Genomic DNA, 142,878 nt, shown 5'->3' on the forward strand with positions numbered 1-142,878 from the left:
ACCCTGAATACTTGAGGCCACCCAAGAGAAGAAGAGAAAGTGCTTTGAGCAAATAAGAGAAGATCTAGCATTTTGTTTGTGCTCCAACCTTGAAGAATCCATCCTTTGCAAGTGTAGCAACTGTGCTTGAGCTAGGGCCAACTGAGTGTAGGTCAAGTGAAGGCTTAGGAGCTTGTTACTCTTGGTGTTTGACGGCACCTAGCCGGTCTTGGTGATCGGGAGGTTCTTGGTGAGCTCTTGGTGTTTGTGGGAGCCCCAAGACAAGAAGATTGTACACGGTGTGAAGCTCGCTGTTCCGGAGATGGAGAAAGAGCATTCTTAGTGATCACTTGCTCCTTGGTGAAGCAAGGGAGCTATACCCTTGTGTGGGTGCTCCAACGTGGATTAGGGGGGAGCGTCAACTCCTCGATACCACAGGAAAAATCCGGTTGTCTCGTGTCTCTTACTTTTATTTCAAGCAATTAAATCCTTTTGTTGTTACTCTTGTCTTTGATTGCTTGTAGTTTGACTAGGACAACTTGCATGGTAGTGTGATCGTTTGCTTAGGTTTTGTTCTTGCTAGTGTGATATCCTTTAAGCAATATGATCATGATAGTGTGGTTACCTACCTAAGGACCTTGTGCTAGTATGCTCTAGTGACTAGGTTTCAAATTTATAGATTGGGCAATACTAGTTTAGGTTAAGGACTAGTTAGAAATTTGAAAAAGTCCCAATTCAACCCCCCCCCTTCTTGGGCCACGATCCTTACAATTGGTATCAGAGCCAGGGCTCTCTTTTTAGGCTTAAAATCCTAGAGTATGGCCGGGGGAAGTGGTGGTCCACCCAAGCTCGATGGGAGAAACTATGCTTATTGGAAAGCTCGCATGGCGGGTTACCTTGAGGCTATTAATCCCATCGCTTGGGCGGTCACGGAGAAACCTATAGTCGGTCCTTGGAATGAAGACCAAGTTAAATATGGTGCTAGAGCAAAGAATGTTTTATTTGATGCTCTTAGTGAGGAGATCTTTGCTCGTGTTCATAGCAAAAAGACCTCTCATGAAATTTGGGAAGCACTTGAAGCTATTTATGTTGGTTCTAAAAAGCTTCGTGAAGAAAAATATCAAGTACTTAAAGAAAAACTTAATGAATTCAAAATGCTTCCAAACGAGTTGGTTGAACAAATGTTTGCTCGTTTGAATGTGCTTATTGAGGACATTAACGCTCTTGAAATTTCTCCTTTGTCTAATAGTGACATCATCCGGAAGATCCTACATTGTCTACACAAGCCCAAGTACAACATCGTCACCTCATTGCTCTATGAGAAGGATCTTGAAATGCTTGAAGTGAGTGATGTTGTTGGGAAAATTCGGTCTCATGAGATGTTCCTCTTGGGAGAAGTTGATCCACCGCAAAACAAGAGAGATCTTGCACTCAAAGCTAAGAGTGATCATAAGTCCAAGAAAAAGAACAAGTGCAAAGTTATATCACCAAGCTCAAGCGAAGATGAAGCTAATAAAGATTCAAGTGATGAAGATGGTGATGTTGAGCTAGCACTTCTCATGAGGAAGACCTCCAAGATGATGTCAAGGTTGAACAAGAAAGGGTACAACTATGACCCCAAGAAAAACAAGTTTCGTACCCGGAAGAGCAAGGACAATGACAAGAAAGTTTGTTACAATTGTGGCAAATATGGTCACCTCTCATATGATTGTCCGGAGCCTTCAAAGCTCAACAAGAAACAAGAAGATGGTGACAATCAATACAAGACTTCAAAGAAAAATTATGAGAAGAAGGACCACAAGAAGAAAGGGTCTTTCACAAGAAGAGAGAAGGTCAAGGCTTTCCTTGGAGAATGGATCACGGATGGTGAATCCTCAAATGATGACTCAAGTGATGAAGAGTCAAAGAAAAAGATTGTGGGGATTGCCATGCATGATGATGAAGATGATGGTGATGAGGCACCTCTACCTCCACCACCCATGTGCTTCATGGGAAGAGGTAACTCCAAGGTGAGTGATGATGAAGACTCCTCTAGTGATGAAAGTGAACATTGCTTATCTCCTAATGAAGTGCAAAACATCCTAAAAGAGTACCAACAAGTGATCAAGAAGTACAAATCAAAATGTAAAGTTCTTAAAATTGAATATGCCAAGCTTAAGGTCTCAAATAATGAGTTGATTGTTAGGCATAATGAGGTAGTAGAAACTCATGATACAAGCATTGTTCCTAGCAAGCAACTTAGAGAGGAGCATGACAAGCTACTTGTTAAGCATGATGAATTGAATGTTAAATATGAGGAAATAGTTGTGCTTAACAAGTCTCTTACTTCATGCAACAAGAAGCTGAAGCTTGACTATGCAAACTTAAATATGAAATATCAAGAACTTGACCTTGCCTTTGATGCTTTGGATGAAGAACTAAAAGAATCTCAAAAGAAAGTCATCAAAGTCAATATAGCTACTTCTTGTGATGATCTTGTGGAGTTGCCTCACCCTATTACTTGTCATCATGCTTCTCCTTCTTGTTCAAAGACTAACCATGATAGGGAGAAACAACTTGAGAAGGAACTTGAAAGCATGACCAAATGCATGTTCAATGTGACAAGAGGAGAATACTTGCACAAGGAGATTCTCTTCCACAATGCAAGGCACTTTGGGATAAATGGACTTGGATCATTTCCCAACCCTCCGAAAAATTGTCCCAAGTCGCCGGAGCTCATGGCATGCTTCAACAAGGAAGTTGGCTCATATTGTCAACATTGTCAAGTCACCGGACATCACACAAGGGAGTGTCCAATTCCTACTCGTCCACCTCCTACCTTGCCTCCTAATTATAAGTCTCAATTCAATGAAAATCATTTCTTGTTAAGCAAGCTTAAAAGTGGCAAGGTTAAGGCAAAGTTTATTAGCACTCAAATTAAGGGAAAGCTACCACGCCAACTTTGGGTTCCTAAAGCTTTAGTAACTCATGTCAAAGGACCCAAACTTGCATGGGTTCCCAAACCTCAAAAGTGATTCATTTGTGTGTAGGTGAACTACAAAGCCGGTGGCAAGCATTTGGTGCTTGATAGCGGATGTACACAACACATGACCGGCTATGTAAAGATGTTCATCTCACTAGATGAAGATGTGGGCGATTATGAACATGTCACCTTTGGTGACAACTCAAAAGGAAAAGTGGTAGGTTTGGGTAAGGTAGCCATAACCAAGGATCTTTCTATCTCTAATGTGTTGCTTGTTGAGTCGGTTAGTTTCAATTTGTTATCTATTTCTCAACTTTGTGATTTAGGACTAATATGCACCTTTAGTGATAGTGAGGTTATAGTGATAAGCAAGGAGGACAAGAGCTTAATATTCAAAGGATTTCGACATGGTAACATTTACCTTGTTGATTTCTCATCTAATGATGCAAGCTTGGCGACATGTCTCTTCTCCAAGAACTCCATGGGTTGGCTTTGGCATCGCCGAATTGCTCATATTGGCATGAGCCAACTCAAGAAGGCCTTCAAACGAGGTATGGTGGTTGGTGTTAAAGATGTTACATTTGACAAAAAACAAATTGTGTAGTGCTTGTCAAGCCGGGAAGCAATTTGCATCATCACATCCCATGAAAACTTATTTATCAACATCAAGAAGCTTGGAGCTACTACACATGGATCTCTTTGGGCCAACCACCTACAAAAGTCTTGGCGGTAATCTCTATTGTCTTGTAATTGTTGATGATTATTCTAGATATACTTGGACTTTCTTTTTAGAGGACAAGAGCAAGACTATGGGGATCTTCAAGATTTTTGTCAAGCAAGCTCAAAATGAATTTGAGTCAAGTGTTGTGAAGGTCCGGAGTGACAATGGCACGGAGTTTAGGAACACTCAAGTGGAAGAGCTTTGCAACGACTTGGGGATCAAGCATGAATTTTCATCAACATACACACCCCAACAAAATGGAGTGGTGGAGAGGAAGAACAAGACATTGATCACTCTTGCAAGAGCAATGTTGGATGACTATGGCATCTCACAAAGATTTTGGGCGGAAGCCATCAACACCGCATGCCATGCATCCAACCGAGTTTATCTTCACCGCTTCTTGGGAAAGACACCCTATGAGCTTCTCATTGGGAGGAAGCCCAACATCTCCTACTTCCGGGTGTTTGGTTGCAAATGCTACATCTTCAAGAAAAGGAAGCACCTAGACAAGTTTGAAAGTAGATGTGATGTTGGTTTTCTTATTGGTTATTCATCAAACTCCAAAGCATATCGAGTATTCAATAGTGCTACAAGCAAGATTGAAGAAACTTGTGATGTGGAGTTTGATGAGACTAATAGCTCCCAAGGGGAAGTTTTCTCTTGTGATGATGTAGGTGATGAACCACTTCGAGAAGTCATGAAGAACATCACCATTGGGCAAGTCAAGCCAAAGGAGGTAGAAGAGCTACAAGCCTCATCCACTCAAGTTGAAGTCACTTCCAAGGATGACTCAAAGGATGAAGACAAGTCTACATCATCACATCACCATGATGAGTCATCCGATGAAGAAGATGATGCCTCACCTCCTTTCCATGATGCCCAAGATGAACAAGTGGTTGAAGAACAACTTCCATTTGATGACACGCACATCACAAGTGAACAAGCCCAAGCTCAAGATCAAGATGACGAATCACTAGAAGAATCAACGTCTCAAGCACAAGAGAGGCTTACAAGAACTTCAAGAAATCATCCCATTGACTTGGTCATGGGTAACCCCTCTAGTGGAGTAAGAACTCGAAGACGTCAATATGCCTCTTTTTGTGAACATTACTCATTTGTTTCTTGCTTGGAACCCACAAATATAGATGAAGCTCTTGAGGACCCGGATTGGGTGATAGCCATGCAAGAAGAGCTCAACAACTTCACCCGCAATGAAGTTTGGGTTCTTGAAGAACGTCCTCAAGACAAGAATATCATTGGTACCAAGTGGGTCTTCCGCAACAAATAAGATGAGCATGGTGTAGTGATTCGCAACAAGGCAAGACTTGTGGCAAAGGGCTTCGCACAAGTTGAAGGGTTGGATTTTGGTGAAACATTTGCCCCCGTTGCAAGACTTGAAGCCATTCGTATCCTTTTAGTGTACGCTTCACATCATAACATGAAACTCTTTCAAATGGATGTGAAGAGTGCGTTCTTAAATGGCTTGATTAATGAGTTGGTGTTTGTTGAACAACCTCCCGGGTTTGAAGACCCTAGATATCCTAATCATGTTTATAGGTTGCACAAGGCACTCTACGGGCTCAAGCAAGCGCCAAGGGCTTGGTATGAACGCCTTCGTGACTTCCTTCTCAACAAGGGCTTCAAGATCGGGAGGGTGGATACAACTCTATTCACAAGAATCATCAATGAAGAGCTATTTGTATGTCAAATATATGTTGATGAAATCATTTTTGGTTCAACTAACTCCACTCTTTGCAAAGAATTTGGAGAAATGATGGCTAGGGAATTTGAGATGTCCATGATCGGTGAGCTCAATTTCTTCCTTGGGTTTCAAATCAAGCAATTGAAGGAAGAGACTTTCATCCATCAAGAAAAGTATACAAAGGATATTCTCAAGAAATTCAAGATGGATGATTGCAAGCCGATCAAGACTCCAATGCCAACTAATGGACATCTTGACTTGGATAAGGGAGGTAAATCGGTTGACCAAACTCTCTATCGTTCTATGATTGGGTCACTCCTTTACCTAACCGCATCTAGGCCCGATATCATGTTTAGCGTATGCATGTGTGCCTGTTTTCAAGCTAATCCTAAGGAATCACACATTAGTGCCGTTAAGAGGATCCTTAGATATCTCAAGCATACGCCTAGCATAGGCTTGTGGTACCCCAAAGGCGCTAGTTTTACTCTCTTGGGATACTCGGATTCGGACTTTGCCGGATGTCGTGTTGATCGCAAGAGTACATCGGGTGGGTGCCACTTGCTAGGGCGTTCCTTAGTCTCTTGGTCGTCAAAGAAACAAAATTCCGTGGCCTTGTCAACCGCGGAGGCGGAATACATTGCCGCCGGGGCTTGTTGTGCTCAAATCCTCTACATGAAGCAAAGCCTCTTAGACTATGGTGTAGTATTAGATAGGATACCACTCCTTTGTGATAACGAGAGTGCCGTTAAAATTGCAAATAACCCGGTTCAACACTCTCGTACCAAGCACATAGATATTCGCCATCACTTTCTAAGAGATCATGTGGCAAGGAATGATATACTACTTTGTGGTGTTCGTTCCGAAGATCAATTGGCGGATATCTTCACCAAACCTCTAGATGAGAGCACCTTTTGTAGGTTGCGAAGTGAGCTTAACGCTTTAGATGCTTCTAACGTCATATAATTGCCTTGTCATATAGATGCATTTCATTTGTACATATGCTAGGGGCTTGTCTAACCTTGTTAAGATAGTGATGAACATGGGTCTTGCATGAGCCGGTGGTCTTGGTTTTGCTCATGGCATGAAGAATGGTTCATCATGAAGAAGCTTGCCGAGGGTTCAAACTTGACAAGATAGATTTAAATTTTTGCAATGCATGTGCTTGTCATATAGAATGCATCCATGTTTGATTTCTCGCTTTGCATTGGCATTGCATCACGTTAGTAGCATCACAAGGGAGCAAATCACACTTCGAGAAATATATTCATGCTAAATATGATATATCATCTCCACAAGAGTGATAAGATCTTTTTGCGCTTTCATGCCTATTGAGCCATGTCCTATCGAACTTAAAGTTTCAATCTCTAAGTTCATAGGCAAAGTGGCTCATACATTTGGTTTTTTGTGTTTAAACCTCGCTTGGTTCTTAATTTGTATATGTTTATTTAAAAGCTTGCGAGCACTTAGTATGAGTGTTTGAGGGGTGAGGTTGTCTCTCGAAAATGGTCCAAATTGAGTGTTTATGGCTTTGGTTTTGCAAATTTGGATCAGAAGTAGAGTTTATAGTTCAGCAGAAAATTTCCTTAACCACCGGTTAAACCGACGCCTGGTTTTTCACTGCATCGGTTCAACCGGTGCTTAAAGTCTTCGTGGCTCGGTTTCTGCATCGTCTCTGGAACAAACTCCGACCGTTACACCGATGACCACCGGTGCTTCCGATGCATGGCGGATGAACCGACGCTTCAGCATCGGTTCAACCGGTGCTACTGCGTGGAGTAAATGGCCCCTTGCAAAGCCTCTGGACCTTACTCCTGCCAATGCACCGACGCCCGTCGGATGTTCCGGTGCCTCAATGGCGGATCTTCCGGTGCCCCTGTTGACCACGTTTTCATCTAAATCAGATCTGGTCAAAGTTACACCGGTGATTACACCGATACTTTTTCTCTGAACCATCGGATCTTCCGGTGCTTAGGGTTGGCGGGCCCGTCTGTTTTGTTTTCACTTAACCCTTCCGCGGGCCCCACGCGTCAGCTTCACACTGTTTTTCTTCCTCCTCGCGAAACCGCCGCCCCTGTACCCGCGCTCGTACGCCGCGCCGCCGCCGCCACTCCTGCACCGCCCCTCCGACTCCGCGCCCGAGCTCTTCACTACGCCGCCGCCCGCGCACGCCCACACTCCTTGCGCACGCTGCTCCGCAGCCGCTCGCACGCCCCAGCTGCGCCTGTGCCACCCACGCGCCGCCGCTCACCGCCGCCGTCGGCCTCTCTCCAAGCGCCAGCAAGCCTCCTCCACACAGTGCTGCTCCACTCCTTCTCCCACGCACGAGTTTTCAAGCCCGATTTGAAGTTCTCTCCACCCTTGATTCGGTGCACACAAGGTGTTCGAGGAATTGCCTCTTAGGTGTTTCTTCGATTTCTTCCCTGATCTGCTAGGGTATGGCCCTTACACTCCTTGGCAAAGTGAAATTCCTTTAATACATCATCCTTTGCACACATGCACATATACGCACACACTCTTTCTTGATCCTGCAAATCCCTTAGTGTGGTTTTTCGACGAATATCCACTAGAATTCATGTTTTAGGCTCATATCCTACCATGCTACTTTTGTGACAGATGGCAGGAGATAAGAAGGGCAAGGGAAAGATGGTTGTGCAGAAGAAGAAGAAGCGCACCCGTGAGGACCGCGAGCGAGAGCAAGCTGAGGCAGTTGTAGACGCAGCAGACAGACAGGGATCCCTTCGGATCAGGGATCCTCAGGTTCAGGGGGAGCCACAGTTGCAGTTACGTCGCTCAGGACGTACTCAGACAGCTCAGACCACACCTGAGTCCCGCTCACGTCCACGGACTCGAGGTGGTGGCACTCAGAGGGGAGCAGGTCATGCTCAGCAGCAGCACACCGACAGTCAGACTCAGACAGGAGGTCAGGACAGTGGTGAGGAGCTGCCCGAGGTTGAGTTGTTTGATCTCAGGGGTATTCCAAGACCTAGGGTCAAGAGACTGAGATATGTCACCCCGGAGCAGTGGTTTCCCGAGCAGAGAGACGTTGGAGTTGATCGTCGCTTTTACACTCTGCTCCAGGAGTCTTTTGACCACACCTACTGCCAGTTGGATATCAAGATCAGTGAGCACAAGATGCTCCACTGGGTGGCTATGCGTGTAGCAGCAGGTGGGACTCCAGTACTTCCTCTTTTTGAGAGATATGTTGGATTGCCTGCTCTACTCAGTGAGAGGTCCAGATACATTCGAGAGTGGGTTCGAGTCTTCTACGCCACTCTGTTTATTGAGGAAGACCGGCAGTTTATAGACTTCATGTTCCAGGAGAGGCACTATCGTTTGACCCGAGCACGACTGGCTACCTTACTTGGAGTTCAGATTGCCGAGGAGACACACTTCGTGCACTATCAGGCTTATGGCAGCACGGTGCCTCCTCGTCGTCCTCATGAGTCTCATGTACCATCTGATGAGGAGATCAGTGTTCTCTTCCAGCAGCCCTTCCTGCCTGGCACACCGAGGACTCCGGACAGGCTGACTCACGTGGTACACTCTATCCACCTAGCTCTGAGGAAGAGTCTGCTGTTCCGGATTGGATACAACGAGGGAATTACAGCTCTGCAGCAGTGGCTCCTACTATATATCATGACAGGTCGTGACTTTGACCTAGTCGACTTCTTTATCTGCGAGCTAGAGGACGTGATTCTGGATGGGATGATAGTTCACCGTCGCCATCCGTTTGCTCATTGGATCTGCTGGATTCTGGCTCCGCTAAGTCAGAATGAGCATATGGATGAGCTGGAGCACTCGAGGACACACTTCAGTTTTTACTCACCTGCTACACCTCGAGACGGTCGTCGTGGCTCGAGAGGCCAGCGCAGGGCACAGCAGATTCTTGATGAGCGTGTCTTGGCTGAGGGCAGAGTTGCAGACGATCCGACAGCAGCCGAGGACGCTTCACTAGCTGCAGCAGAGGCCCAGCTCCCACACTACCTGATCACAGACTCGGAGGACTCGGAGGATGACGAAGATTTCATTCCTACTGTTACCGTCCCTCGAGGAGCTCATGATGATGAGGCAGGATCCTCTGGTGCAGCCCGCACCCCTGCTCCTCCGGTTACCACTGCTCAGGTCATTCAGCCCGATGCACTTGCTGCCATTCTTACTCGGCTTTCAGACCAGCAGGACAGATTTGCTGCAGCTCAGCTAAGCATGCAGGCCGAGTAGGCTCACCAGCAGGAGGCCCAGACACTTGTTCTTGAGGGCATTCGGCAGCAGCAGGAGGCCATGAGGCTATAGCTACAGCAGCAGTCCCAGATACAACAGCAAATGTTCACATTCTTCTCGGGATGCTTCGGTCAGCTGTACCGTCACACTGGACTGCCTGAGCCTCAGCTCCCTACACCCCAGCAGCTCCAGTTCGACCCTACTGCTCCCGCTCCTCCTGTTGGCGGTTTTGTGTAGACACCCTTGTCATCCTTCCCGATGTCACCATTTCTTCAGACCGGGTTGTTTGCCAGTCCTGTACCAACTGCTGCTCCGGCTCCTGCTCCACAGCCTAGTGTTTGGACTACCGAGCAGCGTGCAGAGTTTCTTAGACAGCAGCAGATCCTACACCAGCTCCAGCACCCCTCGGCTCAGTCACTCACGTTCGAGTCACCTTCACAGCCTGAGGTGCTCCGTCCGTCCGTCGTACGCCCCACTCAGCCAGACCTGACTCCCGTCACGTTTGCTCCTCCGACGGACTCCACGATCGTCGCCGCGCCAGCTTCTACCGCTACTCCAGCTACTTCTGCTGCTCCGACGACTCCGGTCGAGCAGAAGTCTTCTTCGGTCGATGACGACTGGACGGACGACGACGCCGACGACTCCGCCGCTCAGTTTTCCACCGGACCCAGCAGGAAGACCCCGCCTTCTCCAGCTCAGGATTAGATCGCCTTTCTTTTTGGTGCTTTGTTGCCAAAGGGGGAGATAGATTGGGGGAGTAGAGATAGGGGGAGCTTGGTGGTTTGTGGCGTGATTGGATCTTCATGGATTTTGTGTATGGACATGTTATTTGGATATTGTGTATGCTCTGTGTTGACATGTCCCTACATGTGCTTTATTTCGAGTAATGCATGCTTGTTTAATCGTTTTCAATTTCATATCTTGTGTATCTCTACTTTGTGTTGTCATCAATCACCAAAAAGGGGGAGATTGAAGTGCATCTAGACCGATAGATGTAAATGGTAAGTTTCGGTGATTAATGACAACCATATGTGACTAACGTATGTTTTGAAGGAAAAATTATTGTTTAATTTAGTCTCATATGAAATGTGAAAAGAGACCCCTCAATTCGGAACAATCATGCGTGCCAAGGACTCAATTTCAAAGATTAAGGACCTTTCTAGTCTCAAGTGTCACAAGGAGATGAAGGACACTTGATTTAGATAGGATTTATAGTTTTTAGTTCTTGACTGTACTATTAAGAGGGGTTCATGAGTTAGTAGCTTGATCAAAATTGAGTTGGCCTTAGAAATCTTGCACACTCGCTCAAAAACAGCTCAAGATGGTCAATAGAAGTTAACACAACACTTGGAAGAAGAAACAATCGAAGTTACATTGAAATCCAAGTCAATTCAGCTGAAAACCAGAAAAAACAGCAGCACCGGTTGAACCGGTGCCCTAGTGTCAGAGCATCTGATGCTTGGCGGAAGGACCGATGCCCTGTCGGTCTATCTTCTCTGGATGAAGGCAGAAGTCAAGTCTATCACCGGTTGAACCGATGGTCAAAAAAGTAAGCACCGGTGCAATGGAAGTTCTTTGTTCCAGAGAGCATGTTTTGGTGGACTTCAACTTCTCTTCAGCACCGGTTGAACCGACGCTTCGGAATCAAAGCACCGGTGCATTGAACGTCCTATGTTCCAGAGAGCTTGTTTAATTGATCAGTAAACCTCTTCAGCACCGGTTGAACCGATGCCCCTACGGAGCATGCACCGGTGCATTGAAGCAAGCCTGGACACTGTGTCAGAACCCCAACGGCTACAATTTTGACACAGAGAGACCGGTTGAACCGACGCCTCAAAACTGACACCCATCGGTTCTTCCGGTGCTCACAGATTTTCTGCAGTGGACTTCCAACGGCTATGTAACTCCTTCCACTCTATATAAGGGCACCCCATGGCTCATTTCACTTGCCTTTGACACCCTGAATACTTGAGGCCACCCAAGAGAAGAAGAGAAAGTGCTTTGAGCAAATAAGAGAAGATCTAGCATTTTGTTTGTGCTCCAACCTTGAAGAATCCATCCTTTGCAAGTGTAGCAAGCGTGCTTGAGCTAGGGCCAACTGAATGTAGGTCAAGTGAAGGCTTAGGAGCTTGTTACTCTTGGTGTTTGACGGCACCTAGCCGGTCTTGGTGATCGGGAGGTTCTTGGTGAGCTCTTGGTGTTTGTGGGAGCCCCAAGACAAGAAGATTGTACACGGTGTGAAGCTCGCCGTTCCGGAGATGGAGAAAGAGCATTCTTAGTGATCACTTGCTCCTTGGTGAAGCAAGGGAGCTATACCCTTGTGTGGGTGCTCCAACGTGGATTAGGGGGGAGCGTCAACTCCTCGATACCACGGGAAAAAATCCGGTTGTCTCGTGTCTCTTACTTTTATTTCAAGCAATTAAATCCTTTTGTTGTTACTCTTGTCTTTGATTGCTTGTAGTTTGACTAGGACAACTTGCATGGTAGTGTGATCGTTTGCTTAGGTTTTGTTCTTGCTTGTGTGATATCCTTTAAGCAATATGATCATGATAGTGTGGTTACCTACCTAAGGACCTTGTGCTAGTATGCTCTAGTGACTAGGTTTCAAATTTATAGATTGGGCAATACTAGTTTAGGTTAAGGACTAGTTAGAAATTTGAAAAAGTCCCAATTCAATCCCCCCTTCTTGGGCCACGATCCTTACAAACCCCCAGACCTCCATACTCAAGTGGTCTTTGCACCTTCTCCCAAGCCACCAAACAATTGCCACCATTTGCCTGATCATGACCTTTCCAAAGGAATCCACGCCTTTTCTAGTTAATGGCCTTGAAGAACCATTTTGGTAAGTCCATGGCTATTAGATGATAAATTGGGGCAGTGGTCAGCACCACTTTTACCAAAATCAAGCGTCCCGCCCTGTTGATTAAAGATGCCTTCCATCCAGGGAGATAATCTGCCACCCTATCAACTAGGGGCAGCAGAACCTCTTTAGTTGGTTTGCCAATGGTTAGTGGGAGGCCAAGATAAGTGCAGGGGAAAGCCTTGATGGTGCAGGACAGAATATTTGCCGTGAGGGACAACTCCTCATTAGAACAATGAATTGGGGACACAGAGCTCTTGGACAGATTGGTTCTAAGGCCGGAAACATGTCTAAACATATCCAGGAGGTGCTTGATAACATTTAGGTCTGAATTGCAAGGCCTCAAGAATATGACAGCATCATCCGCATAAAAAGAAACACGATGTCGAGCTTGCTGAACAGCCAGCGGTTGTAGTAAACCCTCCATGGTGGCAAACTGGACCAAAGAATTCAAGACGTCCATCACTAATATAAATAACATAGGAGAAAGTGGATCTCCTTGTCTGAGGACTCGATGATGAAAAATAGTGTCTCCTGGCACACCGTTGACCAAGACTTGAGTTGAGGCAGTGGACAGAATCAGACAAATGAGATCTAGCCACCGCTGGCCAAATCCAACCCTTCTTATGATTTCCACAAGAAATGACCAAGAGACATAATCAAATGCCTTAGAAATATCTTGCTTAAGGAGAATGTGAGCCTCTTTCTTTTAATGCAAAGATTTCACTATCTGCTGAACCAAAAGGAAATTATCATGAATTTTCCTTCCTCTCACAAAGGCGCTTTGGTTTGTGGAGATCAATGAAGGTAATAAGGGGGCCAGCCGATTAGCCATGAGCTTGGTTACTAATTTAGCAAAGCTGTGAATTAGACTTATGGGCCGAAAGTCCATTACCTCCACAGCATCCATCTTTTTAGGCAGCAATGTAATGAAGGCTGCATTGAGGAGACGAAACTTGAAGACATGACCTTGCTGAATTGCATCCAGAGCCATCAAGATGTCACCTTTAATAATGCTCCAGCAAGACTTATAGAACCTTCCAGTAAAACCATCTGGCCCTGGGGCCTTGTCTAGATGTAATTCCTTTATGGTGGCCCACACTTCCTCTTCAGCGAAAGGAACATCTAGGGAGGACAAATCATGTTGCTGCATACCCAACACATCCAAGTCAAAAGTATAATCTCTTTCTTCAGCCTTGCCAAGAATATTATCATAAAAGTCGAACACCGTTGCTTGTTTTCCTTCTTGTGAGACGACCACCTGATCTCCAACTTGCAGTTTGGGGATGAAGTTCTTCTTTTTTTTCTATATCTAGCTTGCTGGTGGAAAAAAGCGGTGTTAGCATCTCCTTTTTGGAGATATAGGATCCTGGAGCGCAGGCGGGCAATGGTTCGATCAAGTGAAGCCAACCCAAGGCAATGGAGCTTAAGCTTCCTGCGTAGCCATTCTTCAGTTTCAGAAAGCGCCCTAGAGTCTCTCTCTATTTCCAGGCGGTGAAGAATTTCCTTTGCCATTTCAAGCTGAGACTTGGTATTCCCCACCTTTCGCTGACCCCATTTTTGCAACCCTTTGCTGAGACGCTGCAGTTTTATGAATAGACGCTCAACCGCACAATTGGATTGTACAGGAGCTTCCCAATTTTGTTTGACTGCATCCAGGAACCCGGGGATCTTGGTCCAGAAACTTTCAAAGTGAAATCGGCGTTTACGCTTCGTGCACACTGCCAGGCCAAGAATGAGGGGGCAATGATCAGAAACTCCTGCTACCGTACTCTGCAGAACTGCATCAGGAAAGAGGCCATCCCAATCACCACAGCAAAAAACGCGGTCCAACCGAACAAGAGTAGGTGATCTCCTCTCATTAGACCAGGTGTACTTACGGCCTAAGAGTGGAATCTCCTCAAGATCATTATCATCCAGAAATCTCCTAAATCTCCCCATCATAGCCCTACCTAAATTTGCATTGTTTTTATCTGCAGCTTGGTAGATCAAATTGAAATCCCCCGCCACAAGCCAAGGTCCATTGCACAAGGCCCAGATGTTTCTCAATTCTTGAAGGAACATTATCTTTTAATCATCACCTTGTGGCCCGTAGACTCCAGTAAACCACCAGTTGCGACCCTCTTGCTCAGAAAATAGAACCGAAGCTGAATAGGTATCCACCCTCGAGGCAATTGCTTGACAAGAATTGCCCTTCCAAGCAATCAGAACTCCTCCCCGGGTGCCGATGGCAGGCAGCGATATGAAATTATCATAAGCAGTTCCAAAGACTGAGAGAAACAAGTGTTGAGATATATTTGCGACCTTGGTTTCTTGTAAGCACACAATATCAGCATTGCTTGAAAAAATGACGTCTCTGACAGAATTTCGGCGAGCTTTCTGATTTAGGCCTCGCGCATTCCACACTAGTATTGCAGCAGGATTCATGTTAAAAGAAGTAATACCGAGCAAGACACAAGGACTACAAGCTTACAAGATTGTAAGGACATCTGTAGCACGGGCCTCCTCCCCCTCTCCAACCTCCCAGCCAAAAATGGCAGACAAAGCTCTCGCATGGGAATTTGACAGTAGAGGATTGAAAATCTTACAATACTTGTCTTGTGCGTTTGGATCAATTATCTCCCTCTCCTCAAAGCCAAGATGTCGCATTACCTTTCTTTGGGCCGCCATGACTACAGGTCTTGGGGAACATGGACCGGCGCCTGCGACCCGCCGGCTACGACGAGGTAGTGACCCCGGCGGCAGGGCCTTCTTCTGACGCTTCTGTATCACGGGAAAAGGGAGTAGCATATCCACCGGCTTGCGCACCTTGTCGAGCTTCTGAAGTGTGGAGTCCAACTTTGGCCCACAAGGGGAGCCATCCGCAGCAGCAGGTGGGGTCCTGACCCGGCGCCGCCTTCAGGAGTAGACCTGGGGCGAGGGCGCCAACGGTTCCACAACCGGCCGACAACCGGCGGCAACATCCAGAGATGTTGGAGGGGGAACAGGCGCCTCCAAATTTGCCACCGCGCTCGGCAGAATCTCATCGGCGGCCATCCGAGAACACTCAACAGGGGCACCAACAGGCGTTGACAATGGAGCAGGCGGCTCGACATTTGGTCTCAGCGAGTCGGCTGCGTTCTCCTCTAGAAAACACTCCAAGATGGGCTCATCCATGGCTTGATTAGGCCTAGTTGAAACCGACCCACCAAGTTGAGAACTATTGGGCCCGGAGATAGGAAACGGCCCATCTGAACCACTGGGGCCGGCCATAGCAAATACATCGCCAGCTGCGAATTGCCCCTCAGTGACGTTTCCAGCCACCGCCGCCCCAGAGCAATTGGTGCTCAGGGATCCCGCGTGCTTGCATGGCGGGGAAGCCAAAGAACAGGGCTTTTCAGGAACCATCGACCCTGCTGGCTGATTAATGCATGTAGCCGGAGCCGAGGCATTGCATGGCGGCAGGATCTCCTCCAGTATCCCCTCCGTAGGACGTGGGCCCAGCCTAGCATGCACTGGGACACGTCGAATAGAAGACAAGCCGCCATGTTTAGTTGGGCCCGTTGAGTCTGCTAGCGCCAGAGAAGATCGTCGTCGTCGCTGCCGGAGGCGGAGGAGGGGAGTCATCTCCAGCCGTCAACGGCGGGATGAAGGGAGCGACAAATATACGAATATGATAACACAGCAAACGCTTTATCTGCTCTGAGCTGCCGTCCGCCATGGGGGGCTCGAGAATATCAAGATCCATCTCTGGCGGAATCAGAGAAGGATTAGAATGGCGACCGTTCCGCCTCCCCCGCCTCCTCCCCTCCTCGATGCCTCCAACCCAACCACCAGCCTCCCGCTGCCGCTCACCCCCAGCCCGGTGGCCACCTCTCCGTTCCGCTCCCCCCTCCCGGCGTCGGGAACCTCCCTCCTTTCTCCTATCCCGACTGGGCGCGGCAGATCGCTGCGCTGGTCCTGTGACACCCCGCCGACGGGCAAGTCCGGCGACGGCGTTATCCAACCTTCATTCAAAGAAGTCCTGCTGGCTGCCGTCAACACCGCAGCGGCGCCGGCAAACATTTCTCCGACCGCGGCGGCGCCGGCGAACGTTTCTCCGAATCCTTCGGCCGGCCTGCGCGGCGCTTCATGCCGCGGTCTGGCCTCACCGGCGTCCCCTCGGGTGGCCCAGGCGGTCCCTAGAATTGTTCTATGGCCTGCTGACCGGAGGGTTGCGGTGCCTGGCGGATCCCCCGACGCGGATGGTTGGATGACTGCGGAGAGCCGGCGGCAACGACGCGTCCGCGCCAGGGCGGCGAGGCCTGTGCGGCGGCCGGTGCCGGCGGACCTGCTGGGGAAGTGTTTCAATTGCTTCTCTCGGCAGCATCACGCGGCGGCTTGCCGCTCTGCTCAGCGTTGTTTTTTCTGCCGGAGGTCTGCATGGGCACCTAGCGTATGCCTGCCCTGATCGTCAGTGGGACCAGTCGGCGGCCCGAGCACGTCCACAACGCCGAGTCTGGTGCCCCGTCATCGCTTCGCCGTCGCTTGAGCCCGCCACTCCGCCTCGAGCTTCCGCTCCTGTTCCTTCGCCCGTGGCCTGCACCATGCAGCCTAGCGTGGATGGAGGTGGCTCTGGGCATCGTAGGAGGCGTAGAGCTCGCAGGCGGCGAGCGAACATTGGTGGCCAGGCGCTTCCTCCTGTGCCTTCGGGTGGAGGTGCGCCGGATGGAGATGAGCAAGGAGGGCCTTCCGAACCTCTCCAGATGCTCTACAGCAGTGAAGATTCCCTAGATGCCATTCCGGCTAGGCCACGGTGCATCATTGACAGATCATCCACCATTATTCAAAGAGAAGATGCTCTCCGGCGTTCCTTGGTCGTCAACGTGATTGGCAACTGTCCTGAAGACGTGCAAGCCTCCATTCGTGACCTGGTTTCTAGCCGGTTCGTGATCCCGGCGGAGGCGATCACCATTCTCCGTTCTGGGCCGAGCAGCTTCATTCTTGGCCTGCAAGATGATGAGACGGCAACAAGAGTTTACAATGGTGGAAGACCCATTTTTGGCCAAGCAGTGCGACTCCATGTCATGCGCTGGTCGCGTCTCTTCCAGTCTACAGTGTCCAGCTTGCCTTCTGCAATTGTTGTTGAATTACAAGGGATTCCTGCTCATGCTTGGGAGTTGGCTACGATGGAACATTTGCTCAATGATTACTGCTGGATCAGTGGGAGTCACCCTGACAATGCCAACCAGCGTGAGGTTTTTCGGGCGGAGGATGAAGAATTCTCAGCTGCTACTTCGTCTCTTTTGTGCTTTTAAGTCGCTGTTGGACTTCTAGCTCTTTTTTTTAGATAATGGGAAAAGTACCCAGCTTTGACCTCAGAAGAGGCTACAGCCGGAAAAAAACAGAGTTTGCAAGTAGTCTCATTCAAACACGCACACATGACTAAACAGAAAGAAGACAACACCAACAAAAGTTCGATGAAAACGATTATTGAGGGGTAATCCTATAGCTAGACCTCACCATCCATGACTAGCAAAGAATTGTATGACCAGAACCTTCAAATGTTGACATGCGTTCTGTATTGCCTCCTTGTCCGCTTCATCCCGCTGTAGTTGTGCCTAGAATCTGAGCCAGTGGGTGCTCCGATAAAGTACCTGCATATAAGACTTTTTTGGAGATTTGTCAAACACCACATCATTCCTACCGAGCCATATAGCCCAACATAAAGCAGATGCTTCTACTAATAGTTGTCTTTTTAACTTAATGCCAACTCCCTAAGCCAGTTACCACACATATATGAGTAATGTTGTGGGGCGGAGATAAATCAAAGACATTGTACGGCTCTCCAAAGAAATTTAGCTATATGACAGTCAAAAAAGAGATGTTGAATAGTTTCTTCATTAGAACAGAAGCAACACTGTTTATTACCCTTCCAATTATATCTTGCTAGATTGACTTTAGTAAGAACAACACCTCGTTTTAAGTACCACAGAAATATTTTTAGTTTTAGGGGCATTTTCAATTTCCACAAATATTTGTCGAACTGTACATTGCCATTACTAATAAGTACCTTATACATTGAGCTAATAGTGAACATACCAGATTAGTTCAAATTCCAATGGAATACATCATCATTATTATTATTATTATTATTTAAGAGCACATGTCCAATGCGAGCAACCAAATTATGCCATAAAGTAAGTGTATGTCCTGACAAGGATCTTCTAAAAGACATATTGAGAGGTATTCTATCAAAAACTGAAGCTACTGCCGCATGCTTTTTACGGTATTATACAGGGCTGGATATTGCTGGCTTAGGGTGTGATTTCCAATCCACTTGTCCTCCCAAAATCTTATTTGTTTACCATCATTTAATCGAAAGGTTCCAAAGTTTATAAAAGTATCTTTTACTTTCACGAGCCGAACCCAAAAGTGAAAGTCCCCTGCTTTCTTTTGCACCTGAACAATGGTCTGGTTCTTTAGGTACTTGTTTCTTAATAAATTTTGCCAAATGCCCTCTTGGTTGATAAGCTTATAAAGCCACTTATTTAACAGGCACCCACTTTGCAAGTCAAGGTTCTTAATGCCTAAACCATCAAGTTCTTTTGGTTGGCATAGGATACTCCATTTGAATAATCTATATTTCTTCCTATGATCGTCAGATTGCCAAAAGAACCCTGAACGATAGTAATCCAATTTTTCAAGTACCCCTTTCGGGACTTCAAAAAAAGATAACATAAACATTGTTAGGCTAGTTAAGACTGAATTAATTAGAACCAGCCGTCATCCTACTGACATATGCTTCCCTTTCTAACTACTTAGTTTTTTTTTCTCAAACTTCTCCTCTACAACTCACCGGTCGGTATTACTAAGCTTCCTGAAGTGCATTGGAATGCCAAGGTATCTAAAAGGATATTTCCCAGATTGACAACCAAATAGAACCGAGTAATGTTGTTCCATCTCTTTAGCTTGACCAAAATAGAAAATATCACTTTTGTAAAAAATAATTTTTAGGCCTGACAGTTGTTCAAAAGCAAAAAGAATCATTTTCATGTTAGTTGCTTTAGCTATATCATAGTCTATGAAAAGGATGGTGTCCTCGTCATACTGCAAGATGGACAAGCTACCATCTACGAGATGGGGAACAATCCCCGTAACCTGACCCCCTCATCCTTAGTTCTGTTTATTAGAATTGCTAACATATCAACAACAATGTTGAACAAAATGGGTGACAGCGGATCGCCTTGTCTCTGTTTATTAGGTTATTAAATAAAGGCAGTTGATAAAACTAACTCCACAAACCCTGCACTAATTCGCGAGACAAATCTAATGAGGCTTCTGACAGCATGATTGGAGGATAGTTATTGTAGCATCACTGTAGCCAATCATGGTGAAACTTGGATCATTAGATTCGTCTCGAAAAGTTGCAGTTATCTATAAAAAGATTTTATTTAGTACTCCATGCATGGAAGATTTTTCCGCGCTTAAGTTTAGTACTCCATATATGGGAGGCTGCATGAACAGAAGGAAAGCTCAAGAGTGCGACGTAAAATTGTGGATATGCGCGTTTTGACACCCTATGTTTTCTATATTTGCATTAGCAGTTGATGCATTTACGCTGCTTGCCGTGCATTGTCAGAGAACAGTGATAATTGTACAAGTCGTGACAGACCCTTTTGTCCTTCAGCTGCATTGCTTGCCCTGCTTGCCCTTCTTCGTCAGACAAGTGGTGGCATACTCCCTCCTTACCATAAAAAATTATTTTGAGTTTGTCTTAAAATAAATATTTTACACTTTGACTATAATTAATTTTTTAGATTGAGTTTGAAAATATAAAAGCAATATAAGTAGATTTATTTTGAAATGTAGTTTTGTAAAAATATATTAACTAATTTTATCAATTTTTATAGTAAAAAGATTGTGATCAAAGTTCTTTTTAAGATTGTCGATGTTCCAAACAACTTTCTTTTTACAATACAGAGAGGTACCTATTTGTCAACTGACTGTGCAAAATAAAGGCCGCTCTGTTTTCAGTTAATCTCTGCTTGGTTTGCTTTCTTTAGTTTCCTTGCCACCAAGCATCCGGCGCAGGTGCCACACGGGCCGCATGGCCGCTACGTGCCTACGTCCGCCCGCCTGGGCACGATCACCCTCCCCTAGCCGGCAGCGGACGGCCGCCCGCCCAACCCCCGCCAGCGCCGAGCGACCACCCCGAGTCCCAGCCCTCCCCTTCCTCACCTGCATTGCCCCGAAGCTCCGATCCGCGCCTACAGCATCGAGCCCCTGCTCCCCCAGTCCCACGGCCATGTCTGCTACCATGTTTATGAGCTGGCTCACGAGCTAACACAGGCTAGTTCGAGCTGGCAAACGAGCTGAGCCGAGTCCAATTCATAGATCGTGAAGATAATGAGCCGATTCCTAATTTATAACTCGTGAAGATAATAAGCCGAGTGAAGCCAGTTTGTTATCTTAACGAGCCAGCTCGAGACGAACCAAGCTGGCTCCATATCCAGCTTTACTTGGAATCGAAATGTCTTACCAGATTTTTTGCAGCATGTGACCAGGGCACTGATAAAAATAAACTCAGAAGTCTGCCATCTCAGTTTGTGGATGATACCTACATACCGAAAAGAAGGCCCGGAAAACTAAGCAGAGGGTATGCATCAATCTGCCTTCCAAATGCATGCGTCAGGCCGCCAAAAGAACAGAACTAGCTAGCAACGAGAGGATACATAAAAGATAAGGTTAGTGGGTGATTGTTGAATAAATCTGTAAGAAAAGCCTTGCTCCTCCGTGCTGGAACAAAACATCCACATCGCGAACAAATTTTTCTTACAGGAGCAAAAAAAATTCGCACACATGTCAATGAAGTATTCTCACTTTCGCCTGTTGCTTTTATTTTCCCTTGCCTCCTCCCACTGCCATCCCAACCACCATCTTCTTCACTGAGTCATCCTTCGTTCATCAACTCCAAGCAGCAAAAGGAAGCCCACCGTAGCGACCAGACTCATGGCCAGCATCAGTAGCCCGGATACTCTGGGTTTGGGATACTCCGGGGGGAAACTCCAGGTATAGGCCCGGAAACTACGGACTTAGGAGTCCGGATACTCCAAGTAGGTGTCCGGATACTCCGGGTTTTTGGGTATTCTTGGGTGGACAAGAGCAATTGGGGTAGATCCTTAGTAGTTGTACTCGGTCGAGGGTTAATTGTAATTATAAAATCGTATTTGCATCAACTCATATCATATGCATGTGTGTAGCTTTTTAATTGTTAAGTTCATTATGAGTAGGCTTAAATAAATATTCTTAGTAATAAGAACTAGCTTCTTATATGAAAAGTTAATACTTAATTATGAATTGTTCCTAAACTAGCATATTTCCCAATCAAATAAGGTTATCCTTTTAAATAATCTCTTAGAGTTGTCTAACTATTTTAACTTCCTATGTATTACTTCTCGGAATTCACCCCGAGGTTGATTGAGTAAAGAAAGAGTCTAGTAGCTGTAGCTTGCAATATATATACTTAGGACATTGCTCGGTTAGGACCGGTCTGACTGGTAGTGTGCTTGGGGTATTTTGGAACGGTCTGATGGACCGGTTTGACCGGTGTGGCGGCAGCTGAGCGGGTAGGGTTAGGGTAGTTTGTCCGAATCATTAGCAATTCTCTTCCGTTATGGGTTATTTTTGTAAATATGAAATTCATATATGTATTCTCTCATATCATATGCATATGCACACATGTAGATTCTGGTGCATGCGATCTCGTGACTGTGGAACAGGCATCGCCGTGAAGCCCAAGAGCTAGCGAAGCAGGAATTGAGAAGGAATTCGTGAAGACCCAGCCCAATGGTCGGAAGGGCCCAAGCCCTTACTAAAATTAACACTAACTTAGTATTACCCTCAGGCAAGCCCCGGTGCATGTCCTATTATTTTAAATTATGATTCACTATGTATATGTTTTATCTATTACTTGTGCATTACGTATTAGGACTTGATTGGAACCCTAGCTGCATGATCTCTAGGTTTCCTTGAGTTTTTACTAGTATGTCTAGGTTGATAGCGGTGCCAGGCTAAATAAATTCGGTAGAAGTCGGGTGACTTCGTGTCACTCGCGAGACATAGGAAACTTTAGAAGCCGAGTAATTGCCGGTTACTCGCGAGTTACATTATTATCTTTATACTTCAGTATTGAGAAATGGATTGAAATGGATATGGAGATGTGAGACTGGGCGGGGATGATTGTATTAGGTTTGGCAGCAGGACAGGGTTTCTGGGTGTCTTAGCCCCGTCCATGTCGATTAAGGACCGGTCGTTGTGGCAGTGCTGATCGGGGATTGAATTGTACTAACTGCATGCCGGGAGTAGGAGGTAGTCAAAATCAGTAAGCCTAGTACTGCTTTGCTTCGAAAGTACAGGACTTCAACTCACCTCCTGGGGTAGTCGAGTAGTCGCGGAGAAATGGGGATGCATGTTTACTTTTGGTGGTCTCACGTTGAGCTCGGCTGACTATATGATGGTGGGGCGGTCCTGTAGTTCGAGGTGGGGAGGGGAATGGTTAGTGCATGTGGTCCGACGGGGCCTATACGTGCCGTGTTGGTTAGGTCCACCTTGCAAGGTTAAATCGGATCGATTCGCCGTGTCTCGTGGATATGAGGGCCTTGATCTCTTTGTCACCTCGTACCAAATGAGTTAGGATATTAGAGACATAAAAGTGGATACTATTCTGAATCTTAATTGGATGCTCCAACATGCGTATGTAGATAGGCAAACATTAGTGAGAGTATATCTATATAAAATATGAGGCTAAAACATTGAAAGTAATGATACACCTCTAGTTGTTGTTTCTGCAAAATAAACCACCAGCCAAATGTCCTGCATGTCTAGATATGTGGGCTAAGTTATACCCACTAGTCGGGTAAGTCTTGCTGAGTATTAGTTGCTCAGGGTTTGTTGTTTACCCTATTTCAGATTTAGGAGCTAATTAGGTTTCACATCGGTGGGCTCGATGTGGCGCCTTGTCTTCACGTCTCGGTAGTTCTCGACATATTTCGTTTATTTTATTTATTCTCTAGTAAAGATGCTCTGTAAGTTGATTCTCTTCCACTGATATCTTTTCTTTTGGTAAATTTTTATATGTAAAGCTGTTTTGTAGAGGTGATAATATTATTTACTATTTCTGTAAAATTGTATCATGCTAGTATCTTCTGCGCTTACCTTCGTGCGGGACTTCTGGTGTGTTTCGATCGGCCTGTGGGTTGAAAACAGTCTGTCAAATTACACTTAATTAAGCTAATGCGCCTGATGATGACGGTTATACTTAATTAAGTGTTTTAACTCGGCGGGTCTGTCACATATACGGTATATGGTTCTTTGGAGCCAACAAACAATACATCCACATCGCGAACAAATTTTTCTTACAGGAGCAAAAAAAAATTCGCACACATGTCAATGAAGTATTCTCACTTTCGCCTGTTGCTTTTATTTTCCCTTGCCTCCTCCCACTGCCATCCCAACCACCATCTTCTTCACTGAGTCATCCTTCGTTCATCAACTCCAGCAGCAAAAGGAAGCCCACCGTAGCGACCAGACTCATGGCCAGCATCGGTAGGTCTTGGCCATGACGACCTAACGTTGGAGCAAAAATCCCTCCCGGTGATCTTCTTTTCTCCACCTTATTTGCAGATTTCATCTGGTCCCCTAACACCCGGTAGGCATACCTGCTTTCTTCTTAATAAAAAACGTGCTCAGACACGGTCGCGAAAAAAAAATAGTCCTCGCCGTCGGCCATCGCCACCATCACCTCCGTCGAGCAGATGCTGTGACTGCAGACGACGACCGTGTTGAGGCCAACGAATTCAGATCCACAAACAACACCGGCCCGCATCTGTTCCGGTCGTCTCTCCACTCGCGGGCCTCAGGTCAGTTTGTGCAATTTGTCACGCTAATTTCTATCTCTTGGTTCGTGTCGTTTGAATCGGGCCAGGATGAATCAGAGACCTCCGATTTTGATCCAATTTATCAGTTGCATCATGCAGTATCGTCAGTACCATCGGTATAAACAAACAAAGAAAAACCAAAACTTCAGCGTTGGACTTTAGCACCATCTGCCTTTTTCCCCTGACGGGAGATAACTTTGTAACTGCAAAAAAGGATTCAAATTCTGCTGACGGGAGATCACTACCAAAGAGCTCAAGATCCTGGACGACTGCGCCCCTCCTCCCCTGCTAATCGAGGTACGGTAAAGCTCTCGGGCATTCCATGCAGCTTTACCGATATTTAAAAACAACCATACAAATTCTTTCTAGGTTCAAATTCAGCTGTAAGGTTAATTTTAGGAAATGGTGAAGCTCGAGAAATGGTGAAGCTCGGTAGTGACTAGATTAATTAGACATATTTTAATTTCTTGCATCAAACAAGTATACGATGATTTGACTTGTGTTACCACAAAGCAGCGCTGAGTGTGCAAAGCCTAGGTTCTTCATGTTCGACCATCCATCTTCACATCTGGTCAATTTTGGCTCTGTTTCGAGTTAGCTACTTAGCTCTGCCGTCCTGTGTGAGTACATTAAAGTTCCTTATTGGCATGTTCCAATGCAGCTAACTAGGAATCGTTGATATCTAGCATTTTCTCTTCAAAAAAGTCTAAACTGCTCCCCTCAACTAGAGTCGAAGTCCGAATAACCCCCTAAACTACTGTTTAGTTCATTTTACCCCCTAAATTATGCTTTGGTTTAAATTTGCTCCCTAATACAATTTTTCTTTTTATTTCTCCATGCATAGATGGAGTTTTAAGTTAAAATTTTACAAGATGATAGTAGACATCATAACACATGTTAAAAAAATACAACATATTTTTTTATCATTATTCTGATAGGTTAGAATGTTTAATAATAATGAATCAATAAAATTCAAAATTATATGAAATATAATGATGAAAAAATTTAATATGAGTTGTGATGCCCACTACCACGTTGAAAAATTTGAAATTAAAATTCAACTTGTCTATGGAGAAACAAATAAGATAAATTGTATTATGGGGTGAAATGAACTAAATAATATAGTTTAGGGGGTAAATTGAACCAAATTATAGTTTAGAGGGTTATTCAAACTTTAATTATACTCGAAGGGAGTAAATTGGACTTTTTCCTTTTCTATATGTCAAACTGCTATCTTGTTGTAGGTGATCAATTATACTCCTTCCTTTAATATTCCATTTTTAGTACGTAAAGGACAAGAATTAAACCTTTAAGTAGTTCCGACCATGTTTTTGAAATCAATGGCAAATCAGATATCATATTTGTTCTAATTTTTGTACTACAGACAGAAACCAAACCTTGCTATTCATGGCGGGGGTCTTGGATGCTTTGGCATCCTACGTCCAAAACATGCTTACGGAGATGGCCAGGGATGAGGTGCATATGCTTCTCGGGGTCACCGGAAGAGATCGAAAAAATGGATATCAAGCTCAAGGACCTCAGGAACTTTCTCGTGGATGCTGACAAGAGGAGCATCACCGACTAGAGTGTGCAGACATGGGTACTAGAGCTTAGACAGGCCATGTATGATGCCACCAACATCCTCGACATATGTCAGCTCAAGGCCATGGAGCGGGGTGCAAGCCATGATGCAGGGTGCTTCAACCCCTTGCTGTTCTGCATGCGGAATCCTCTTCATGCCCACAAGATTGGCAGCTGCATCAAGAAGCTTAATCAGAGGTTAGAAGATATCAAGAAACGTAGCTTGCACTTCAACTTCATCAACCTCAATTCATATGAGGACCGTAGCAGGAGGGTGGCATCCTCTTGTCCTGGCAGCCGTGAGACATCTGATGCGCTTGATGAGTCAAGTTTGGTTGGTGAGAATATAGAGGAGGACACAAGAAATTTGGTGGAGATGCTAACAACAATGGAGCTATTAAATTGTGAGAACAACAAAATTTTGGTTTTTGCTATCGTCGGAGTTGGTGGGATTGGTAAAACAACCCTAGCCAAGAAGATCTTCAATCATGACCTCATCCAACAAGAATTTACAAAGAAAATATGGTTGAGTGTGAACAAGGACTTCAATGAGACTGAGCTGTTGAGATGAGCTGTTATTGAAGTTGGGGGTGATCACCAATCTGCTGGAAATACTAGAATTCCCTCTCCACCTACCCTTGGTGGACTTGCCGGATAAGCAATCCGACAACCCCTAATCTTCATGTACATTACCCACTTATGCTATTATAAAATAATATCACATAACCCCCTAAATTTTCATATATATCATCCAATGATAAAATAATAAAAAATTAAATAAACCCCTAAATCTAAATCAAAATTATATTATTATAATAAAATCTTAAAGAGCATCAATATAAAAGTCTAAATTACTATTTCTATTATTATTAATATATTATTTATGTTATTATTTATATAAAAATACTAACCATAATGTGTGTGTCACCGTATATTCATGTATAATAGAAGAGATAAGAATACCAATTATCATGTTATTCACACAACTCAAACAAAATATTCAATTAAATACATATAAAATATATATGGAGGTGTGATGCAAAGTGAGAAAAAATTGTTAGGAACTAAACCTATCATATTTATTACAGTTACATAATAATGAATATTTATCTTTACAGTATTGAATTAGAATTTGTAATTTGTTAAAAGAGAGCGTGAGATAGATACTTATTAGATATCTCTAACTAGCCTGTGCTAGCACAGGTTGATAGACTAGTAATGGTATATAGCAGACACGACTCACTGTGTGGCAGTTCGTCATAATTTCCAAAAGCATATTACAAATTTTAAGGGAAAACACAACATAGCATAGTTAAAACAAGTCTAATCCGAGGTTATTCACTACTACATAAATGGCCTTTGGTCCTACATATTAGTCCCGGCCACCATTGGACCTGGGACCAATGAAGGCTTTAGTCTCGGGTCCAACGGCTAGGGGGCAACGGGGAGCTTTAGTCCCAGTTGGAGCCACCAACCGGGACTAAAAGTCACCCTTTAGTCCCAATTGGTGGCTCCAACCCGGACTATTGAGCCCAACCCTTTAGTCTCGGTTGGTGGCACCAACCCGAACTAAAGGGTGACCTTTAGTCCCGGTTGGTGTTGCCGACCCGGACTAAAGGCCCCTCTGCGTGATAGTTCAAAAGGAATGCATTCATTGAGTCACACGTGCTACGTAGGTGGGTTGGCAAGAAAACTGTGAGCGAGGCAAGAGGTCTTGGGATCAAATTCCGCGGGGCACAAAAAAATTTTTAGCGTCAGGGACATTTGGTCCCGGTTCTACCACCCGAGACTAAAGCCTCCAGGCTTTTGTCTCAGAACCCTAGTCCTAGTTTCAAAATATGGACAAAAGCCAATTTGGAACCAGGACAAAAAGGCCACATCTATAGTAGTGCTTTTTCCATTTTTACCCCCCTCCCCCCAAACCTTCTCCACAATCACCGGCCACATCTCATCAGTGAGGAGGGGGAGAGTGGGCACATATCTGCTCGTGTCCTGGTGGTGGTAGCGTTGTGTAGCCCATTCTTCCTAATGATGAACACTCATGAGAATGCGGCCACCGCTGGAACTTTCTCTTGACCGGTTATATCCATTTTATGATGGACACAATCAGGGTGTTAGTAAAAGAAGGTTTGAAGATATCTACAGTCAATCCCAAATTTATAGCATGCTACATGTCACAGGATACCAGCAATGATGACAGTGATAAATACCAGCACAAGAACCAAGGAAATTATGTAGTCAAGCCTCACACAAGTAAAAGGTTGTATACTCTACCTTACATATGTATTCACATTGTTCAAATATAATCTAAGATCCTAGAAATTTATTGTAACTGACACAAAAATATTTCTTATAGGACTATCAAGATATACTTGTGCTACCAAACTTTTGCCTACATTAGGACTTCGCAGTTGGCCAAACTATACTAACAAGCAGTTAGAACAGCAGTGGATCATGCTCACTAAATATGGACTTAGCATATAGTAGATCGAGCAAGTGCATAGGATCAACTTATTGCATAATAACTATTTGGCGGTATGTGTATCTTCTACCCATCACAAACTGAATATGCTGTAACTCCTGAACAAACTATGAATCCGCAAGATATGCATCAGAATTATCAAATGCTCTTTCGTTTCTTCTAATGCAGTCACTAATAACTTGCTATGTGTTATGAACTTTCTTGATTGTGCAGCAGTAAGGTAAATATCATAATCTAGCATTGTTCATTCAATATAGCCATCCACCCCTTGTTTTCATTTTTTACCATAGGATTTTTAGAGTACATTCAGTCGTGAACAACCAACAGGCATGCCTCCTAGGAGCTAGACCACGTTTCCTTCAAGTGGCTGCTGCTTGGACCACGACATGGGAGAGACTGCACAGAGGGGTAAATTGTACGAAATTGTGGAACATTTCTTTCTCAATATTTCCTATCAAGTCAAATTCTAATTTTATCCATATTATTGACAGATATGTATGTATTCGGGTTCATGGTATTCACGCTGACCTAGCAAGGCACAAGCGTGGATAACTTTGCCAGGTACAGACAACTCTGTCAAATACCCATGGGTAAATCAAATTAACAAGTAAATCAGATCAAGAAATGCAGTCCATGGATTTGAACAAATAGAAATGAAATGATGGAGACCCATTGTATTTCAGATCTGCCAACATTAGTGCTAAGTTATCACATTCCAAGACAACCACAACTTCTCAAGCAGACCAGCAATAACTCAGTAGCAGCACGACTCAACAAAGAAGGCGTACCTGACTCAGGCCTAAACTATGGGGGCGGCCGGCCGGATAGAGCTGCAATTTGAAACGGAGGTGCAGATCGGGTGGAGCTCGCTGACCACCGCAGCGCCCCCACTGTCTAGCATGCTGCAGCTGCCTTCCTTCGCCTCGGCGCGCCACCGTCGTCTTACTACATGGATTCATCGCCGTCCCTTGCTGTCTCGCTCACTTCAAGGCTCGGATCTGAGCCAAAAAGATAGAATAGCCGACAAGAAAAGATGAGAATGGGATGGGAGAGAAAGGGTAAGGAAACGTATGAAATCTAACACACCTAGATTGACAAGCGTGAGTCCGCACACTCTATTGGCTTGCCGTCATTGAGTACATCCAGCGTGCTGCACCAGGCTACGCGCATTCGTGCACCACTGCAGGACGCGCGGGCAGCTTAGCCTCCGCGTGCTCCCGATCCAGCGGGCCTGTGCGGCCGGCGCCGGTGCCGACACCTCCTTCTACGACTCGATGGCCATGGTCGACGAGGTCATGCAGCATGCTCCTCACCGTCTTCGCCGCCCTCGGCTTCCTTGTGATCCCATACCGGCAAGGTGGGCACTCGACTGCTGCTCATCGAGGGTGGGCTCCATGGCCGGCTGGCTGGAAGGTGGCGAGGGAAGGGAAGGAGAGGAGGATAGGAGGGAGAGGAGATGGAGGCAGACGGAGAGGGAGCAGGGGTGGGAGGAGGGAGGCGGCGGCGCGGAGCAGGGTAGGGAGGGAGAGGGCGGCGGGGAGGAGGAAGTGCGGGACCTAGGGTTGGGGCTGCGGGAGGGGTTTTTTGAAAATTGCTGGGCGGCAGGTTTTTGTAAAGAAGCAACAGTATCGAATTTTTTCTTCTTCGTGTTCAAATAAAATTTAGCAAAGGACCATTATGAAAAATATAGGAACGTGGTTTCTGATCATTTTGAATGTGTTGCACTGAGTTGCGATTTACAAAAAACTGGAGGGTATTTTTGCAAAATAACCAGAACGCAGCGCTGATTGACACGCATCCATCCTTTCGCGTGGAGCACGGAGAGCAGCAAACAGTGGTAGGTTTTAATCAACCGGATGCAATTGCAAACTAATATATTTTTCCTTGTAAAACATTCAGATCAGGTTTGTTATTCTTTTTTTCTAACGAACTGAACAGTTAGTACTTATGACCAAAATTCTTTGATTTTGAGATTTAAAAATGCCTTGTAATTAAAAGACAAAGTATTTGTGATTGAACTCAAAACTTTGTCGGTAGGAAGTGGATGTTCTTTATCATTCTGCACATGGAAGTGGATGTTCTTTATCATTCTGCACATGGCTGAATGATTTACATTCCAAAACAGAAGTGGGCGCGAGGTCAAGGCCATGCAGGCAAATGCGGCTGGGTTCACGCACGCGGTGGCGGAGCGGGTGCTCGTGGCGCTGCGCAACACCACGGGGCTCTTCGACGCGGTGGGCGAGGGCACAGGCATGTCGCTGGAGGCCAACGCCGAGGTGAGGAGAAGGCGACTGGTCAAAGCGCCCTCTATTATATCTTGGTGCCGACCACAACACAGCTATCATTGGCTGTGTTCTCTTTGTTTGGGCTTTTGCCCTGGCTCACGTTCGCAGGCCGCGCGTGCGCGCTCGAGAAAATGATGTGGGGGCGCGCAAGATTTGAATAACCATCAGGCGTCTTCCCTTTTAAGCTGGAGGTGTCCATAGGAAACCAAGGTGGGACTAAACTTACCGGAGGGCCAAACAACGCAGCGTGGGCCGCCTGGCGCGTGCCGCGCGCTCATGGGCCGCCGCCCGCGCAAGCTAAGCTACCGCGCGTCTTTTTTATTTTTCATTTTTCAAAAAAAAAAATACAGAAATATATTTTTGGTTTTAGGTTTTATAGTTTTATACCCCTGCCGCCCGGCAGGGGGGCGGCAGGCTCCCACCACTAATATAAAACTCCGCCCCTTCCCCCTGCGCCCTCATTTTCTGCCCACGAGATCCAGAGAGGGGTGAGGGAGGGTGAGGGAGGTAATTCCACCGGCGAAGCCCTGCCGGATCTTGGATCCAAACCGCAGGTAACCAATATTTCTCAACTTTGTCATTCCAGATTTTTTTATGTTTAATTTTATGATTAGTATTTTTTATTATTGTAAGCACTTAGGGTTCGAATTAATGGTTATAATTGAAGGCATAGTATATTTGTAGATATTAGATTAATTAAAATGAAGTCTTTGCATGGCCAGATATGTCGAGCAAAGTTGCATTTCAAGTTCATTACGGTGACTTCTATAGAATTACTCATGATTCCTATGGAGTAAATCTATCAGCATTGGAAAGAAGACAGTGCAGTCTAGACAAACCCCTAGAGAGGAGTTTTGAGTCCATACGGAAATGTCTTCACAAGATGTTCAATGTGAATTCAAAGACCCATTTGCTTACGGTTCATACCTTGACTTCCTGGGAAGCTAATGGGGATTTCTGGGAGTTGACGCATATAAGTAGTACGGACGAATGACAACATTACATGCACGCAGCTCCTGAAAGTGGGTGGCCTCTCGCAATGGTAATTCAGATTCACCAGAAGACCGGTGATTTAGGTGAAGGGTCAACACACACAACATCTGACTGCAATGAAGAGATGGAAGAGGATAAAGAAGAAGAGAACATGCAAGCTCCAGAACCAGAACCAGAACCACAAGGTTTAGCAGATGCAGGCGAGCGGATACCTGGAATTGTGGAGGACATGGAGAAAGAAGACCAGGATGCACAAATAATAGAGCAATGTGGGGACTCATCGGACGATGAGGACGATGAGCGCTTCCCAGTGTTAGGTGAATGGCGTAAAGAGGGTTTTGGTAATCTAGTGGTACAAGATATTAGATGTCCGGAGTTTGAATACATAGTGAATGAGTTCATACAAGGGGCAAAGTATCATACCATTGAGGATGTGAAGGATGTTGTGAAGCTCTGGGTTGTATCTCTGAGGAAGGAATTCAGAGTACTGAAGTCTAGCAGTAAAGAATACGAGATGAGGTGTGCAGATAGAGACTGTACATGGCGAGTGCATGCATACAAGGGAAAGTTCAAGACACACTGGGAATATTCAATTGTTACACCACATACTTGTAGATTGACAGGTGTTGTGGGACATCATCGTAATATCACATCAACTTTCGTGGCTAAGAAGATGTATGGGGTGATTCTTGACAAAATGGATTAGGAGCCTGCATTGATAATTAGGGACATTGAACAGAATTTCCAGTATGTGATCAGCTATGCAAAGGCTTGGCGGGCTAAACAAAAAGTATTTGAGATGAGGTTTGGCACTTATGAAGCATCATATGACAACCTACCTCGTATGCTTGAAGCAATTGTGCAAAGAAATCCTGGAAGTGCTTTTGATACATACAGTATACCAAGCTTGTCAGGGGGGCCAAGCATTCTGCTGTGAGCTTTCTTCTGCATTGGAGCATGTGTGAGGGCATTCATTTACTGTCTTCATGTTCTGTGTATTGACGGCACTTTCCTGACAGGGAAATATAAGGGAACAATATTGACGGCAATCGGAATTGATTGCAACAAGCAGATAGTTCCCATCGCCTTTGCCTTTGTTGAGAATGAGAACACAGAAAGCTGGTACTGGTTTTTTGAACGTCTGAAGATTCACGTTGTTGCTGAAAGGCCTAATGTTTGCCTTATCAGTGATAGACATGCAGGTCTACTTGCAGCTATAAGGCAGCACTAAGAAGGTAGTCAATTTTCACCTCCTATATGGCCAGATGTTGTCAATAGGTGGTGCGTGACGCATATGGCTGCTAACTTTTATGAGCGGTTCAAGAATAAGGATCTGATGAATTTGTTCAATCGATTGTGCACTCAGAATCAGCAGAGGAAGTTTGATGCTTTGTGGGGTATAATTGATGACATGAGTGCTGAATTGCTTAAGAGCCAGGCCACATCATCCAGCAGGAGACGTTCTACAGATTCATTAGTTGGACATGCTAAGCCATTTTCACAGTGGATTGATGGTGCGCCTAAAGAGAAGTGGTCACTTCTGTATGACACAGATGGGAGACGTTATGGGATCGAGACGACCAACCATGCTAAATGTTACAATATGGTAATGCGTTGTGTTCGTGGATTTTCTCTTGTTGGCATTGTTGAGTTCATCATGTATGGATGTATAAGGTATTTTCGGGAGCGATACGCATCAGCCGCTCCCTTACTTAATAATCCAGTAGTGCATTTTTGCAGAAGGGTCAATGAGTACATGGAGAAAAAAATTTGAAAAGGCTCGATTTCACTCAGTCATATCGATGGGCACAAAGGAGCAAAGATTTGAGGTATCATGCAGGGACAGGACCGGACAGGGTGTCCGCAGACAAAGGGTAATTCAAGAAGTTTTGATAACCATTGACGGGAGGGTGTTCTGCCGATGTCAGAAGCCAAAGGTGCATCACTTACCATGCTCCCATGTCATCGCGGCATGTTCTGTATCTGGATTAGATGCTGCGTCATATGTTTCTCAATATTTCACAAAAGAAGCCGCAGCACAGACTTGGTGTCATGAGATATATGACATCGGTATTCTAGGCCCATTCACTCAAAAAAATCCCCATCCAATTCTCATCCCTGATGCAGCTACGAAGCGGGGCATATGCCGACGGCAGACACGTCGTATCCGGAACGAAATGGACGAGTCCGAGGCTGGAAAGAAGAAAAAATGTTGCAACTTGTGTGGAGCGGACGGTCACACTTACAAGAAGTGCCCACAGCTTTCAGTACCCAATGCTGCTGCCGAGGCTGGACCTTCCGGGAATCCGACGGATGGATCGGCTCAACCTACAAGAATTCGCCGCATCTAGTTGTGCATTTATTTGTGTGTACGAAATTAAGTATATTGTGTATGTATTATGCCTAAATGTCTTGTTTAACTAGTTGGAAGTGCGTATTTCTATAGAATTTGGTTGTAATGAACGTAACCTTCAATGTAATATCTTATGTGGTATCTTGTTTAACGTTCTATTTATATTTCGTTCATTGTATCAAATTGGTTAGCCCCAAATGCTTGGACACATGGTTTGTCGCCACCTATAGCACAAGCCACCACATAATGTGACACATAGAAGAAAGCTAAATGAGTACACATCCATATTTCAGTACAATTTAGACCGATGAACACTATATGTTACACATTATTTCATGAAATCATCTAGGTAGTCACGCACAGGGGGAGGAACATCATCTCTTGGAGGCCATGGTTTGGGGGGCATGAAGTCATCTAAGTCGTCATCCCAGTTAACAGAACTTGGTGCTGGAGGTGGTGCAGTTTGACTTGACGAACCTCTTGACTTTCCCTTTCTCTCTTTTATGGTTCTACTTTCATGTACAGGGGGAGGAACATCAGGTGTTCGAGGCCATGATTTGGGGGGCATGAAGTCATCCATATCGTCATCCCAGTTAACACAACTAGGTGCTCGAGGTGGTGCAGCACGACTTGACGAACCTCCGGTCATCTGTTCTTGCGGAGGCCGAGAACTATCACCCGAATATCTTTTCCACCTCCTTCGTCTAGTTTGCGGCATAACTCCACCGAAGATACATACCAATTTTTTGAAATTTGGTATCGATTTGTTAATCAACTCCGTGTCCTCGGGGTAATCCTAGCATATAATTACACAATAATTTTACTATTTCGTAAATATGGATTACAAATAACGGACGTGATTAGAACTGAATAAGAGTTACCTTAATGTGCATCTCATACACCTCTGGCCGCATCCATATCTTACAAGTAGTTTGTAAGAATCCAATAATATGTTGATGATTCGCTAGGTCACATACCCTCATGTATATCTTCCTACGTTCTAGCAGGTGTTCCTTTAAATCTTGCATTGTAATACCTCGAAACAATGTCAAATCTTTAAACTCAACTAATTTGGACAACACCATCTCTATCGTACCATCCGCTAATGGATCCAACTTCTTACTGATTACAAGACGTGTCATGATCTCAAGAAATATACTGGATTTTTCTTCAGTCCATGAAAATCCAACAGAATTGGAGGCAGCCATTGCCTTATGCTGCAATAACAGTAAGGTACTATCATTCTAAGTTTACTATTCTATATTTCACTATCCAAAAACTAAATCTATTCTAATTCATAATTATTTTAGAAACAAGTCTATAATAGTTGAGAAATATTGGTTACCTGCGGTTCGGATCCAAAATCCGGCAGGGCTTCGCCGGTGGAATTACCTCCCTCACCCTCCATCTCCCCTCTCTGGATCTCGTGGGCAGAAAATGAGGGCGCAGGGGAAGGGGCTGAGTTTTATATTAGTGGTGGGAGCCTGCCGCTCCCCTGCCGGGCGGCAGGCCCCCTGCCGCCAACTGGTGGGGCGGCAGGGGGCCTGCCGCCCGGCAGGGGGGCGGCAGGTTCCCGCCAAGGACCTCTGCGCAAATTTTTTTTTATTTACATATAGGTCTCTACCGCCCACCTGCCGGGCGGCAGGGGTATAAAACTGTAAAACCTAAAACCAAAAATATATTTCTGTAAAATTTTTTTTTGAAAAATGCAAAAATAAAAAAGACGCAAGCTACCGCAGCGTGCTGATGGGCCATGCACTTGGGCTGGTCATGCCTTCAAAAGATAAGTAAATCTAAACAGTTTCACAAACATAAGGAAGATGTAGCGGTGGGAGTCTTTCTCTTAGAGGTAAAGGTTTATCGTTCAATTCCTATGAACATTTTTTTTAACACCACCGGACAAAAAAACAGTGACCGAAATAATACACCACCGGACGAAAAAGCAGCGACAGAAAAAATATCGATGGTCTTACTGTGTTGTGTGCAGTGCCAGCTTCATAAAAAAATTGGCATATGTACTCACAAGCTCTATCTCTCCTCTCTTCTCTTTTCTGGGTTGACAATTTTGTTTGAACTTTCTGGCTCATGCTGAATCCTCTTTTGTTCTTCTGGAAAGACTCTTCAATGGACTCGGGCTTGTAGAACTTGTCAATTGTGGTACCACTTGTTGGGGGTCTACAACTGCTGCCACTTCCTCTTGTTTGCTTCAGCACAATAACATCATTCCCATTGTCACTATCTTCTTCACTAGACTTGTCACCATCTGATTTATCCAAATCAATCTCATCCCTTTCCCTCTGTTTTTCCTTCTTTTTCTCTTCCTTTTGACATGTCTTCTTTGTAAGCAAGGCCACCATCTCTTCCTTAACAGCATCTGTAACTTTCTTGCATGGCCTAACATTGAAGCCTCTAATCTTAACAAGATGGTACTTAACTCTAGTAATTCCACCATGGATCAACTTGTTACAATACTTGCACTGTATGGCATTCTTCTTATTTAAATCTGGGCAAAAACAATGCTCCCATGTAGGGTCATCTGACTTGATAGCACCTGCTGCTGTTTGTGTTACCGAAGCTGAGGCAGCACTTGATTGGTTACCTATTGGAAGAAGGGTCCAAAGTACAGCACAATAATCAGCTAGGTTCAAGCTTAGCTCTGTTCTATGTACTCAGTAAGCGAAATTCATGTTCAATATTTACTGGACCAAATGAGTAGTGACAGCCGACATATCTACTTCTAAATCCATGTATTTATGTCTAAGGCCTACATATTTGGCAGTGAAATAGGCAAAATCTCAACAAAGAAGAACAAAAGAAGAGAAAAAAACTTGCCTGCTACTTGATTTGGCTGGAATTGAGACGTGGCTTTCAAGCTTCAAGTGCTAGACTGCTAGGTCGTCGAGGTCGCCGTCAAGCAGGTGGAGGGAGTTGTGGAGTACTTGCCGGTTGCTGCTGCAGCAGCTGGCCTACTGGAGGAAGAGGCGGAGAGTACAAGATCCACTGCCGCACTGCTTGCCACTGGTCTACTCGAGGGAGAGGAGCAGAGGACGCCAAGAACAGGGCGTCGGCACGGTCGCCGCCGCTGCCATTTCTCTCGGAGACTTGGAGTAGAAGAGGGGATAGGGTTTCTAGAAGAGACTGCGGTTCCTGGTTTATATATGTGTCGTTGTAGTCTGCCTGTTGGGCCTACCAATTTCGGCCCAGGAGGAGAAACAAAGCTGAGTTTAGCGCTATTGGCAGTGTCATTTGGCCAATTTATCGGGCTAATAGCGTCGTTTAGCGCTAAATGGGGAATATCTTATCCCCAGCCCTTCCCAGCAGCTATATCCGGATATATCGGTGGATATAGCCGGTTATTTTAAACCTTGCTCAGAGGTACTCATAAGAATAGGATTGGGTGTGTGTATGCACAGAGGAATCAGAGCCATTTTTTACTGAAGAGTCAGAGCTGCGAAAACATGGCTTCTCAAGACTCTTTTCTCGCCAATGCCGAGGCGGAGCAGGCCAATGCCGTCCTCCGTCCTGCGCGTCCTGCCCACGCGCGACGCACGTCGGTGCAGGCCAGACCTTTCCCTGCAGGGCCATAGAGCGGACCACAGCGCCTCGCCCAGAGCGCGGCTAGCTGACGGCACCACAACGCGCCGTTTCACACCCCTGCACACAACCATCGGGCGACTCGCCACGACCATGGATTCAGAATTGGACGGAGTGGACCCCTTTCTAGCCTACGTGGACCAAAGTTTTTAAATCTCCCGCTATAGCTTCCGCTATACACCGTTATAGCTGTTTATGCATGATGCCACTATTTGAACTCACGTGTAATTTAGCCGCTATAGCCTCATTTAGCCCGCTATTAGCTGTTTTCAGAGTCCGGCCGCTAAACCTCTTAGCCCGCTGTTTAAAACCTTGATGTGGGCTCCGCTAATGGCCTCGGAGCCTTGCGTCTCTCTTGAGGAGAAATGACAAGGGCTTTGACTTGACCGGCCGTCGTCTTCCCCTCCCGGCCGGCCCACACGCGGTTTCGTTTTCTGCTTATGAAGGGCCACTCCACTATCTGACTTGTATACACGAGCAGTGGTCGTGGATGATGCCGAGTGCCAAGAAAGTTCATCGTCTCCGGCTTTTCTTTACTTCGTCGGCTTCAGAGGATTTTCAGCCAACTGACAACATATTTATGGCCCTCTAGCTAGTCTAATCTGGTGGTGCAACACAAGCAAGCGCCATGGCAGCAGCAGCACCAGCACCAGCTCGTCCTCTCCCGTTCTCCCTCCTCCTCGTCACTGTCCTCACCGCCACCGCCGCCGTCTCAGGCTCAGTCTCACCAGCCACCGCGGCGGCGGCGTTCGTGTTCCCCAAAGAAGCTCTCCCGACCAAGTCCGGGTACCTCCCGATCCCCTCCTCCGAGAACGTCTCCCTCTACTTCGCCTTCTACGAGGCGACCGCCCCGGTGACCCCGCGGGCGTCCACGCCGCTGCTCGTCTGGCTGGAGGGCGGCCCCGGCACGCCCTCCATGGCCAGCAACCTCTTCATGCTCGGCCCCAACACCTTCCCCACCAACGGCTCCGCCGCCGCCGCAGGCCTTTCGCCCAACCCCTTCGCGTGGAACCGCCGCGTCGGGGTCATCTTCCTCGACAGCCCGCTCGGCACGGGCTACAGCGCGGCTCCGTCGCCGTCGGCGATCCCCACCACCGAGCCCGTCATCGCCGAGCACATCCTCGCGGCCCTCCAGTCCTTCCTCTCCACCCAGCAGCCAGAGCCGGAGTTCCGCGCCCGCCCGCTCTTCCTCGCCGGCGAGAGCTACTCCGGCAAGACCGTCCCCGCTGCCGGCGCGCTCATCCTCGCCGCGAACCGGGACCTGCCGGAGGACCGGAGGATCAACCTCCGCGGCGTGGCCGTCGGCAACGGCCTCGTGCACCCCGTCGCGCAGGTGGCCACGCACGCCGCCGCCGCCTACTCCACGGGCCTCATCAACGCGCGGCAGCGGCGCGAGGTCGAGGCCCTGCAGGCGGACGCGGTGCGGCTCACGCGCGCGGCGCGGTGGCGGGAGGCGACGGACGCGCGGGAGCGGGTGCTCGCGGCGCTGTACAACGCCACGGGGTTCGCCTCGCTCTTCGACGTGGCGGACACGGGCACGGGCAGCGCGCTGGCGGCCGTGGCCGTCGCGGCCGCGAAGCTCTTCAACGACGCCGGGGTGAGGAAGGCGCTGGGTGCCGGAGCCGCCCAGCGGGGCGCGCCACTGTGGCAGCTGGCCAGCCCGGCGGTGGCGGACGCGCTGCACGACGACGTGATGAAGAGCGCCAAGCCGGACGTGGAGGCGCTGCTGAGGGCGGGCGGCACGCGCGTCCTCCTCTACGAGGGCGTCCGCGACCTGGAGATCGGGCCGGTCACCACCGAGGCGTGGCTGCCGGAGCTGGAGTGGGACGGGCTCCCGGCGTTCCAGAACGCCGTGTGGAGGAGGAGCGACGGCAGCAGGCGAGGGGAGCTCGCCGGGTACGTGCAGAAGCATGGCGCGCTCGTGCACGTCACCGTGTACGGGGCGGGGCACGTGGTGCTGGTGGCGCAGCCGCGGCCGGCGCTGGAGATGATCGAGGACTGGGTGTTCGACAGGGGCGGTGCTACGGCGATGTAAGCAGGGGTGGTAATGGGCTCTGGGTTTTGTATCGATATATTTAAGCAATCGGATCGTAAACGGATCGATCTCTCTTCTTATAAATTTTTGAACAGTAAAAGGCTAAATGAATACTCCATTCACTTTTGATAGCTATATTTTAAAAATTCAAATGTTCACAAATGATAGCTATATTTGCTAATGTCATGGGCTGTGGTAATAAATAGCACTAGTAACGAGGAGTTTCCAGTTAAAGCATTGGAGGACCAACAAAAAAGTCCGTGTTGTATTTATTATATGATAAGTAAAGTTATTTTCCTTGGTCATTGTGTCAAGATAAAATATAGCTATCAAAAGTGAACGGAGGAAGTAAGAAAATAAAATAGAGACTTCAAATGTCTCACGGATCATTGAAGAGTCGTGCAGAAGGCCTTGCAGTTGTTTTAAAGGACGGTATTTCTAAATAGGCAGCGTTAATAGCTCCAGGGTGAATTTTGTCTCATGTTTCGTCAAATTTTCCAAGGTCGCTATGCTCTCTTGATCCGTGCGGTTCGATCTGACTGTTGAGGTGTGGCACCAAGTCCATCAATGGTTTTTGTTGGTATATGTATTCCGTGTTGAGTAACTGACGTTTAGTTGTTTTGATGGCTTCTGATGACCAGTTGTTTCCATCCAAGGAAACACACGATTTTCCATCAAAAGAAATTCAGGTGATGCAAATTCATCTGACACTCGAAATTTGTGTCCATAAAAATCCAACAGCAAAGCACATACAAACACATGTATCTCTAAAAAGAAAGTAACCTTATCAGAAAAGCTAAATAACAACATAGTGTTTTAGGTCCTTCCAAATTATGAATTTGTTTGACCATTAGATCTCCAGATGGATGCCTAGAATTCCATCAATCCTAAACCCAATGCACTGTAATACTGTAATTACAGCGTGTCTACACCGTAAACCTCTACTGGCTGTCCTACAGAATTCTAGTAGCTTATGCAACACAAAGGATTACTGCTAATAGTTTTCAGCTTATCGTGCCCAAGTATGTCCACAGAGACACGGTCAATATGCCTGTCCAGGTCCGGTTTGTTCTAGAATAAAATAAACGCAACTACCGGTGATTACAGCTTCTTTTAATTTTGTCTTTCCTAAATGGCACTCGATATTGTGGTAATTTAGGACATTCGACTTCGTTTCGTACCTACTGATATGTGATATCAATGTTTAAATTTCTAACATGTTTTCAACAAAGTACAGTTCACTAATTTACGGCGCTTATAATTATTAATTTCCATCTCTACATGTCGTTCTATTGAGTTTTATTTGAATCTTGTTGTGTGCGCCGTGGATTCTCTCGTTTCTGAAATCGTGAGCATGTTTTGAAGTGCAGGGATTTGGGAGGAAGACCGGAAGTGAACTTAGCTAGCTATTTCGCTTTACCGAATCATCTATTCATCTCAATTGCTTTTCTTTCCTCAGAGGCAATTGACGCATTCGTTCAGGAAAGAAGCAAAGCAGGCCGATTATTACTAGTAGTCGTAGCAAATAATCCTCCTGCAGTTTCTCCATTTGAGCACCTCTGTCTGGAAATTGGAATGCACTTCCATTGTAAAAAAATATATATAATAATAAAAGGAAAACGACCTAACCTCTGCTCCCAAGAGTGTTGGAATCTTGCATTGTGAATTTCTGATCGAATTAATGGTGTGGCTGTGTGTGTATATACATTGAATTCTGTGAAACAGAAGTAGGGGAGCAAATCCATTTTTCTTGCTAGTGCCGATAATTTTTTGATGAAAACTAGCCTCTTAGGTTTCCGTGGATAAGGAGACCAAGGAAAATTAGCCGTACCTATTGTGGGCTAATTAGCAGTGACCTTCGTGGTCCGTGGAGGCCGATAGAAATTTAGGTGTAACTTTTGTGGGCTACGAGGAAGGCTGACAAAAATTACTAGATGAAAAATAAATACTTTTTTCGTCGTAATATATAATATATATTTTTTGAGTCCTCTTTTCATCCATCTACGTACGAATAGATATTCCTATATATATAAACTAAATTAATTAAATAATGAATGAATGCGTATTCGAAACCTAAAATGAAATAAATGTTAGAGCGGCAGATAAAAGTTACGGTCACTTTTGTCGCTTTATCTTTAGCTGCATAAGAGTGTCTACGAAAATGTAGTTTTCTTATGCGAAAAGCTTATTTTGGTAGATTCAAAAAAAAAACTGACGGGATTTATTACCCCGAGAAAGGAAGGGTCGCGACTCATTGGGACTGTTGCCGGTCATCAATGAGGACATCAGCGAAGTCGAGGAGGCATGCGACAAACACCGGGCGGGCAAGGAGGATACCTAGGACTAGGGAGGGGCCATACTGCTGCCACCGTTGTTGTCTGTCGTGGCGGCGGCGATGGAGGGTGAGGAAAGCGAGCACGACGTCTGGCGGATGGCGGAGTTGTTCCGGGAGGAGGTGGAGCACGAGGTGTCGGCATCGACGTCGCCACCGGCCGTGCGCATGCTGCGAGGTGCCGTGGTGGCGGACGCCTACGCCCTCGAGTGCGGCGTCTGCTTCCTCGCGCTCAGGCCTACCATCTTCCAGGTACTACGTACCTAATGCACGCCATGCTACTCCTCGCAGATTGCAGAGCCGGAGCGTCTCTCATCTTTTTGATCAACAATTGGGAAATGCACGCAGTGCGAGGTGGGGCACGTGGTGTGCTCGGCCTGCCGCGAAAGGCTGGAGGCCACTGGCAGCGGCGGCAAGTGCCATGCCTGCGGCGTCGCCGCCGCCACGCGCGGCTACTACCGGCCGTGCCACGCCATGGAGCGCCTGGTCGGCTGCATCCGCGTCCCCTGCCCTCACGCGGCCCACGTCTGCGTCGTGATGACGGCCTACCACGCCCTGGAACGCCACCGCCGGGCGTGCCCGCACGCGCCGTCCGTCCTCACGGCCACCAGCCGCCGCCGCCGATGCAGTGTGAGCTGGTCTTCTCGCGCGGCGGCGGCCGCCACGGGAGCCTGTGCCGCAGCCGCTACTACCAGAAGTCGGACTTCCAGGTCGCGAGCACGGACCTCGCCGACGGGCTACCCTGCCGTGACGGATGCTTCCAGGTCCTCCTGCCGAATGCCCTTCTTGGAGACGATAACGACGACAAGGATTGCATCCAGGTCGCAATCAACTACGCCTCCATCGAACGGGTGGAAGTGGTGGAACCTGTCCGCTTGTGGACGGAGGAGGACGGGGTTTCGCTTTCGCGCGACTTGAGCAACCGTCAGTTCATCAGCTCTGGTGCCCCAGCAAGTTCCTCGAGCTCTAGCGTCTTCCCCATCGTATCCACGCCCCTCCTCCATAACCCCACTCCTTCAAACGTCGCCGTGAACGACGATGAGGATGTCGAGTCCTCGCGCCCCGCTCTGGCTGTGGTCGCCAATACGGCTACGCACCAGCCCCGCGGCCGGATTGTGCGCGGGAACAAGGGGGCCGCCCGCCCCGCGCGTGCAGCTGGCCGGCGCCGCCCCGGGTGTGAGGAGCACGACACCGGCATCGACGTCCCCCTGTCTGAGCCGGAACACGAAGTCTCGCTCCGCAAGCAGTATGCTCGCCGCAAGCGCGCGGTTGACAGCCAGCGCAAGCTGCGGCGGAGAAGCCGCCTCCTCATGGCGAAGGAGGGGGATGGGTTTGGTCAGGACATGGACATGGCTGATAAAGCCACGCGCGTCCAGGCTGCTCGGGTCGACGTCTCTTTCTCTGGTGCGTGCGTCTCGCCGTCTCCGGTCACCGCCGCTCTTGCTCGTACTACTTCCCTCGTCTCTGATGGACTGATCCTTCTTCCCCTTGGACCAGACGACGATGTGCAGGCTCTGTCGGACGTGGCCACAGCCTGCGGCTCCAGCTCCAGCGAGGCTGAAGCTGAACTAGCCGAATTCATGGGTTTTGTGGACCGAGGTAGTATTTCTTAATGAACTGTAGGACATTGTTAGCCTCTTTGAGAACTGGTCACTGAAATTCCTTTTCACTCAGAATTTTCTTCGTACATTATCCTTGCTGCTGATATCAACTAGGTCTGTTTGTGCACCCTACCCCAAGGATTGATGATCTCAAAGCTGGTGTGATCCATTATCCATGACGCTTTGCTTCTACTTTTGAAGTACTCTAGCATTTTCGTGTGTTCGCTTCCTCTGGAAGAACATTGGACGATGACGACCAAACAACATGCATTGAAGCCTTCCCTTACAGCAGGTCTTGGACTCTTGCTGTCAAATTCTTTTTAACCCTAGCTTCGTGACACACTGTTGCTCATTGGCTTCATTGACTCTTGCATTATATTAGTTTCTAACTTGTATTTCTGTATTTTTCTTACTATGATCGGTATGAACATTTACAATGTCGAGAAAATTCGTTATTTGACACTGAGAAAATGACCGGTTCCTTCCGTGACCCTGAGAAAATAAATCTTCCCTATCTGGCTCTGAGATAAATTTTCATTCTCAAAATGACAGTACGTCAGCTTGGGCCGTTAAAAATCACTGGTGGCCGTTATCTTCTCTATGGGTCTCTCCAAAATACCCTCCTTGGCGGCGGGCGCATCCGGGTGGCGAGCGACGGGCGCATCTGGGCAGGGCGGAGCCGGAGCGAGAGCGAGCTCCGCGGCGGAGGAGTGGGAGCGGGAGCAGGAGCAGGCTCCGTGGCGGCGGAACGGAAGCCGGAGCTCAGAGTAGGAGCAGGTGGCACAGCGCGGGAGCGGCGACAGAGCGATAGCGGGATCCCCGGTGGCGGAGAGAGAGCAGCAGCGAAGCGAGAGCTGGCGGCGCCATCGCTGGAGCGGGAGCGGGCGGTGCGGCGACGGAGTAACGCCGAGGGGAGTGGCGCCAGGGCGAGCGGAAAGAAGAAGATGAGGCTGAGTGATTGACAACTGGGGTCCACATGTCATCTACTAAGTCAACGAAGGGCAAAGTTGTCCTTTCACATGCCACTCTAACACCGTCAATTGGTGCTTGCTGATGGAGTGTCATTTTGGGAATCAAAATTTGTCTCAGGGCTAGATAGGGAAGATTTATCTTCTTTAGGGCCAAGGAAGAAACCAATTTTTTTCCAGTGTCAAATAAGAAATTTTCTCTACTAAATTTTGCAAATAATAAGGCAACGATGGATCAATCCCAGCAAAATGTACAGACAGTTGATGTACCAATTTTCAAAATAACACTTGCATCATTTAAAGAAAAGACTTCTTGTTAAGATTTTAATGTAACCAATAATATAGTAACAACACCATTCTTGCACTTCTTTTTAAAAAAAATGACAGGAACTTATTAGAAATAATTTAGTTGACGGGAAGCTACTTGATGCAATGTAGTGTGGACAAATCAACATATGAGTCCCATGTTAAAAGATAGACTAGAATTAAAACCTCACGTACATACCTTAAACTTATACAAAAAAGATGTTTTTTAAATCCATATAAAAAGAAGCAACTTTTAGCAATTAGTGTAGCCAAGATTTAAAATTACTCTCTTCGTTCTAATTTATAAAGGGTTCTAACTCATTCTTTTTACGTCTAGGTTCGTATGCATGTTAATAGATCTAGATACATACAAACCACATACGTAAAATAACCAAGTTCAAATTTTGATAAAGGTAAAGTTCGTTTGAAATATGAACTATCCAAGTTCAAAACATAGTCACGTATATTTTAAACTTATTTAGAAAAACCTCAAGAAATTGATAGGCATGTTTGGGAAATTACAGACTCGGAATTTCTCACGTGTTGGACTGTTTTAGTGATTTTTATCACGGTTTGAGCTTACAATAAAGCCCGTGAAAGACTTTTCTAGATCATGTGTAGCGTAACAAAATTTTAGTGCTTGTCTTGCTCTACAACTTTGTTATGGAAGTTGGACCATGTTTCTTAATGGGTTTGAATATTTCGTTAGGGTTCAATTTGTTGAAACAAAATTTTGACTTCATGATTTTATCCACTGGTTTCTTCGTCTCAACAAGAGATCAACAATATGTATGATCATATGGCTTAGGTTTGCTAGTCCGTATTATGCTTTTAAGATGTCGAAAGCATCACATTTTGCCCCTATAGAGGAAGTTATAAAATCTACACTATAAAATATATCATCTCAATAATGTATATTATCTAGATTCAAAAAATTCACCATGAACCAAACAACCCTTTTTTTTCCAGAATGTGTCTATTGTTCCGGAGGAAAGATCAAAATCAATTGAGATGACTCAAATACTACTCAATAGGACGACAACTAATATGGAATTAAGCGCCCCCAATGAGTGAAACGTATTTTCTTGGGAAAATGTCAGGAATTTAAACATTGACATCACATTTCAGTAGGTACGAAATGAATTCGCAGATCCTAAATTATCACAATATCGAGTGCCATTTAGGATAGACAAAAGAAAGCACGCTTTCCTCGATCACCAGTAGTTCCTTCCGTCTACTCTATAGCAAACCTGACATGGACTGGCATATGGACCTCCTCTCTGTAGACGTACTTGGGCACGATGAGCTGATAGGGTAGATTATGCTGCACAGTGAGGGACCGAAGCTGGCGACCAGAGGGAGGGGTGAATGGGAGCCGATCAAAATTTCTTTCAAAATCGATCCGTCGGCCTATATCCCAAAAATCACCGCGAGCCCTCAACCTAGGGTATGAGAGAATAGCTATGGAGTAGCTAACTCACAGCAGCACACCCTAGGAACCATCGCTGAAGCAAAACGAGACAAATCGCATAATTGTCTGCCTGGACCGGTCTGACCGGTGCAACGGACCGGTCTGACCGGTCGTGGCAGTCTGAATAGGTCTTGACCGGTCTTGCCGTCCAGTCTGACCGGTGGCACCTAGAAAAGCCCGTGAACAAGACTTCAAAAGATGAATCTCGAGCAAACGAAATCCAAATCCAGCGAAAATTGGAGGACACCTCCGCAACTATCCCGCGAACATATCCCCAAGAGATCTTTCCCAAAAGATCAAAGAAACTTAAGAATTCGAGGGAAGATCAAGAAGGATTGGGGTTTTCTCAAGACCTCAAAAACTTCAATTCGTAGGAACTCGCGATTCCAGAGGGTTTGGCACGAGGCTAGAGGCACAGGAATCACTACAAAGAGCTCTACGAACCGTCGCGATCATGTGCACCAAAAACAAAACGAAAATCCATCACAAAAGAGCACAAAAGGGACGGGATTGGATCGATTCAAAAAGCCCAGAGGGCACGAGGAGGATGGGGCCTCCTTTCCCAATCAAATCCAATACAAAGTCTCACGAATCCATAAACAAATCCTACTCTAAAGAGAAGAACAGGGAGAGAGACACAGGGGCGGCGGCCTGGGAGGAGCAAGCAATCCACGGACAGAATACAAAAGCCGCTCTTTAACCTAACACAAGTGAAGGGGTATTTATACCCGCCGAGATCGGTCAGACCGGTTCCATGGACTGGTCAGACCGGTCAGACCGGTTGGTCTGCAGCATCCCCCTGTACACGATCTCATCTGACGGCTGAGGTTCTTTCTTCGAAACGAAGTCTTCTCCGCGATGCCGCCATGTTGATAAAGATCCGGTTCGCGGTTTTGGAAGATCCGCGAAACCCGGGTAGATGGCCGGTTTTGAGAAAACCGCCAAAACTCCACGCACAGGAAGATTCCCGCCTCCACGTCGTGGCCCTAGACGCCGTTCCCGCCTCGGCCTTCTGACAGCCCTAGACGCCGCCCGACGCCCGTCACCTCCTCGCCCGCAGCGAGGCCCTAGACGCCGTCGACGCCCATCGCCTCCGTCAGTCCCGAGACCGACGCCCGTGCCTCCACGACTTGGCGTCTTCAACCGCCGTCCGCCTGCTTGGTTTTGTGGCGCAAACCAAGAAACCCGCCTTCCGTCGCTGCTTGTGTCCTCAATCCAGGAGTGGACGCCCCAGCTGCCGCCCGGCCTGAGCTCCTCCACGGCAACTCCCCGTCGACACTCGACGCCCGTGTACCTGCAATCAAAGACCAAGCGCATGATCACACCGCACGGTTGACAATTCACTCATCACAAGTAGGATAGAGTACTCAACATTCCTCACACAGCTGCACTACAACATTTTCGACGTGAGGAAAACTTTCATCTAGATGTGAGTTCCGCTCTCCCTTAAAAAAATCATACTCCGTTGTTTGAGATTAGTGCTAGGTGCAAATTTTTTATTAAGATAAGTATTAATGTAACCAATAATATAGTAACAACACCATTTTTGCACTTTTTTTAAAAAAAATGACTGGAATTTATGAGAAATAACTTAGTTGACGGGAAGCTACTTGATGCAATGTAGTGTGGACAAATCAACGTGTGAGTCCCATGTTAAAAGATAGACTAGAATTAAAACCTCACGTATCACCTTAAACTTATAGCAACTTTTAGCAATTAGCATAGCATCGTTCTAAATTATAAGGGGTTCTAACTCATCTTTTTACGTCTAGGTTCGTATGTATGTTAATGAATCTGGACACATATACAAATCACATACGTAAAATAACCAAGTTTAAAATTTGATAAAGGTAAAGTCCGTTTGAAATATGAACTATCCAAGTTCAAAACATAGTCACGTATATATTTTAAAGTTATTTAGAAAAACCTCAAGAAATTGATAGGCAAGTTTAGGAAAAGCTCACTAGATTACAGACTCTGAATTTCTCACGAATTTCCGATAAAGCCCGTGAAAGACATTTCTAGATCTTGGGTAGTGTAACAAAGTTTTAGTGCTTGTCTTGCTCTACAACTTTGTTAAGGAAGTTGGACCATGGGTCTGATCATTTCAGCTTGCTTTGGCTTTTTAAGCTGCGCTGCACAGTACAGCTGCACGGCTTGGGCGGCTGCTAGCATGCTGCACGTATATCAGATACGCAGCTACCGATGTTGGTTAGGTGTACTCGATGAGTATGGTTGTGCCGCTGCAGCACTGAAACGCTACAGCTAGCTCAACCGATCGGACCCCATGTTTCTTAATGGGTTTGAATGTTTCATTAGGGCTCAATTTGTTGAAACAAATTTTTGACTTCATGATTTTATCCACTCATTTCTTCGTCTCAACAAGATCAACTATATGTATGATCATATGGCTTAGGTTTGCTAGTCCGTATTACTCCCTCCTTCCCCGTTTATAAGGCATGGTGGAACATGACACGGTCTTCTAAACAACACTTTGACCATTTATTTATCATATATTATATCACTTTTGATTATAAACTTATAATCATTGTAAAATATATTTGATTATGAATCCAATCATATGAAATTTGCATTATAAAAATAAAAATTTAATAGTCAAATTATTGGTCAAAAATGACAAGGTTTGAATCTTGATATACGTGTATGTCTTATAAACAGGGAAGGAGGGAGTATGATTTTAAGCTGTCGAAAGCATCACATTTTGCGCCTATAGAGGCAGTTATAAAATCTACACTATAAAATATATCATCTTGAATAATGTATATTATCTAGATTAACAAAATTCACTACGAACCAAGCAACCACTTTTTTCTTTCCAGAATGCATCAATTGTTCCGGAGGAAAGATCAAAATCAATTGAGATGACTCAAATACTACTCAATAGGACGACAACTAATATCGAATTAAGTGAAACGTATTTTCTTGAAAAATATCGGGAATTTAAACATTGACATCACATTTCAGTAGGTACGAAATGAATTCGCAGATCCTAAATTATCACAATATCGAGTGCCATTTAGGATTGACAAAAGATATCACGCTTTCCTCACCAGTAGTTCCTTCCATCTACTCTATAGCAAACCTGACATCGACTGGCATATGGACCTCCTCTCTGTAGACGTACTTGGGCACGATGAGCTGATAGCTCTCGTTGGGATCAGGCAGGCCATCGGAGGGATCCGAGCACGCCACCTGGAACTCCGTTGTCCGCGTATATGTGACCAATAATCCACTCTCGTCGCGCTGTTGTAGGTAATATTCGAGCTCACATTTGATTTCCTTGGCGGCGGCGGCGGCGGCGGCGGCGGCGGCGCGAGGGCGGATGCAGATGACGGAGATTGCGCTGCAGAATGGGTGGTGGACCACGTTCAGCAGGAAGACGTGCGTCCTGCCATGCGACACGACGAAGTTGAAGCCGTCCCTGAGCCAGACTACGGAGGATGAGGTCCCCGAGGCGGCACTCCGGCCGGGGGGACTGGGCTGGGCCACGTGGGGCCAGCGGTGCGCACTGCCGGCGACGTGGTCCAGGAGCGCCGCCGTGGAGCCGACGAAGCCGCACGCACTCCGGCGCGTGGACTGGGCTGGGCCACGTGGGGCCAGCGGTGCGCACTGCCGGCGACGTGGTCCAGGAGCGCCGCCGTGGAGCCGACGAAGCCGCACGCGTCGCTGCCGGGGGGGCAGTGGCACGGCGCGTGGATGCACTCGCGAAGGTGCTCCTCAAGGGCGTGGTACGCGGGCCTGGCGGCGCAGCCGTACGGCGCGTGCGGGCACGGGGAGACGACGGATCGGAGTCCACCACGCGCTCCATGGCGTGGCACCGCCGGTACCCGCCGGCCAAGGCGACGCCGCACAAATGGCACCTGCCGGCATCCTTGAGCTTGTCGCGGCACGGCGAGCACAGGACGTGCCCCACGGCGCACTGCATGCATGGACAGACAGGTTCATTCCAAACCTGTAGTGCTCGAAGAATATGCCCGGCGGCCGCCGGCCATGCATGCATGCATGACGCATCTGTACGTAACGTACCTGGAAGATGGGAGGCTTGAGCGGAAGGAAGCAGATGCTGCACTCAAGGAAGTCTCTGTCCGCCAGGGTCAGATCCGAGACCGCCGCCGCCGTGCTCGCCGGCCGCACATGGGCCGACGACGCCGGCGCCATTGCCGAGCCGGGCGAGCCGTCGACGGGAGCTGCTGATTTTTTTGGCTCTCGTACTCGATTGCAGTGTCCGGCTCACCTCACCAGCAGCATGCTCCTCCACCGCTATGGCTTCTGGCCTTCTGCGCATTGCCAATTTATAGAGTTATTAGGCGCATGAACACGCTTGTGGATTTTAATTCCCACATTATCACTCCATTTGCTGGCTCGAATCCCCAGGCCGGGGGCCGGGAGAACGCGAACCAAAGAGGCAGCTTTGACCCGTCCTGAACTCGAGGTAGCATAAAGGGCAACACACGACGGGCTTCACGGCTTATTCCTCAACCCCTCTACAAATTCTATTGTAATCTTTATATTCCAATCCAACTCCGTCCCCTCATCGTGACAACATACGTGAAGAAGAAAAAGGGATAAGACTGAACTCACAAAGACTTTATTTTCAATAGCTGCGTAAAGTGTGTCCATTACTTTGTGTATAGATTTTAGATCTAATGGTATTTGCTTCATCTGCCGTAATTATTACTGAAAGATGGTAATTATGCAACTTTATAAAGGGCAATATACAGAAAAATCATGGAGCTAGGGGTAAACAACCCCCCCCCCCCCCCCCACCGCCACCACTTACCCACACACACAAATAAAGCAACTCGCTTAGGGTTGAGTTATCGAGAACTTCCTAGTTTTTAGCGGGACAACACAAGGAAAAACCACACAACTAAGGCCCTGTTTGGATAGTCTAACTTGGTTAGAAGTTAGAGTTAGTTTCTAGCTCATGACTAACACAAAACTAACTCTAACTAAAAACATGTTTGGATGCAAGGGTTAGAGTTAGATTAAATGCACTTTTCCAATCATTTGGTCTCTCTCTAGCAAGATTTGGTGTGGCCAGCTTTGTGTGCCCTCCTCCTAGCTCCTCTCTCCCTCCCACACCACCCCATTTGCTTGGCCGCAGAAGGAGAAGGCGCTCAACTGCCCGCGGTGCGCCTCCCTCCCTCCCCTCTTCCATCGCCGGCGATCCTCCTCCCTCGCCGGGCCGGCCGTCCTTCCTTCTCTCTCTCTCTCGCTTCACCCGCGCGCCCCCTCACCTGCTCCGGCACTCCAGCGGCGGGACCCCGGACCACCTCGACCTCGCCGGCATCGAGCTCGACCGGATCCGCGGCGCCGAGGTCCTCCTCCGGCGCCTGACCCTGCTCCCTGGCGGCGAAGCTCCGTGCGCGGGCGGCCGCCCGTCCCTGCCCCGGCGGCCGCGCACGCATGGCCCGGCGCCTGCCCCTGCCCCTGCCCTCAGGCGGCGGAGCCTCCCCGGTGGAGCTCGTGGCGGCCCGGCTCGAGCTCGAGCTCCGCCCCGGCGGTGGGATCTCCGGCCGGCCGCGTTCACTCCCCATTCTGGCGCTCCTTCAGATCTGGCGCGCGTGGACGGAGCTGGCGGCGGCGCGCGGGTGGAGCAGGCTGCCGAGCGCGGACGGCTGCGCGCAGGCCGAGCAGGCGGCAGCAGGCGCGCGCAGCAAGCACGCATGGCGGCGAGGGCGCGCCGGCGAGCGCGCAGAGCAAGCACACCGGTCCCACGGTGCCTCCCTCCTCCCTCTCTCTTCTCCGGCCGCCTCGAGCTCGGCCGCCTCAAGCTCGGAGCGGCGGATCTTGCCGGGCAACGCGGGCGCTCGGAGCGGCCATCGGTGGACTAGCGCACGCGGACGGCGCCGAACGGCGGCGCTCGGAGCGGCGACCGGCGGACGAGCACACTCGGAGGGATAGCGGGCTGGCGGCGCCCCTGGGTCCGGATCGGGGATTCGGGGTGCGGTGCGGAGGGGGAGGGCGGCGGCCACAGATGGATCCGGGGAGGGGAGAGAAAGAGGAAAAAGAGTGGGCCCCGCCTCAATCTAACCCAAATAAGCACCCCTTAGAGGGGATAGTTTTTTGGGGTGGGTTAGATGTATCTAACCCACTCTAACCCATCCTGTTTGGCTACTTTTGGGTTAGATGGCTCCAATCTAACCCAATCTAACTCTAACCCATGGATCCAAACAGGGCCTAAGCCGAGAAGATTGTCCAACAATACACTCCATTTCGCAGCTGACACAACAAATCTGAGCCCCAAACTTGACAAAATGACCCAAGTTAACGACTAAATTGACCCCACTTGGTCACCATACAGTATAGAGATGCAGGCGGGCCTGTCTGCAGGCTGCCTGCAGGCCACCGCATTGTCTGCCAGCACTTTTCCAACTCCTGCAGGAGCTTGCTAGCTATTGCTTGGCTGCCAGCCAGCTCCCTCAGGGCCTCGCAGGAACGTGCAAAGTGGCCTGCAGGCACCTGCAGGAGCCCGCATGCACAGATAGCTGATAATGACAGCATATGCAAGCTGCAAGAACTGCGATACTTCTATTCTAAATTTCTAATAACTGGTCAGGTCAAATTAACCTATATCCTCATCTAGTCATGCTCATGCGTCAAGGAACTCGTGAAGTTTGAACTCTTCTTTTCCATCAAAGGCTAACCCAAACTTCATTCGTAAACCAGCAAAATTAACTTAAAAAAAGTAAAGCAATGAAATTACAAAGTTTCAAAAAGTAGTACATTTCAGCCACCAAAACAAACCAGATAGAGAACTTAGGATTGCTCCTCGACAGCTTGAACCAAAACAACAGAACGTTAATCTGAGTAACTGAATGTAGCATAACTAGCAGTAATAGGTGATATCTTATATGCAATTTTGACAAATGACTCCTAAAAAATTTGTTGAAGTTGGCAAGCAAGATAAATGAAGCACAAAAAGGATCCATGTGAAATCCAACGACTTTCAAATTTCCATGGCTGCCCTGTCACCAATCTCCCTAGCTAGTGACTACATAACGCTTAATTAAACAAGTCTTTACATTTTAATTCCCCAACCTCTGCTAGCGACCAATGGATTCTTTCATTTTCTCAATTAACATCTGGCAACCCACATATTAGTAGCCACCTTTCGATTTGACGATCTTCAGAAGTTGCTCTTGGTTATTGGACACTAACGTTTCAGGTGCCGCTGGGAGTCTGCAATATCCATGGATCATGTATCAGTACTTTTAAGAGGATTTTGCATAAATATCACTCTTAATATTTACTGAGTATCTAGGCAATGCGATGTACTTAGAGAAAAAAGCTTCATTCGTAACTTCAACCTTCAGGCCTAGTGGCTGAAATGACAGAAGCATAATAATTTACAGAAATTAAATATGGAATGGAAGGAGATGCAATGAAACACAATATGCTACATATTAATTACCTAGGCCTGAACTGTACATGTTCCTTTGCCCATTCAACAGTGATCATTGGTTTCTAGACTACCAATTCTAGTGACTTTAGTTCTGTCAGCAACAATAATCATTTCAAAAATGTTCCTTTGCCCATTCAAATTTTAGTAGATAACAAAGTAACAATAGGAAGATAATAAGTGTAACTCACAGTAGGAGCATAATGAAGATCATCCGTGATGCTCTCATGATTTGTTATTGATATGATATCCAAGTAAGAATCACCTAAAAATTAATACATAAAGCGCTCTTTCAGCTGAAATAAACAAGATGTAACTCCACTTAAAACTAATGAAAGTTTTCACATCAATTCAAAATGTACGCATAGATTTGATAGTAAATTAACATACCAGATGCTCGAATCCAATCCTGAAAGCATAAGAGAGCTTCAACAGTGTTGCCAGACAATCTAGTTCGATGATCGTTGATGATCCGATTGCTTGTGCTGAAAGCAGATTCAGACGCCACGGTTGAAGCGGGAACAGCCAGCACATCACGTGCTATACGGGCCACTATGGGATACTTTGTTGCATGCATCTTCCACCAATGCAGGATGTCAAAGTTGTCATCGTCGCAGGGAAACAGATCATCTTGCAAATATCTATCAAGCTCGCTGGTTTCTCGGCTGCTTTGACCACTTGTATGTTGGCTCCAATCAGACCATGAAGCACTATTTGTCACTGTTACTGTAGCATTTTCTTGACTGGAAGAACTGAAGGTATGCCCTATATGAGACGAATATCCACTAAATAAACTTCGGATGGCTTTATCTACTTTGTCTATATGAATACTTGCATGGTTTCCATACACTTGTTTCAAACGGAATTCAATAAAGCCAAACTTGAAGCGAGGATCAAGGATAACCGGTATGCAGTTTGTCAAGTATGATATTATCCAATACTTCTCAAATTTGGTTTTCATTTCTCGAACCATGGCTGCAATGGTAGGGTTTGCACTTGTTTCTTCCCTCGCCAACACTTGCCTTATACTCCAAATTTCATGAAAATAAAGATTGGAGGTCGGGTACTTTGAACCAGATACAAGTTCAGTAGCTTTCTTGAATACCTTCAATAAATTGCATACCACTTCAGCTTTTTCCCACTCTTCATGTGTAGGACAGTGCAAGTAGTTAGGGTCTTGATGTCCTAACTCATAGAAAGCATCTTTAAATGGCAAGACTGACTCTATCATATCACACGTGGAATTCCAATGTGTCGCTACATCAAGTGAAGGACGGCTTCGGCAAAGTATACCCAACTCTCCAATTATATCCTCAAACTTTTCCTTTCTTGATGGAGAAGCTCTGATGTACTTGCTGCTCTCTCTTATATTTTTTATCACATCATCAATTTTTAGAAGACCATACTTGACAATGATATTAAATACATGACAAGCACACCGTACATGAAACAAATCGCCATCGCAAAGAAGCAGACCCCTTGTCAGCATATTTGGTTGAAGGAGCTCTATCATCGACTTTTTAACACCCGCATTGTCTAATGTAATGCTAAAAAGCTTGTCCTCAATATTATAGTTCCGAATAGTTCTCAACACTGCATCATCATGCAGTGTTTCTGTCACACAAAATCTGATTATCTTCTTGTGAATCTTCCATTCAGTATCAATATAATGGCATGTAATACAAATATATCCTTTCTTCTGATTAGATGTCCAAATATCTGCTGTTAATGAGAATCTACATTGGCTACCCCCAAATGTCTCTCAATATCTTCCTTTGGTTTTTGTATGCTTCTAAGCAATTATCTGTAATTGTTGTCCTAGAAACTTTCTCGGCAAGTGGGTTAAGGCTAGCTGAATATGTACGAAATCCATCATATTCAACAAACGAAAAAGGAAGCTCATGAAGTACTATCAGCCTAACAAGTTCACAACGAGTGATGTAGCGATCAAATTTCAGTTGGTTACTGGTTAGAACAGCTGACTCTGTTGGCAAAACCGAGGATTGTAGTTTATCTAACACTTGAACCATCTTAAGCCTCTCCTCACACACACTCACATGTCTATGCATATGACTAGTCCCAGAGTTACGTGCAGCAGAAAATACCTCATAGCAATGCTTGCAGCGGCTTTTTACAACTTTTCCACCTTCATAGATAGGATCCATATCTTTCCAGATAGAAGATCTAAGCTTGCGTACCTTACTTGGTGCTGAAATTGAACACTTATAATTAATATAATTTACTCTAAACATAACATACAGATTGGATTATAGATTGTAATTACCTTCATCATGTATTGGATCTGCTGCATATGTTTCTTCTTCTATGTGTGGTGATGACGATGTGGCAGGAGATATCGACCCCCCTTTTGTGCTAGGAGATGTAGCAGTCAATGTCGGAGACCCCCTTACCCCAATAACCACAGGAGATACTAGCAATCTCATCATTGGCGACCTTGTAACCACAGGTGACCTTGTCACCACAGGAGATCTTAGTTGCTTGCTGCCCACCATTGGAGGCTTGAAACGCTTCGTAGCAGATTGTTTTTTTTTTGGTCTCACTTCTGAAGGCCTCTTACGCTTTGTTGCTGAAGAGTTGGCCATAGATGAGCTGCCTAAACAGGCTCTGGCTTCCTAGAATAAAAGAGGCAGAGAATCAATTAGCCATTTAGAATAGCACATAAATGCAGCAGGCATTACAAGGTAAAGAACATAATCTACGCATAGGTTATCTATCTACGAGCAGATACTAAAGAACGCACATAGGTTGCAGCACGGTAATTCTGAATGCATAAAAAAAAATAAGTTCCCTTTTTGAATATTGTCTTCATGAAAGACTTTTTTCCTACTCTTTTTATGGATAGGTTTCATAATTTGACTTGACAAGCATGTTTGGTGGAGAAGAAGATTTTATACGTGATTGCTCCTCTGAATGATATGCTGGTACTATAGCTACCATTGTTGCTATAGTAGCAGACAGATCGATCTGCCTGATGGATGGACGCTTGCTTTGCTCGTCGCGGCTGGTGTGTGTGATGATTGAAGATGAGGGAGATGTGCTGCTGCCGTAGTGTAGCAGATCCAAGCTCTAGTATAGCAGATCCACGGATTCTCTTGAGTTCAACGAGAACACCATTTTGGGAGGCAGGGGTTGGTACTCACCGGAGGAGCAGAAAGAGGCACGCCGGTCGGAGTGTTGCCGGCAGCGGCGAGGCGCGGGCTCGCCAGATGCGGCCTGCTGGTGGTGCTCGCCAGATGCGGCCTACTGGCAGCGCTCGCCCTGGCGGTCGAATCGCCGACGACGTCTGCGGACGGCGAATCAACGCTTTGTGATTCTTCGCTGTGTGAGACGGGCGGAGCAGCAGACACGGCGGCGCTGCGAGATGCGCCGTGGGGGCGGCGCTGCGAGTTGCCCTCGTGAGCGGCGGCGCTCACCAGGAGCAGGGTCGAGCAGGTCCTGCAGGCTTGAGCGGGCCTAGCAGGTGACAACTGCAGTGGACCGCGGTATTGTAGCAGGTGCACCGCTTTGTCCACCAGGATTTTTTTGCGGGCCAAGCGCATCCGGATCCTTACTGTACCTTTGTACGGAGTATATCTTAAAGCAAGCCACTACTCGTTTTCACTGCTGGGACCGCCCCTGTCCCTATATGTGTCATCCGGATCCTTCAACTTAAAAACATAGCTTTGACTCATATTTTTATTAAAATATAAATAAAGATTGTACAAGTCCTTCACAAGCAGCGTGCTAAAAGAAAATTGGGACGCTCACCTGACGCGCTAAAAGAGAATGCGCAATGTACCTCTGCCGTGTGACAGCTAAAAGGGAAAAAAGCAGCACTACGAGAAACACAACGACACAACTTACTGGAAGAGAAAATGTGATGGACAAAACTGCAAGGTGACTACAAATAAAGAAGCCTGCATGCGCGCGGTACATTACATGTACTGGGCAGCTGGCTGATTGGTGCTCTTTTTTCCATTGCACGATAGAGGCGGCTCCTCCCGACGACGGAGTTTAAGAATTGTCTGACTGGCCATTAGTTTTGGTTCTCACGGACGACCGCTAGTTAGCAAGGCTGTAGCAAACCTGACATGGACTGGCATATGGACCCCGTCTCTGTGGACGTACCTGGGCACGATGAGCTGAGAGCTCTCGTTGGGATCGAGCAGGCCATCATCGGAGAGATCCGAGCACGCCACCTTGAACTCCGTTGTCTTTACATGTCTGACCAATGATCCACTCTCGTCGCGCTCGTGCGCTTGTAGGTAATCGAGCTCACATTTGATTTCCTTGGGGCGGCGGCGGCGGCGGCGGGACGAGGGCGGATGCAGATGACGGAGATTGCACGGCAGAATGGGTGGCGGACCACGTTCAGCACGAAGACGTGCTTCCCGCCGTGCTCGTCGTTGGCGGACGCGGCCGACCACACGACGAAGTTGAAGCCGTCCTTGAGCCAGACTACGGAGGATGAGGTCCCCGACCCCGAGGCGGCGCTCCGGGGGGGCTGGGCTTCTGGGTCACGCAGGGCCAGCCGTGCGCACTGCCGCCGACGTGGTCCAGGATTTTTGAGGAGCCATAGATTTGTAACAAGCTTGTAGTGGCAGACCCTTTTGTCCTCCGTTGCGCTAGAGATCAACAAAAGTTATGCTATCGGAATTCTGTTTGGGCTTTATAGGTCATCGATCATAAATCTGTGCTTCATCACACATTCCTGGGTGCAATTATTAGGACTTATCCTTCCCTATAGAGCCTCCAATAGAAATAGTAACGCCCTTAAATTATACAAAGGAGACATTTTTAAAATCTATATAAAAAGAAGCAAATTGTGGCAATTAGCATAGCCAAGAATTAAAATCAATTAACTTGGTTGTCAAAACAACCCAGCAAAATAGTTACACCAAACTAACTTGGCTGATATGACCCCAACTAGCAACACGCCTGAACAACTTGAGAGCAGAAAAAGGATAACTACAAGAGATCCACAACCAAACCACTAACCACAACTAGAGCGAGGATAAACCCAAGATGTGACAGACCATGAAAATGGATCTCTACGACAACACCTTAATGAAGGTCACAACTATGGCGGAACTATTTGAATTTACCTAGCTCAAGTGTGATCTCCATCATTCCAAAGTTAGTTATGGCTCATAAATGAAATAGATTAACACATGGTAATCATTTGGTGGCATCCTCATGGGACCCTGGTTTCACTATTTTTGGAACGAAATACACATGAAATTGGCTAAATTATTACAACATCACGAGGCAACATAAAGTATCACATGGTTTAAGTTACAAACAAAATTTATAAGATAGCTACAGCAGAAATAATATAGCCATTCTTATAGGGGTCAGATTTGTTGATAATGTCGAAGTATCAAAGAGCACTGTCGTTCACGCTGATATAATCATTGCCAAACAACAATCATGGGTTAGTTAACAACAAACCATTAATATACAAGATACTTGCAAGACTTATCTCACTATGGGTTAGTACCCGACTCGTAGGACATGCAAGCTTTTTGTTGCTTTGGCTAGCTTGCAGGGGTACCTTAGTACAGGTTAAGTACATTATTCATCAATGAGGTCTGGCACCTATTATAGAGCAATCATGTAGATAAGCAGGTAACATATGATGCGTATTCAGCTCCATCATTCATAAACCATAGTTCATAAATCTAAGTATGTTGCAGAAGATTAGATAGCACAACTAAATGGATGATTACGGTGATAAATTCTATTTTATTTTCTTATTTATTTATAATATACTCAACGAGCTTTGTATAATAATAATAACAACAATATTATTATTATTAATTGTTATTATTATTACACACTGAAAATTATAAGATCCACGTTACAAGTACTGAAAATTATAAGATCAACGTACACATCGCCTGGCCTTACACCGCCGCGGCACCGCCGAAGAGGCCCTTGTCGAACACCCAGTCCTCGATCATCTCCTGCGCGGGCTGCGGCTGCGCCAACGGCACCACGTGCCCCGCCCCGAACACGGTGACGTGCACGAGCGCGCCATGCTTCTGCACGTACCCGGCGAGCTCCCCTCGCCTGCTGCCGTCGCTCCTCCTCCACACGGCGCGGGCGGCGTTCTGGAACGCCGGGAGCCCGTCCCACTCCAGCTCCGGCAGCCACGCCTCGGTGGTGACCGGCCCGATCTCCAGGTCGCGGACGCCCTCGTAGAGGAGGACGCGCGTGCCGCCCGCCCTCAGCAGCGCCTCCACGTCCGGCTTGGCGCTCTTCATCACGTCGTCGTGCAGCGCGTCCGCCACCGCCGGGCTGGCCAGCTGCCACAGTGGCGCGCCCCGCTGGGCGGCTCCGGCACCCAGCGCCTTCCTCACCCCGGCGTCGTTGAAGAGCTTCGCGGCCGCGACGGCCACGGCCGCCAACGCGCTGCCCGTGCCCGTGTCCGCCACGTCGAAGAGCGAGGCGAACCCCGTGGCGTTGTACAGCGCCGCGAGCACCCGCTCCCGCGCGTCCGTCGCCTCCCGCCACCGCGCCGCGCGCGTGAGCCGCACCGCGTCCGCCTGCAGGGCCTCGACCTCGCGCCGCTGCCGCGCGTTGATGAGGCCCGTGGAGTAGGCGGCGGCGGCGTGCGTGGCCACCTGCGCGACGGGGTGCACGAGGCCGTTGCCGACGGCCACGCCGCGGAGGTTGATCCTCCGGTCCTCCGGCAGGTCCCGGTTCGCGGCGAGGATGAGCGCGCCGGCAGCGGGGACGGTCTTGCCGGAGTAGCTCTCGCCGGCGAGGAAGAGCGGGCGGGCGCGGAACTCCGGCTCTGGCTGCTGGGTGGAGAGGAAGGACTGGAGGGCCGCGAGGATGTGCTCGGCGATGACGGGCTCGGTGGTGGGGATCGCCGACGGCGACGGCGCCGCGCTGTAGCCCGTGCCGAGCGGGCTGTCGAGGAAGATGACCCCGACGCGGCGGTTCCACGCGAAGGGGTTGGGCGAAAGGCCTGCGGCGGCGGCGGAGCCGTTGGTGGGGAAGGTGTAGGGGCCGAGCATGAAGAGGTTGATGGCCATGGAGGGCGTGCCGGGGCCGCCCTCCAGCCAGACGAGCAGCGGCGTGGACGCCCGCGGGGTCACCGGGGCGGTCGCCTCGTAGAAGGCGAAGTAGAGGGAGGCGTTCTCGGAGGAGGGGATCGGGAGGTACCCGGACTTGGTCGGGAGAGCTTCTTTGGGGAACACGAACGCCGCCGCCGCGGTGGCTGGTGAGACTGAGCCTGAGACGGCGGCGGTGGCGGTGAGGACAGTGACGAGGAGGAGGGAGAACGGGAGAGGACGAGCTGGTGCTGGTGCTGCTGCTGCCATGGCGCTTGCTTGTGTTGCACCACCAGATTAGACTAGCTAGAGGGCCATAAATATGTTGTCAGTTGGCTGAAAATCCTCTGAAGCCGACGAAGTAAAGAAAAGCCGGAGACGATGAACTTTCTTGGCACTCGGCATCATCCACGACCACTGCTCGTGTATACAAGTCAGATAGTGGAGTGGCCCTTCATAAGCAGAAAACGAAACCGCGTGTGGGCCGGCCGGGAGGGGAAGACGACGGCCGGTAGTCAAAGCCCTTGTCATTTCTCCTCAAGAGAGACGCAAGGCTCCGAGGCCATTAGCGGAGCCCACGTCAAGGTTTTAAATAGCGGGCTGAGAGGTTTAGCGGCCGGACTCTGAAAACAACTAATAGCGGGCTAAATGAGGCTATAGCAGCTAAATTACACGTGAGTTCAAATAGCGGCATCATGCATAAACAGCTATAACGGTCTATAGCGGAAGCTATAGCGGGAGATTTAAAACTTTGGTCCACGTAGGCTAGAAAGGGGTCCACTCCGTCCGATTCTGAATCCATGGTCGTGGCGAGTCGCCCGATGGTCGTGTGCAGGGGTGTGAAACGGCGCGTTGTGGTGCCGTCAGCTAGCCGCGCTCTGGGCGAGGCGCTGTGGTCCGCTCTATGGCCCTGCAGGGAAAGGTCTGGCCTGCACCGACGTGCGTCGCGCGTGGGCAGGACGCGCAGGACGGAGGACGGCATTGGCCTGCTCCGCCTCGGCATTGGCGAGAAAAGAGTCTTGAGAAAAGAGTCTTGAGAAGCCATGTTTTCGCAGCTCTGACTCTTCAGTAAAAAATGGCTCTGATTCCTCTGTGCATACACACACCCAATCCTATTCTTATGAGTACCTCTAAGCAAGGTTTAAAATAACCGGCTATATCCACCGATATATCCGGATATAGCTGCTGGGAAGGGCTGGGGATAAGATATTCCCCATTTAGCGCTAAACGACGCTATTAGCCCGATAAATTGGCCAAATAACACTGCCAATAGCGCTAAACTCAGCTTTGTTTCTCCTCCTGGGCCGAAATTGGGAGGCCCAACAGGCAGACTACAACGACACATATATAAACCAGGAACCGCAGTCTCTTCTAGAAACCCTATCCCCTCTTCTACTCCAAGTCTCCGAGAGAAATGGCAGCGGCGGCGACCGCGCCGACGCCCTGTTCTTGGCGTCCTCTGCTCCTCTCCCTCGAGTAGACCAGTGGCAAGCAGTGCGGCAGTGGATCTTGTACTCTCCGCCTCTTCCTCCAGTAGGCCAGCTGCTGCAGCAGCAACTGGCAAGTACTCCACGACTCCCTCCACCTGCTTGACGGCGACCTCGACGACCTAGCAGTCTAGCACTTGAAGCTTGAAAGCCACGTCTCAATTCCAGCCAAATCAAGTAGCAGGCAAGTTATTTTCTCTTCTTTTGTTCTTCTTTGTTGAGATTTTGCCTATTTCACTGCCAAATATGTAGGCCTTAGACATAAATACATGGATTTAGAAGTAGATATGTCGGCTGTCACTACTCATTTGGTCCAGTAAATATTGAACATGAATTTCGCTTACTGAGTACATAGAACAGAGCTAAGCTTGAACCTAGCTGATTATTGTGCTGTACTTTGGACCCTCTTTCCAATAGGTAACCAATCAAGTGCTGCCTCAGCTTCGGTAACACAAACAGCAGCAGGTGCTATCAAGTCAGATGACCCTACATGGGAGCATTGTTTTTGCCCAGATTTAAATAAGAAGAATGCCATACAGTGCAAGTATTGTAACAAGTTGATCCATGGTGGAATTATTAGAGTTAAGTACCATCTTGCTAAGATTAGAGGCTTCAATGTTAGGCCATGCAAGAAAGCTACAGATGCTGTTAAGGAAGAGATGGTGGCCTTGCTTACAAAGAAGACATGTCAAAAGGAAGAGAAAAAGAAGGAAAAACAGAGGGAAAGGGATGAGATTGATTTGGATAAATCAGATGGTGACAAGTCTAGTGAAAAAGATAGTGACAATGGGAATGAAGTTATTGTGCTGAAGCAAACAAGAGGAAGTGGCAGCAGTTGTAGACCCCCAACAAGTGGTACCACAATTGACAAGTTCTACAAGCCCGAGTCCATTGAAGAGTCTTTCCAGAAGAACAAAAGAGGATTCAGCATGAGCCAGAAAGTTCAAACAAAATTATCAACCCAGAAAAGAGAAGAGAGGAGAGATAGAGCTTGTGAGTACATATGCCAATTTTTTTATGAAGCTGGCACTGCACACAACACAGTAACCCTTCCTAGTTTTGCCCATATGCTTGAGGCAATTGGAGCTTTTGGCAGAGGTTTGAGAGGTCCTAGTGCCTATGAGATGAGTGTTCCATTCTTGAAGAAAGCCAAAAAAAAAGGTGCTGGATAAATTTAAGGACCACCAAGAAACATGGCAGATCAGTGGTTGTTCCTTGATGACAGATGCATGGACAGATAGGAAGGGAAGGGGAGTAATGAACCTAGTTGTGCACAGTGCACATGGTGTCTGTTTCTTGGATTCTGTGGACTGCTCGGCTGTAAAGAAAAATGGCAAATATATCTTTGATCTTGTGGACAAATGCATCCAAGAGTTAGGGGAGGAAAATGTTGTGCAGGTGGTAACTGACAATGCAAGTGTCAATACAGCAGCAGCAAGCCTATTGGCAGCAAAAAGGCCCTCCATTTTTTGGAATGGATGTACTGCTCATTGCCTAGATCTCATGCTAGAAGACCTTGGGAAGCTCAAACCTGTTGAAGAAACAATTTCTAGTGCAAAACAAGTGACCACATTCCTGTATGCTCATACACGGGTGTTGGATTTAATGAGGGAATATCTGGGCAAAGACTTGGTTCGCTCTGGGGTTACTCGATTCGCCACTGCTTATTTGAATCTGAAAAGTTTGCAAGACAACAAGAAAGATATAGCAAGACTATTTAGATCAGATCAGCTCAATGAGTTGGGTTACTTGAAGAAGGCAAAGGGGAAGAAAGCTGACAAAATTGTGAAATCTGAAGGATTTTGGAAAAATGTTGACATGGCTGTTAATTTCTTTGAGCCATTGGCCAATGTGCTTAGGAGAATGGATAGTGATGTACCTGCTATGGGTTTCTTCCATGGATATATGCTTGAGGCTAAGAAAGAAATTGCTACGAGGTTTGACAATAATGAAAGTAGATTCATGGTTGCTTGGGAGATAATTGACAAAAGGTGGGACAGCAAGCTTAAGACTCCTTTGCACTTGGCTGGGTACTATTTAAATCCCTACTATTATTACCCAAACAAGTCAAACATTGAGCTTGATGGTTCATTTAGAGCAGCTGTAATTGCTTGCATTACTAAGATGGTTGCTGATGAAAAAACTCAAGATAGCATAATTGAAGAGCTCAATGCATACCAGGAGCAGCAGGGAGCATTTGGACAGGACATTGCAGTCAGACAGAGGAGAAACAAGGCCTTCAATCCAGGTAAAGCATGGACCGTACTAAATCTGTTTGTTGTTTTAACTCTTTACATTTAAATTATTTAACTCTTCATGTTCATGCAGCAAAATGGTGGATGAATTATGGATCAACCACCCCAAATCTAAGGTTATTAGCGGCAAGAATTCTGAATCTTACTTGCAGCTCCTCAGCTTGTGAGAGGAACTGGTCAGTATTTGAGCAGGTAAGAAAAATATATGAATTGTAAGCAATCTCTCTTTTGTGTTCACTTGTTCGCACTTGGATTTCATTCAATCATCATTTATTTCTGTTTAGTTGTCCATTCATAGATTTGTGATCAATATTTCATTTTTGGCGCCTACACAGGTTCACACAAAGAGGCGAAACAAATTACTTCATGACAGAATGAGGGACCTTGTCCTTGTCAAATTTAATTCTAAAATAAGAGAGAAGGGGGAGAACAAGAGGAAAGATCCAATAGAGAGGGAGTTCAATGATGTTCTCGAGGATGAGCTCAATGAGTTCATTACTGGGGTTGCTCCAACAAATGCAGATCAAGAGGAGGAGCATGATGCTGCACAAGATGGAGCATCACAAGAACCATCAATGGCCCAGGCACAAGTACTAACTAAAAGAAAGAGGTCTAGGCAGCCAAGAAAAAAGAAACTCAGGAGCCTTCATTCTATTATATCTGGAAATTTAGAGCCTACAGTCTCTACTTCATCTTCAGATTCTGATGATTCCATGCAGATTGAATCTTCTGATTCGGCTCCTGGAGATGATGAGTAGAAGTAGACACATTACCAGTTTATGCCTTCATGGTTTGCCATTTTATTTTGCATCTCAATGTTTGTGCCTGTGAGGCATTGGCTGAATGCTGAATGCATTGCAACTACTGCTGTGCTGAACTTATTTGAACACTAGAACTTTTAGTTTCGTCTCATCTATGCTATTGCACTACTGAACATTGTGTTTGCTTGGAAACTCTGTATGAAGGTATGCCATATTCATGATCCTAATCCCTTGTTTATTAGCATATGTAATTATGTATACATCACTGATTCATGGCGTGAGTTTAGTGTTTACTGAAAACCGCTAAATCATTTAGCTGGCCGATATATCCAGCTATATCCTTTATAGCTGCTGGAAAACCTTGCCGATAAACACAATATCCGGTTATTTTAAACATTGCCTCTGAGAGACTGAGCCGGCAACCAATAGATCCTTAGTATGTTATGTTATAAATTAGTGGTGCCTTTTATATTTGACTATAAAATATAAATATATATTAATTGCTCCATGCACCTGATCAACCCCGTCACCGCGAGATCGAGGTCTTCTGCGTACAACCCTCCCTCCCTGCTTGGAATGGAAGATCAGGGGAAATTAATGAGAAGGCAAGGGGATCAAAGACACGATTATTATTAGAAGCTTCCCTTGCTTCATCTTGCAAGCAAGCCGAGTTTGAAAATGGTTCGAAGCACACCTAGCTAGAAAGTAGAAACACGTACAGGTTTTATTTATATCGTACGCAATGTATCTGATGTAATTGCACAAAATTCAGTTGTCAACCTTCAATACAAGAACAATGGAAAGGATACATATAGAAATGCCCCACACATACTTATATTTATCCATCTTCTTTTCTCCATTGTCCTCTCCATCCCCCGTTTCCTCTCTTTTCACTCTCACTCACCCTTTCACCCCTCTCTCAGTTGCTAGCATAGAGGCACGCGCGACATGTAACTGTTTTTTATTAGAAAAAATCCATAAAATAGACATCCTTATTAGCCTCTTCTTTTGTCCTAGTAAAAATTAATTAGTTGTTAGCTACTTTCTCCTACCTAATATAAATTGAAATTATCAGCTGGTTTTCTCCTTTTTTTGGTTCCAAAAAAGCTAGTTTCTCCTAGCCTGTTTCAAGTATTGTTTAACACGAATCCAGACATATAAACTACATGTTGACATTTTGAAGGTCTAACCGACAAGTTTTGCGATTGAGGTAGTACCAAAATTTAGGGCCAGTTTTGTAGGGCTCCAGCTCTGGCAACTTTTGTGGAGCTAAAGATATTTTGAAAAGCATTTATAAAAAACAGCTCCACTAGTAGTTTCGTTATATAAGTTTGCGAGAAAAGAGTCTTGAGAAGCCATGTTTTCGCAGCTCTGACTCTTCAGTAGAAAATGGCTCTGATTCCTCTGTGCTTCTTTTTTATTTATATCATACGCAATATATCTGATATAATATATTATCTTATTATTTGGCTAACAAACGGAGCCTTCACATTCGCTCTCAAGTCCTAGAAATTCTCACGTTAATAAAAAAATAGAAAAATAAAAATTACCCACCACTGCTATTACGATAAAAATTAGCCTAAAATACCCGTGTGCCTAATTAAAATTACCCACCACTGCCATTATGATAAAAATTAGCCTAAAATACCCATGTAACTAATTAAAAATCACCCATCAATACTATTATAAAAATTAAATATAAAATACCATTTAGCTTTGTATCAGTTATAAACCTATACTATTAATAAAAACTAAAGCTAACAATAATCAATCAAAATAAAAAGAAAATAAGAATAATTATATGCATAATATTATTAAAACTCAACAAATCAAATTGTTATTATAGGTCGATCATATTTGAATTGTTTTAACCAACAATAAGACATAATTTACAAAAATGAACAAGGTGATGTATGGTAACAAATAGTATAATCTTTAAAAAATAGTAAGGATATAACGATATGCAAATTTTTGAATTTTTAATACTAGCCGCACAAATGCGCGGGCCATACGCCTAGTTGCACAAAATTCAGTTGTCAACCTTCAATCCAAGAACAATGGAAAGGATACATATAGAAATGCCCGACGTACTCGCGTGTACATCCCATATGTCATGCTACGTGGAGCATGCATGGTGTATCAATTGTTCTTGCAACTCCAAGTTATTCATATATAAACTTATTCATTTGTGCTAGTTTATATTTTTTTCACGTCTCGTGGGTCAACTACGTACGTTCAGCTGGACCGAGCTCATGCATGGAATCATGGGCAGAAGACGACGTTGTAATTGGTGCCGCCGGGGCAAGTGTAGGTGCTGGTGTCGTCGTCCTTGGGGTAGCTGTAGGCGTCCGGGCACAGCCCCTTGAAGAACCTGGAGTAGTCCGTCGGCCCGCAGCTGTTGGCCGCCGAGCCGGTGCAGCAGTACTCGTCGGTCTTGAACACGGTGCACGGGTTGTCGCAGCCGCCGGGGGCCTGCAGTGCGGCGGGGCACCGCGGCCTGCCCTTGGGGCACCCGGAGCCGCCGCCGGCGGGCAGGAAGTCCATGGGCACGTTGAAGCCGTCCACCAGGGAGATGTCGATGAAGTCCAGCCCTTGGAACTGGTTCAGCCCGAACTCGGCCAGCGTGTTCATACCAGGGAGAAGTTTTTCTAGTCACCGTTCAACATTTAGAATTTAACATTTCAACATTTCATACTTCCCATTCCAACATTTCATTTGTACAGCTTCAATATTTTTATTGTGAAATGTTGAACTGATTCAATAAAATATTGAATTAATCATATCAAAATGTTGAACATGCTTGCAGAATTTTATATAAGATAATTAGGCTAAATGAGCTTTAAAGATAGATGGCTTATCTATCTTCCACAAGATAGATAAGAGACCCCCCGCGCGAACCTGCGCTGCAAGATGAGGATGAAGAATTCTCAGCTGCTACTTCGTCTCTTTTGTGCTTTTATGTCGCTGTTGGACTTCTAGCTCTCTTTTTTTAGATAATGGGAAAAGTACCCAGCTTTGACCTCAGAAGAGGCTACAGCCGGAAAAAAATAGAGTTTGCAAGTAGTCTCATTCAAACACGCACACATGACTAAACAGAAAAGACAACACCAACAAAAGTTCGATGAAGACAATTATTGAGGGGTAATCCTATAGCTAGACCCCACCATCCATGACTAGCAAAGAAATGCAAGACCAGAACCTTCAAGTGTTGACATGCGTTCTGTATTGCCTCCTTGTCCGCTTCATCCCGCTGTAGTTGTGCCTAGAATCTGAGTCAGTGGGTGCCCCGATAAAGTACCTGCATATAAGACTTTTTTGGAGACTTTTTTGGAGCTTCGACAAACACCACATCATTCCTACTGAGCCATATAGCCCAACATAAAACAGATGCTTCTATTAACAGTTTTCTTTTTAACTTAATGCCGACCCACTAAGCCAATTACCACACATATATGAGTAATGTTGTGGGGCGGAGATAAATCAAAGACATTGTACGGCTCTCCAAAGAAATTTAGCTATATGATAGTCAAAAAAGATATGTTGAATAGTTTCGTCACTAGAACAGAAGCAACACTGTTTATTACCCTTCCAATTATATCTTGCTAGATTGACTTTAGTAAGAACAACACCTCGTTTTAAGTACCACAGAAATATTTTTAGTTTTAGGGGCATTTTCAATTTCCACAAATATTTGTCGAACTGTACGTTGCCATTGCTAATAAGTACCTTATACATTAAGATAAGTACCTTATACATTGAGCTAATAGTGAACATACCAGATTGGTTCAAATTCCAATGGAATACATTATTATTATTATTATTGTTATTATTATTATTATTATTATTATTATTATTATTATTATTTAAGAGCACATGTCCAATGCGAGCAACCAAATTATGCCATAAAGTAAGTGTATGTCCTGACAAGGATCTTCTAAAAGACATATTGAGAGGTATTCTATCAAAAACTGAAGCTACTCATGCTTTTGACGGTATTATACAGGGCTGGATATTGCTGGCTTAGGGTGTGATTTCCAATCCACTTGTCCTCCCAAAATTTTATTTGTTTACCATCATTTAATCGAAAGGTTCCAAAGTTTATAAAAGTATCTTTTACTTTCACGAGCCGAACCCAAAAGTGAAAGTCCCCCGCTTTCTTTTGCACCTGAACAATGGTCTGGTTCTTTAGGTACTTGTTTCTAAATAAATTTTGCCAAATGCTCTCTTGGTTGATAAGCTTATAAAGCCACTTATTTAACAGGCACCCACTTTGCAAGTCAAGGTTCTTAATGCCTAAACCACCAAGTTCTTTTGGTTGGCATAGGATACTCCATTTGACTAATCTATATTTCTTCCTATGATTGTCAGATTGCCAAAAGAACCCTGAACGATAGTAATCCAATTTTTCAAGTACCCCTTTCGGGACTTCAAAAAAGATAACATAAACATTGTTAGGCTAGTTAAGACTGAATTAATTAGAACCAGCCGTCATCCTACTGACATATGCTTCCCTTTCTAACTACTTAGTTTTTTTTCTCAAACTTCTCCTCTACAACTCGCCGGTCGGTATTACTAAGCTTCCTAAAGTGCATTGGAATGCCAAGGTATCTAAAAGGATATTTCCCAGATTGACAACCAAATAGAACCGAGTAATGTTGTTCCATCTCTTTAGCTTGACCAAAATAGAAAATATCACTTTTGTAAAAATTAATTTTTAGGCCTGACAGTTGTTCAAAAGCAAAAAGAATCATTTTCATGTTAGTTGCTTTAGCTATATCATAGTCTATGAAAAGGATGGTGTCCTCGTCATACTGCAAGATGGACAAGCTACCATCTACGAGATGGGGAACAATCCCCGTAACCTGACCCCCTCATCCTTAGTTCTGTTTATTAGAATTGCTAACATATCAACAACAATGTTGAACAAAATGGGTGACAGCGGATCGCCTTGTCTCTGTTTATTAGGTTATTAAATAAAGGCAGTTGATAAAACTAACTCCACAAACCCTGCACTAATTCGCGAGACAAATCTAATGAGGCTTCTGACAGCATGATTGGAGGATAGTTATTGTAGCATCACTATAGCCAATCATGGTGAAATTTGGATCATTAGATTCGTCTCGAAAAGTTGCAGTTATCTATAAAAAGATTTTATTTAGTACTCCATGCATGGAAGATTTTTCCGCGCTTAAGTTTAGTACTCCATATATGGGAGGCGGCATGAACAGAAGGAAAGCTCAAGAGTGCGACGTAAAATTGTGGATATGCGCGTTTTGACCCCCTATGTTTTCTATATTTGCATTAGCAGTTGATGCATTTACGCTGCTTGCCGTGCATTGTCAGAGAACAGTGATAATTGTACAAGTCGTGACAGACCCTTTTGTCCTTCAGCTGCATTGCTTGCCCTGCTTCGTCAGACAAGTGGTGGCATACTCCCTCCTTACCATAAAAAATTATTTTGAGTTTGTCTTAAATTAAATATTTTACACTTTGACTATAATTAATTTTTTAGATTGAGTTTGAAAATATAAAAGCAATATAAGTAGATTTATTTTGAAATGTAGTTTCGTAAAAATATATTAACTAATTTTATCAATTTTTATAGTAAAAAAATTGTGATCAAAGTTCTTTTTAAGATTGTCGATGTTCCAAACAATTTTCTTTACAATACAGAGGGGTACCTATTTGTCAACTTACTGTGCAAAATAAAGGCCGCTCTGTTTTCAGTTAATCTCTGCTTGGTTTGCTTTCTTTAGTTTCCTTGCCACCAAGCATCCGGCGCAGGTGCCACACGGGCCGCATGGCCGCTACGTGCCTACGTCCGCCCGCCTGGGCACGATCACCCTCCCCTAGCCGGCAGCGGACGGCCGCCCGCCCAACCCCCGCCAGCGCCGAGCGACCACCCCGAGTCCCTGCCCTCCCCTTCCTCACCTGCATTGCCCCGAAGCTCCGGTCCGCGCCTACAGCCTCGAGCCCCTGCTCCCCCAGTCCCACGGCCATGTCTGCTACCATGTTTATGAGCTGGCTCACGAGCTAACACAGGCTAGTTCGAGCTGGCAAACGAGCTGAGCCGAGTCCAATTCATAGATCGTGAAGATAATGAGCCGATTCCTAATTTAGGACTCGTGAAGATAATAAGCCGAGTGAAGCCAGTTTGTTATCTTAACGAGCCAGCTCGAGACGAGCCGAGACGAACCAAGCTGGCTCCATATCCAGCTTTACTTGGAATCGAAATGTCTTACCAGATTTTTTGCAGCATGTGACCAGGGCACTGATAAAAATAAACTCAGAAGTCGCCATCTCAGTTTGTGGATGATACCTACATACCGAAAAGAAGGCCCGGAAAACTAAGCAGAGGGTATGCATCAATCTGCCTTCCAAATGCATGCGTCAGGCCGCCAAAAGAACAGAACTAGCTAGCAACGAGAGGATACATAAAAGATAAGGTTAGTGGGTGATTGTTGAATAAATCTGTAAGAAAAGCCTTGCTCCTCCGTGCTCGAACAACGACCGGCCAACCTACCATTTGCCTTGGTCGTCGTCTTCCGTCACCAATGTTGGCGTACTACGATCTCCCATTAGCAGCCACTTGCAGATTAGGATAAGACGACGTTGCGCAGCGAAGACTTATCAGGGCAGCTCAATCATTCATCCACTGTCGGGCCACAAGGTTAGAATAATTTTTCTGTTAGAAAGAAAATAAGTAAAACCACCGCACCTATGGATGCATATGCACCTCTTCCTTTTACACATTGAAGAACACGCAATCACTGCGTTCTATACTTTTTTTTTTGCGGGTACTGCATTCTATACTGTAACACTCTGCCCAGATACTCCGGCCGTAGGCCCGGATACTCTGGACATGGAGTTCCTAGTTCATATAATTTTTGTCATCTGGGTCCCATAACCATTAAAAAACTATCTCACTCTTTCTCTCTCCCTCACAGCTCACTCTTCCTCTCCCCTCCCTTGCACTCCCTCCCTCTCACTCACTCCCACATGAGCCCTCTCTCTCTCCCTCATGAGCTCCCTCTCTCTCTAGTGCCCTAGAGTGCAAATCCTCCATCTCAACTTGATTCCAAGGCTAAGGAAGCTTCAATCGGCGTGGAGAACCCTTTTCCCCATGTGCTCCTCCTCGGGGTGGCTTTGGATTTCAAGTTCTTCATTCAAGAAAAGCTCATCCTAGGTATTCAACTTGTGCCGCCTCGATCTATGTTTCTAGGAGGTTTTGAGTGGTTTCCTCTAGTCAATCATCTCCTTATGCATCCTTGAACTAGGATTCAAGAGGGTTTCAAATTTTGTGGGTTGGTTTTGCCAAAAATCAAGATTTCAGTTTTTGGGGCGAAAATGCTATCGGGTCCGGAGACTTCGGGTATAAGCCCAGATACTCCGGGTTTTGGAACACTCCGGACGAAACTCCGGGTATAAGCCCGTATACTCTGGGTTTGGGATACTCCGGGGGAAACTCCGGGTATAGGCCCGGAAACTCCGGACTTAGGAGTCCGGATACTCCGAGTAGGTGTCCGGATACTCTGGGTTTTTGGGTATTCTTGGGTGGACAAGAGCAATTGGAGTAGATCCTTAGTAGTTGTACTCGGTCGAGGGTTAATTGTAATTATAAAATCGTATTTGCATCAACTCATATCATATGCATGTGTGTAGCTTTTTAATTGTTAAGTTCATCATGAGTAGGCTTAAATAAATATTCTTAGTAATAAGAACTAGCTTTTATATGAAAAGTTAGTACTTAATTATGAATTGTTCCTAAACTAGCATATTTCCTAATCAATTAAGGTTATCCTTTTAAATAATCTCTTAGAGTTGTCTAACTATTTTAACTTCCTATGTATTACTTCTCGGAATTCACCCCGAGGTTGATTGAGTAAAGAAAGAGTCTAGTAGCTGTAGCTTGCAATATATATACTTAGGACATTGCTCGGTTAGGACCGGTCTGACAGTTCGGAGGGACCGGTCTGACCGGTAGTGTGCTTGGGGTATTTTGGACCGGTCTGATGGACCGGTTTGACCGGTGTGGCGGCAGCTAAGCGGGTAGGGTTAGGGTAGTTTGTCCGAATCATTAGCAATTCTCTTCGGTTATGGGTTATTTTTGTAAATATGAAATTCATATATGCATTCTCTCATATCATATGCATATGCACACATGTAGATTTTGGTGCATGCGATCTCGTGACTGTGGAACAGGCATCGCCGTGAAGCCCAAGAGCTAGCGAAGCAGGAATTTAGAAGGAATTCGTAAAGACCTGGCCCAATGGTCGGAAGGGCCCAAGCCCTTACTAAAATTAACACTAACTTAGTGTTACCCTCAGGCAAGCCCCGGTGCATGTCCTATTATTTTAAATTATGATCCACTATGTATATGTTTTATCTATTACTTGTGTATTACGTATTAGGACTTGTTTGGAACCCTAGCTGCATGATCTCTAGGTTTCCTTGAGTTTTTACTAGTATGTCTAGGTCGATAGCGGTGTCAGGCTAAATAAATTCGGTAGAAGTCGGGTGACTTCGTGTCTCTCGCGAGACACAAGAAACTTTAGAAGCCGAGTAATTGATTGCCGGTTACTCGCGAGTTACATTATTATCTTTATACTTTAGTATTGAGAAATGGATTGAAATAGATATGGAGATCTGAGCCCGGGCGGGGATGATTGTATTAGGTTTGGCAGTAGGACAGGGTCATTGTGGCAGTGCTGATCGGGAATTGAATTGTACTAACCGCATGCCGGGAGTAGGAGGTAGTCGAAACCGGTAAGCCTAGTACTGTTTTGCTTCGAAAGTACAGGACTTCAACTCATCTCCTGGGGTAGTCGAGTAGTCGCGGAGAAATGGGGATGCATGTTTACTTTTGGTGGTCTCACGTTGAGCTCGGCTGACCATATGATGGTGGGGTGGTCCTGTAGTTCGAGGTGGGGAGGGGAATGGTTGGTGCGTGTGGTCCGACGGGGCCTATACATGCCGTGTTGGTTAGGTTCACCTTGCAAGGTTAAATCGGATCGATTCGCCGTGTCTCGTGGATATGAGGGCCTTGATCTCTTTGTCACCTCGTAGCAAATGAGTTAGGATATTAGAGATATAAAAGTGGATACTATTTTGAATCTTAATTGGATGCTCCAACATGCGTGTGTAGATAGGCAAACATTAGTGAGAGTCTATCTATATAAAATATGCGGCTAAAACATTGAAAGTAAGGATACACCTCTAGTTGTTGTTTCTGCAAAATAAACCACCAGCCAAATGTCGGGTAAGTCTTGCTGAGTATTAGTTGCTCAGGGTTTGTTGTTTACCCTATTTCAGATTTAGGAGCTAACTAGGTTTCACATCGGTGGGCTCGATGTGGCGCCTTGTCTTCACGTCTCGGTAGTCCTCGACATATTTCATTTATTTTATTTATTCTTTTGTAAAGATGCTCTGTAAGTAGATTCTCTTGCACTACTATCTTTTCTTTTGGTAAATTTTTATATGTAAAGCTGTTTTGTAGAGGTGATAATATTATTTACTATTTCTGTAAAATTGTATCGTGCTGGTTCCTTCTGCGCTCGCCTTCGTGCGGGACTTCTAGTGTGTTTCGATCGGCCTGTGGGTTGGAAACAGCCTGTCAAGTTACACTTAATTAAGCTAATGCGCCTGATGATGGCGGTTACGCTTAATTAAGCGTTTTAACTCGGCGGGTCTGTCACAGCTGATATCAGAGCTGAAATGCACCAGGGGTACCAGCAATATTATTTTGGTGTTTTTAAGACTAAAAATGAATTTCAGAAATCTACATTTCTTTGCGATTAAGGAATTAGGAGAGATTAGATCGTAAGCCCTATATAGAGTATGTTATATCAGGTGGTTAGATATATAATAGCAACTAACTTTTAGGCAATTAGCATTCTAGGATATAAATATATATAATGTGATTCTTCTGCAGGTACACTAACCCCGTTTACGTAGGGAAGATCAGTAGTAAACGGCTAGTATATATATGGAGAGTACGTATTGTGCCACCGAAGGTTATCCCTATATTGCCATAGTTGGATTGGCAAAAATATTTTTGCTTCATGAGGCCGTGCAGGTCATGCATTTATCATATCATACGTATTGTTTTGCTTTGTGTATCATGATCATATAAATTTCCTCACATAGTACTGCATCGCTTTTTCATCAAATTTTCAATGTTAGGAAAAATCCGGTTCATGGTTTATGCTAGCCAAGTTTAGAAATGAAATTAATTTATGGTTAATATTGTTGAACTCTATTTTCTAAAAACCCGGTTTGTACAATTGTTAAGGAAACTTAAAGTTTTTCCTATGTCAGCTTGGGATCGTAGTTCAGGAAAATTTGACTAAAATTTGGTGTTACTTACGGTGTTCTAGTTATGCGAATTTTTGCCTTGAGGGTAGTCATCTTAGGAAAAGTGGGTCTAAATCTTGCAAATATATATATGTATATGTGTATAGAACTGAGCGAAATTTTAGATTGTTAATAGTGTATGACTCGACCTATGTCTCTTATAAAACCATCGCGTAATTTGGAATTTGAACCTAGGTATCACTTAAGTAAAGCAAAGTTAAACAAAATAAACCGTTAAGTTTGACTGATCGAACTTTGAATACCAAAGTTGAGCCGTTTAGATACGCACCCTAAGTATGAAAGGTTTCATGTTCATGATTTAGGATGTACGAGTTATTAAATCTTGTTGTCTTGAGAATCAAAATAAGGATGTTAGTCTTAAATAAAACTATTGGTCATTTTTCTTGATATACCTTTCTCCACCATAATCAGCTAATCTTGTCCTATCTATAGTTCCATGACCATTCTATTTTATCCAAACATTGATGTTTTTCACTATTGGTCAATGTTAAACTGAGATCGTACATCCTTGTCCCTAGGTCATTCGTTCAAATGCTCGAAGATAATTCATTTAAGCCATCCTTAACGGCTAAAAGCCTGCTATTGTTCTTCGTTGATATTCGTTAAATTTCTAATCGCCTTGGTTCCTATACCTAAAATGGCTATGCGTGCATGCTTGTTCAAATAATTATATAAAAAAAACTTAATCACAGACAATATAATCATCCTGCATGGGTAGGGTCGTGCATTGTTGTATGATAACCACACTGTTGCATCACATCATATTGCATTGTTGGGCCATGCAAGGTTAGGGAAACCTTGGTAGTAGTTTGACTGACCATATGGATTTATACTTTTGAATATGTTTTCTGATTGCTTTCTGCTTATTTAATCTCCCCTGATTCATTTGTGTTAATCGGAGTACTGTTATTGATTCTTGGATGGTGGAGATTTGTCCAACAATCTATAGTGCCGCGACGGAACCTAGGGCCTCGTGTGTGTGCGGCCGCCACACGATTGTGCTGCTGGGAGCGCGCTGGTGCTTAAGTGCGTGTGGATGAAACTACATCATCATTCCTTTTTAGATGCAAACGTTAGAAACATTTTCCTCTGCTTGGATTCTTTAAGGGGGTAGGCTTTTGGGGGAGTGGGTTGTTTAGATTGAAGTTTGTAGGGGTTTACTAACCTGCATAGCAACACATGCATCTTGCATTATGCAATTTAAATAATAAGTAATATTGAGCAAGAATGTCCTTGAGCAAACACTCACCTTGATGTCTTTTCTATCTAGATTGTCCACCAAATTCAAAATTTGATCCTTCCCAGAACCCTACTTGATTTGTACTTATTTTTGTTGAGAAGTTTGGAACCTCTCTGCTATGCAAAATCCTACTATGTACTTGTACTAGAGCCCTTTTCAGCAGACTTTGATGGTGATTATGTCCACATATATTATCCACAGTCACTCGTTGCAAAAGCTGAAGCCTAGAGCTTTTAGTGTGGATAAAATAATCAAATTGGTTCACACAGTGGCACGGCTAATCTCCAGTTATGTAATAACACTAGGGATACTATGAAACTTAAGGAATTAGCAGCTCCACGAAAACATAGAAGTTCCTTTCTGATCTTTTTCTTTTCTCTTTAAATTTCGGGATGAGATTTCTTTAAGGGGGTAGGATTGTAACACCTTGCCTGGATACTCCGACCGTAGACCTGGATACTCCGGACATGGAGTTCCTAGTTCATGTAATTTTTGTCCTCTGGGTCCCATAACCATTAAAAAAACTATCTCACACTTTCTCTCTCCCTCATAGCTCACTCTTCCTCTCCCCTCCCGTGCACTCCCTCCCTCTCACTCACTCCCTCATGAGCCCCCTCTCTCCCTCATGAGCTCCCTCTCTCTCTAGTGCCCTAGAGTGCAAATCCTCCATCTCAACTTGATTCCAAGGCTAAGGAAGCTTCAATCGGCGTGGAGAACCCTTTTCCCTATGTGCTCCTCCTCGGGGTGGCTTTGGATTTCAAGTTCTTCATTCAAGAAAAGCTCATCCTAGGTATTCAACTTGTGCCACCCTGATCTATGTTTCTAGGAGGTTTTGAGTGGTTTCCTCTAGTCAATCATTTCCTTATGCATCCTTGAACTAGGATTCAAGAGGGTTTCAAATTTTGTGGGTTGGTTTTGCCAAAAATCAAGATTTCAGTTTTTGGGGCGAAAATGCTGTCGGGTCCGGAGACTCCGAGTATAAGCCCGGATACTCCGGGTTTTGGAACACTCCGGACGAAACTCCGGGTATAAGCCCGGATACTCCGGGTTTGGGATACTCTGGGGGAAACTCCGGGTATAGGCCCAGAAACTCCGGACTTGGGAGTCCGGATACTCCGAGTAGGTATTCGGTACTCCGGGTTTTTGGGTATTCTTGGGTGGACAAGAGCAATTGGGGTAGATCCTTAGTAGTTGTACTCGGTCGAGGGTTAATTGTAATTATAAAATCGTATTTGCATCAACTCATATCATATGCATGCGTGTAGCTTTTTAATTGTTAAGTTCATCATGAGTAGGCTTAAATAAATATTCTTAGTAATAAGAACTAGCTTTTTATATGAAAAGTTAGTACTTAATTATGAATTGTTCCTAAACTAGCATATTTCCTAATCAATTAAGGTTATCCTTTTAAATAATCTCTTAGAGTTGTCTAACTATTTTAACTTCCTATGTATTACTTCTCGGAATTCACCCCGAGGTTGATTGAGTAAAGAAAGAGTCTAGTAGCTGTAGCTTGCAATATATATACTTAGGACATTGCTCGGTTAGGACCGGTCTGACTGGTAGTGTGCTTGGGGTATTTTGGAATGGTCTGATGGACCAGTTTGACCGGTGTGGCGGCAACTGAGCGGGTAGGGTTAGGGTAGTTTGTCCGAATCATTAGCAATTCTCTTCCGTTATGGGTTATTTTTGTAAATATGAAATTCATATATGCAATCTCTCATATCATATGCATATGCACACATGTAGATTCTGGTGCATGCGATCTCGTGACTGTGGAACAGGCATCGCCGTGAAGCCCAAGAGCTAGCGAAGCAGGAATTGAGAAGGAATTCGTGAAGACCCAGCCCAATGGTCGGAAGGGCCCAAGCTCTTACTAAAATTAACACTAACTTAGTGTTACCCTCAGGCAAGCCCCGGTGGATGTCCTATTATTTTAAATTATGATTCACTATGTATATATTTTATCTATTACTTGTACATTACGTATTAGGACTTGATTGGAACCCTAGCTGCATGATCTCTAGGTTTCCTTGAGTTTTTACTAGTATGTCTAGGTCGATAGCGGTGCCAGGCTAAATAAATTCGGTAGAAGTCGGGTGACTTCGTGTCACTCGCGAGACATAGGAAACTTTAGAAGCCGAGTAATTGCCGGTTACTCGCGAGTTACATTATTATCTTTATACTTCAGTATTGAGAAATGGATTGAAATGGATATGGAGATGTGAGACCGGGCGGGATGATTGTATTAGGTTTGGCAGCAGGACAGGGTTTCTGGGTGTCTTAGCCCCGTCCATGTCGATTAAGGACCGGTCGTTGTGGCAGTGCTGATCGGGGATTGAATTGTACTAACCGCATGCCGGGAGTAGGAGGTAGTCAAAATCGTTAAGCCTAGTACTGCTTTGCTTCGAAAGTATTGGACTTCAACTCACCTCCTGGGGTAGTCGAGTAGTCGCGGAGAAATGGGGATGCATGTTTACTTTTGGTGGTCTCACGTTGAGCTCGGCTGACCATATTATGGTGGGGCGGTCCTGTAGTTCGAGGTGGGGAGGGGAATGGTTGGTGCATGTGGTCCGACGGGGCCTATACGTGCCGTGTTGGTTAGGTCCACCTTGCAAGGTTAAATCGGATCGATTCGCCGTGTCTCGTGGATATGAGGGCCTTGATCTCTTTGTCACCTCGTACCAAATGAGTTAGGATATTAGAGACATAAAAGTGGATACTATTCTGAATCTTAATTGGATGCTCCAACATGCGTATGTAGATAGGCAAACATTAGTGAGAGTCTATCTATATAAAATATGAGGCTAAAACATTGAAAGTAATGATACACCTCTAGTTGTTGTTTCTGCAAAATAAACCACCAGCCAAATGCCGTGCATGTCTAGATATGTGGGCTAAGTTATACCCACTAGTCAGGTAAGTCTTGCTGAGTATTAGTTGCTCAGGGTTTGTTGTTTACCCTATTTCAGATTTAGGAGCTAATTAGGTTTCACATCGGTGGGCTCGATGTGGCGCCTTGTCTTCACATCTCAGTAGTTCTCGACATATTTCGTTTATTTTATTTATTCTCTAAATATGCTCTGTAAGTTGATTCTCTTCCACTGCTATCTTTTCTTTTGTTAAAATTTTATACGTAAAGCTATTTTGTAGAGGTGATAATATTATTTACTATTTCTGTAAAATTGTATCGTGCTAGTACCTTCTGCGCACGCCTTCGTGCGGGACTTCTGGTGTGTTTCGATCGGCCTGTGGGTTAAAAACAGTCTGTCAAGTTACACTTAATTAAGCTAATGCGCCTGATGATGACGGTTATACTTAATTAAGTGTTTTAACTCGGCGGGTCTGTCACATATACCATATGGTTCTTTGGAAACAAACAATACATCCACATCGCGAACAAATTTTTCTTACAGGAGCAAAAAAAATTCGCACACATGTCAATGAAGTATTCTCACTTTCGCCTGTTGCTTTTATTTTCCCTTGCCTCCTCCCACTGCCATCCCAACCACCATCTTCTTCACTGAGTCATCCTTCGTTCATCAACTCCAGCAGCAAAAGGAAGCCCACCGTAGCGACCAGACTCATGGCCAGCATCGGTAGGTCTTGGCCATGACGACCTAACGTTGGAGCAAAAATCCCTCCCGGTGATCTTCTTTTCTCCACCTTATTTGCAGATTTCATCTGGTCCCCTAACACCCGGTAGGCATACCTGCTTTCTTCTTAATGAAAAATGTGCTCAGGCACGGTCGCAAAAAAAAAAAGTCCTCGCCGTCGGCCATCGCCACCATCACCTCCGTCGAGCAGATGCTGTGACTGCAGACGACGACCGTGTTGAGGCCAACGAACTCAGATCCACAAACAACACCGGCCCGCATCTGTTCGGGTCGTCTCTCCACTCGCGGGCCTCAGGTCAGTTTGTGCAATTTGTCACGCTAATTTCTATCTCTTGGTTCGTGTCGTTTGAATCGGGCCAGGATGAATCAGAGACCTCCGATTTTGATCCAATTTATCAGTTGCATCATGCAGTATCGTCAGTACCATCGGTATAAACAAACAAAGAAAAACCAAAACTTCAGCGTTGGACTTTAGCACCATCTGCCTTTTTCCCCTGACGGGAGATAACTTTGTAACTGCAAAAAAGGATTCAAATTCTGCTGACAGGAGATCACTACCAAAGAGCTCAAGATCCTGGACGACTGCGCCCCTCCTCCCCTGCTAATCGAGGTACGGTACAGCTCTCGGGCATTCCATGCAGCTTTACCGATATTTAAAAACAACCATACAAATTCTTTCTAGGTTCAAATTCAGCTGTAAGGTTAATTTTAGGAAATGGTGAAGCTCGAGAAATGGTGAAGCTCGGTAGTGACTAGATTAATTAGACATATTTTAATTTCTTGCATCAAACAAGTATACGATGATTTGACTTGTGTTACCACAAAGCAGCGCTGAGTGTGCAAAGCCTAGGTTCTTCATGTTCGACCATCCATCTTCACATCTGGTCAATTTTGGCTCTGTTTCGAGTTAGCTACTTAGCTCTGCCGTCCTGTGTGAGTACATTAAAGTTCCTTATTGGCATGTTCCAATGCAGCTAACTAGGAATCGTTGATATCTAGCATTTTCTCTTCAAAAAAGTCTAAACTGCTCCCCTCAACAAGAGTCGAAGTCCGAATAACCTCCTAAACTACTGTTTAGTTCATTTTACCCCCTAAATTATGCTTTGGTTTAAATTTGCTCCCTAATACAATTTGTCTTTTTTATTTCTCCATGCATAGATGGAGTTTTAAGAAATTTTACAAGATGATAGTAGACATCATAACACATGTTTAAAAAATACAACATATTTTTTTATCATTATTCTGATAGGTTAGAATGTTTAATAATAATGAATCAATAAAATTTAAAATTATATGAAAAATAATGATGAAAAAATTTAATATGAGTTGTGATGCCCACTACCACGCTGAAAAATTTGAAATTAAAATTCAACTTGTCTATGGAGAAACAAATAAGATAAATTGTATTATGGGGTGAAATGAACTAAATAATATAGTTTAGGGGGTAAATTGAACCAAATTATAGTTTAGAGGGTTATTCAAACTTTGGTTATACTCGAAGGGAGTAAATTGGACTTTTTCCTTTTCTCTATGTCCAACTGCTATCTTGTTGTAGGTGATCAATTATACTCCTTCCTTTAATATTCCATTTTTAGTACGTAAAGGATAAGAATTAAACCATTAAGTAGTTCCGACCATGTTTTTGAAATCAATGGCAAATCAGATATCATATTTGTTCTAATTTTTGTACTACAGACAGAAACCAAACCTTGCTATTCATGGCGGGGGTCTTGGATGCTTTGGCATCCTACGTCCAAAACATGCTTACGGAGATGGCCAGGGATGAGGTGCATATGCTTCTCGGGGTCACTGGAAGAGATCGAAAAAATGGATATCAAGCTCAAGGACCTCAAGAACTTTCTCGTGGATGCTGACAAGAGGAGCATCACCGACCAGAGTGTGCAGGCATGGGTACTAGAGCTTAGAGAGGCCATGTATGATGCCACCAACATCCTCCACATATGTCAGCTAAAGGCCATGGAGTGGGGTACAAGCCATGATGCAGGGTGCTTCAACCCCTTGCTGTTCTGCATGCGGAATCCTCTTCATGCCCACAAGATTGGCAGCTGCATCAAGAAGCTTAATCAGAGGTTAGAAGATATCAAGAAACGTAGCTTGGACTTCAACTTCATCAACCTCAATTCATATGAGGACCCTAGCAGGAAGGTGGCATCCTCTTGTCCCGGCAGCCGTGAGACATCTGATGCGCTTGATGAGTCAAGTTTGGTTGGTGAGAATATAGAGGAGGACACAAGAAATTTGGTGGAGATGCTAACAACAATGGAGCTATTAAATTGTGAGAACAACAAAATTTTGGTTTTTGCTATCGTCGGAGTTGGCGGGATTGGTAAAACAACCCTAGCCAAGAAGATCTTCAATCATGACCTCATCCAACAAGAATTTACAAAGAAAATATGGTTGAGTGTGAACAAGGACTTCAATGAGACTGAGCTATTGAGAAGAGCTGTTATTGAAGCTGGGGGTGATCACCAATCTGCTGGAAATACTAGAGGCGCGCTTGAGCGAGCCCTTAAGGAAGCCTTGAATGGGCAAAAGACCTTATTGGTGATGGATGATGTCTGGGAGCATCAAGCATGGGAGGATGTGCTCCAAACTCCCTTTGTCAGTTCTACCTTAGCTCATGGTAGCCGTGTTCTCGTCACCACAAGGCATGCCACGGTCGCAAGAGGGATGATGGCAATGAAGCCCTACCACCGTGTCAATAAACTTGATCCCGAAGATGCATGGTTGTTGCTGAAGAAGAAGGTTCGTATGAATTATCTCATACATGAGACTAATAATATAATGTTTTTTTAGCTCACTCATCATGCAACTGCATCGCACTAATGTATGTTGCTTCTTAGCTGCACTCTTACGGCCAAAAGCATTAGTTTTTTTTCTGTTGCACGTGTCCATTTCTACACCAGTAATGTCCAAACATATTGAGACAAATGTTGTGTTTTCATATGCTAGTATCTTACTATTACAAATTGAAAGGTCCTTTTCAAACACCAGGTGAAGTCACCTAGGATCCTAGGTGAACAGTTTAAAAAAAATAGAGAAATCCTATAAATTCTCACAAAAATCAGAAACATCCGGCCATTAATTCGGCAACTCTAATCATAATAGCCATTAGATCTGTTATCTTTTCCTAATAAACTACCCACCTTTGCTATTATGAAAATAGACTAAAATAACCCCCTTAAATATATATCTAAATTATCCACATCTGCCATTATAAAAAATAATCTAAAGTAACCCCTGACGGAGGTAGACCAGGGTACCTCCTAGCCGAGTAGTTATCCCCTGACTGGGTACCTACTCTGGCAAACTACTCTGCAAGACTACCCGGCGGACAGGTACTCGGCTGGATGTCGGAAGGTTCCTTCGAGGATCAGGATCAAGGCTCGAATACAATTCCCGAATATTTAGGGATCTCAACCGACCTGATTCCATGTAACAACCCGAGTAGATATCCTCCCTTATTTGTAACCCACGGCACCTGTACTATAAAGGGGCCGTGATGGGATCCATAGGAAACAACTCAGCTCTCAATTCGTCATCGTCTAGCTCATCTAACACACAGAACACAGGACGTAGGGTATTACGCTTCCGAGCGGCCCGAACATGTCTAACCCTTGCATCATCATGTAACAATCCGACTCTTGGCTCCAGAATCCCCTCTCCACCTACAAATCTACCGCCGGGCATACCCCTGGTGGACTTGCCGGATAAGCAATCCGACAATACCTAATTTTCATGTACATTGCCCACTTATGCTATTATAAAATAATATCACATAACCCCCTAAATTTTCATATATATCATCCATTGATAAAATAATAAAAATTTAAAATAAACCCCCAAATCTAAATTGAAATTATATTATTATAATAAAATCTTAAAGAGCATCAATATAAAAGTCTAAATTACTATTTCTATTATTATTAATATATTATTTATGTTATTATTTATATAAAATACTAGCCATAATGTGTGTGTCACTATATATTAATGTATAATAGAAGAGATACGAATACCAATTATCATGTTATTCACACAACTCAAACAAAATGTTCAATTAAATACATATAAAACATATATGGAGGTGTGATGCAAAGTGAGAAAACATTGTTAGGGACTAAACCTATCATATTTATTACAGTTACATAATAATAAATGTTTATCTTTACAGTACTGAATTAGAATATGTAATTTGTTAAAAAGAGCGTGAGATAGATAATTACTAGATATGTCTAACTAGCCTGTGCTAGCACAGGTTAGATAGACTAGTAATGGTATATAGCAGACACGACTCACTGTGTGGCAGTTCGTCATAATTTCCTAAAGCATATTAAAAAATTTAAGGGAAAACACAACGTAGCACCGTTAAAACAAGTCTATCCGAGGTTATTCACTGCTACAGAAATGGCCTTTGGTCCTGCACATTAGTCCCGACCACCATTGGACCTGTGACCAATGAAGGCTTTAGTCTCGGGTCCAACGACTAGGGGGCAGCGGGGAGCTTTAGTCCCAGTTGGAGCCATCAACCGGGACTAAAAGTTACCCTTTTATCCTGGTTGATGGCTCCAACCCGGACTAATGAGCCCAACCCTTTAGTCTCGGTTGGTGGCACTAACCCGAACTAAAGGGTGGCCTTTAGTCCTGGTTGGTGTTGCCGATCCGGACTAAAAGCCCCTCTGCGTTATAGTTCAAAAGGAATGCATTCATTGAGTCACACGTGCAACATAGGTGGGTTGGCAAGAAAACTGTGAGCGAGGCAAGAGGTCTTGGGATCAAATCCCGCGGGGCACAAAAAAAAATATAGTGTCAGGGACATTTGGTCCCGGTTCTACCACCCGAGACTACAGCCTCCAGGCTTTTGTCCCAGAACCCTAGTCCTAGTTTCAAAACAGGGACAAAAACCAGTTTGGAACCGGAACAAAAGGCCACATCTATAGTAGTGCTTTTTCCATTTTTACCCCCCTCCCCCCAAACCTTCTCCACAATCACCGGCCACATCTCATCTCCCTTCACTTTCCCCAAATCGCCAGCCACCACCAACGCACCCGTGCCACTCGCCCTACTCCCATGTGCTCCAGGTCAAGATCGGCCACACGCTCCCAGTCGAGCTTGGGCGCGGGCCCTCCACGCTGCGTCGGGCGAGCAGTACAAAGTCATATATGTCCGTACTCTTAGAATGAATGTCCGTACCTTTTGTTTTACCATTTAGTATATACTAGTGGAGATGTACGTGCCACATGCACATATTTAACTTTCCTTCCATCAAGCAATGATGTTATTTATTTTCTTTCCAAAAATAATACATGTCTTTCTTTTCATTTCATAAACAATGTTGTCAATTATTATCCTTCCAAAATAAATAATGTGCGAATTATGAATGAATGCATATGCAGAGGAAAGTAAAGTATGTGCCAAAGGAAAGTAATATGCGGGTACAAGAGGTGGGTATAGGAAATTGCTGGTGTAAGAAGTATGAGGATTTTGGTAGAAAATATTGACGAAACCAATCTCCCCCTCCCTTTCACCAAACCTGTTGTCCTGACAAGTGGGGCCTCCGTGAGAGGTAAAGTAGGCTTAATTTTTATTGAATATATATATATATATATAATATAGATAGATAGATAGATAGATCTGTATAAGCAGTCACGCACAAGAGTCATAGACAACAAAAACTCAGGCTCCATTTTTATTTATTTTATGATGAAGGGATATCATGACACTCTAGCATAAATGATATTTTATAAATTACTAATTGGCCAGAGCTACGTGCAGGTAGTCGGCAATGGAAATGATGAAGCCCAGATTGAACTGCTCAAGGATATTGGAATGGAAATTATAACAAAATGTGAATGTTTACCACTTGCTGTTAAAGTAATAGGGGGTCTCCTACGCCAAAAGACAGTCAAACGACGAGACTGGGAAAATGTCCGAAATGACTTTATATGGTCAGTAACCCAAATGCATGAAGAGCTAAACTACGCCATATATCTTAGCTATGAAGATTTGAGTCCCAGTTTGAAGCTCTGCTTTCTGTACTACTCCCTCCTACCCAAGAGCACAGTGTTCTTCGCCAATGAAATTGTTGGCATGTGGATTAGCGAAGGATTTGTTCATGGAACCTCACCTGATTTAGAAGAAATAGGAAAACAGTACTATGATGAGTTGATACAAAGAAACCTTATTCAGCCAAACACAAGGTATGCTGATCAGCGTGTTTGCGACATGCATGATGTTGTCCGCTCATTTGCTCAATACATGGCTAGAAATGAAGTATTAGTAGCAAAGAACAAGGAAATCAATATTGCTGATAAAATCAATTCACAAAAGTTTTTTCGATTATCTCTGGAAACAATGGGATCAGAATTAGATGAATTAGAGTGGTATTCATTACAAGCACAGACATCATTGAGAACACTATTATCAGTTGGGAATATAAAAATCAAGCCTGGTGATTCATTGCTTGCTTTTTCAAATTTACGGACACTACATGTAGAAGGTGCAAATTTTGATTCATTAGCTAAATCTTTGAATCAACTCAAACACTTGAGGTATTTATCAATAAAAGGAAGCAATACATCTAGGCTGCCAGGAAGCATTGGTAAGATGAAATTCCTACAGTATATTAGCCTTAATGGTTGTAACAGTTTGGTGAATCTTCCAAGTTCCATAGTAACACTGAAATTCTTGAGGTATCTTAACCTTTTTAAGACCGGAATAAGTAGTATATTTAAGGGTTTTCATGGTCTAAGCAATCTGAGGATTTTATATGGGTTTCCAGCACACATGGACGGTGATTGGTGTAGCCTTGAAGAACTGGGACCTCTCTCCCAGCTCACTGTGCTTCATATAAGTGGCCTGGAGAATGTGTCTTCTTCCTCGTTTGCAGCAAAGGCCAGAATTGGTGAAAAGGTGAGGCTGAGCTATCTGTTCTTAGAATGCACAAGTAGAATCCGACATGATGGCCGGTTGGTAAAAGATGAAGAAGGAAATCCTGAGCAGCAGCAGCGACAAATCGAGGAGGTATTTAATGAGCTCAGCCCTCCGTCTGGTTTAGAAAACCTCAACATCGAAGGGTACTTTGGTCGGTGGCTCCCAAGGTGGATGATGTCGACAGCAGCTGTGCCTCTTGGGAGCTTGAGGATTCTAATGCTGGATGACCTGACCTGCTGCACGGAGCTTCCAAATGGCTTGTGTCAGCTTCCCTGCTTGGAATTCCTACAGATTGTTCGTGCCCCAGCGATCAAGCGTGTTGGGCCTGAATTCGTACAACCAAACCATCACTGCCACAACCATTACCAGGTAGGGGTTTCATTTCCCAGATTGAGTAAGCTGACTTTTGATGGACTGGTCGAGTGGGAGGAATGGGAGTGGGAGCTGCAAGTGAAAGCCATGCCCATCTTGGAGAAGCTTAAACTCGAAAAGTGCAAGTTGAGGCGCGTGCCTGTTGGCCTTGCCTTCCACGCAAGGGCTTTGACGAAACTATACATATATGATGTCAAGCTCCTAAGCTCCTTGGAGAATTTTACTTCTGTTGTTTACCTCGAATTGTTTAGAAACACTGACCTGGAGAGGATCAGTAATCTACCGAAACTGCAGAAGCTCGTCATCATCATGTGCCCAAAGATGAAGGTATTGAATGGCGTGACTGCACTACAAAGACTCACTCTGGAGGACTATGATATGGAAACAGTACCCGTATACCTGCAGGACGTAAGGCCAAGGCACTTGCAATTGGACTGCAGCTTACGGTTGCTCAGTTCCATAGCAGCTGGGAAATTTGGTCCTGAGTGGGACAAGTTCAGCCATACCCAGCAAGTCAAGGCATATGCAGACGATGAAGGTGTTTCGAGGAAATGGCACGTGCTGTACACAAGGGATCCTTTCCACTTGGAGACAAATATCAGCCGCTCCGCCATTGCCCAAGGTAAATTAACAGTACTGCAGCTCCTTCATCTAATATATTTTATTAGCAGATACTCGGTTATGCTTGCTCTAATTTATTGCTAAGCTCCAGTCGATTAAATCTATCATCCACAGCCCGCAACGAGCGCAAGCGGCTTGCTTACATGACCACATGCACCATTGAAGACGAGCGGCCGGTAGGACGACGTGCGTCCACCGACAAACGTCAGCCCCTGTGCCAACGCTTCAGGTAAATTTGCCTCACGTGTTGTTTAGGCATCTGCTATTTCAACTTTCAAGTGATTCCCATGAATTAGGTGTGCCTCATCCAGTGTAACATATTTAGGCATTGTATATATGTGCAGGTGCAATGCTTATCGCCATTTAATTCTCTGGTTGCGTCGAGAGTGCCTGCACTGCAATGAGGCAAACCGCGTCGCCACCTCAACAGACCAATGGACCGAGGCAGTGGTGTATTCAGCATGCAAACGTGTTGTAGGAGGCAGATATAGTAGACAGCAGCGACAAAATGAACCATCAAGGATGTAATGGCAAAGTTCAGGGTCCTCGAGAAAAAAAAATGCCAAAGTGCCTTTGGGTGCTCTGCATTTGTGCTGGGTTAAGTTGATGCAATTTCTGTTCCTTTCACGTCAGATAATTGAGATGACCATATAAGCTGTGGCAGTTCCATTCATTAGATGCGAGGATTCCAGACTTGAACCTGGACTTGCACCTTCTGCCAGCTGCCCGTACAGAACAAGACTTGCTCTGTTTTCAGTTAATCTATGTGTTTGCTTTCCTTCCTTCTCTCGAGTTGTTACCAGCGCAGCATGTGTAGTTTGCTAACTAAATTCGGCTGCGCTGGTACTAGTGGTTAACTAGTGGGGTTTCTTACGATAACAAATTATACTTTTATGTGGATTTAGCTTGTTTTTCTTAAGATTTATTTCTTATGCTGCTTTACCTAATTTCGTAAGCTTTTATTTTTATGCTGGTTTAGCTAACTTCTTAAGCTTTTTATGGACCCAGCTGCTGCGGGCTATCTATCATGGTTCTAGATCACATATGAGACGCGATTACTTTCGATGTTCAGAGACCGGCAAATGACTTTTTCTAATGAACTCGTAGGGAGCTGTCGATTACAATAAAAAGATAAAACCCATACTAGACAATACAACACCGCAACTAGACAAGTTTGTTTTGTGGCGTGCACTTGCTGCATTTCTCTTATACGTCATGCTTGAAATCATTGGGAGATTTCAAACTGGGCGTAGCTCAGCTGGTAAAATTTCTTGTGGTGGAACTTGCCCGTCCAAATTCAAGTCCATGACTCGACGTGGGTACTTGCATTTTTATATATTTATTATTTTAAATTTAACCACCACCATTATTTTAAGAGTAAAGTCTATTTTTGGCCATCCAACTCTTGCCTCGGTTTAGTTTTAGCCATTGAACTCCAAAACCGGGTATCTTCGACCATCTAACTATCAAAACCGTTCACATTTGGCCATCCGACGGTTTTACAGGGCAGTTTCGCTGACGTGGACGCCACGTGGCAGTGGGGCCCACTTGTCAGCCTATTTTCTTCTCTTCTCTCTCATCTCTCTGTCTCTCTCTCTTCGAGCCCCCTGCTCGCGCGCGGCCCCCGCATCCTCAGTGGCGGGCGCCGCCCCGCGCTGGGCTACGCCGCGATGGGCGCGCGCCTGCTCAGCCTGCCGCCGACCATCGCCGGGCCACGCTGCTCTTGCTCGGGAACAGCGCGCCCGACGCGCTCTCCGCGCTCGCGTCCTTCGCTGCCGGGGGCGGCGGAGGGGCCGCCGCCGTCGGGCTCAACGGCATGCTCGGCGAGGCGATGTTTGTGTCCGCCGCTGTGCTCGGCGTTGTCACCCTCCGCGTCGCCGGCCATGGAGTCGTCGTCGACAGCGCCAGCTTCTTCCATGACGCGGGCTTCCTCCTCCAGGCTCTCGCCGCCGTGGCCGTCGTCCTCCAGGCTTCCCGGCGGCTGACGATCCCGAACGCGAGCAAGGAGCGGTGGAGCAAGCCGACCGCGGTGACCGCGGCCACGCTCGCCCCCAATCTTCCTGTCCATCCTCTGGAACCACCGCGCCACGGGGAACCCGTTCCCTGCCGTCCTCCTCGGCGACGTCGCCGGCATCGCGCTGGGCCTCCTCGCAGCAGGGAGACGCCGGTGACGCGGCGGCGCTCACGGGATCCACGCGGCATGGCACGGCACGGCATGGCACGCGGCATGGGGAGCGAGCGGAGTGGCGGCGCTGGCGGCTCGGCCTCCCCTGCCTCGCGCCGTCCGCGCCCGATCCGGTGGCGCTGCGCGGGGCTCCGCCTCCGCACCGCGCGCTTCCGTCGCCGCACCGCCGCCATCTCAACCGCGCTCGAGCTCCGCGGCATGGCCTCTGCTCCGCTGCGCCATGGCCTCTGCTCCGCGCGCGCCCCGCCGCCGTCGTCCCACGTGCGCCGCCGCCCACACGTGCGGAGCTCCGCACCCGCCGCGCGCAGCGAGCAAGGAGGCGTGGCGAGGGACGGAGGGGCCGGAGAAGCCGGCGGAGGCGCGGAGAGGGAGGGAGCAGGGGCGCACCCGCGCCACCGTTGGGGCACCACGCTTGAGCCGCCTCCCCGAGCCGCAGCGCAAGCTCACCCTGCTTCTCCGCGCCGCCTCCGCGCTCCCACTCCAGCGGAGGCACTGAGCATCGGCGGCGGCCACCGCGGCCGAACCAGGCCTCGCCTTCCCCTTTGCCGGTGACAGCCCGGGAGGAGGAAGGCCGGCGTGGGAGGAGGAAGACCGGTGCAGGAGGAGGAAAGCCGCCCAGGAGGAAGAAGTCTGGTGCGGGAAGGGCCGCCAGGGAGGGAGGCCAGAGGAAGCCCGCCGCCGGCTTGGGGAGAGAGAGGAGAAGGGAGGAGAGAGACAGAGGGGGGAGGGCGGCCGGCGCAGGGTGAGAGGAGAGGGAGAGGAGAGAAGAGAGAGAGGAGAGAAGAGAGAGAGAGATGAGAGGGGAGGGCTGACAGGTGGGCCCCACCGCCATGTGGCGTCCACGTCACCAAAACCACCATCAAAACCACCCCGATGACCAAATATGACCGGTTTTGAGAGTTGAATGGCTGCGGATGTCTGGTTTTGAAGTTGCATTGTCAAAACCGGACACAGTGGATTGTTGGATGGCCAAAAATGGACTTTACTCTTATTTTAACCACTGTGGACCAATGGTGGTCACCTTTAAATTATGAGGGATCGACAACGTTGTGTGGATTTCATATATCTCTTGTCTCGTGATGTGCAGGCGTAGGATGCGACGTGGCGGTCGATGGCATGTGGTGAAGGTCAAACGAAAGGTTCATGCCGATAGACCAAGGGAGGTGAAGGGTGAACGCGGGTAGACTTGGACTGAGGGACCCGAGGAGTTTGGGTGGAGTCACGGGCGGTCCACGCAGTGCACGGAAGAGCAAGATTACATGGTGTGATGAAGACGGCATCGGCCAAGTCAGGGAGGAAGGCAATGGCAAATTCAAGGAGGCTGCCCGTGCAGCAGGAGCGCGCGGCCCAAGACAGCCTAGGCAATTGAAAACGGTCGAGATCGGTCGGGATAACTCCATTACCGTTTTTACTTTTACATTTTAATACGAAAACGATATCGAAAACGGAATGGTCGAACACGAAAACGAATACGGACTCACGGGATATCGAAAACGAAACAATTCGAATAGATATGTGTCGAAAACGAACGGTCTACGGAAAGTCAAAACGGAAACAACCGACCCGTACGATACTCAATGATCCAACAAACCCGACATTAGTATATGAAAACAATAGACAAATGATAATAACACAAGTAATTGTAAACCATGGTAATAATTCACAACCTCACAAACAAGTTCACAGCTACACATATAGTAGTGCATTATATAGTCGCAACTCACAAGCACATACTCAGAAGATTTAACAAATTCATAATCACAGCCACACACATAATAGTAAAAACGGTATATACCAAATTAGTAAAAATGAGATATCCCGATAAAATACGGAAACGATCGGGATACAAGCCAAACTGTTTCTGTCCCGTTTTCAAATTTGATATCCCGTATTTCGTACCGATTCCGTATTTATCTGAAAATATAAAAACGAGTGGGTAAAATGTAGAAATCGGGGTGGAACGGAAGGGGATTTATCCCGACAATTTTCAACCCTACCCAGACAAGGCAGGCCAGCAGACCAATGCTAGCAGGCCTGTGCACGCATGCAGCCCAGGCAGCCATGTGCAGAATGCGGCCCAAGGAGAAGTCATGCAACGCACACCCGCAGGCAAGCTAGCTCCGGTTTGTTTGTTTTTTGCATTTCCTTTAAGCTCTAGCAAGTTAATTAATTCCTGCTTATTAGCTAGTGTTAATTAGCTTAGTTCTTGCTAATGTTTGTTAGCTCATGCATGTATAATCTATTTCTGTTAATTAGTTTTTGCCTCTAGATCTTTTATTGCTAGTCTTTGCATGCTTAATTAAGAAGCACTCTTTATAGCGTTTAGTGTTAATTTGTTTTTGATGAGTCTCTTGATCGGCCTTCCGGACAAACTTTGCTTTAATCTGTTTTGAGTTTTGCTATTTATTGTTGAATCTTTATATGCTCATTGAAGTTGAATCTTTATATGCTCATTGAAGAAATCTCTTTTGCAATTCAGTTTGAAAAATCATTTTCGGCGCTTTGGTAAGTCGTTGCTTCCGCTTTGTGTCGCGTCTTGCTCAAGTAGATTACTGTTGACTTGCTTCCGCTTTTCATCGAGCTTTTCATAACCATTCCTAGGGTGATTTTGTCACGAGTTGGCTTGTGTAACCTTGGCAGTTAGATCAGAGGCGCGTCGCATTGAAATTGGGATATAAGCCTTATTCTCATCAAAGAGAATTTTTTAAGGGCTCCCATTCACTCCCCTCTCTAGTTGCCCGTCTCGATCCATCAAAAGGAAAAGATTAAGCATAACAGTTAAGCCGATCGATCGCTCGAAACGTTACCAGCGGGCGACTGTAAAATCAGACTTGCGCCAACGATGGCTGCAGGTCAGCAGGTGATGATGAGGGCTCTCATGCTCCGCGGGCACACCGCAGGACCGGCCAGCCTCAGTACGATCCGTCACGTTCGCATTCAGGCGCGTGCCATTCGCGTGGTCGTGGTTTCACTAGCTCGACGTGGGCGCCGGTCCTGGTATCGTACATGTGCGAAAGTGAAACGCAAGGCTGCAACTGAAAGTCGTCAACTGCGTGATCCTTAGAAGCGAGTCTTGTCCTTTAGTGCATTTTTTTAAAGTCTTGTTTTTTTTCTAGTGTATTATTCTTAGTTATACTTGTTGTTTGCTTTGTATGATTACCCGATAATTTCTTTGAGTAGAAGGATCGCTGTTCGAAGACTGTAGATCAAGTTCTCCAAGTGAGCAAGAGCTAAAGAGTAGTAAGAGTATCTTTTCGTTGGAAAAATGCAAGTGACACTAATCATCCTTCTATCTATACTTATTTATGAGAATATTATGAATTAATTAGAACATGGAGAACCACCCAAGAAAATAGTACAACCACAATACTATATGGCTCTGGTCTTGGCTAATTAATTAGAAACTCTAGCTTGTGACAATCTTACCGAAAAGGTAAGAGGGGTTGCATCGTCAGGGTATAGCTTGGTCTTCTTGAGGCTTTGATTTTGTTTATGGTCCTTGTCCAAGGTACCACCTCATTAGGGAGGGTTATGACCGCTTTGACTTGAAACCTTAGCAGATTGTCATAGGTTAGAGAATCTTTGTAAAGGCCTCGTAGTGAATCCCTAGCTACTCACCGAAGAAAGTGTTTAAGAGTCTAGCTATCTCGGGTGACATGGGAAACACGAATTGTGGTGAAAGTGTATAACCTCTGCAGAGTACCAACCATAAGTGCTCACGGTAAGGAGCGGTTTTGACCCTCACATGATTAATTTAATTGAAGATGGAATTAAATCATATTCTGATTATTTCTTGTGGCCTTGCTGAGTACCAATCATAAGTGTACTCACCCTTATTTACTGCTGCTTAAAAGGAGGTGTTTGAAGTTTTAAAAGGATGTTGTTGAGTTCTAGGCGTACGCAACCCCCGGTCGATTGCTTATGAAGTTTGAAGCCTTCATTTCTAGGATAAACTGTATAACTCCGATGGTCTTTTAATTATTGTATTTCTCGTTTTTGTGATACTATCACTGATATTCACTGATAATGTCTCTATATGTATGAAACTTGATTCTTACATATATATATATAGTCATATATTCGGTTTTGTTCTTAAATCGGGGGTGACAATGACGACGGCCACGGCACGCACACGTCCTCCACGGCCGCCGGCACCACCGTGCCCGACGCCAGTCTGTTCGGGTTCGCGTACATATAGTCATATATTCTTTGGGTGGTGCAGTGTGTAAGTATATTCCACCTGCATTTTCATCAGTGTGCGTGCATATATGTAATAGATAAATAGAGGCAAAACTCGACAACAACACTGCAGAGACAAATAGAGGCAAACATTGATATGCAATTGGTGACGACTTTATTTATTATCCAAAGGTAGTGCAGTACACCTCGAGAGGAGCAAACTTTATTTGAAGATAAAATAGGTAACATCACAACGAAAGAAACTATTGATCGAAATGAAACAAAGAAGGCAATCAAGAAGCAGAACGAAAATGACATGGCACACCATCTTGGATAAACGTACTCTGGTTTTGTATTTGACATTAATAGATGTTGTTTAGTTCAAAAATGAACTAAGCAAGATGTCCTAACGTCAAACGTACAAAAACGGAGGTAATCTGACAACCAATTATTGAGCACGCACAGGAATGGGCCTGGGCTTTCAGTAGCAAACACGAGAACAGTTTGACCTTCACTTCTAAGTGAAATCCCCTCGATCGCGTGCGCACAGTTGCTTACTTATAAGATATACACGGTATTTTCATCTCCTGCAAATTAGTGAAAGCAATAATGCATACATGTTTCATATCAACGGACTGAGCTCCGGCATTATCCAATGACAGATAACTATTTTTCTGATGAAAATGACACATAAATTAAGGAAGAGAGAATGAAAATTTAACAGCAGGCACCGACCATCGGCCAAAGCAGTTGTCATGATAAACCTGAAGGATGCAGCCTGAGCCGCTTGCACAAAAGCCAATTTCGATTCCCTTTTTAACGCAGTCATTAAAAAACTTTTTCCCCTGGGCAGTTTCGCAACACCATGGGTGTTCAGCTTCCACTTGGTGGGTCTGTTCAAGAACTAGACCCAGGACGAGCACAATGACAACGAAACTCTTGAGCCCTTTGCCTTCCATGGAAAATTTTTCAAGGAGCAGATAGAAGCTTTGAGGAGCTAGTGGATTATTATGAGTGGATGAAGAAGCTTGAGGAGCTCAGTCTATAGCTTGGCACCTTTTTATAGGTGTGGGGATGCCAGTCGTGGATCTGGCATGCATAACAAACGTTTTGATGGAGTACATGATCACCAGCTTAATCACGTATTTATATCCATTGCTTTCATGTATATATCACGTATTCATGATACCCTGATAGGGAAATTTTTCATATTATTGGAATCCTCCACAGTGTCCATTACTACCGTCACAATGTGATCGATGACATCATTGAAAGATCAATGACCCTACAAGGTTCATGCATGTCACTACAAGGTAATTGAGGAATTGGTGAAGCAACTTTAGTATTCAAGTGTTTCTTTTCCATAGACATTCATATTGTAACACCAATTGAATTATTGCTGCCGAGCAATTAGACATCGAATTTGTACATACTATATATTTTGAACTCTGGTTTACATCTAGGCTTCAGTTGTGATGTGTTTGATTGAAATTTATGTGATTGTGAACCTGTCAAATTAAATTTGAGCGTATTATTCTGAAGATGTATTACCTGGTCCATGAATAAGAACATTAGAAGAAAAAACAGTAATGTGTCAGTTTTAGCTGGTATGAAATATATTTTTTTTTGTTCGTTGCTTGAAATTTTGTGAGCTTCCTGAAAACCCTGGACGCGTGAGAACTCCGCACGAGAAACGCCAGCGAACAAGGCATTGACGGCCTTGGCGTTAGCCTCGTGCTGGGTCACCTGAAGAGGTGTGGTCCGAACAGCCAGCACCTCGTAAAGCTGATTCGTGGTAATTTCCCAGACCTCGGCTCCCATGCTCTGCAAGAAAGCTCTCATGCGAACCTTCCAGTAGGCATAGTCCTCGCCGGAAAACACCGGGATCTTACCAAGACTCGCCATAGTCGCCAAATGGTTTTCGAACCGGTTAAGGTACTGAAAACCTCAACCAAGCTCTGATACCAATTGAGGGACCGAAAAGGCGACCAGAAGGGGGGTTGAATGGGAGCCTCAAAACTCGATCCGAAAAAACCCGATACACACACCACACCACTGCTCCTAAAATGAGCCAACACTTCACAGCATGGACAAGCTGCTAGTGCTAGGAACACAATCGGAGTGTCGCAAAACTCTTGCGGAAGCAAAACCCGAGAGCACACGCAATCAGAAAGCAAAACGAGTTGAAACCAGGCAAAACGAGAACAGACCAAAACGAGAGGGTTAGTCGAACAAAAACTAAATTAAATGCTCAAGTAAAAAACTAATCTAATCCTAGCATGCTAGTAGGCAAGATTAAAAGACTAGCAACTAATTTTTAGAGGTTTTTCTGATTTTAATTAAGCAGGAAATTAATTATGGCCTAGAGCAAGAAATTTAATTCCACAGCAAAACTTCAAAAGCTAGAAAGAACAAACTACGAGAATGTGATTAGGTGCATGACTAAATCCTAGAACAAATCTAACAAAATCAACGGAAAAGGAAAAAAAACCGGTGAAGCATACCATCGAACACCTTGTGGGCACAGTTCTATTGTTGAAGAACGATCTGCATCAAAGCTGGGATTTCCCACACACGCACCCGAATCCAAGCACCTGCAAAGACAAACAAAAGCCAAGCATACATGTGCACACAGATCACAAGATCATTGATTTAATTTACTTGTGCTTGCTGCCGTGCAGTGCTGCACTGCCTGCTTGCTCTCGTCTTGGGCCTTTCACGAGGGCCGCTGCCTGTGCTCTGAATCAGCACTCGGAGCTCCCCCAAGAACCTGCGCAAGATCAGTAGCAAAGGGCACGGAAAAACCAGCACACAAGGAGACACAATAGAGCACAAAATTCACACGCAAATGAATGGCACGGAAAAACCAGCACACAAGGAGGCACAATAGAGCACAGAATTCACACGCAAATGAGTCGAATTAAAATTCCGGAGGACACTAGGAGGGAAGGACCTCCATTTCCGCGGATCCAAGGTACAAGTTCTTCAAATCGCAATGGTAAAATTCTAACCCTAGAGAGGAGAAAGGGGAACCAGCTGAACAAAAAAGAAAACTGAAGGGGGGCGACGGGAGCTGGTGGATCGATACGGTTGGCTGCCCTCCTCTCTCTATTTTATCTCCTCTAACTCTCTAGACTAAAGACTAAACTACCCCTATACTCTATTAGACACTAGAAAGCCCGTAGGGGCAAAACCGGAAAAAGATACAAGGACTCATCCGACGGTCGAGGTTCTTTCTTCGAGTCGAAGTCTTCTCCGCGATGCCGCCGTGTGGATGAAGATCCGGTTCGCGGTTTTTGGGGGTCCGCGAAACCCGGGTAGGTGGCCAGTTTTGAGAAAACCGCCAAAACTCCACGCACGGGAAGATTCCCGCCTCCACGCCGTGGCCCTAGACGCCGTTCCCGCCTCGGCCTTCTGACGGCCCTAGACGCCGCCCGACGCCCGTCACCTCCTCGCCCGCAGCGAGGCCCTAGACGCCGTCGACGCCCGTCGCCTCCGTCAGTCCCGAGACCGACGCCCGTGCCTCCACGACTTGGCGTCTTCAACCGCCGTCAGCTTCCTTGGTTTTGTGGCGCAAACCAAGAAACCCGCCTTCTGTCGCCGCTTGCGCCCTCGATCCAGGAGTGGACGCCACAGCTGCCGCCCGGCCCGAGCTCCTCCACGTCAACTCTCCGTCGACACTCGACGCCCGTGTACCTGCAATCCAAAGACCAAGCGCACGATCACACCGCACGGTTGACAATTCACTCATCACAAGCAGGATAGAGTACTCAACATTCCTCAATCTCCCCCTTGATGAGTGCATTGTCAACACACCACAAACGAACCAAGAGAAGTGAAACCAAAGAAGAACAAAGAAGCACGAAAGAGAAGAATTCAAGCAAGTGACGAAAAACTCAGAAAGGCAAGAACAGTCACTTACTCAAGCAAAGATCGATCCCCTAAGACAAGGGCAACGGCTCGACGCAATCGATCAAAAGCCAAAACATGACTCCTCAAAGACAGAGGTAACGCTCGACGCAGTCAAGCAAGAAGCAGAGGGAAAACGAGGAAAACCCGGAGCCAAGAACAAAGCAGAAACTCCTCAAGCAAATCTTTTCCCTCTCACAAGTGCAACTCCCCAAAATAATGCACTCTCAAAGCCCTGTGCACAACAAGTTTTTCCAAAAATCAAACAAGTCTCCCCCTTGTTCGATCACTTCTCTCAAAATTCTCCCCCTTGTTGGCACATGCACACATCAAGTCTAAAAAGACCTAAAGCTCCCCCTGAAGCAAAAACTCCCCCTGAACAGATGCTATGCCATGAATGCAATGCAGGAGGTGTAAGTGAAAGCATTCAGGGATACAAAGATGTGATCAACATCTAGTCTCAAGCACGTGTGCATCCATAAACTAGACCTGCATCTAGCTCAACAGGGTATATCAAATCAATCTAGAGCTAGGCAAGTTCAGTTTAGGAGAAATAAAAGCATCACCCATGATCTAGCACTAACAAGTAGGGAATGAAAAGCAGTGCTACTCATACTCATACAGGTGAGCCAAATCAGCCAAAACAAGTTGCCAACATTCATTTTTCAATCAAATTTATATCAAGAAATTCTTTAATGCCAGGGGTTGAAAGCTTGTCATGCTTCACTTAGCAACAAGGCCAAGCCTATGCCAAAAGACAATCAGAAGCTTAAAGCACTCGTTTCAGTCATGCACAGCCTTGCCCGGGTTCTCACAAGTGCAAAGTGAGCCGTCCCGAAAGCTCGATCAGTGCGACAAGCAATCCCACCTGGATCTTTTCAATCCATTTCATGAACAGTTCAAGCAATTTTATCAGATTTATATCATTTCAAGTATGAATTGCTGAACGAAAAGGCACACTAGCATGAATAAGATGGCACAGCACATCAACACGCCCTAACATGCTAGTAGCCAAGACATGGTGATCATGTTTTCAAATTTTCAAATCAAAATAGCTTAACTCAGATGATGTCATATACACAGTGGAGCAAGCTATACATGATCAAATTTATCAACTCACACTAGCAGGCACTAGAAGATCATAGCAACGTATACAAGAATGCTAGTGCAAGTGAGGCAATGCAAAATGCAAACATGTACAATGCATATGCACAATGCAACTACCAAACCTAGAAAACCAAGAGAAGCAAAACAAAGACCTACAAAGCTAACCAAAATAAAAGATAGCGATCAAAAGGGGTAACAAACCCCAAGCTCCCCTCGCAAGCGAGCAAAAGTGTCCTGCTCAAGCGGTTTGGTGAGAATATCTGCGGTTTGCCTCTCTGAAGGGACATGGATCAAGTCTATGTGGCCTCTCTCATGGTTATCTCGCAGGAAATGGAATCTGATATCTATGTGTTTGGTTCTGGAGTGTAGGACAGGGTTCTTTGCAATGCTAATGGCTGACATATTGTCTACAAAGATGGGAACCCTACCGAAACTCAAACCATAATCCTGCAAGGTTTGTTTCATCCAAAGTATCTGGGAGCAGCAGCTGGCAGCGGCAACATACTCAGCTTCTGTGGAAGAAAGCGCTACGCTAGCCTGCTTGCGAGAGGACCAAGACACCAAAGATGTACCGAGAAATTGACAAGTGCCGGATGTTCACTTGCGATCCAACCGACACCCACCGAAATCGGCATCAGAAAAACCCACCAAAACCAGAGAAGAATCCGCAGAATACCAAAGACCAAATTCAGGGGTGAATTTCAAATACCTGAAGATGCGTTTCACCACCTGCCTGTGGGAGGTGCGCGGCGAAGCCTGATACCGCGCGCAGAGGCAGACGCCGAACTGGATGTCCGGTCGCGTCGCCGTCAGGTACAGGAGAGAGCCGATCATGCTCCTGTACTCCTTCTGGTCCACCGCCTCGCCGTCCAAGTCCTCATCAAGCGCCGTCGATGTGCTGATCGGAGTCGGCTGAGGAGACAAGTCGCTCATGTCGAACTTCCGCAGCAAGTCTCTAGTGTACTTGGCTTGACGGACAAAAGTGCCCTGAGGAGTTTGCTTGATCTGCAGCCCGAGGAAGAACTGCAACTCACCCATCATGCTCATCTCGAACTCCCTGGACATCTGCTCAGAAAACTTGGAGACAAGAGCGTGAGAAGAGCCACCAAAGATAATATCATCCACGTATATCTGAACCAAAAGAAAATCAGTGCCAGATCGCACGAGGAACAAAGTCTTATCAACACATCCCATTTTAAAGCCCTGAGCCAGCAAAAAGGTTTTCAATCTATCATACCAAGCTCTAGGTGCCTGTTTCAAACCGTAAAGAGCTTTCTGAAGTTTATAAACGCGGTTTGGAAACTTGGGATTTTCGAAACCAGGGGGTTGCTTTACATAAACCTCTTCTTCGATAAAACCATTCAAGAAGGCAGATTTAACATCCATTTGGAAAACCTTAAAACCCTTGGAAGCAGCAAATGCAAGAAAAATTCGAATAGCTTCCAAACGAGCAACAGGGGCAAAAGTTTCCTCAAAATCAATACCCTCTTTTTGACAAAACCCCTGGGCAACAAGACGAGCCTTGTTTCGAACAACCAAACCATCCTCACCCTGCTTGTTTTTGAAAACCCACTTTGTTCCGATGGGATTACAAGCAGGTGGAGGCTCGACTAAGACCCAAACTTGGTTTCTTTCAAAATTTTCAAGTTCCTCATGCATGGCATTGACCCAATTAGAATCAGAAAGAGCGTGTCCAATATCTTTGGGCTCAAAAGAGGCAACAAACGCTGAATGGGCAAAGCCAGCGATACTTGTTACCTTGGACCTGGTGACTCGCTCGTTGAGATCACCTAGCATCTGTTGAGGTGGATGGCGATGCTGAATATGTCGTGGTGCTTCCCGTGTCGAAGTCGCCTCCTCCTCAACTAAAGCTGGTGTGTCCTCAGGATCAGCTAGTGTAGCCTGAGTCACCTCCTCGAACAACCCCCGTGAAGTAGACGTAGTCGGATCGGGGCCGTCTTCATCGTCCGAGCTCGTAGCAGAGATAGCTGGGTCCACAGCACGCGTGGTAGTCTCAGCCTCGCCATCTACAGCTTCTTCCTCCTCGTCTTCAAAGATGGAGGTGCCGAGCTCATCATCTCCTGCAACTTCAAAGACAGAAGAATTGCACGGTGCAGTCTCGTCGAAAGTGACTTCACAAGTCTCTCTGACGATGTTAGTATCAATAATCAGCACACGGTACGCTCTAGAGTGAGAAGCATAACCGAGAAAAATACCGTCAGACGAGCGAGACTCAAATTTATCAAGATTTCCATCTTTCAGCACAAAGCACCGGCAACCGAAAACTCTGAGATGGTCAACACGGGGCTGGCGTCCAAATCGCAACTCATAAGAAGTCCTGTGCATGAAAGCACGCAAGAAAATACGGTTGGACACGTAACAAGCGGTGTTAACTGCCTCAGCCCAGTATTTGCGAGGAGTCCTATGCTCATCGAGCATCGTCCTCGCCATCTCAACCAGCGTTCGATTCTTCCGCTCTACAACTCCATTCTGCTGTGGAGTGTAGGGAGAAGAATACTGGTGTTCAAGCCCTTGATTACTGCAAAAGGCGTCAAAACGAGCGTTTTTGAATTCTGTGCCATTATCACTGCGAATCGCTCGCATGGCCTGGGGTAGCTCGTTTTTCAACCTCAAGATCAAGTCTCGAACAAACTCGAAAGCCTCATCTTTGGTTCTCATGAAAAAGACCCAAGAATAGCGAGAAAAGTCGTCCACAATCACAAGCACGTACCACTTCCCACCAACAGACATCACCCTAGAAGGACCAACAGTGTCCATGTGTAGCAACTCTCCAGGGTGAGAAGTCATCACCTGATTAACAGGCGGGTGAGAAGCGGCAATCATTTTTCCGTGGCGACACGGATGGCAAACAAGGTTCTTCTCAAACTTCAGTTTGGGCAATCCTCGGATCAGGCCAAGTGAGCTCAATCTCGACAATAAATCGAAGCTCAAATGTCCTAGTCTCCTATGCCACTTCCACAAATCAAAAGAAGGACCAGCCATCAAGCAACGAGAAGGGCTAAGAGGAGTTCCAGAGAAGTCAACCAAGAAAACCCGATCGTGAGGTGTAATCCGACAAACCAAATCTCCTCTGGAATCAAGAACACGCGAACAGCCCTCCTTGAAGCGAACCTCAAACCCCTCATCAAGAAGTTGAGAAACAGAAAGCAAATTGAACCCAAGGTTCGAAACCAAAGCAACCTCTCTCAGGGTAAAGCGATCAGAAACTCGAACAGCGCCAAGTCCACGTACCTTTCCTCTTCCATTATCCCCGAACACAATGTACTCCTTTGAGCGCATTGGGGTGAGGCTGGAGAACCATTTGTCATTCCCGATCATATGGCGCGAACAACCGGAGTCCATGATCCACCTGTTCTCCAAGCCTCCAACCTCTGAATCGCTCTCGGATCCAGGAGAAGAGCCGGAGTGCGTCGGTGTAGCATGTCCACCCGAAGACGCACGAGCACCATCGGCTTCGCCTGCCATGGTGCAGAAGCTCTTGCGTCTACCGGCCGCCAAGCAAAGGCCGATGAAGCCGGTGGCTTCCTTGTCCCGCTTCTTCTTCTTCTTGTCGTCGTCATCGGAGGTCGGTGAAGAAGAGCGGTCGGTGTCGGAGCTCTTGTCGAGGTCGCTGAGCTGCGCCAGGAAGGCCTTCTCCCGCTTCTTGGCCTTGTACTGGAAGCGCTTCTTGAGCGACTCCTTGTCGAAGCGTCCTCCCCGGTCATGACTGCGGTGCTTGTGGCGCCGACGCTCCTTGTTGGAGCCTCCCTCGTCGCGGTCGCGGTGGCGGTAGTAGTCGAAGGAGTTGTTCTGGCCACCGCCGGACTTCTTGGGGCAATCGGTGATGAAGTGGTTCAGGTCGCCGCAGTTGTAGCACCCGGGGTTCTTCTTCCTCTGCCTGTTGTGGTAGACGCGCTGGAACTTGCTGATGAGGAGGCACAAGTCGTCGTCGCCCAGCGTCTCCAGCTGCTCATCTGAAATAGAAGGTAACGAGGCAAGAGAAAAGCCAAGAGCAGGGTTAGCGTTAGAGCTCGATCCACCTGGGCCAGTCACAAGAGCGACGCTCTTGGAAGGAGGGGCACCATTGAGCTTGGCTCGTGTCTGGTTATCCACCTCCGTGGCCTTGAGCTTGCTGAAAAGCTCGTTCACGGTCAGAGTCTCATAGCCTGCAGACTCAATGATCGTGTTCACCTTGAGATCCCACACAGAGCGGTCAAGTGCGTAGAGCAACTTGAGAGCCTTCTCGTGCTCTGTGTACTCAAGGGCACCAGCAGATCTGTTCGCATTGACCTTGTTCACAATCGACTGAAAACGACTGAACATCAGGTCAATGCTCTCACCCGGCTCCTGTGTGAAGTTCTCGTACTCACGCCGGTGAGTCTCGAACAGTCTGGCCTTCACCTGAGGTGTACCCTCGTGGTAGTTCTCAAGGCACGTCCAAATTTTGTGAGCTTCCTGAAAACCCTGGACGCGTGAGAACTCCGCACGAGAAACGCCAGCGAACAAGGCATTGACGGCCTTGGCGTTAGCCTCGTGCTGGGTCACCTGAAGAGGTGTGGTCCGAACAGCCAGAACCTCGTAAAGCAGATTCGTGGTAATTTCCCAGACCTCGGCTCCCATGCTCTGCAAGAAAGCTCTCATGCGAACCTTCCAGTAGGCATAGTCCTCGCCGGAAAACACCGGGATCTTACCAAGACTCGCCATAGTCGCCAAATGGTTTTCGAACCGGTTAAGGTACTGAAAACCTCAACCAAGCTCTGATACCAATTGAGGGACCGAAAAGGCGACCAGAAGGGGGGGTTGAATGGGAGCCTCAAAACTCGATCCGAAAAAACCCGATACACACACCACACCACTGCTCCTAAAATGAGCCAACACTTCACAGCATGGACAAGCTGCTAGTGCTAGGAACACAATCGGAGTGTCGCAAAACTCTTGCGGAAGCAAAACCCGAGAGCACACGCAATCAGAAAGCAAAACGAGTTGAAACCAGGCAAAACGAGAACAGACCAAAACGAGAGGGTTAGTCGAACAAAAACTAAATTAAATGCTCAAGTAAAAACTAATCTAACCCTAGCATGCTAGTAGGCAAGATTAAAAGACTAGCAACTAATTTTTAGAGGTTTTTCTGATTTTAATTAAGCAGGAAATTAATTATGGCCTAGAGCAAGAAATTTAATTCCACAGCAAAACTTCAAAAGCTAGAAAGAACAAACTACGAGAATGTGATTAGGTGCATGACTAAATCCTAGAACAAATCTAACAAAATCAACGGAAAAGGAAAAAAACCGGTGAAGCATACCATCGAACACCTTGTGGGCACAGTTCTATTGTTGAAGAACGATCTGCATCAAAGCTGGGATTTCCCACACACGCACCCGAATCCAAGCACCTGCAAAGACAAACAAAAGCCAAGCATACATGTGCACACAGATCACAAGATCATTGATTTAATTTACTTGTGCTTGCTGCCGTGCAGTGCTGCACTGCCTGCTTGCTCTCGTCTTGGGCCTTTCACGAGGGCCGCTGCCTGTGCTCTGAATCAGCACTCGGAGCTCCCCCAAGAACCTGCGCAAGATCAGTAGCAAAGGGCACGGAAAAACCAGCACACAAGGAGACACAATAGAGCACAAAATTCACATGCAAATGAATGGCACGGAAAAACCAGCACACAAGGAGGCACAATAGAGCACAGAATTCACACGCAAATGAGTCGAATTAAAATTCCGGAGGACACTAGGAGGGAAGGACCTCCATTTCCGCGGATCCAAGGTACAAGTTCTTCAAATCGCAATGGTAAAATTCTAACCCTAGAGAGGAGAAAGGGGAACCAGCTGAACAAAAAAGAAAACTGAAGGGGGGCGACGGGAGCTGGTGGATCGATACGGTTGGCTGCCCTCCTCTCTCTATTTTATCTCCTCTAACTCTCTAGACTAAAGACTAAACTACCCCTATACTCTATTAGACACTAGAAAGCCCGTAGGGGCAAAACCGGAAAAAGATACAAGGACTCATCCGACGGTCGAGGTTCTTTCTTCGAGTCGAAGTCTTCTCCGCGATGCCGCCGTGTGGATGAAGATCCGGTTCGCGGTTTTTGGGGGTCCGCGAAACCCGGGTAGGTGGCCGGTTTTGAGAAAACCGCCAAAACTCCACGCGCGGGAAGATTCCCGCCTCCACGCCGTGGCCCTAGACGCCGTTCCCGTCTCGGCCTTCTGACGGCCCTAGACGCCGCCCGACGCCCGTCACCTCCTCGCCCGCAGCGAGGCCCTAGACGCCGTCGACGCCCGTCGCCTCCGTCAGTCCCGAGACCGACGCCCGTGCCTCCACGACTTGGCGTCTTCAACCGCCGTCAGCTTCCTTGGTTTTGTGGCGCAAACCAAGAAACCCGCCTTCTGTCGCCGCTTGCGCCCTCGATCCAGGAGTGGACGCCACAGCTGCCGCCCGGCCCGAGCTCCTCCACGTCAACTCTCCGTCGACACTCGACGCCCGTGTACCTGCAATCCAAAGACCAAGCGCACGATCACACCGCACGGTTGACAATTCACTCATCACAAGCAGGATAGAGTACTCAACATTCCTCAAGTATGCAGTGTGCCGTTATGACTAATAACCTTGTTTGCTTTGATATAAAGTTTAGTCTTATGAATGCACAAATAATGGACTTCATTAGTGAGTAGAGCTATTGAAACCGGAACACTTATAAACTGATCGAATTGGATAAGCCCCCTTGGAAGTTTTCCCTAATAGGGTCTTAGCACGGAACTTAGAGATGCAAGTCATAAATATTTTAGATCATGGTTTGGTTGACCCAATAAGATAACAAAATAAAATGTATCTATCTGTGTGTAATTAATTTAGAAGGAGAAATAAACTAGAGTAACATGTATTTGTATCGCCAAACGTACTGGTATTAGCTGCCAAACGGCGCCAGTGGCCGTGTGGTGAAGGAAATCAAAACCACGGGAAAAGAGGAGCGTGAGGCAGTGACGGAGAAGGAGGCTGCTGGAACTGGCAGCATAGGCCGACCAGAACTTTGTATCTCTGTTTGGTTTCCCGTGCTACTTCGTTCCTAGCCCAATTTCTTTTTCATGTATGGAGTGCTAAACAAAATTTATTTGCAAAACTTTTTTTACAGATGGGTATAACTTTTCGTGACGAATTTAATAATGACAATTAATTGGTGATTGGCTACAGCAATACTACAGTAACTGTCTTCTAATCATGCGTCAAAGGCCTCGTTAGATTTATTTCGCAAAGTAGTACAGTGGTTGTGGAGTTAGTTTTGTAAACTGCTATTATTTAGTACCCCTAATTATTGATCAAAGTTATTACAATTTCTAACACAGCACAAATTAAACAGAGCATGCCAGACCAGCCACTGCTGATCACTGCTCTTTGGCATACCATTGCGTACGTAGTCCGGTAATTGGCATCGTAATGGGCATGTCTCGATATGATCATCACAAGCTTAATCATTGGACTGATTTCCTCGCTGACGTGGGGGTCCCATTGCTCCATAGATCCACACGCGTTTGTGGGAAGAGTCTCTTGCCGCAACCCTACCAAGGAGACTCATATTCACTGCCAGCATATATATAACCATAAAAAAAAATTCATGCAAAGTTTTTCTCTATCGAAGTCTGTATAGAAATGTTTAAGTTTCCAAAACAAGCTCTACTTTATTAAAATGTGAATGCGGCCGGGAATTCAAATATGAATTTTAGCAAAACCTGTCTCCATCGCATCCAATTCTGGCTATGTAAATTTTCAGGGACACGGCCCGGGAGCTGGGGGGACCCCATCACAGTCAAGCAGCTGCCAAAATCCATGTCAGGGTCGACTGACAACGTAAATTTAAATGCGGTTGCTGATCGATTGCTATCGCGTGTTGATTTGGTCCGGAGAAACAGTAGATATGTAGCTGTAGCTGGAATAGTGTACTTGATTTGCGTTCTCCACCTTTAGCATCATTGCACGTGACAATTTACAATAAAAATGATGGTGTTACATAATTAGGCATGCATTCTCCTACAGTGACATCTCAGCTACTCCCTCCATTCCAAATTATAAGACATTCCAACAATCTTGGAGAGTCAAAATTTTTATGTTTGACCAAATTTATATAATAGAATAATGACATTTATTATATAAACTAAGTACCATTAGATTTTTTATTAGTTATATTTTCATAGTACATTAATTTGATATCATAAATCTTTATATTTCTCCCTATAATCTTGATCAAACTTGAGATTGCTTTGACTCTCCAAGATTCTTGGGATGTCTTATAATTTAGAACGGAGGGAGTAGCTCATAAGGATTCAACTCATCATTTTGCTTAAGTAAGGAGAGAGTGTACGTCACTACCGGAAAACCCACATATGCCGAGTGCCCGGATATTTGCCGAGTGCATAATCTCGAGCACTCGGCAAAGCTACTATTTACCGAGTGCCAAAAAACATGCACTCGGCGAACAAATGGCACTCGGCGGCCTATCTCTTTGCCGAGTGCCAGTCATATGGCACTCGGCAAAGACACACTTTGCCGAGTGCCAGTCAGTTAACACTCGGCAAAGAGCGTCACGTGCACCGACAGACCACAGCAGACGACAGACCACAACAGACGCCACCGCAGACGACCGTTACGTGCTTTTGTTTGCCGAGTGCCTACATGGGGACACTCGGCAACAAGATCTTTGCCGAGTGCCTACATGGGGACACTCGGTAAACTCTGTCACGTGCACCGCACACGCCAGCTCCCCAAGGCCGTTACGCTGTTGCCACGAACATTCCCATTTTTCCACGGCCGTTACCGTTATGCTTCGCCGAGTGCCAAATTGGGGCACTCGGCAAACATATTGTAATGCCGAGTGTAATGGAACAGGCACTCGGCATTTAATAAACTTTGCCGAGTGTCGTCTTTGGCACTCGGCAAACAAATACAAAAACTTTCTCCAACAACCTCCAAACTTTTTCCTCCGTTCTCATACTATGTGAAAGACATCATATTTAAATTTGGCAAATTATCCTTTATGTTTACTATATTTAGATTATTTATTTGATTACAAGAATATTTTGTGTATAATTCAAATTTGAACTGCCAAATGTTGTCAAAAGTGTTGATAATTAATGGAAAAATTATATTCATGTTATTGAGTCAAATTTGAGGGTTTGTACAAGAATTTAAAGAAAAAAAATCAAATATCTTATTCAGGAAACATAGCAATGAATTTGTGGCCGAATAGATTTTAAATTCTATAAAACACAAATGACGTCCGAAAATTATGAATTTTGTAGTGAAAGCATGATATCATAAGTAGAGGCTGTGGAAAAAATTTGAGAAGATTTCAAAAAAGTTATCACATACGTTGGTTACAGGATGAGGAATCCCGAAGAAGATCCAAAGACATTTGAATGAGTCAGTTAAGTTTTTGAGTCCAACGACCATCCAATTGAGTTTTGACTTCAAATTTTTTTGTGTAGGCAATGGTCATGATGGATAGGTTTATGGTAAATATTCATTATTTTTTGAGCCCATTTGATAATATTAAAGTTTTTTTAGTACTATGTAAATTGAATTTGAACTTATACTGCATGAAATAATGGAATTTTTTTGGCTAAAGTATGTTAAATTTTTTATATACACAATAGACCTCATAAATTGGTTTATGTTAAAGTTTGGTTATTTTTCGAAATGTTTTCGTATTTTTCAATTTTTTTGAAAAATGTAGTGAATTAGTTCATACAAATTGAAATATAGCTAAAAGTGATTGAAATAATATAATTTTTATCATTGAAGCATGATATATTTGTCTGAAATATAAGTTTAGTAATGAAATGTTAAATTATAATCAAAGAAATATGTTTAAATAAATTTTGAATTGAAGGATTTTGAAATGAAATCCTGGCTTTGCCGAGTGCTGCCAGCATGGCACTCGGCAAAGCGGTAGCGGCTTTGCCGAGTGCCAGATCAGGGCACTCGGCAAAGCGGTCGTGTCTTTGCCGAGTGCCGTGATCTGGCACTCGGCAAAGTTTCTGCCCTCGCCCCCAGCTAAGTGACCGACCCGCACACACGCGCACTCACTCACGCCGCACACACCCGTACTCACGCCGCCGCCTCCACTCCGCCGCCTCCACGCCCCGCCCCGGCGCGCCGCGCCCTGCCCCGCCGCCTCCACGCCCCGGCTCGCTGTCCCCTGAGCGCCGCCCCGCCCTCGGAGGGCCGCCGCGTCCACTCCGCCGCGCCGCCGCCTCCACGCCACCGCCCCGGCGCGCCGCGTCCCGCCCCGCCTCCTCCACGCCCCGGCGCGCCGTCCCCGGAGCGCCGCGCCCCGCCCCGCCGCCTCCACGCCCCGGCGCGCCGTCCCCGGAGCGCCGCCCCTCCCTGGCGCCCTGCCCTCAGAGCGCCGCCACGTCCACTCCGCCGCGCCGCCGCCTCCACGCCGCCGCCCCGGCGCACCGCGCACCGCCCCGCCTCCTCCACGCACCGGCGCACTCGGTAATGATGCCCTCAAAGACTGCTGCGTTTAATTTGCTCCGTCACGCACGTTTGTTGGTATGATCATCCTTCAGTATCAGTACGATGTAGCAAGGTATCAGTAGTTGTGGCGTATATCTGCAATGCAGATGCAAATTCTGGCTTGATATGGTACTAGTAGTAGTAGCCGCAGTAGTAGTAGCAACGAACCAGTATGCACTATGCAGTGATGGAATCATGTGTTTGATGTGCACCTGATGGCTGGGGACATTTGGAATGGAAATGGGAGACCAATGCTTTGTTATTGAAGATGTGGTTCAATTATTTGTGTTTGCAATTCCTGTGATTTATGTGTCCTAATTCCTAATTTGTCTGTTCCTTCTTCCATGGATCTTTTTTAGCATTGCCGTCATGATGCATTTATACAGGCTGGGCTGCGGGTTTTATGTCACACTTGATCCTTTTTTTGGGCAACGACAATCCACCCAAGGGTCGAGCTCTGTTGTGTTATCAGTGTGTTCTAAAATTCTTGTGCTTTCTAAGTTCTTAGATGTTTGTGCAGGCTCGGTATTGGTCTATCTTTCTATGGTTCCAAATTGTTTATGGGAGCGATCGCATAGAGAATGTTATTAAAATGATCAAAGTGGTCATGATGTGTTCGTAAACATGTTAATAAGTTTATCCAGATGACATGTTAATCAGTTACTGCTCCTTTTCCATGTGACCATGTGCTTACCTAGGCAGGTATATATGTTAGATAAAATGGGGGAATGTAATGTAGGGATGTAAAGAAGAATGATGTGGCAGTTATTCGGTATCATATATTTACAAAATACAAATTAACTGCTTGATCGAACACAAATGGTGGTGAAAGAATTACATGCTGACATGCACTTGATCGCTGGTGGTCAAAATGGATTGAATGCTGAGATACACTTTAACTAATCAGTTAACCATTTCTGTTTGCAAGTGCTGTGTCTTGTGATTTATGAGTCCTATAATCCTATTTGGTCACTGCTTCCTCACCTGGGGCTGCATCAGATTTGGTATATGTACTTCATAAATCGTATTCTTACAAAGGTTTTATGCCTCGATCCCACTACCGGAAAACCCACATATGCCGAGTGCCCGGATATTTGCCGAGTGCATAATCTCCTGCTTTAGTAGTTTCCGCTGATGATTTTGCTTTCTTGCTAGTCATGATGCTTAACCTTTTATTTGTTCTGACTGCACAAAATATAGGCTGGTAGCGGCGTCCGCCTGCGACGTGCTCGACGAGAAGCTTGAACTGCGAGTCCACACCAAGCCGGCCACGCCTACACCGCCGACCCGTTGTAAGCACCGCCACCGTCTTTGCATATCTAGCACCTCGTAGTTCATGTAACCTAGTTAGGCGTCTCCCATTCGGAAGAGATACAATTGAGATATGCGGATCTTTGCATATCTATAATTATATCTCTTTCGAATTGTCCACGTTATTTGGACAGCCCGAGGATGCGTAGATACGGATAGTTACCATGATCAACTCCCATCCTAGACAGAGTCTCGGCATCACCTCCCCGTTGTTCTCCGGATACACAATCTCCCTTTCGGGACGTGTATTTGGAGAACAGCGGGGAGGTGCTGCCGAAATTTTGTCTCGGATGGAAGTGGACCATGAAAACTGACCGTATGTACGCATCCTCAGGTGGGATTAGGACCTACCTTCACCTATTAGAATGTAGGGACAACACGTAGATGCATTTGATTTTTATTCTCACTCCGGTTTAGAGGATGGATGACCGTCATTGGATGTACACGGGCCGTCCAAGTCAGGCTACCATGACCGATGAATGGATTCGAAAGACCAATGATTTTTTGGAAGCCGCGTGGAGTCAGGCTGAAGGATCGAGTTTCTTGTGGTGTCCGTGCAACATATGTGGAAATAAGAAACGGAAAACGAAGAAGGTTATGGGCCAACATCTTTGCAAGTATGGATTTACGCCAGACTATACCCGGTGGATCTTTCATGGTGAAGGCCACCGTATGAGGGACGAGGTCGTGCGGCAACGCATCGATGATTGTGATGCTGATGGTGGGGTTGGAGACATGTTACATGACTATCATGAAGCACATTTCGGTGAACGACTGCAGGAGGAGGAGCCAGAGGCATCCGCAATGGCGTATTTCGAGATGTTGGAGGCTGCACAGAAACCACTTCACGGTCATACAAAGGTTTCTCAGCTGGATGGCATCGGACGACTAATGGCCGTAATTACCTACTGCGCCGATGTGGAAAAAAGGAAGGTCGGCAAGGACGTAGCAAGAAATATGTTTCTCACGCGGGAACAATACTTGAGGGTAAATGACGAAATCACTACTCATTTCTTTTGAATTTCATTTTCGGAAATGTCATCCACTTTGCTTCCATTACATGTAGGTGCCTTCGAACTGGTGTGCTGGCAAGGGCGCGTGCTGGGAAATGATGGTGGACATGTGGCTTAGCGAGGAGTGGATTCAGCGGCACAACTTATGCCGGGAGCGCCGCTTGTTGATGCAAGGTGCGCCACACCATCAAGGCAGCCGAGGCCTTCCCGAGTACAGGGATGCTTGGGTAAGTCATTACACTTTTTGGTACTTTCGAACTCTAAATTCTGCATTCTCACTAATCATTGTATTCTTTCGCTTTGCTTGCAGTCGGGGTCACATGAAGACCAGGAATGCAATGACTTCCAGGCATACTGTATGGCGCACAAGGGCAGGGCGACGTCCGACGTCTCCTACAACCCGGCGGATCCACCCGAGGCGTACAGCAACCCGAGCGTCCACACGCGCATCACTGAGTACACGGAGATGGGAAAGGCACTCCATGGGGACACATGGGATCCGGCCACCCAGCCCCTTTCTGGAGAAGCCATCATGAGGGCAGGAGGAGGGAAGAAGCACGGCCGTTACTGGATCGCCAACAGCCTTGTCGACACAGCCAGTACGCCGACTCTCTCTCAGCTTCGGGCAAGGACCACCGACTCGACTCCGCCAATACGCCCACGGCCTGAGACTTCAGTGGCCAGCGTGCGTGCAATCCAGGTTATTTCTGCTCCATTTGTCGTTCGTTGCTGTTAGTTATATTTTGTTCGCATTGTAACATTTGGGTGAAATCTTATAGGCCCGGATGGACGAAGAGACGAAGAGGCGGGAGGAGATCGAGGCGAGGCTGGAGGAGGAGCGGACGCTAAGGCAGGAGCAAGAGCGCAGGTGGCAGGAAGAGCGGATGCAGGAGCGGCAGAGGATGGAGCAGGCGCTTCTTGCTGAGCGACAGGCCGCGCAACAACAGATGCAGACCATGTTCTCATATCTCCAAGGCCTTGGCGCGACAATCAACTATCAACCGCCGCCAACGATGGCCTGGCCTCCACCACCGCTGCCACCGCTAGGCATTCCGTCTATCTTTCCTCCATCTGGCGCTACACGCACTCCTGTGAGTATGATATATAGATTTACTTTGCTTGCACATATATATTCAAATTTTGAGATACTTTATGTCAATATATCATGTGCTATATCTGAAAGAACATCTAGACTCACTTAGTGGAGTGTTGAGATACTTAGTGGTTGGCTGATCGAACACGTGTGCTACATGATCCTTCCCAAGATCTCTCGTGCTATATACTAGAGATTAGCTAGGCTGCCAATGTAATTTCCCACAAATTAGACAGTAAATTCGTGATTATATATTGCTGTTTAATTACGTATGATTAGGAGGCACCAGCACTGATCTTTCAGCCACACTTGGAAAATTAGTGGAAGTTTAGAACGATCGTACATGATGGACAAGTAGTATAATCTCAGTACTCCTTTTATTTTTTCCTTCTTTTATCAAGCTAATACTGGTTCAGATGCATTGCAAATAATACTTGTGTTTGATGCAATATATACAGCCTGCATTTTTATTGTATTTTACCTTGTTCAGATAGTGGCTCTATGCATCACCATGCCAAAAGTTAAAATATATTTTTTTTGCAGAATCAATCGATTGGGGGGTCAAATGAGCCTCCGGACGAGCATTCACCGGCACATGCAGCGTCGTAGTGGCCACCTAGCTGATTTAGAGTTGTTTATGATATTTGTTCTACGGGCTTGTTGTTGTTGGACTAGACTTGTTTAATTAGTTGGACTTGTGCTTGTTGAACGTTACACTTATACCATCGATGTTGGACTTATGCTATTTGTGATATTCATGCGACACAGCGTGAGATATTTGTGTTATTATGTGATGGATGTGCCATATATATGTAACGCTTGTCTGGAATGTATATATGTTTTTTTTGTGACGATGAATGTGGTTAATACATAAAAACAGAAAACATATAAAAAAACAGCAACAATTTGCCGAGTGTTTTTACCCTGACACTCGGCAAAGCAATCATTTTTCGATTTCCTGGAAAACGTATTTGCCGAGTGTAATTACCTTGGCACTCGGCGAAGTTTCAAACTTCGCCGAGTGCCAGACGCCTGACACTCGGCAAAAACCCAAACTTCGCCGAGTGCGGCCAGGTTGGCACTCGGCGAAGTTTGAATCTTTGCCGAGTGCCGAGCATATGGCACTCGGCAAAGTTTTCGACCCGTCCCGTTCGGCCGTCCCGTTCGCCAGTTCGCCGTCCCGTTCGCCAGTTCAACTGTCCGTCCGTCCGTCCCGTTTCAACTTTTTTTGCCGAGTGCGACTTGGCACACGGCAAAGGTTTGCCGAGTGCCCGAGAAAAGGCACTCGGCAAAGCCGGCTTCGCCGGTAGAAGAAAGGCTGTGTGCGCTTTGCCGAGTGCTACACTCGGCCAACAATTTGCCGAGTGTTTTTCTGCCTTTGCCGAGTGTCTGTGACACTCGGCAAAGTACCTGAGTCCGGTAGTGCGTGTACTATCTTTTCTAAAATAATGTAGCTCATGGAGACAAAGTGGGCTCAGCTCCACACTTAATTGATGAAAGATTGTAGGATTAAAGATATAATCTTTTTGCTGAGGTGTATAAGCTTTGAACAGTGTACTAGCTTTGAACAGATACAGTCCGTGACCGATCGAGGCATCGTTCCAGCCACGCAGCAAGCCATTTCGCTTGACCGAGTCATCAAATGAGAAAAATCAGCCACTGTTTTCATTCTTAATGTTGATTCCACACGCTAACTCCGCTGCAAGCACGCTGTTCCAGCCTTTTTCAATTGGCAACACCGGTATGGCCAGATCTGTAAGACTTGCAAAGGCTCGTTGACTTGCTGAAACACGTTAGGTAACCAGGCTTTGCGACTTGCAACTTTGCAAGGCTAAGAAGAGCCGTGGCTCCTCTCATCCTCCATCGATACGGCCCAGAGTAATGAGCTCAAGACCCAACAGGACCCCTGCAACTGCAATGATCAGGTCAGGTGCATATAGCGCGCTCCTCTTCTCTCTCGATCTCTATGATGATATGATGATCCTCTCTCTCTCCATTTCTTTGTTTGCCAACACTAATATCTGCCCTCAGGAGTACTAAATACTCCCTCCTTCCCCGTTTATAAGGCATGGTGGAACATGACACGGTCTTCTAAACAACATTTTGACCATTTATTTATCATATATTATATCACTTTTGATTATAAACTTATAATCATTGTAAAATATATTTGATTATGAATCCAATCATATGAAATTTGCATTATAAAAATAAAAATTTAATAGTCAAATTATTGGTCAAAGATGACAAGGTTTGAATCTTGATATACGTGTATGCCTTATAAATAGGGAAGGAGGGAGTAAATTTTTAGACAGCAATCAATCAGTGTCGAGATGACTGCACGCATGGTGCCGATGACCTTAATTAGGTGTAAGAAAATGGCGTGTCGATACTTACTTTTTATTTTTGTTGCCGCGCAGAAAGGAAAGCTAACACCCATGGCGGTAGTCTTGGATGTCTTGGCATCCTATGTCCAAAACATGCTGACAGAGATGGTGAAAGAGGAGGTGCACATGCTGCTAGGGGTCTCTGGCGACATCGATAAGATGTGCACCAAGCTCGGAGACCTCAAGAACTCCCTCGCAGATGCCGATCGGCGGAACATCACTGATCAGAGTGTCCAGGCATGGGTGAGAGAGCTTAAGGGCGCCATGTATGAGGCCAGTGACATCCTTGACCTATGCCACCTAAAGTCCATGGAGAGGCAACCAGGTATGGATGTGGTGTGCTTCAACCCCTTGCTCTTTTGCATGCGGAATCCCATCCATGCCCATGAAATCAGCAGCCGGATCAAGAACCTTAACATAAGGTTAGATTGTATCAAGAATCGTGGCACTGCCTTTGACTTCATCAACCTTGGTTTGTATGAGGACCGCAACCGAATGCTGGCATCCTCTAATCTTTTCAAACAGGAGACATCAGGGGAGCTTGATGGATCATGTGTGGTCGGTGAAAAGATCGAGGTGGACACAAGGAATCTAGTGCGGATGATGACAATGGGTGAGGAAACTAGCTATGGAGACAAAATTTTCATTTTTGCTATTGTGGGAGTTGGTGGGATCGGTAAAACCACTCTTGCCCAGAACATCTTCAACAACAACATCATACAACAAGAGTTTTCAAAGAAAATATGGTTGAGCGTTAACCAACAATTTGATAAGATTGAGCTGTTACAGAGAACCATCACTGAAGCCGGAGGTGATCACCAAGCAGCTAGAAATACAAATACAAAGGGTGCACTTGAGCGAATCCTTAAGGAAGTCTTGAATGGGCATAAGACCTTATTAGTGATGGATGATGTTTGGAACTATGAAGCATGGGAGTGTGTGCTCAAAACTCCCTTGGTCAACGTCCTTGCTCATGGTAGCCGTGTACTTGTCACCACGAGGGATATCAGGGTCGCCCGAGGGATGATGGCAGAGGAACCATACCACCATGTCAAAAGGTTGGAGCCAGAAGTTGCCTGGTCCTTGCTCAAGAACCAGGTCAGTATATTCTTCAATGTTTGTTATTGTGGCGTGCTAGTTCTTGCCTGTCTGAATTCCTCGACCATTGGCGTCACCATGCATGAGCTGTCCTGACTGAAAAACCCACTGCCAAAATCATTTTTTTATTTATTCCCATTACGGCAAAAGAGAGAATGATGTGAGACTATGGCCAAAGCATTAGAACGGTTATCCCTGATGAATCTTGACAATATTTTCACATTTGCCTTGGTATGAACTTTTTTACTTTATTCAATCATTTGTATGTGTATATACAAATTATGATTATCAGAATCCTGGGCTGCTGGAGATTAAGAAGGCATGAGACTTTCTTTCTTGATGTACTCAATCATTAGTTAAGATACATAGGTACTAAAATTATTACTGGCTTCAACTGCTTGCAGGTAGTTGGGAATAAAACCCATGAGCCTCAGATAGATTCGCTAAAGGATATTGGAATGGGTATTATAGAAAAATGTGATGGTTTACCACTTGCTGTCAAAGTAATGGGAGGCCTCTTACGCCAAAAAAATACAAGGCGAAGCAGCTGGGATAATGTTCTGAATGATTCTATATGGTCAGTCTCTCAAATGCCTGGAGAATTAAATTATTCAATATACCTCAGCTACCAAGATTTGCATCCTAGTTTGAAGTCTTGCTTTCTACACTACTCCCTCCTCCCCAAGAGCACACGGTTCTACGTTGACGAAATTGTTGGTATGTGGATTAGTGAAGGATTTGTTCATGGAAACTCCCATGACTTAGAAGAACTAGGAAGACAATACTATGAAGAGCTACTATTGAGGAATCTTATAGAGCCGAATGAAAAGTACATCGAGCAACATGTTTGCAATATGCATGATGTTGTTCGCTCATTTGGCCAATATGTGGCTAGAAATGAAGCACTAGTAGCTCACAAAATCGGAAGCGATATTTTTGGTAAACTTAATTCACAAAAGTTTATTTGGTTATCACTAGAAACCACAGGATCAGAATTAGAGGAGTTAGAATGGAGTTCTCTACAAGTACAGATATCATCAGTGAGAACACTGATATCAGTTGGGCATATAAACTTCAAGCCTAGTGATTCATTGCTTTTTTCACGTCTACGGATCCTGCATATACAATCTGCAAAATTTAACGCAATGGCTGAAACTTTCTTTAAACTTAAACACTTGAGGTACTTGTCCATAAAACAAACAAACATATCTAGACTGCCAGAAAGCATTGGCAAGATGAAATTCTTGCAGTATATTAGCCTTTTTGGTTGTGAAAGCTTGTTGAAGCTTCCTGATAGCATTGGAAAACTGCGACAGTTAAGGGTTCTTAACCTTTGTGGCACAAGTATAAACCAGATACCCAGAGGTTTTGGCTTACTAATTAATTTGAGGAGATTATATGGGTTTGCAGCCCAGATGGATGGTGACTGGTGCAGTTTGGAAGAATTAGGGCCTCTCACCCAGATTACTGAGCTTCATATAAGGGGTCTGGAGAATATACCGTCTGCCTCATTTGCTTCAAAGGCCAAGTTTAGTGAAAAGATGCGCCTACACTATCTACGCTTAGGTTGCACTAGTAGCCATGGGCATGACGACGGGTTGGTAAAAAATGAAGAAGGAAAATTTGAGGAAGAGCAACGACTAATAGAGGAGGTGTTTGATGAGCTCCGCCCTCCTCCTTGCCTAGAGAATCTTCTAATTGTAAGGTACTTTGGTCGGAGGCTACCAAAATGGATTATGGCAACAAAAGACTTGAGAATTCTAGCGATGATAGACTTGCCTTGTTGCACAGAGCTCCCAGATGGCCTATGTCAGCTTCCATGCTTGGAATTCCTACAGATTGATGCCGCCCCGTTAATCAAGCATGTTGGGCCAAAATTCTTACATCCATACCATCACAAGCACCTAAGCCATCTAGAGAACTTAGGTTCTATTGTTGAACTTGAGGTGTTACAAATATCTGAGCTGGAGAGAATCTGTAACCTCCCAAAACTGCAGAGGCTTTGCATCTCCATGTGCCCAAAGATGAAGGAATTGGAGGGTCTGCCTGCACTAGAGACACTAAAGCTGGAGGATTACGACATGAAAACGCTCCCTGGGTACTTGAAGGATATAAACCTAAGGCATTTGCAGATACACTGTGACATACCACTGCTCGCTTCCATAGCCAAAGGGAATTCTAGCCCTGAGTGGGATAAGTTCAATCACATCCAGCAATTCAAAGCATACACAAACGATGACAACGACCGCGTTCCAAGTAAATGGTACGCGTCATACACAAGAGATCCTTTCAGTTTTGAGACAAACTATATCAGTCCTCCTACCTTGGTCTCAGGTGAATTATTACAAAAGCTGCTTGCCTGCATCTTGAGTGCATTTTTTGCTGTTACATTTCACATGATTGTATGTGCTGTTTCAGGGGATGGAGAGGAGCAGGGAAGTGCATCAAGTGCATCGCGAAAAGTAAGGAAGCCACTGCCGGCCAGCCGCTGCCTTCGTCGCTTCCCCAGTGAACCAGACAAATGAAACCGCCGTTTACGCTCGTCCTCAGATAAACTTTGTTTAATTTGGACCTTTGCTTGGGTGAAGTGATTATGGACTGTCTATTTAGGAAGATTTAGATGAATATTACCATAAATTACCTCATAAGAGGTAAAATGAGAAATAGATATTTAAATAATTTTTAAATTTTGCAAAATAGGAAAAATAGGTGGAAAATCTTACAAATTGATCTAACTACAAATTCTATGGATTTCCTTGCAAGATTATAAAGATCCAATGAGTGCAATGAAAAATATTATGGTAGAAATAAAAAAGTTAAAAAAATATAATTACTGTTTCTTGTAGCTAGCAGCAGGGGCATTCTGCGAGTAATTACTAAACCGTGTGATCATTCGAGGCAAATTCAGTAACTGTGAATAAGATTTCTTTTTCATTGCCAATCTTTATTTATAGTTAAATCTGTCCTACTCAACATATGGATCAAAGGACTGGTCTGAGCAGCCATAAGTGCACCCACGAGGCACTAATGACATCATCATTTATCTTTTTTTATGCATACTAGTGGAGATGCCCGTGCTTGCAGCACGTATTTAAAAGTTAAATTATTCAAAAATAATTGGAATGCATAAAACTAAAATTTCATTAATAAATAATGAAAGTTCGTTACATCAAGATTTGAATGACCAACATATGTGAAACCCCTCCAAAGGAAAAATACTCAGATAATAATGCTGTAAAGGGGGATATTGTTGAAATTTAAGTATTCCAATCCACACCAAATTATCAATGCAGACGGCAAGGCAATCCAGTAAACTGGCATAGGTCCTTCAGTGCCTCCCTGGAGAATCCATTCCATGTTTCTTTGCACACGTTGGACAGCCTCACATTCAGAGTACAGCGCCAGCATCACCAGGTTGATGGCGTAGGAGATGATGTTGCTGACGCAGCGCCCTTGCTTCCCATGCCGGCCTTGTACAAGAGTGCCCATCACACGAGCAAGTGGCAGAGAGCGGTGGCACCAGAGCTCGCCGTGATGGGCATGATCTTTCCTTCCAAATTTGGAGGCACAATGATCTTTCCTTCCAAATTTGAGGCAGTACCTCAAGAGTAAAGTAAATCAAATAGAGAGGCACATAACAAAAACACTGAAGCTTAGTTTAGTGTATAAGTGGAAAGGTGCACCTCAAAATTATCTGAGAACCATGGTGTATTTCTAATTCAAGCATGATTGTCCTGTACTCTATATCATATATTCCAATTTTCATCACCATATTAACTACTAATTTTTCATGTATACATACTTTCACCTTCTCTCTTAATTACTGTCACATAAGAGGTGCAAATTTTCCAATTCAATTTGGAAAAGGGGGCATCCTTTGAAAAAGAATTCAATTAGTGAGTAATGACCAACTATATGGAAACAACAATAGTTTAAGGGCCAACTTGCTCAAATCATTTTGAAAAGGAGTCCAAAACGGAACTATATGGATAAGCTAGATGTGGAAATGTGTTCCATAGTTATGTAACATGAGTCATTGCTGGATAATACCTCCTAGAGCAAAATCAATTTAAGCACTTGTGTAATTTTTTTTTTAAAAAAAAGGCAGCCTAAAGTATTGACAAACTATTGCTTCACCCAGTTGTGTAGCATACATTGAAATGAAAGACAACCTAATATAGCAATGGAACTGCACTTTTCAAAATAACACAGTAAATGCAATGCATATGTGAAGGATAGGACCAGTTAAAGGATCACTCTATTATGCACAATGGAGAAATTGGGGAATCCACTTCAATAGACCATAATGTCATAGCACTGCACAGTAAATAAGCACCAAACTTTCACATAGAAATTACAATATTTGATGAAATATATTTATCCATGTGCAACCACATTAATAAACTGATGTTACCATTAAGCATATCAAGTGAGCAAAGTAGAAAATAAGGATGGTGAAATAATGATTTGCAAGAACGGCAGTGAAAAGTGATTTCATTCAAAGACGGAGAATGGGTATGGCAGTTCATGACTAAGAACCAATTCTTAACTCACTGAGCAAGCAACAGATTAGTTGACCCAGCAAGGTAACATTTTTTTACCCATTATTAATTCTGAGCATATAGGTGCACACTGAGGAGCAGGCCAAAGTTGAGGCCAGAGACAATATGCTCAAGACCAAGGAGATTACATGCTGCAAATTGAAGAAATGGATGAAAAGTAATTGCTGACACAACAATTAGATAATTTGTTTGTCAATTTTCAGTTATTTTAACATAGAAATTACAATATTTGATGAAATATATTTATCCATGTGCAACCACATTAATAAACTGATGTTACCATTAAGCATATCAAGTGAGCAAAATAGAAAACAAGGATGGTGAAATAATGATTTGCAAGAACGGCAGTGAAAAGTGATTTCATTCAAAGACGGGAGAATGGGTATGGCAGTTCATGATTAAGAACCAATTCTTATCTCACTGAGCAAGCAACAGAGTAGTTGACCCAGCAAGGTAACATTTTTTTACCCATTATTAATTCTGAGCATATAGGTGCACACTGAGGAGCAGGCCAAAGTTGAGGCCAGAGACAATATGCTCAAGACCAAGGAGATTACATGCTGCAAATTGAAGAAATGGATGAAAAGTAATTGCTGACACAACAATTAGATAATTTGTTTGTCAATTTTCAGTTATTTTAGCATAAGGAGCAACCTCAATAAATGCTCTGGCACAACATGCATTGTTCCTGCACAATTAAGTTTAGGGATTGTGTTTCCCACTCAGAACTCAGACTTAATAAAAAAATTGTATACGCTACATTAACATTTTAATTTTCAACAAGTAATTAAGAGGCATGGAAGCAAATGAAGAAGAGCATATAAGGAGATTCTTTCTCTTCTACTTCAACTGTAACATAGGAAAGCATATAAGGATGAGAGGAATGAATGGAGAGGAAGGCCAACAATCACCACAGTTTAGCAGCTTTTATTAATTTGGTTGATCATCAACAGATTGTGTATTGAGATGCAGTTGCAGCAATTGCAGTTTGGAAGTGCCATGAGGTTCCTGCTATATTGTTGAGCATTACTTATGCTTAATTTCATCCATCAAATGACATAGATTGATTCCACAAGTATATCAATCCATTGCATCAATTGAAGCGTTAACAAACAACTCAATTTAGTTGACATGCAATGAGAAAAATCCAAACAACAACAGCTGACTGCTCACCCAAGAAATTTGGAAATGTACTGACCATAAAGGCATTTCCTCGAGCAGCTACTGGACATCACCCATGTCAATAGCCCCTGGAGAGCTCCTGGGGCAGTAGCCGAAGCATCCTAGACCCTGTTGCATGGGACATTGCACAAGGACGCGGGGGAGCTGCACATCACCGAGCCGGTCACCTTCTTGCTCGGGATCCCTCCGCTTTGGTGCTTCCGTGCTTGCAGGAGGAGGATCACCACCACCACAAGCAAGTGGTGCTTGAGGTCGAGGAGCAGAGGTGCTGGAGGGGCATCAACTCCCGTGGCGCTTACAGATCGCCGTCCTTGGTTGTGTTGGGGTGGAGCTTCCCACGCTTGTCCTCTTCTCCACAGGCCGCAGCTCGCCGCTCTCCACAGGCTAACCAGGAGGGCGGCGCAGACTCCGGCGAGCCCAGCGTCGCGGAAACCGGCGGGACTCTTGCGGATCCGACAGGTGCGGCGCAGCAAGCCCAGCGGCGCGTGCGCGAATGCGGCCGGCGCGAGATGAACGGCGCGGCCTCCGGCGGATGCGGCCAGCAGGCGACGCGGGGGCCCGATGCGGCATCGATCCGGTGGGTGCGGCGCGGGGGGGCTGGCGCGGGACGACCAGCGCGGCCTCCAGCGGGTGCGGCCAGCAGGCGACGCGGAGGCCCCAATGCGGCTGGCGCCGCGGCCGCACCGCCCCTCCCTCCGTTCCTCGCGCCCGGCAGCCGCGGCTACCGTGCGCAATGGCCAGACCGCCGCGCCCAAGTCGCCTCCGTCCCGTTGCTCCCCTCACCGGCACCCCATTGCTCCCATCGTATCTCCATTGGTGAGGTGGGGGTGCTTGCACGAGGGTGAGCTATGCACTGGGAAAGGGAGGAGAGGCTGGGCGGCGGAATCAACAGGGCTGCGGGATCGAGGGACAGGATCGGCGCGCTGATTTAACAAAGAAAAAAAAAAGGCGCCGGCGGGTATAGGCGGGTGGGTAAAGGAGACTGCGGTGACAAAAAAATTATGTTTTGGGCAGACAATTTATTTGATGCTGTTTTTGTCTTCTATCAAATTCTGTCAAACACCTAGTCCTTTCATATGTGCCTTAAAGAGGGGTTTTATGAGAAGAGTAGGTGGATTAGTGTTGGTGAAAAACGATCACAATTCTTTCATCTTTTATAGTATATATTCAAATTGCTAACAACACAGTTGTAACGCAGATTGACAAATATAGAAAATATTATTATCTTAGGAGAGGATTTAATTTTAATTCCAAGAAACCCCCATTATAACAGCTTGGAGCATGAAGATGAGGATTGGGGGTTCTTAATTGGGAAATGCTACGGCACAAGCATCCGAGGAGTCGGATGCGCGTCTCCTCCTGCGGCCGGTTACGTGGCTGCACTGGCCGCCGTGCGGCCTCGAGCGCCGGGGAGGGACCGCTCCTCTGCGGCGAGGTTGAGCTGTGCCGGCTGCCGCTCATCCGCGACGAGGTTGAGTCACTCTAGGCAGCAGCCATGGCGACAGCTCCGTGCGGCGGACGCGATGCACGCCGTGGGGGCCGGGCCGCCGCTCCCCCGCACCTTCCTCGTCCTGGTCGCCGCTCCCCTTCCAGGGGCGAGCCGCTCTGACTATTAGAGGAGCTTCAGGTAGCAGCCATGGCGGACAGCTTCGAAAGGCTGTAGAGGAGGAGCGAAGGCTGTGGCAGGTAACACCGGTGGTCATGTAGCAATACGTATCTTATGATGTTGCAGGTGAGATTTTTGAGATGCTGCAAGTGTTTTATGCGGATGTCACAAAAGTAGATTCGGATGTTGCGATGTTGCACACATTTCATAAGAATGTTACAAGTGTTTTATTAAGATGTTGCATTTTCATCGAGAGATTTAAATATTCCATACAACATGAAACAAATGTTGCGGCGTTTTTTTTTGCTCATTATTGATGGATGGATAATAAATTTTATCAACATGTTTTGATGTTGCAAATACTAATTTTCGATGTTGCATATGTTGAGCTTGGTGTTGCGGATGATGTTTTTGATGTTGCAACTATACTGCGGGTGGAACATGGATGACTGAAAGGAATAGGTGCTTATAGCCTAAGGTAAATTAACACTACTGTTGCTTCATCTAATATATTTTATTTGCAGATACCCTGTTATGCTACCTCTAACTTCTTGCTTTCCTCCTGTCGATTAAATCTGTCATCCACAACGCGCAACAAGCTTAAGTGGTTTGCTTACGCGACCATATATCCCATTGAAGACAAGTTGCCCGTTGGACGAAACATACGTAGACAAACGTCATCCCCTCTGCCTACAGTTCCGGCAAAAAGTTGCCTCCATCCTGAAACGTACATGGCAAGTTGCTTGCAGTTTCATATCCAGTACGTGTAACATATTTGAGCAATGCGTGTAGGTGGCACGCCTACGCTCATTTGCTAATATGGTTGCTTTCAGTGTGCTTGCACTGTAATGAAGGCACTGCACCAATGGATCAAAGAAGCAGGGTATCTGGCAGATACGTGTTATTACACCAGGTACGGGTGGCATCAGCGAAGAAGGAAACGGGAGTAGCCTAGCGTGAGTATGAATTTTGGCCTTCGGGTGATCCGCGTTAGAACAGAGATTACTGTACAAGTAGTCACACAATTCCGGTCACTTTTTGCCAACTGTGCCTGCACTCAACAAGGCTAGTTCTGTTTTGAGTTTATCTCTTTCTCTGATACTCTGCTTTCATTAGTTCTCTGATCCGTGTTGGAGGTTGGGGGTCTGTGTTGGTCGTCTTCTTCCATTGCCAAACTCCGCTCTGCCATTGCCACCCACTGGAGAAGTAGAGTAAGCAGCTGTGGTAGACTCCCTAGCACGGTGTCGCCATTAATATCAGGGTCGCATGCCCAGCGCAGGCTCAGGCAAGTTGGCCGATTAGTTAAGCGGCCTGAGCGGCTACAGATGACGAAGCACATGATGAGGATTTAAACAATAACAACTAGTTGTTCACGGCAGCTCTCGTTCTGTAAGGCATGGGCATCTAGCCACGCTGAAGGACCGAAACTGGCGACCAGAAGAGGTGAATGGGAGCCGATCGAAAATTTCGTCGAAATTCGAATCGTCGGCCTATGTCCCAAAATCACCGCAAGCCATCGAACCTAGGTCTGCGAGAATAGCTATGGACAAGCTATCTCGAAGCAGAAGACCCAGGTTGCAGCGCGGAAGCGAAGACGAGAAAAACACCTCAAAGTGCAGTGCACCAGACACAGACCGGTCTGACCGCTAGCACAGACCGGTCTGACCGATCGGACTGGAATTCAAAACCCCATACCGGTCAGACCGGTTACTGAGACCGGTCAGACCGGTCGCTCCCAGACAGCCCGCGAACAAAACTCCAAATCGCGAATCTCGAGCAAACGAAGTTCAAATCTCACCAAACTTGAAGGAAAGCTTCGTAACTACCCCATGAACATATCCCCAAAAAACCCCTCCCAAGGGATCAACAGATCGTGAGAAATCGAGGGAGAATCGAAGAGGATTGGGGTTTTCTCGAGAACACGAAATCGCCAATCCGTGAGAACTCATGATTCCAAGGGGTGTAGCACTAGGCTAGATGCATAAGAATCATTGCAAAGAGTTCATCAAACCACGGAGACAAGGATTGTTCTCCTCCAAACAAGAATCGCACCAAAAGAGGAGAATTGAATCCAAAACGCAAAGGAGAAAGTGAGGACGAGATGCTCAGCACACACAAGTGAATCTCAACCAAATTTCATTCATTAAATCACGTGGAATTCACCTATACAACAGCTAGAGCCATCCGCCCATCATCCACCCTCTAAATCGAAGAGACTAGCTATAATCTAGACCCTCTTTGCGTTGGAGACCTTGGCCCTAACCTGAGCAAGAGGAAGGGGAAAGGAAAAACCGAAAAGGACTCAAGAGACTCAACCCTCCACCTGAACAAAGGGGGGGCTTTTATACCCGGCTGCTGCGGCCGGACCGGTCAGACCGGTCGGGTCTGCAGCAGCCAGCTGTACCGACTCGATCGACGGCGGAGCTTCTTTCTTCGACCCGAAGTCTTTGATGTGATGCCGCCACGTCGACGAAGTACCGGTCTGCGGTTTTGGAGGGTCCGCGAAACCCGGGTAGGTGGCCGGTTTTGTGAAAATCGCAAAAACTCCTTGCGTGGAAAGATTCCCGCCTCCACGCCGTGGCCCTAGACGCCGTTCCCGCCTCGGCCTTCTGACGTCCCTAGACGCCGTCCGACGCCCGTCACCTCCTCGCCCGCAGCGAAGCCCTAGACGCTATCGACGCCCGTCGCCTCCGTCAGTCCCGAGACCGACGCCCGTGCCTCCATGACTTGGCGTCTTCAACCGCCGTCCGCCGCCTTGGTTTTGTGGCGCAAACCAAGAAACCCGCCTTCCGTCGCCGCTTGCGCCTTCGATCCAGGAGTGGACGCCACAGCTGCCGCCCGGCCTGAACTCCTCCACGACAGTTCACCGTTGACCCTCGACGCCCGTGTACCTGCAATCCAAAGACCAAACAAGCGATCATACCTCACGGTTGACAAGTCACTCATCACAGGCAGGATAGAGTACTCAACATTCCTCAATCTTCCCATTGATGAGTGCATTGTCAACACACCACTAGAAATAAGCTGTAACCAGAGAAGTGATAAAAAGAAATAAGAAACTGAAGAACTCAAGCAAGTGACAAAAAGCTCAGAAATGCAGAAATAGTCACTCACTCAAGCAAAGATCGATCCCCTAAGACAAGGGCAACGGCTCGACGCGATCGATCAAAAGCCAGAACATGACTCCTCAAAGACAAAGGTAACACTCGACTCAGTCATGCAGAAAGCGAAGGGAAGGCCAGGAGCCAAACAAAGCAGAAACTCCCAAAACAACTCAAAGCAAAGCTTTTTCCCCTCACAGGTGCAACTCTCCCACAATGATGCACTCTCAAAGCCCTATGCCCAACAAGTTTTTCAAGAATCAAACAAACTCGATCACTTCTCCCAAAATTCTCCCCCTTGTTGGCACATGCACACATCAAGACTAAAAAGACCCAAAGCTCCCCCTGAAGCTAAAAACTCCCCCTGAACAGATACTATGCAATGAATGTAATGCAGGAGATGTAAGTAAAAGCATTCAGAAATACAGAGATATGAGTAACATCTAGTATCAAGCACGTGTGCATCCATAAACAAGACCTGCATCTAGCTCAACTAGGTATATCAAATCAGTCTAGAGCTAGGCAAGTTCAGTTTAGAAGAAATAAAAAGCATCACCCAGAATCTAGTACTAACAAGTAGGGAATGAAAAGCAGTGCTAATCAAACTCATCCAGGTGATCCAAACTCAGCCAAAACTTGTTTCAAAGCATTCATTTTTCATTCAAATTCTTATCAAGCAATTCTTAATGCCAGGGGTTGAAAATTTGTCATGCTTAACTTAGCAACGAGGCCAAGCCTATGCCAAAAGACAATCAGAAGCGTAAAGCACTCGTTTCAGTCATGCACAGCCTTGCCCGGGTTCTCACAAGTGCAAAGTGAGCCGTCCCGAAAGCTCAATCTGTGCGACAAGCAATCCCACCTGGATCTTTTCAATCCATTTCAAGAGCAGTTCAAGCAATTTTATCAGATTTAGATCATTTCAAGTATGAATTGCTGAACAAAAGGCTACACTAGCATGAATAAGAAAGCAAAGCATATCAACACGCCCTAACATGCTAGTAGCCAAGATAGGGTGATCATGTTTTCAGATTTTCAAAACAAAATAGCTTAACTCAGAAGATGTCATATACACAGTGGAGCAAGCTATACATGATCAGATTTATCAACTCACACTAACAGGCACTAGAAGATCATAGCAATGTATACAAGAATGCTAGTGCGACTGAGACAATGCAAAATGCAATCATGTACAATGCATATGCACAATATAACTACCAAACCTCGAAAATAAAGAGAAGCAAAAACAAAGACCTACAAAGCTAACCACATCAAAAGTCAGCGATCAAAAGGGGTAACAAACCCCAAGCTCCCCTCGCAAGCGAGCAAAGGTGTCCTGCTCTAGCGGTTTGGTGAGGATATCTGCAGTTTGCCTCTCTGAAGGAACATGTATCAGGTCTATGTGTCCTCTCTCATGGTTGTCTCGCAGGAAATGGAATCGGATATCTATGTGTTTGGTTCTGGAGTGTAGGACAGGGTTCTTTGCAATGCTAATGGCTGACATGTTGTCTACAAAGATGGGAACCCTACCGAAACTCAAGCCATAATCCTGCACAGTTTGCTTCATCCAAAGTACCTGGGAGCAGCAGCTAGCAGCGGCAACATACTCAGCTTCTGTGGAAGAAAGCGCTACGCTAGCCTGCTTGCGAGAGGACCAAGACACCAAAGATGTACCGAAAAATTGACAAGTGCCGGATGTCGACTTGCGATCCAACCGACACCCACCGAAATCGGCATCAGAAAAGCCCACAAGAACCAGAGAAGAATCCGCAGAATACCAAAGACCAAATTCAGGGGTGAATTTCAGATACCTGAAGATGTGTTTCACTACCTGCCTGTGGGAGGTGCGCGGAGAAGCTTGGTAGTGCGCACAGAGGCAGACGCCGAACTGGATGTCCGGTCGTGTCACCGTCAGGTACAGGAGAGAGCCGATCATGCTCCTGTACTCTTTCTGGTCCACCGCTTCGCCGTCCAAGTCCTCATCAAGCGCCATAGATGTACTGATCAGAGTCGGCTGAGGAGACAAGTCGCTCATGTCGAACTTCCGCAGCAAGTCTCTAGTGTACTTGGCTTGACGGACAAAAGTGCCCTGAGGAGTTTGCTTGATCTGCAGCCCGAGGAAGAACTGCAACTCACCCATCATGCTCATCTCGAACTCCCTGGACATCTGCTAAGAAAACTTGGAGACAAGAGCGTGAGAAGAGCCACCAAAGATAATATCATCCACGTATATCTGAACTAAAAGAAAATCAGTGCCAGATCGCATGAGGAACAAAGTTTTATCAACACATCCCATTTTAAAGCCCTGAGCCAGCAAAAAAGTTTTCAATCTATCATACCAAGCTCGAGGTGCCTGTTTCAAACCGTAAAGTGGTTTCTGAAGTTTATAAACACGGTTTGGAAACTTGGGATTTTCGAAACCAGGGGGTTGCTTCACATAAATCTCTTCTTCAATAAAATCATTCAAGAAGGCAGATTTAACATCCATTTGGAAAATTTTAAAAACCTTGGAAGCAGCAAACGCAAGAAAGATCCGAATAGCTTCCAAACGAGCAACCGGGGCAAAAGTTTCCTCAAAATCAATACCCTCTTTTTGGCAAAATCCCTGGGCAACAAGACGAGCCTTGTTCCGAACAACCATCCCATCCTCACCCTGCTTGTTCTTGAACACCCACTTCGTTCCGATGGGGTTACAAGTAGGTGGAGGCTCGACCAAAACCCAAACTTGGTTTCTTTCAAAATTTTCAAGTTCCTCATGCATGGCATTGACCCAATTAGAATCAAAAAGAGCGTGTCCAATATCTTTGGGCTCAAAAGAGGCAACAAACGCTGAATGAGCAAAGCCAGCGATACTTGTTACCTTGGACCTGGTGACTCACTCGTTGAGATCACCTAGCATCTGTTGAGGTGGATGGCGACGCTGAATGTGTTGTGGTGCTTCCCTGGTCGAAGTCGCCTCCTCCTCAACCAAAGCCGGTGTCTCCTCAGGTGCATCTAGTGAAGCTTGAGTCACCTGCTCAACCGGCCCTCGGGAAGTAGACGTAGTCGGATCGGGGCCGTCGTCGTCGTCCGAGCTCGTGGCGGAGACGGATGGGTCCACAGCATGCGTGGTAGCCTCAGCGTCGCCCTCCGCAGCTTCTTCCTCCTCATCTTTAAAGATGGAGGTGCCGAGCTCGTCATCTCCTACAACTTCAAAGACAGAAGAATTTCATGGTGCAGTCTCGTCAAAAGTGACTTCATAAGTCTCTCTGACAATGTTAGTATCAATAATCAATACACGGTATGCTCTAGAGTGAGACGCATAACCGAGGAAAATGCCGTCAGAAGAGCGAGACTCAAACTTATCAAGATTTTAATCTTTCAGCACAAAGCACCGGCAACCGAAAACTCTAAGATGACTAACATGGGGCTGGCGTCCAAACCGCGACTCATAAGAAGTCCTGTGCATGAAAGCACGCAAGAAAATGTGGTTGGACACGTAACAAGCGGTGTTAACTGCCTCAGCCCAGTATTTGCGAGGAGTCCTATGCTCATCGAGCATCGTCCTCGCCATCTCAACTAGCGTCCGATTCTTCCGCTCTGCAACTCCATTCTGCCGTGGAGTGTAGGGAGAAGAGTACTGGTGTTCGAGCCCTTGATCACAGCAAAAGGCGTCAAAATGAGCATTTTTGAATTCTGTGCCATTATCACTGCGAATCGCTCGCATGGCCTGGGGAAGCTCATTTTTCAACCTCAAGATTAAGTCTCGAACAAACTTGAAAGCCTCATCCTTGGTTCTCATGAAAAAGACCCAAGAATAGCGAGAAAAGTCGTCCACGATCACAAGAACGTACCACTTCCCACTAGCAGACATCACCCTAGAAGGACCTACAGTGTCCATGTGAAGCAACTCTCCAGGGTGAGCAGTCATCACCTGATTAACAGGCGAATGAGAAGCGGCAATCATCTTCCTGTGGCGACACGGGTGGCAAACAAGGTTCTTTTCAAACTTCAGTTTGGGCAATTCTCGGATCAGGCCAAGTGAGCTAAGTCTAGACAGCAGATCGAAGCTCAAATGTCCAAGTCTCCTATGCCACTTCCAAAGATCAGACGAAGGACCAGCCAACAAGCAACGAGAAGGACCAAGAGGAGTTCCAGAGAAGTCAACCAAGAAAACCCGATCGCGAGGTGTAATCCGGCAAACCAAATTTCCCTTGGAATCAAGAATACGTGAACAACCCTCCTTGAAGCGAACCTCAAACCCCTCATCAAGAAGTTGCGAAACAGAGAGAAAATTCAACCCAAGGTTCGAAACCAAAGCAACCTCTCTCAGGGTAAAGCGATCAGAAACCCGAACAGCGCCAAGTCCACGTACCTTTCCTCTTCCATTATCCCCGAACACAATGTATTCCTTTGTGCGCATCGGGGTGAGGCTGGAGAACCATTTGTCGTTTCCGGTCATGTGGCGGGAATAACCGGAGTTCATGATCCACCTGTTCTCCAAGCCTCCAACCTGCACATTAGTAGTGAGACAAAGGGTGAGCAGATGTCTCAACATTGGGGTTAGCAAAGTGAAAAGCAAACCAGTATCGAGCCATTTGCTCTACAGAAGGGTTAGCAAAACCAGACAAATTGTATCCCCTGCCCCGTCTACCGCGTGACTGACGAACACCACCGCGAGGAAAGCGTGGAGCCTCAAAACCTCCTCCAAAGCCTCGGTCTCGTGGTCCATAGCCGTACTGAAAACGACTAGGAGCACGGCCGGCAAAGCGACCACCCACTGGAGCACAGTAACCACCACCATCTCCCTGACCTCCACCTACACGGTGTGCCCTAGCATCTTGCCTACTACTACGCTGAGAAGGATCATGCACCCGAGCAGAGTACATGTCCGTATTCTGTCTCTCCTGCTCTCGCCTCACAGCCCGCTTCCTCCTGAAGCAAAACTCCTCCAAGTGACCTTCCCTGTCACAGAACTCACAGTGGTACCTCACCTCACGCTTGGGAGGTGGAGGCCTAGCCTGCGGACGGGGAGGAGCAGCCCTCTTCTTCTGGGCAACCAAGACTGTGGCAGCAGGGAGCGTGTCGAGGGGATTCCTCAGCTCATTGGGCTTTGAAACCCAAACCTGCTTCTGCGGAGGTGCTTTCGGTGATTCTTTAAGCACACCATCCGCGGGGTCAACAGGGAAAGGCTGCGTGCTAGTGCTAGCAGTGTGTCCGACAGCCTTGCCAATCTTACCATACAACCTGTCAAAGTCTGACTTTGTGTATGTGTAACTGACCCCAAATCCATCACCACGCTTAAACTGCTTGATCATCATGCCCAACTGCGGCTCATTGCTAGAGACCCAACTCAGAATCGCCCTAAGATAGGTATTCTCATTCTCCAATTTGGCTTTCTCTACCGCAAGACTATCAAAATCAGCAATCAACCCAGGGCAAACCGAGCAGTTAATAGGTGGGCTAGACTCTACAACCTTAGTCTTACCAAAAGACTTGATCAAGGCGTTCTTCTCATCTAGCTCCGACCTAAGCACGGGACACAACTTGCAAGCACCAAGCAGAACTGGCCTAGACTTCATCTCCTCTAGCTCACACACAATAGTAGCAAACTTGGACTGCAACAAAGCTAGATCGGATTTAAAGACAGGACACTCATCACATTCAAGCACACTGCTAACAACAGGAGCATCCTTAACCAGTTCTAGTTCATGCTTGACCTTAGCGAGCTCCTGAGACACGTCAGAAAGCGAAGTCTTAGCAACATCTAAGTCCGCGACGTTCTCATAATGCTTGGCACGGAGAGCAACAAAATCGTTCATGTGAGATATGCAGCCAGCTCACTCATCCTCACTAGACTTCTCCCTAGCACAAGCCAGCTCAGCCCTAAGCTTTCTACGCTCTCTAGCTGCTTCCTTAAGCAGCCTCTTCTGGTTGTCGAGAGCGGCGTACAACTCCCTAACTTCTGCATCAAGCATGTCAATCGTGGAGTTTACCTCTGAATCACTCTCGGATCCAGAAGAAGAGCCGGAGTGCGTCAGTGTAGCAGGTCCACCTGAAGACGCACGAGCACCGTCGGCTTCGCCCGCCATGGTGCAGAAGCCCTTGCGCTGGCCAGCCGCCAAGCACAGGCCGATGAAGCCGGTGGCTTCCTTGTCCCGCTTCTTCTTCTTGTTGTTGTCGTCGTCGGAGGTCGGTGAAGAAGAGCGATCGGTGTCAGAGCTCCTGTCGAGGTCGCTGAGCTGGGCCAGGAAAGCCTTTTCCCGCTTCTTGGCCTTGTACTGGAAGCGCTTCTTGAGGGACTCCTTGTCGAAGCATCCTCCCCGGTCATGGCTGTGATGCTTGTGGAGCCGACGCTCCTTGTTGGAGCCTCCCTCGTCGCGGTCGCGGTGGCGGTAGTAGTCGAAGTGGTTGTTCTGGCCACCGCCGGACTTCTTGGGGCAATCGGCGATGAAGTGGTTTAGGTCGCCGCAGTTGTACCACCCGGGATCCTTCTTCCTCTGCCTGTTGTGGTAGACGCGCTGGAACTTGCTGATGAGGAGGCACAAGTCGTCGTCGCCCAGCGTCTCCAGCTGCTCATCTGAAACAGAAGGCAAAGAGGCAAGAGAAAAACCAAGAGCAGAGTTAGCAGTAGAGCTCGTCCCACCTGGGCCAGTCACAAGAGCGATGCTCTTGGAAGGAGAGGCACCATTGAGCCCGGCTCGTGTCTGGTTATCCACCTCCGTGGCCTTGAGCTTGCTGAAAAGCTCGTTCACGGTCAGAGTCTCATAGCCAACAGACTCGATGATCGTGTTCACCTTGAGATCCCACACAGAGTGATCAAGTGCGTACAGCAGCTTGAGGGCCTTCTCATGCTCTGTGTACTCAAGGGCATCTCCAGATCTGTTCGCATTGACCTTGTTCACAATCGATTGAAACCGACTGAACATGTCGCCAATGCTCTCACCCGGCTCCTGTGTGAAGTTCTCGTACTCACGCCGGTGAGTCTCGAACAGTCTGGCCTTCACCTGAGGTGTGTCCTCGTGGTAGTTCTCAAGACACGTCCAAACTCTGTGGGCTTCATGGAAACCCTGGACGCGTGAGAACTCTGCACGAGAAACGCCAGCGAACAAGACATTGATGGCCTTGGCGTTGGCCTTGTGCTCGGACACCTGAAGAGGTGAAGTCCGAACGGCAAGCACCTGGTAAGCCTGGTTCTTGGTTATATCCCAGACATCGGCTCCCATGCTCTGCAGGAAGGCTCTCATGTGAACCTTCCAGTAGGCATAGTCCTCGCCGGAAAACACCGGGATCTTTCCAACACTCGCCATGGTCGCCAACTGGTTTTCGAACCGGTTAAGGTAATAAAAAACCTCAACCGAGCTCTGATACCAATTGAAGAACCGAAACTGGCGACCAGAGGGGGGGTGAATGGGAGCCGATCGAAAATTTCTTCGAAATTCGAATCGTCGGTCTATGTCCTAAAATCACCGCAAGCCCTCGAACCTAGGTTTGCAAGAATAGCTATGGACAAGCTATCTCGAAGCAGAAGACCCAGGTTGCAGCGCGGAAGCGAAGGCGAGAAAAACACCTCAAAGTGCAGCGCACCAGACACAGACCGGTCTGACTGCTAGTACAGACCGGTCAGACCGGTCAGACTGGAATTCAAAACCCCAGACCGGTCAGACCGGTTACTGAGACCGGTCAGACCGGTCGCACCCCGACAGCCCGCGAACAAAACTCTAAATCGCGAATCTCGAGCAAACGAAGTCCAAATCTCACCAAACTTGGAGGAAAGCTTCGTAACTACCCCATGAACATATCCCCAAAAGATCTCTCCCAAGGGATCAACAGATCGTGAGAAATCGAGGGAGAATCGAAGAGTATTGGGGTTTTCTCAAGAACACGAAATCGCCAATTCGTGAGAACTCATGATTTCAGGGGGTGTAGCACTAGGCTAGATGCATAAGAATTATTGCAAAGAGTTCATCAAACCACGGAGACAAGGATTGTTCTCCTCCAAACAAGAATCGCACCAAAAGAGGAGAATTGAATCCAAAACGCAAAGGAGAAATGGAGGACGAGATGCTCAGCACACACAAGTGAATCTCAACCAAATTTCATTCATTAAATCATGAGGAATTCACCTATACAACAGCTAGAGCCATCCGCCCATCATCCACCCTCTAAATCGAAGAGACTAGCTATAATCTAGACCCTCTTTACGTTGGAGACCTTAGCCCTAACCTGAGCAGGAGGAAGGGGAAAGGAAAAACCGAAAAGGACTCAAGAGACTCAACCCTCCACCTGGACAAAAGAGGGGGCTTTTATACCCAGCTGCTGCGGCCGGACCGGTCAGACCGGTCGGGTGGACCGGTCAGACCGGTCGGGTCTGCAGCAGCCAGCTGTACAGACTCGATCGACGGTGGAGCTTCTTTCTTCGACCCGAAGTCTTTGATGTGATGCCGCCACGTCGACGAAGTACCGGTCCGCGGTTTTGGAGGGTCCGCGAAACCCGGGTAGGTGGCCGGTTTTGTGAAAACCACAAAAACTCCTCGCGCGGGAAGATTCCCGCCTCCATGCCGTGGCCCTAGATGCCGTTCCTGCCTCAGCCTTCTGACGGCCCTAGATGCCGTCCGACGCCCGTCACCTCCTCACCCGCAGCGAGACCCTAGACGCCGTCGACGCCCGTCGCCTCCGTCAGTCCCGAGACCGACGCCCGTGCCTCCACGACTTGGCGTCTTCAACCACCGTCCGCCGCCTTGGTTTTGTGGCGCAAAACAAGAAACCCGCCTTCCGTCGCCGCTTGCGCCTTCGATCCAGGAGTGGACGCCACAGCTGCCACCCGGCCTGAACTCCTCCACGGCAGTTCACCGTCGACCCTCGACGCCCGTGTACCTGCAATCCAAAGACCAAACAAGCGATCATACCTCACGGTTGACAATTCACTCATCACAGGCAGGATAGAGTACTCAACATTCCTCACACGCGACGTCAGTAGTCGACTTTCAACTTTGCTGATATCGATCGACTTATTTTGGCCTTGTTTAGTTCGTAAATTTTTTTAAGTTTTGACACTGTAGCATATTCGTTGTTATTTGACAATTAATGTTTAATTATGGACTAATTAGATTTAAAAAAATTTTCTCGTACTATTCAGTTAGACTATGCAATTAGTTTTTTTACTATATTTACTGCTCCATGCATATGTCCAAAAATTCGATGTGATGGGTGCGGTAGAAAATTAGTTATGAAAGACTAGAGAAAACTAGAGACAAGTTGAAGTTTCTACACCAAGTAGACCTACACGCTAGCTAGCTCAAAAGTCAATGCATCCTCGCTGTTTGCCTCGATGGTTGGGGATCGGCCTTTGAGCAAACCACTTGCCCATCCGGGACAAGCAAATAGAGGATAACAAAAGGTCACTGTTTCACTGACATGCATTTGATGGGTGATTAGCTCATACATCTGGAGGTTAAGAGGCAACCAGCGTTACGAGGAGAAGTCCTTGATTGGACCCGGCTGGTGGATAGCATCAGTCGGACTCTGTAAGAAAAAAGCGCTTTGATAGCATCAGTCTGACTCTGTAAGAAAAAAAAAAGCTAGCTTCTTAATTTGTCCCCTTCCGTTCTTGAACGGCAAACCGTTTGGTTCCCTCATATATACGGACCTCGCTTATTTTGAGGAAGCGTGCGCGCTGCGATAAGCCTCCATGCCATGCGTTGCCGTCGCCGCATTTTGCGTGATGGCCGGCCTGTTTCCAGGTACGCATGCATGCACCTAGGCACAGCCCGCAAGATCAAGGGAGTGTTTAATTTGGATCCAATTGCAAATGCCCAAAGTACTAAAATTTAAGATAAGTCTATCCAAATAGAAGTGCTAATAGGATGGGCTAAACTTTAGTCAAGACTTAAAAATTCAAGCAAGCTATGAGCGCTATATGTGCTAAAGTTGACCACCACTTAACTTTATTTAGCACATCCAAACATGCCCTAAATAAGAAAGTGCACAGGAGTTTTGGCGCCGGAGCCGACGCTTGGTACGGTACCACCATATGTAACTGTAAGGGCATCGATCTAGCCATGCTACCAGATGAGTTGACTCCAACTTGCCTCCAGAACTATGGGGGTATTTCGATTCAAGAGCCGAAGGGCTTGTTTGGTGGAGATAAAGTGGAATGCTAAATTTTAGCACATATTAGCACTTATGCACATGCTAAATTTTTTTATGTCTTGGCTAAATTTTAGCTCACTCCGATCCATCAGCACTCCCATTTGGAGAGCCTAGTGCTAAAGTTTAGCATTTCCATCCATTAGCAACCCTATTAGCATTTGGATCCAAACAGAGTCTAAATTTTAGTCCATTTATTTACATACCAAATAGTAGGATTATGAGCAAATTCTCTATTTGACAATAGTAAAGTTGAGGATTTATTATTCGACACTAAAAGATTTTGACTTTACTATTTGACACTGAGTTAAACTTTCTTTCCTTATTTGATATTTCCATCCATTTCGTCAGGTAACTCAAACGAATAATAACGTGTGGATTCTCCTCTCTCTTTTCTAGACTATAAAACAACTACAATGACCTCCAAAATTCATGAAACTTTTTAAGGATATAACAAATGGAGATGAGTTCACTTTGTATGAAAACATCGTATGTAGCATTTAAGGTCTTAAAACAAAATTAACCAAAGGTGGGCTACTTTCAAAAAATATCCAAATTTTTATGGTACAAAAATACTAACCAAAAATTATGCAAAGATACCTAATATTCCTGTAGTGGGATAAATAATTTACAAATAAAACTTTATATCATAAGTTACAAAGAAAATTTGAGCTTCTTTAACAAAAGAAAATTTAAAGTTGTTTCAAAAATAATTGAAATAATTTAAAGATTCTCTAAGTAACTTATGATTGAAAACAATTTTACAAACTATTTCATGCCATAATAGGATAATTGTGTATATTTTATTAATTTTTATAAAGTAATTTAGTGTCCTAAAAATTTATATATTCTTTAAAAGTAGCCTACATTGGTGAAAATATTTTTAAGATTTTAAATGTTGCATATTTATTTTTGTGCAAAATGGTTTCATATCTATATGTTATATCGCTCAAAAAAATTTATGATTTTTGGAGATGATTTGATAGTTTTTTTAGACAAGAAAAGAGATGAGAGAGTCCACAAGTTACTGTTCACGCGAGATAACTGATGGAATTGATGGAAGTGTGAAATTGGGAATAAAAGTTCAACTCAGTGTCAAATAGGAAAGTTAAAAATTTTCAGTGTTAACACAAGGAAAGCATCAAATTTATCAATGAAAAATAATAAGGATCTCTAGGATTAAATGTGGGCTAATTGTTGTTCTAATTACACAGACGATGGCTATTTGGTCATTGGAACCTATTAGCCCTTGATTAGCTCCTATTAGTCCATGGTTAACCTCATTAGCACATCTAGGGTTAAACTTTTAGCATCCCTGTTATAGCACATCCAAACAAATTGTATAAGAGAACAAACAAAATAAAAGGCACGAGAAATGGAGAAGTTGGTTTAGTACCGTCATCTTAAGTCCAAAACTGAACCTACCTAGACGTTCACAGTAAAGCCAAACAAATGTGATATGCTCAAGAATCTCATCTCAGATCCAAAAGTCAACTGATTACCTTAAACATCAAGCTTTGGATGCCAGCAGTTCCCATCTTCCCATGCGATCCCCACATGCAACAGCGCAATTGGCGCGCACATGTATGGTTCTTGGATGCTCTCTCCATGTGTTTAGAATATCTCTACTGAACGGCAAAGCTAATTGTCATAAGAAGTCAAAAAAAAAGAGCTAGTTGTCATAAGTGTTACACGCTGCAAGCAAGGACTAGATAAATTAGAGGCCATGGTACCTCTTGCGCTCCCCCTGTAAGCCTGACGACAAGCAAAGAGCTCAAGATCCAGGAGTGCACCGGCCCCTCCACCCTGCTAGTCGAGGTGCATATAGCTCTCTCAACATCTCTCCCCTCTTTCTGATATTTTTTCCCTGACGGGAGATCACTTTTGAAACTGCGAAATGGGTATAGATAGTATCATCTGACTCAAGTTAGCTATGTCGTCCCGTGTGTGCGTACATTAGGTTCCTTGGCATGTTCCGATGCGGTCCCTTGATTATTGCTAATTAGGAAGTGTTGATATCAAGCACTTTCCCTATGCCAAATTGCTAGCCTGTTGTAGGTATAGTGATTAATTATATTATCCTTCCTTTAATATCTCTACTTTTTAGTACAGGATAAAAAATAAACATTTCAAAGTAGTTCCGACCATCTTTTTTAAATCAACGGCAAATCAGATATGATATTTGTTCTCATTTTTGTACTACATACAGAAACCAAATCCTGCTATTCATGGCGGGCGTCTTGGATGCTTTGTCATCCTACGTTCAGAACATGCTTACGGAGATGGCAAGAGATGAGGTGCAAATGCTGCTCGGGGTCTCAGGAGAGATCGAAAAAATGGACATCAAGCTCAAAGACCTCAAGAATTTTCTCCGAGATGCTGACAAGCGGAGCATAGCCGACGAGAGTGTGCAAGCATGGGTACTAGAGCTTAGAGAGGCCATGTATGATGCCACCAACATCATCGACATTTGTCAGCTCAAGGCCATGGAGCAGGGTCCAAGCCATGATGTAGGGTGCTTCAACCCCGTCCTGTTCTGCATGCGGAATCCCATCCACGCCCACAAGATCGGCAGCCGCATCAAGAACCTTAACTAGAGGTTAGAAGATATCAAGAAACTTCATCAACCTCAACTTATATGAGGACCGTAGCAGGAGGGTGGCATCCTCTGGTCCTGGTAGCCGTGAGACATCTGGTGAGCTTGACGAGTCAAGTTTGGTCGGTGAGAATATTGAAGAGGACACAAGAAATTTGGAGAAGATTCTGACAACAACAGAGCTATCAAAATGTGAGAACAATGAAATTTTGGTTTTTGCTATCGTGGGAGTTGGCGGTATTGGTAAAACCACCCTGGCCAAGAAGATCTTCAATCATGACATTATCCAACAAGAATTTGCAAAGAAAATATGGTTGAGTGTGAACCATGACTTCAGTGAGACTGATCTACTAAGAAGAGCTATCATCGAAGCTGGAGGTGACCACCAATCTGTTGGAAATACGAGGGGCGCCCTTGAGCGAGCTCTTAAGAAAGTCTTGAATGGGCAAAAGACCTTATTGGTGATGGATGATGTTTGGAAGCATCAAGTATGGGAGGATGTGCTCCAAACTCCCTTGGTCAGTGCTGCCCTAGCTCATGGTAGCCATGTCCTTGTCACCACAAGGCATGACACGGTCGCAAGAGGGATGATGGCAGTAAAGCCCTACCACCATGTCCAAAAACTTCAACCCAAAGATGCATGGTTGTTGCTAAAGAAGAAGGTACGTAAGAGTGGAACTCATAAATGAAAAAAAAACCGTTGTTTTTTAGTTCACTAATCATGCATGTGCATCACACTTACCTATGTTGCTTCATAGCTGCACAGCTTAATTCTACTACCATGCATGCATGTATACATGGTCTGCACAGTGACATGCATCATGAACATATAATACTTTGAGTTAGTTTTATGATATATTAATAATGGAATAAATGAATAATTTATACAAGCATTTATAGTGTGTACTTGGGTTACTTTTCTCTTAATGGAAGAGGAAAGTTATTTATATGCAAATGTATGTGGTACTTTGTCTTATTTTTTAGTAGGACTTGGCTAAATTACAGCTAGCCGTAATTTAGCTTTCCGCTAGGGCAGGTCCATTTTAGGAAAGTCAAAACACAACACGGAATGCTGTCTCTTTTTGGCAAAAAAAAAAACTGCTATCCGCTGCACTTTTCTCTCAACTAGCGCAACTCATACGGCAACATGAATTACCAGAGCAGGACAAGGACAAAAAAGATGATGTTGACACATGCAAAATGAATCTCTGATTTAAAAAAACTATAATTTTACACCGAGCATCAAAATTAAAATCCAATTGCACACCATTGCATTTCCCTAAATAAAAAGATCAAAATAAGATCTCACTTCAATATCAATATGGTCGGATGATATTTTTCTCACACAGTTCCAAAAGCACTTTTGTTAGAAGTTGAAAGCATATTATTATAAACTCCAAAGCAATTTAGAATAAATGTACAAGCAATGTTCTTCATCCCCTCCTACTTGATTCATCAAAACTGCTTAAAACAGTATAAAACAATGAAAAATGAATTGTGAGATGCTTAAAAAAATTGCATAATGAACTATACTGTTATGGCTAGATAGAACAATATTGCTTACTGGGAACCAATATTATTGCCTCTGTATAATAGTTTTATTGAGAACCAATATTAAAATGCCTATACAAGACTGAAAAAAGATATAACTAACCCAATTAAAATACTTATGAGTTTTACCAAAATGCTAGTTTATTTAGCAGAAGTTGCCTAAAACATGCATACGTTCAACTCACGCTGTCATGGCCCCTTGCGCTGCACGCTGTTGTCGTGGCTCCGTGGCCCCTCGCGGAGAGCGGAAAGTGGCGGAGAGCTCTCAGAATACAGGTTGGTTGAGGAACCAGCACAAGCGCCGGTAGATCAAAGTGCCGCCAGAGGTGCTGGTGCCGAGGGAGGGGGCACTGCATGGCGTCCTCGATCGCCTCTTCGCACATTGGCTCACGCAAGGTGGGGGCGCCTCGATGCTGCAGGGGGCACCGCCATGCCGCCACTCTCCCCAAGGTCACCACGCCTATTACGGAGGCCCAGGTCCATTTTGAGGGAATGAGAGGGGGGAGGGGGGCAGCGGCTCACCAGACGACCTCAACAGGCTTGCTGAGGAAAGAGTTGGAGAGCTGCGACGTGAGGCCGTTGCTCAGGTCGTACACGTTGAGCGTGACCTTATACCCCCTCCGACCCCCATTAACGACCACCGCCACTGCCCATCCCAGCCGCCGCCGGCCCGGCCGCGTGAGCGGGAGAGAGTGGACGAGGAGAGAACGCAGCAGCACTTGGACGCTCGGCTGGTCGGTGCTCGGCGGGGTTGGATGGTTGGACTACTGGCAGGCGGAGATCCAGAGAGAACGGGGAGGTGGAGACAGAGAATCCCCATATGAGAATTGGAAGAGAGAGATCAGAA

The 142,878-nt window shown here is 45.9% G+C and overlaps 7 protein-coding genes, 4 long non-coding RNA genes and 4 pseudogenes across 11 annotated transcripts; 6 read left to right on the forward strand and 9 right to left on the reverse strand.

Annotated features, from left to right (window-relative positions):
* The first annotated feature begins 25,727 nt into the window (after positions 1-25,727).
* LOC120643703 lies at positions 25,728-26,663 on the forward strand (annotated as a pseudogene).
* A 1,369-nt stretch (positions 26,664-28,032) lies between these two features.
* On the reverse strand, positions 28,033-29,531 carry LOC120643704. Its single transcript, XR_005663135.1, has 2 exons — positions 29,489-29,531; positions 28,033-29,400 (listed from the first exon to the last, which is right to left on the reverse strand). It is a non-coding gene; the product is annotated as an uncharacterized LOC120643704 (long non-coding RNA).
* Positions 29,532-38,042: 8,511 nt separating this feature from the next.
* Positions 38,043-39,765, forward strand: LOC120643705 (serine carboxypeptidase-like 50). The gene has a single exon (XM_039920158.1). It carries the CDS (start codon positions 38,256-38,258, stop codon positions 39,660-39,662), a length of 1,407 nt encoding a protein of 468 aa, XP_039776092.1. The 5' UTR covers positions 38,043-38,255; the 3' UTR covers positions 39,663-39,765.
* Positions 39,766-49,427: 9,662 nt separating this feature from the next.
* Positions 49,428-50,519, reverse strand: LOC120645355 (annotated as a pseudogene).
* A 77-nt stretch (positions 50,520-50,596) lies between these two features.
* Positions 50,597-51,901, reverse strand: LOC120645356. The gene is made up of 2 exons (XM_039922152.1): positions 51,602-51,901; positions 50,597-50,638 (listed from the first exon to the last, which is right to left on the reverse strand). The coding sequence occupies exons 1-2, from the start codon at positions 51,899-51,901 to the stop codon at positions 50,597-50,599; spliced, it is 342 nt and encodes a 113-aa protein (XP_039778086.1).
* A 1,247-nt stretch (positions 51,902-53,148) lies between these two features.
* On the reverse strand, positions 53,149-53,770 carry LOC120643706. The gene is made up of 2 exons (XR_005663136.1): positions 53,643-53,770; positions 53,149-53,546 (listed from the first exon to the last, which is right to left on the reverse strand). It is a non-coding gene; the product is annotated as an uncharacterized LOC120643706 (long non-coding RNA).
* Positions 53,771-55,371: 1,601 nt separating this feature from the next.
* On the reverse strand, positions 55,372-57,326 carry LOC120645357. Its single transcript, XM_039922154.1, has 3 exons — positions 56,928-57,326; positions 56,051-56,399; positions 55,372-55,975 (listed from the first exon to the last, which is right to left on the reverse strand). The coding sequence occupies exons 1-3, from the start codon at positions 57,324-57,326 to the stop codon at positions 55,512-55,514; spliced, it is 1,212 nt and encodes a 403-aa protein (XP_039778088.1). The 3' UTR covers positions 55,372-55,511.
* A 2,165-nt stretch (positions 57,327-59,491) lies between these two features.
* On the reverse strand, positions 59,492-61,303 carry LOC120643707 (serine carboxypeptidase-like 50). Its single transcript, XM_039920159.1, has one exon. It carries the CDS (start codon positions 61,095-61,097, stop codon positions 59,673-59,675), a length of 1,425 nt encoding a protein of 474 aa, XP_039776093.1. The 5' UTR covers positions 61,098-61,303; the 3' UTR covers positions 59,492-59,672.
* A 1,990-nt stretch (positions 61,304-63,293) lies between these two features.
* On the forward strand, positions 63,294-65,342 carry LOC120643708. The gene is made up of 3 exons (XM_039920160.1): positions 63,294-64,562; positions 64,643-64,761; positions 64,905-65,342. The coding sequence occupies exons 1-3, from the start codon at positions 63,533-63,535 to the stop codon at positions 65,325-65,327; spliced, it is 1,572 nt and encodes a 523-aa protein (XP_039776094.1). The 5' UTR covers positions 63,294-63,532; the 3' UTR covers positions 65,328-65,342.
* Positions 65,343-67,242: 1,900 nt separating this feature from the next.
* Positions 67,243-71,330, reverse strand: LOC120645358 (zeamatin-like). The gene is made up of 2 exons (XM_039922155.1): positions 71,150-71,330; positions 67,243-67,978 (listed from the first exon to the last, which is right to left on the reverse strand). Exons 1-2 carry the CDS (start codon positions 71,328-71,330, stop codon positions 67,593-67,595), a joined length of 567 nt encoding a protein of 188 aa, XP_039778089.1. The 3' UTR covers positions 67,243-67,592.
* Positions 71,331-82,259: 10,929 nt separating this feature from the next.
* LOC120643709 lies at positions 82,260-89,427 on the forward strand (annotated as a pseudogene).
* A 5,646-nt stretch (positions 89,428-95,073) lies between these two features.
* Positions 95,074-95,885, reverse strand: LOC120646116. The gene is made up of 2 exons (XR_005664283.1): positions 95,608-95,885; positions 95,074-95,459 (listed from the first exon to the last, which is right to left on the reverse strand). It is a non-coding gene; the product is annotated as an uncharacterized LOC120646116 (long non-coding RNA).
* Positions 95,886-115,563: 19,678 nt separating this feature from the next.
* On the forward strand, positions 115,564-120,242 carry LOC120643710 (putative disease resistance RPP13-like protein 1). The gene is made up of 4 exons (XM_039920161.1): positions 115,564-115,748; positions 116,244-117,308; positions 117,713-119,642; positions 119,727-120,242. Exons 2-4 carry the CDS (start codon positions 116,262-116,264, stop codon positions 119,831-119,833), a joined length of 3,084 nt encoding a protein of 1,027 aa, XP_039776095.1. The 5' UTR covers positions 115,564-115,748; positions 116,244-116,261; the 3' UTR covers positions 119,834-120,242.
* Positions 120,243-120,431: 189 nt separating this feature from the next.
* Positions 120,432-123,953, reverse strand: LOC120643711. The gene is made up of 2 exons (XR_005663137.1): positions 123,069-123,953; positions 120,432-120,883 (listed from the first exon to the last, which is right to left on the reverse strand). It is a non-coding gene; the product is annotated as an uncharacterized LOC120643711 (long non-coding RNA).
* A 16,159-nt stretch (positions 123,954-140,112) lies between these two features.
* The window catches only part of LOC120645359, a 7,414-nt pseudogene continuing 4,648 nt past the window's right edge, over positions 140,113-142,878 (forward strand).

This window comes from Panicum virgatum, chromosome 8K (genome assembly GCF_016808335.1).
Source record: "Panicum virgatum strain AP13 chromosome 8K, P.virgatum_v5, whole genome shotgun sequence".
NCBI lineage: Eukaryota > Viridiplantae > Streptophyta > Magnoliopsida > Poales > Poaceae > Panicum > Panicum virgatum.

Excerpts from the sequence above, each read along its gene's own strand:
- LOC120643705 (XM_039920158.1), top strand. The coding sequence starts at position 38,256 with ATGGCAGCAGCAGCACCAGCACCAGCTCGTCCTCTCCCGTTCTCCCTC.
- LOC120645356 (XM_039922152.1), bottom strand. The coding sequence starts at position 51,901 with ATGGGGAGTGAACGCGGCCGGCCGGAGATCCCACCGCCGGGGCGGAGC. Across the intron at positions 50,639-51,601 it reads CCGCTGGAGTGCCGGAGCAG|AAGGCCAGAAGCCATAGCGG; the intron begins GTGAGGGGGCGC and ends GGCAATGCGCAG.
- LOC120645357 (XM_039922154.1), bottom strand. The coding sequence starts at position 57,326 with ATGCGCTTGGCCCGCAAAAAAATCCTGGTGGACAAAGCGGTGCACCTG. Across the intron at positions 56,400-56,927 it reads TGCCTCTTTCTGCTCCTCCG|GAAGCCAGAGCCTGTTTAGG; the intron begins GTGAGTACCAAC and ends CTTTTATTCTAG. Across the intron at positions 55,976-56,050 it reads AGATCCAATACATGATGAAG|CACCAAGTAAGGTACGCAAG; the intron begins GTAATTACAATC and ends GTTCAATTTCAG.
- LOC120643707 (XM_039920159.1), bottom strand. The coding sequence starts at position 61,097 with ATGGCAGCAGCAGCACCAGCACCAGCTCGTCCTCTCCCGTTCTCCCTC.
- LOC120643708 (XM_039920160.1), top strand. The coding sequence starts at position 63,533 with ATGACAGATGCATGGACAGATAGGAAGGGAAGGGGAGTAATGAACCTA. Across the intron at positions 64,563-64,642 it reads AAACAAGGCCTTCAATCCAG|CAAAATGGTGGATGAATTAT; the intron begins GTAAAGCATGGA and ends ATGTTCATGCAG. Across the intron at positions 64,762-64,904 it reads ACTGGTCAGTATTTGAGCAG|GTTCACACAAAGAGGCGAAA; the intron begins GTAAGAAAAATA and ends GCGCCTACACAG.
- LOC120645358 (XM_039922155.1), bottom strand. The coding sequence starts at position 71,330 with ATGGCCGTGGGACTGGGGGAGCAGGGGCTCGAGGCTGTAGGCGCGGAC. Across the intron at positions 67,979-71,149 it reads TCGTGCCCAGGCGGGCGGAC|AAAAACTTCTCCCTGGTATG; the intron begins GTAGGCACGTAG and ends AACGGTGACTAG.
- LOC120643710 (XM_039920161.1), top strand. The coding sequence starts at position 116,262 with ATGGCGGTAGTCTTGGATGTCTTGGCATCCTATGTCCAAAACATGCTG. Across the intron at positions 117,309-117,712 it reads GGTCCTTGCTCAAGAACCAG|GTAGTTGGGAATAAAACCCA; the intron begins GTCAGTATATTC and ends AACTGCTTGCAG. Across the intron at positions 119,643-119,726 it reads TCCTCCTACCTTGGTCTCAG|GGGATGGAGAGGAGCAGGGA; the intron begins GTGAATTATTAC and ends GTGCTGTTTCAG.